The sequence below is a fragment of the Salvelinus alpinus genome, chromosome 12 (genome assembly GCF_045679555.1).
Source record: "Salvelinus alpinus chromosome 12, SLU_Salpinus.1, whole genome shotgun sequence".
NCBI lineage: Eukaryota > Metazoa > Chordata > Actinopteri > Salmoniformes > Salmonidae > Salvelinus > Salvelinus alpinus.
In genome coordinates this window covers 47,626,478-47,770,656 of record NC_092097.1, presented here as the reverse complement: position 1 = coordinate 47,770,656, position 144,179 = coordinate 47,626,478, and the positions used below count along the sequence as shown (strand labels likewise).

Sequence of the window (144,179 nt, the reverse complement as noted above, 5' to 3'; positions counted from 1 at the left end):
TCACCCAAGTCATAGACTGTTTTCTCTGCTACCGCACAGAGAACAGTACCGGAACACTAAGTCTAGGACCAAAAGGCTCCTTAGCAGCTTCTACCCACAAGCCGTAAGACTGCTGAACAATTAATCAAATGGCCAAATGGCCACCAGACTTGTTTTGTACACTGCTGCTACTCGCTGTTTATTATCTATGCATAGTCACTTCACCCCTACCTACATGTACAAATTACCTCAACTAACCTGTACCACCGCACACTGACTCGGTACCGGTACCCCATGTATATAGCCTCGTTATTGGTATGTTATTGTGTTACTTTTTATTATTTATGTTATTTTTTATTTTATTTTTTACTTTAGTTTATTTGGTAAATATTTTCTTAACTCTTCTTGAACTACACTGTTGGTTAAGGGCTTGAAAGTAAGGTTGACACTTGTTGAATTCAGCGCATGTGACAAATAAAGTTTGATTTGATTTGAATTGAATTGATCATTGAATATCACCAATTGAAAGTGAGTCACACATTGAGGTATAGTGTTGGTCCTTTTTACCGTGTTATCTGTGGAGTAGTAGTACAAATGTGTTCCCTGGTTGCAGCTGTTCTTTCTTTCATGCAGTGCTATTCTTAATATTTTCCAACATACAATGCACACACTATGGGGTTAAATATAATAACAATATTCAATTCAGTTTTATGATGTTTAAGATGTAAGATTTGTTGAAATAAATCTAATAGTCTTAAATTGCAATCACAATGATTGAAACAATCCTAAAAGATGCTTTAGAAAATTGACAGTCATATCTGTAATTGTATTACAGGGAAAAAAAGATTGTGCACTGACTCGAATTGAGTTAAACATTGATATTTTCAATTCGATTGCTTGGGAATTCAATTTGAACTTCCAAAAGACCAGGTATTTAATCACATTCTTGTTTGAAAATATCTGAAAAACATTACTTTCCAAAACCATTCAGCATAGCAGAAGTCTAATCAAAATCCATCAGGTTTATTAAAATGTCTGGAACCTGTACGAAAAGAGGGAAAACCCATCGAAAAATGACATGTTTGTAAAGATCTTGAGACACTGAGTATGACATTCCTGTCATACCTGCTATGGAATTCCACTCTAGGATTTTACAAGATTATGAATTTTACGAATATTTCCCCCTCTCGGAATCAATCATCCGCAGCCTGATATTTCAATGAGCCAAATGCTTTCTCGAGCATGTGAACTCAGACCTCTTCTGTTTGATACACTCTATATCGTTGAGTTTAATGACAGAAGCCGGCCTGCACAGGTCTGTGGAATCGTCTCGGAGCAATCGTCTAGTATCTTTGTGTGCTGTTGTGAAAAGAGCTTGGCTGTGGTAAGGACACAAAGTGGAGGTGGCATGATACTTATCAGATAGTACCACTAGGTCCGCCTAGACACCTCGCTAAAGCTAATCACCTAAATGTGGAGCTCAGCACGGGATCAGAAGAGTCCTGAGTCACTCAGGATGATTGCTCCTATAGCAACGATAGGAACCCGGTAGGAAATGCAATAAGTCTTTGTCTTGTCTTGCCTAACCATGACAATGCATGTTGGTCTTCTGCCAATGATGGACGTTTAAAAGGCTTTTGAAAAGGCTTTTGAATCCATATGGAAGATGAAGTGGAAGCACACTAGCGTGTAATGGGGAGCCGTAGGATATACACTATTTGGTTATGAGGAGAGTGTGATGACTAGAAAATACTAACCCTACTTCAATTAAAATTATTTGAGACAGTAACTGTTTTTTATGCTTGAGTCAATAGCTGGTTGAACACCTACTTAAATTGCACTAAGACCTACTATGCTATGACATAAATGGGTTGAAGGATAATTATTCTGCTAGTTTAATTAACCTAAAATGGCTCCCATCAAAAAGAGATGGTCAGTGGCTTTTGTGATGCATCAGCTCATGACTGCCTTTAACAGCCTTGTTGATGTGGTCTACTACTGGTACCTGCCTTTCATTGCCTACTGAACATACAATTAGAATTCAAGTAAAATGTGTTGGTTGAGTATGGAGAGAACTTCTGAGACATGTTTCACCAAATTCCAAACCCAGCCAGGAAAATGTATACATTATGTTTTTATAGTTGTAAACAAATTCCAGATGGAATGGGAAAGACAGGGGTACAGCTTTCACTGGGGACGGGGGAAACATGACCCCCCCCCCCCACACACATTCAGAAATTTCATATTTGTCCCCCCAGTTTTATCATTGCACTGTGATACAAAACCGGTGTGCACCGGTGTGCTTTAGGAACATGCTGACACCTCAGAGCGGTCAGGTAGGCTGTTTTCCAGTTTCAGCCGGCTGGATTCAGGACCACACGGATACCACAGATCGTGCTGATAGGCTGTGTGAAGGCAAAGCTTCTGAAAGGCTGGAGTATAGGACCAGCAAGGGAGAGATGGTCAGAGGCAGCTGCTGTCTGTGTTGTGCTTTTTCTCAGAGTTGTAAAAGCAAGCAAAGCAGAAACTGGCTACTCTTTAGCTGGGAAGGTAACTAATTGCTGTTTGATAGAAAAAAAGTATGTATTCCCAGTGCTGAGCTACTAGTAACTGACATGTTACGTTAGCTAAAGTTTCATCCACTCTTGACTGAAGTGAATGAACTACGAGCAGCTAGTTACTGTAGCTAGCAAGTAGCTACCACAGCCAGTTCAGCTCTAGCTAGCCTCTAGCGATCTGTCAGGTAACAGTATCTGTTGTGTGTATGGAAATGTTTTTAAGCCTTTGTTTTGTCCTGTTTCAAAAGAAATACATTTGATGATGTACCATTAGCTAGAGCTAGCCAAAAGTTGGCTAACATTAGTGAGCTAGGTAGCTCACTAATTTTAGCTACTATTTTTGCTCAATCACACTAGACCTGAATCAAACGATGAAACCAGCTGCCAAACGATTGAAGACTGATATTCTGAAATGTTCTTTATCGCAATGTTAGTTTCTATTAGTCAGTATAGCAATGTGATGTTATTGATCTGTCAGTTTCCCTAGCTAATTCCTTACTTTTCACACTGACATGGTATAAACAGCTCTACAGGCTTCACTGTCATGGTGCACAGTCAGTACACAACACTATGCTCATCATGTCTTAGCGGGTGACAGGTGTCCCAGCAGGGTCAGACAGCCAGGGAAGACCAGTATACAGAGGTCAGGTGAATTTTGCAGTATATTATAACAATCAGTGAATGGATACAAAGTTCCATCTTGAGTTGATGGCTAGGCTACAGTCTGGGATCTGGGAATAATGTGTCACGTTCTGACCTTAGTTCCTTTTTTATGTCTTTGTGTTAGGTTGGTCAGGGCGTGAGTTGGGGTGGGTAGTCTATGTTCTTTTTTCTATGTTGTTGTATTTCTGTGTTTGGCCTGGTATGGTTCTCAATCAGAGGCAGCTGTCGATCGTTGTTTCTGATTTAGAATCACACTTAGGTAGCCTGTTTTCCCCATTTTGGGTGTGGGTGTTTATTTTCTGGTTAGTGTTTGTTGCACCTGTCAGAACTGTTCGTTGGTCGTTTTGTTGTTTTTGTTCGTGTATTCATTCTTGATTAAAAGTATTATGGATACGTACCACGCTGCACTTTGGTCCTCCTCTCCTTCTCCCGACGACAATCGTTACATAATGGTCATTTCAATTATTGAATCATTGACTATATTCATGGCTAATATAATGTATAAATGTACACCAAGGTAATACTTTGTCATCTGAGCAGGATCAGATGGTGACAGGGGTCTCATCAGGGTCAGGCAACCAGGGAAGACCAGTCTGTGAGAGCGTAGAGGAGAACTTTTGCCAATACAACAGGTTATCCTCTCTGTGCAGCAAACACTGGACAAGCCAGAAGCTTCAAAGATTGAAACTTTTTAAGGCAGTCTGACAAACCTCTAAAGTTGATTTTTAAACTGTATTAAGGGTTGATAGAGGCTTTTCCCGATGACACAAAACATGTAAAACAAAAATGTGAGGAAGACCTAGGAGACACTTGATGATGAATGGATACAGATATGTTTGAATGCCGTCATGTTCATATAATCTCAGACATAAATTACTGCAGTTTAAGACCATCCATAGAATATACTATATGCCAGTGAAACTGAATATCATGCACTCAGAAATCTTATAATTCTGCTGGAGGTGTAAAGGACAAAAGGGGAAATATATGGAGGGTGTACGGTTTCAAATAAAATAAAATAAAATAAAAATGTGTTTGTCACACACTCCGACTATAGCAGGTGCAAACCTTACGGTGAAATGCTGACTTACAAGCTCTTAACCAACAATGCAGTTCAAGAAATAGAGTTAAGAAAATATTTACTAAATAAACTAAAGTAAAAAATGTAATAAAAAGTAACACAAGATATTTACATAACAATAATGAGGCTATATACAGGGGATTGGTACCGAGTCAATGTGCGGGGGTACACGTTAGTTGAGGTAATTTTCTGTGTGCTAATGTGTAGGTGTATGTTGTTTTCATTAAACTTTTGTTTTCCAAACCTTTCTCTTGGAGACATAAAAAAAGATGAGAAGGAAGTTGTGTTGGGGAGAGAGTTGAGTTATTGACTAGACTGGTGGGGGTCGGGCGTGTAGGTGGCTTGGTCTGGCTGAGCGGTCTGGCTGAAATTTGATATAGAGGACAATCAAAGTTAAGTCTTTGTACTTTATTTATAAAAGTTGTTAATTTGTTAGGCTATTGGTTGAAGGTGCAACACAATATTGATTATTGAAATATCATTGGTGTAGTTCAGTCTTATCAATCACTTAAACATATTTAAAAATCTCTTACCTAGCTTGATGACTGTGGGCATTTCTTCTTACTTTTTGTTCTAAATAGACACGGATAGAAGGGCCATGGGTCATATTAGATTGTGTAGAAATTAAGGAAATGTGCTTTAGATGCCCCCAAAAATGGGAGGACCCCCAGACCCCCAGCCAAGTTATGTCCCCCCCACTTCTAAAACCAAAGTTGCGCCCCTGGGGAAAGACATCATATTTGGTTGATACCTGATCAGATTACAACTGGATAAAAACATATTTATCTTGTTGTTAAAAATACATTAACAAACGTCATCATATAGCCAGTATGATACCTTATCATGACGTTATAAAATACAGAAGAATGACGTTGTTGAAACCAGTTTGCCGGTTAGGGTAGTACTAGGTATACACATTCCAGCTTAGAAAAATGTTGACCAATGCTCATACTGTTGTATGAAGATCAATTATCCTGGAGGGCAAATATACCTACTACTGTATATTTACGCTTTAGTATTTTAGTCTAAAGAAAGAATCCTCATCTGACATCACAATAGACAGGAAAATTATCTCTTTCGCCGTTCCCCTTGGAGTTCTTGAGTTTGAGCCAATGCCATTTTGGTTATGTAACGCCCCGGCAACATTCCAGCCACTCATCCAGAAGTATTTAGAGTGACAGGTTTATCTTGACTGTATCATTGTTTGTTCCCCAGACAAGTGGCCATGTTTGGAAACTACATTTGATTAACTCCTATTCCCCATCACACCAGCTGCTGTTTGCCCTAGTATTTTGGATGACAAAATAGTCTGGGGACATTGAGCTTCTGACAAACAAACACTTTCATATTTGAGGTATCATTAAAGCCATTAGTCACTTTAGATGAGAGCACAATTTCTTAAATCTTTCGACTGTTTCCCCCCTCCCACTACTGTTCGTAATACCACAGACTTCATTTGCAGCTTAGGCTGCATTCCATTAATTGTGCTAAAAGATTTGTCTGACATCCCCCACTTTGGTAGAACTAATCTCATGCTTGATAATCAAGAACACATATTCTCTGAGAGAAATTCCGTCCACACAAAAGATGTATCTTGAATTTTAGACACACGAAAGAGGGATCTACAAATTTACACCATCTAGGAACATTACATAGCCCACTCTAGGCTCACGACAGACTTAATTAAGCAAAGGTTAGGCAACTCCACCTAAGTAGGTGCACAGGAATTTACAAGTGAAGCAAAACATTGAACCAGATTCCTCCTTTTGTTCTCGGCATGCATTAAGCCGCTGTTTTCACATTACAAGAAGGAAGTGTTTCCCCCGCACTGACGACTCACAGGAAGTTAGGGAAAAGTGAAAAATAAGTCACAACCCCACACAGCAGTAATGTTCCAACACAGTGAACAGCAGGACAGGGCTCCATGTCAAACACCACTCTATTTCCGCTTTGATGCACTACTTTTGTCCAGGACCCATAGAGATCTGGTCTAAAGTAGTGCACTATATAGGGGATAGGGTGCCAGCCCTGGTCTAAAGTAGTGCACTATATAGGAAATAGGGTGCCAACTCTGGTCTAAAGTAGTGCACTATATAGGGAATAGGCTGCCATCTGGGACACAGGCAGTACGGGGCTGCGAGCACTGTTGTTGGAAAAGAGTATTTTTCACTATTATGTATAACTCTGCCTGCTTATAAATAAAGAATGGCTAGTGTATGTGTAAATGTTGTATGTTTCTGCCTTTCATGGACTGATTCATATTTGAACAGAAACATGGCTTTTTTAAATCTGAATAATTGTTTTGCCGTCGCTCTCCTCTTGATGTAAGCTTCATGCCATTATACGTGACAGGTTGTAGATCAGCCACCGTCGCTACATCACTCGCCGTTTTAGAGATCAAGATACAACACAGGACATTCGGATTCTTCTTCAGTCCCTTCATCCACTACTTGTTTTCCCCAATCTATCTCTCCTTTACATCATTACCATCAGTTATTATTGTTATATTCTGGCGGTGTTCCTTTAATAAGCTGTTAACTTCTTATGGCTGCAGGGGCAGTATTGAGTAGCTTGGATGAAAGGTGCACAGAGGTGCCCAGAGTAAACGGCCTGCTCCTCAGTCATAGTGGCTAATATATGCATATTATTATTAGTATTGGATAGGAAACACTCTGAAGTTTCTAAAACTGTTTGAATTATGTCTGTGAGTATAACATAACTCATATGGCAGGCAAAAACCTGAGAAAAAATCCAAACAGGAAGTGGAAATTCTGAGGCTGGTCGATTTTCAACCAAGATCCCATTGAAATCACAGCGAGATATGGATGAGTTTGCACTTCCTACGGCTTCCACTAGATGTCAACATTTTGTAGAACCTTGTCTGATGCCTCTACTGTGAAGGGGGGCCGAATGAGAGGGGAATTAGTCAGGTCTGCCATGACCTGACCATTCTTTGACCATGCGCGTTCACATGAGAGGGAGCTCTGTTCCATCGCTCATCTGAAGTCAATGTAATTCTCTGGTTGGAACGTTATTCAAGATTCAAGCTATTTGGACATAAATTATGGACATTACCGAAAACAACGAACATTTCTTGTGGAAGTGGGAGTCCTGGGAGTGCATTCTGACGAAGATCAGCAAAGGCAAGTGAAGATTTATAATGCTTTTTATGAGTTTTGTTGACTGCACAATTTGGCGGGTATCTGTATGGCTTGCTTTTGTGGCTGAACGCTGTTTTCAGATTATTGAATATTGTGTTTTGCCGTAAAGCTTTTTGAAATCTGACACAGCGGTTGCATTAAGAACAAGTGTATCTTTAATTCTATGTAAAACATGTATCTTTCATCAAAGTTTATGATGAGTATTTCTGTTATTTGACGTGGCTCTCTGTAATTTCTCCGGATATTTTGGAGGCATTTCTGAACATGGCGCCAATGTAAACGGAGGTTTTTGGATATAAATATGAACTTAATCGAACAAGACATATATGTATTGTGTAACATGAAGTCCTATGAGTGTCATCTGATGAAGATCATCAAAGGTTAGTTATTAATTTTATCTATATTTGTGCTTTTTGTGACTCCTCTCTTTGGCTGGAAAAATGGCTGAATTTTTCTGTGAGTTGGTGGTGACCTAACATAATCGTTTATGGTGCTTTCGCTGAAAAGCCTATTTGAAATCGGACACTTTGGTGGGATTAACAACAAGATTACCTTTAAAATGGTATAAGATACATGTATATTTGAGGAATTTTAATAATGAGATTTCTTTTGTTTGAATTTGACGCCCTGCACTTTCACTGGCTGTTGTCATATCGATCGCGTTAACGGGATTGCAGCCATAAGAATAGTGTTAGGTAAAAGCTGCACATGATCTGTCCCCTCAGTTCTTAAAAATCCTTTTAATATCGTAATAAGTAATATTGTTACTCAAAACATAATTGCAGTTGGGCCCAAAAATACCCATTTGGTACCAGCCAATGTAAGATACCAGCCAAAGCAATGCCTCCACATTCCCAGAGTAATCTTCATTCTTGGATCTCATTAAAATTATCAATTAGCTGATCAACATTTTATGCTGCCCGTGCACATTTCCTGCAAGCCGTGCGTATCTACAAACTGATTGCTGGCACCAAGAGAATTCTCTCTCTGACATCCAGTAATGTCTCAAACTACAGGCAGATAATATGAGTAATGATATACAGTACCAGTCAACAGTTTGGACACACCTACACATTCAAGGGTTTTTCTTTATTTTTACAATTTTCTACATTGTAGAATAATAGTGAAGACATCAAAAATATGAATTAAAACATATGGAATCATGTAGTAACCAAAAAAGTGTTAAACAAATCAAAATATATTTTATATTTGAGATTCTTCAAAGTAGCCACCCTTTGCCTTGATGACAGCTTTGCACACTGTAGGTGTGTCCAAACTGTTGACTGGTACAGTACGTGCGTATCATTCCCTGTCTCGACATGTATACGCTGTCTTTTCTACAACATCTCTTGTACAGTAATGGTCCTGTGCATCAAAATGTACTGTACAGTAACAGTCATAGTCTGCATAGTTAGAAGGGAATCCCCTAGCCTGGTTTCTAGCTAGAACCCCACCACCCTCACCCAGATACTCCAGTCACCAGTCAGCATGACTCATATCACAGCATTGGGATTTAAATATACACCTCATTTAAGTATATATATGTATATACATCATAGCTATATTATTCATATACTTTGCAATATGTTATATAGTAATTTCACTAACCATGAAAAGGAAGCCCCCTTATGGAATATTTAACTGTGTGATAATTCAATAATGATGGCAGTTTTTAAAAGAAGGACGTGATTGATTCTTAGCTCAAACAACTGATGGAAAACATTCAGTCATGTAGTTCCTTACTGTACCGTTCCTGTAAGCAGCCCCCTGGATAAGGTAGTATTACATATTTATCACAGATAGCTGTATTCATCATAAATATTCATAACAGTAAGGTTGTTTTTTTTCTGAGAAAATGTATTGACAGCACTGGCATAACATTTTGTCATTTAACAGGCCAGTTCAGCAAAGTCTCACTACATCACATTCTGCTTTACTACTGCTAGTGATTCATTATTTCTTAAAATACATTGTTTGGTTTCATGGTTAAGTAGAAATGGTTGAGACAAGTCCCTTGTTTTCTGTTGGCTTGACAGTGCGGACACTACATTTCTCTACATGTAATAATGGTTTCTTCTAGAAACTTGGTTTGTTTCTGATGTTGAATCAACACAAGGAGAGTTGGTTTTCTAATCACTCATCTGGAATGTAACAGGGTGACAATTAGAGAGAATTCCTAGTATGAATAATAGATCATGTTATTAGTATTACTACCCCCCCCCCCCCCCCTCTCTCTCTACTTCTATCCCTCTCTGACTTTTCCTCCACATCTAAATGTGATGAGTTTGCGGCATAATTCCCGAGAGAAGATAGCCAACATTAGGCTGTGTATCAGTCAAGCAAGACCTGATGATATGTAGCCTACCCCTCAAAGGCATTATGGAGTTATACTCTTTGGTTGGCACAGACATGCTCAGGAAAATGAAATCACAACTTAAGCCATCTACCTGCCTTCTCGATCCTATCCCCAAAACCTTAATCAAATCAACCTTCCATTTTTAAGCAAAAAACTAGGGAAATTGGTTTTCAAAAAGCAAAAATATTTTTTAAGTGCATTTTGGAAAAATTCCAGTCTGTTTTTTTGTGTCCACCACAGCACAGAGACAGCCTTAGTTAATGTGGTAAATGATCTTAGAGCCAACACAGATGCCAAACAGCTCTCTGTCCTTGTACTCTTGGATTTAAGTGCTGCATTCGACACTGTTGACCATGATGTCCTTCTGGACAGACCGGTAAGGTAGGTTGGCCTCTCCAGTCCAGTTCTAAATTGGTTAAGGACCTATTTAACCGGTCAAGAGATTTTTTGTCACCCTGGCTGAACGTAACTCAGAGAAATTAGACATCACATGTGGCATTCCACATGGTTCCATTTTGGGTCCTGTACTGTTCAGTTTATATATGTTACCCCTTGGCAGCTTTATCAGAAAGCACGGCATTGATTTTCACTGCTACGCAGAAAATACAAAACTTTACATTTCTGCGTCACCAGAGGATTTTAGCTCCAGAGATAATTTATTAGACTGTACAGTGATTTAAATACTTGGATGGCTCACAACTTCCTCCAGCTAAATCAAAACTGAGGTGCTTATTATTGGAGCCAAAGCACAGAGAGAGAATCTGGCCACACATTTAAATTCACGGGCAATAAAGATAAAACACCAGGTAAAAAACCTAGATGTCATTTCAGTTTCTGAACTCAATTTCAAATCACACATTAGGAATGTGACCAAATAGCTTTTTACCACCTGAGGAATATTGCCAAGGTGTGGACGTTTTTCTCTCAGGCTGACAGAGAGACTCATCCATGCTTTAATTACCAGCAGGCTTGACTACTGTAATGCTCTCCTATCTGGTCTACCCAAGAAAGCTATTGGTCAAATGCAATACATACAGAATGCTGCAGCGTGGGTACTGACCAAGACCAGACAGAATTATTATAATTTTTTGTATTTAACTAGGCAACTCACATAAGAACAAAGTCTTACTTACAATGACAGTCTACCAAGAGGCAAAAGGCCTCCTGCGGGGATGGGGGCTGGGATAACATTTTTAAATATAGGACAAAACACACATCACCACAAGAGAGACGCCACACCAGTACATAAAGAGAGACCTAAGACAACAACACATCATGGTAGCAACACATGACAACACAGCATGGTAGAAACACATGACAACACAGCATGGTAGCAACACAACATGACAACAACACGGTAGCAACACATGGCATCAGTACAAACATGGTACTTTCTTCTTACCAAACCACATGACCTTTGTTTTGGAGGAGTTCAGAACAAGGTTAAGGGTCGAGAAAGCTTGTTGGACACTAAGAAAGCTTGTTGGACACTAAGAAAGCTTGTTGGACACTAAGAAAGCTTGTTGGACACTAAGAAAGCTTGTTGGACACTAAGAAAGCTTGTTGGACACTAAGAAAGCTTGTTGGACACTAAGAAAGCTTTGTTGTAGAGCATTTAACACAATATCCGGGGAGGGGCCAGCTGAGTATAAGAATGTATCATCTACATATAAATGGATGAGAGAGCTTTGTTGTTGATGTAAATTGAGGTGAGCGTGGGGACTAGGATCGAGCCTTGGGGTACTCCCTTGGTGACAGGCATTGGCTGAGATAGCAGATGTTCTGACTTTACACACTGCAATCTTGGAGAGAGGTAGAATTTTATATTCTTCTATTGGTTTTCAAATCAATCCACGATTGTCCAACACAATACATATCAGACATGCTTTTGAGTTATGTACGCAGTAGTCTAGGACCAAGAGGCGTGGATAGGCAGCTTTTAGTTATTATGCCCTCAGCCTCCAGAATAGCCTGCCAGAGACCTGAGGGTGGCTGAAACTGTGGAAATATTTAAAAGAGATCTGAAAACACCCCTTTTTATTGTTGGTTTCCTTACAGTGTTTTTTTAGTCTTTCAAATATGGTTTTATTCGTCAGTTTTTTCAGCCTGTAATGTTTGTTGTGTCGTAAATATTTCTGTTTTAATTTTCATTGTTTTATATTTCAGCTTTTTTTCCTGTGAAGCGCATTGAGTTGAATTCTTGTCTGAAATGTGCTATATAAAAAAAGCTTGATTTGATTTGATTACTATATGCTCTCTCTATTACTATCCGCCTTCTCTCTATTACTATCTCTCTCTCTCTATTACTATCCTCCTCTCTCCATTACTATCCCCTCTATCTCTATTACTATCCTTCTCTCTCTATTACTATCCTTCTCTCTCTATTACTATCTCCCTCTATTACTATCCTCTCTCTCTATTACTATCCTCTCTCTCTATTACTATCTCTCTCTCTCTATTACTATCCTCCTCTCTCTATTACTATCCTTCTCTCTCTATTACTATCCTTCTCTCTCTATTACTATCATTCTCTCTCTATTACTATCTCCCTCTATTACTATCCTCTCCCTCTCTCTATTACTATCTCCCTCGCTCTATATATTACTATCTCTCTCTCTCTCTCTCTATATATGTATATTACTATCTATCTCTTCTATTACTATCTCTCTCTCTATTATGATTCCCCCTCTCTCTATGATTAACCCCCTCACTCTATTATTACCCCCCCCCCCCCCCCCGCTCTCTGTTACTATCTCCATCCCTCTGGCTATTACTATCCTCTCTCTCTCTATTAAAAATACCCTCTATTACTATCCCCCTCTCTCTCTGTAACTATCTCTCTCTCTCTATTACTATCTCTCTCTCTGTACTACTATCCACCTGTCTCTGTTACTATCGTCCTCTCTCTCTATTACTGTTAATAAACTTTACTGTTAATAGACTATCTCCCTCTCTCTCTCAATTACTATCCTCTCTCTCTATTACTATCTCCCTATCTCACTCTATTACTATCTCCCTCTCTCTCTCTCTATTACTATCCCCATTCTCTCTATTACTATCTCCCTCTCTCTCTATTACTATCATCTCTCTCTATTACTATCTCCCTCTCTCTATATTACTATCCTCTCTCTCTATTACTATCCCTCTCTCTCTATTACTATCTCCCTATCTCTCTATTACTATCCCTCTCTCTCTATTACTATCCCTCTCTCTATTACTATCTCACCTCTCCTTCTATTACTATCCTCTCTCTCTATTACTCTCCCTCTCTCTCTATTACTATCCTCTCTCTCTATTACTATCCTCTCGCTCTATTACTATCTCCCTCTCTCTCTATTACTATCCCTATCTCTCTATTACTATCCCTCTCTCTATTACTATCTCACCTCTCCCTCTATTACTATCCTCTCTCTCTATTACTCTCCCTCTCTCTCTATTACTATCTCCCTCTCCCTCTATTACTATCCTCTCTCTCTATTACTATCCTCTCTCTATTACTATCCTCTCTCTCTATTACTATCCTCTCTACATTACCATCCCTCTCTCTATTACTATCCTCTCTCTACATTACCATCCCTCTCTCTATTAATATCCTCTCTCTACATTACTATCCTCTCTCTCTTTTACTATCCTCTCTCTACATTACCATCCTTCTCTCTATTACTATCCTCTCTCTCTATGAATATCCCTCTCTCTATTACAACCTCTCTCTCTATTACTATCCTCTCTCTACATTACTATCCTCTCTCTCTATTACTATCCTCTCTCTACATTACCATCCTTCTCTCTATTACTATCCTCTCTCTCTATGAATATCCCTCTCTCTATTACTATCCTCTCTCTACATTACTATCCTCTCTCTCTATTACTATCCTCTCTCTACATTACCATCCTTCTCTCTATTACAATCCTCTCTCTCTATTACTATCCTCTCTCTATACTATCCCCTCTCTCTCTCTATTACTATCCTCTCTCTCTATTACTATCCTCTCTCTCTATTACTATCCTCTCTCTCTATTACTATCCTCTCTCTCTATTACTATCCTCTCTCGACATTACTATCCTCTCTCTCTATTACTATCCTCTCTCTCTATGAATATCCCTCTCTCTATTACTATCGTCAAATTCTAATTCTAATTCAAATTCAAGCTGCTTTATTGGAATGAAAAACATTGTGTCAATATTGCCAAAGCAGCAATGTATACAATATACATTGTAATAAAATTATAAACAATAACAAATAATAATAGAAAATGGCAGTAAATAATAATAGAAAATTAAATACAAAAATAATAACAATAAAATGGTAACAGTCAATAGTAGAATGTAATGTAATAAATATAAAAATATAAATATGGAAAATTAAACTATAACTAACTTATAACTAAATAACGGTCATCTTCACCATTACATCAGTACTACGACTACTATCATCATTACCACTACTACCATCACTAAACTGCTATCATTACCATTACCACCCATACCACTACTATTTGGAATGATAAACAACAATAATAATAGTTATAACAACAGTAATAATAAGTAAGTTACTGCTTACTATGCAGATGTTATTATTCAGTGTCCCTCAGGCTATGGCAGGCAAATACATATTTGTCTGCAAGAGAAGCCATTGCTCCTTCGCCCATGAGTATTTTTTGTTTTTCCTCTGGGTTTAATAAGTTAAAATTTGGAATAAATGTAGTCATTACTATCCTCTATGTCTATTACCATCCTCTCTCTACATTAATATCCTCTCTCTCTATGAATATTTCTCTCTCTATTACTATCGCTCTCTCTCTAATACTATCCCCAGTCTCTCTCAATTACTAACATCTCTCTACATTACTATCTCTCTCTCTATTACTATCCTCTCTCTCTATTACTATCCTCTATCTCTCTATTACTATCCTCTCTCTACATTACTATCCATCTCTCTATTACTATCCCCTCTCTCTATTACTATCCTCTCTCTCTATTACTATCATCTCTCTCTATTACTATCCCCTCTCTATGAATATCCCTCTCTCTGTTACTATCCCTCTCTCTATTACTATCCTCTATCTCTCTATTACTAACATCTCTCTACATTACTATCTCTCTCTCTATTACTATCCTCTCTCTCTATTACTATCCTCTATCTCTCTATTACCATCCTCTCTCTACATTAATATCCTCTCACTACATTACTATCCTCTCTCTCTATGAATATTTCTCTCTCTATTACTATCGCTCTCTCTCTAATACTATCCCCAGTCTCTCTCAATTACTAACATCTCTCTACATTACTATCTCTCTCTCTATTACTATCCTCTCTCTCTATTACTATCCTCTATCTCTCTATTACTATCCTCTCTCTACATTACTATCCATCTCTCTATTACTATTCTCTCTCTCTATTACTATCCCCTCTCTCTCTATTACTATCCCTCTCTCTCTATTACTATCCCTCTCTCTATTACTATCCCTATCTCTCTATTACTATCCCCAGTCTCTCTCTATTACTATCCTCTCTCTACATTACTATCCCTCTCTCTATTACTATCCTCTCTCTACATTACTATCCTCTCTCTCTATTACTATCCTCTCTCTCTATTACTATCATCTCTCTCTATTACTATCCCCTCTCTATGAATATCCCTCTCTCTTTACTATCCCTCTCTCTATTACTATCCTCTCTCTCTATTACTATCCTCTCTCTACATTACTATCCTCTCTCTCTATTACTATCCTCTCTCTCTATTACTATCATCTCTCTCTATTACTATCCCCTCTCTATGAATATCCCTCTCTCTTTACTATCCCTCTCTCTATTACTATCCTCTCTCTCTATTACTATCCTCTCTCTCTATTACTATCCTCTCTCTACATTACTATCCTCTCTCTACATTACTATCCTCTCTCTCTATTACTATCCTCTCTCTCTATGAATATCCATCTCTATTACTATAATTTCTCTCTATTACTATCCTCTCTCTACATTACTATCCTCTCTCTCTATTACTATCCTCTCTCTCTATTACTATCCTCTCTCTACATTACTATCCTCTCTCTCTATTACTATCCTCTCTCTCTATTACTATCCTCTCTCTACATTACTATCCTCTCTCTCTATTACTATCCTCTCTCTCTATTACTATCCTCTCTTTCTATTACTATCCTCTCTCTACATTACTATCCTCTCTCTCTATTACTATCCTCTCTCTCTATTACTATCCTCTCTCTCTATGAATATCCCTCTCTCTCTATTACTATCATCTCTCTCTATTACTATAATTTCTCTCTATTACTATCCTCTCTCTCTATTACTATCCGCCTTCTCTCTATTACCCTCCTCTCTCTATTACTATCCTCTCTCTCTATTACTAACATCTCTCTCTATTACTATAATTTCTCTCCATTACTATCCTCTCTCTCTATTACTATCCGCCTTCTCTCTATTACCCTCCTCTCTCTATTACTATCCTCTCTCTCTATTACTAACATCTCTCTCTATTACTATAATTTCTCTCTATTACTATCCTCTCTCTCTATTACTATCCGCCTTCTCTCTATTACCCTCCTCTCTCTATTACTATCCTCTCTCTCTATTACTAACATCTCTCTCTATTACTATCCTCTCTCTCTATTACTATCCTCTCTCTCTATGAATATCCCTCTCTCTATTACTATCCTTTCTCTCTATTACTATCCTCTCTAACCCTAACCCTCTATTACTATCCTCTCTCTCTATTACTATCATCTCTCTCTATTACTATCTTCTCTCTATTACTATCCTCTCTCTCTATGAATATCCCTCTCTCTATTACTATCCTCTCTCTATTACTATCCTCTCTCTCTATTACTATCATCTCTCTCTATTACTATCCTCTCTCTCTATGAATATCCTCTCTCTCTATTACTATCCTCTCTCTCTATGAATATCCCTCTCTCTATTACTATCCTTTCTCTCTATTACTATCCTCTCTAACCCTAACCCTCTATTACTATCCTCTCTCTCTATTACTATCATCTCTCTCTATTACTATCCTCTCTCTATTACTATCCTCTCTCTCTATGAATATCCCTCTCTCTATTACTATCCTCTCTCTCTATTACTATCCTCTCTCTCTATGAATATCCCTCTCTCTCTATTACTATCCCCTCTCTATGAATATCCCTCTCTCTATTACTATCATCTCTCTCTATTACTATCCTCTCTCTCTAATACTATCCTCTCTCTATTACTATCCTCTCTCTCTATTACTATCATCTCTCTCTATTACTATCCTCTCTCTATTACTAGCCTCTCTCTCTATGAATATCCCTCTCTCTATTACTATCCTCTCTCTATTACTATCCTCTCTCTATACTATCCCCTCTCTCTCTCTATTACTATCCTCTCTCTCTATTACTATCCTCTCTCTCTATTACTATCCTCTCTCTCTATTACTATCCTCTCTCTCTATTACTATCCTCTCTCTCTATTACTATCCCTCTCTCTATTACTATCCTCTCTCTCTATTACTATCCTCTCTCTCTATTACTATCCTCTCTCTCTATTACTATCCTCTGTCATGACGTTGGCCTGGGGGTAGGTTTATGACAGTCATAAATACCTCTCCCCCCTTTTCTTCTCTCTACTCTACTGATGTGACATTTGAAAATCCTTTGGTTAACATAGAGATTCTGGGAACATCAGAAGGTGGGGGGAAATGAACTATATTCTGGTAATCCGACGAATTGAACACATGCGGTGGTACTTAATGAATATGATGTCAGTTCGGTTGTCATCTGAGACATTCTCATCAATGATAGGATGACATAAACTCTACAGTGGAAAGTCTGCACATTGTAGTTATCGGATTCACATGGAATTGTTGTTCAATTTAAATGTTTGAATATAACATTATTGGTGAAAAGATTAAATGTAATTTTAGCTTCCAAATGAGAGATTTGGGTTTTCATAAGGTTAGGGCTCTGCTCAATCAGTGGCCCGCCTCTGTGAAGAGAAAACTTTTCAAACACGCCCTCCTCTCCCTTCCTATATAAAGCCTTGACGACAATATAACCTGCTGTTCCAAGTACGTGAGGTCTGCAGCCTCTGCGTTAAAAGGACTAACATGTCAACTAGAGAACTAAGCCAACCTCAGCGTGAGCTTTGGTTGCGAATGGTATGAACTTTGAACTCTTATTCACTACAGAAGTGATACCTCGTAGCCGTTGAGTTAGCAACAGCAGCTGCAAACGTGGGCTAGGAAAGAACAGACAGAGTATCCCGTCTACCACACAACAACGTTACTACAACGTATCCAATTTACCACCAGAGATATTCTTCAAAGGACAAAGGACTCGGTTGGGCAACACGGCCTTCCATCTACCACCAACCTACCGAAGTGCAGCTCAGAGTAAATATTTATTGCATTTTCCTTTTCCAAATGGGCGGTAATTTAGAATGCATAAGATACTGTATTTACGATAGCATGGCTTCTCCCTTTGTTCCTCAAGTCTTCCCGCTCTTTCACTCAAACCAATCCCCCTTTTCTTTGTGTAACCAGCTGTCATATCTGTTCCGTCGACTAGGGACGTTTTCCTTTATGACGTAATTTGTAATCAAGGTATGAATCATTCTGTGTATATGTAATTCTGTGTGATTAGTTAGGTATTTAGTAAATAAATAATTTAACCCAATTTTGTATTGCTGATTCAACTTGTTAGCCAGGGTTCGTGAAGATAACCAAGAATGTACAACTTTCAGATGAGACTGAATTAAGGTGACCATTAATATTGACTGCTATTGATGTAAAAAATTACCAGGTCTTTAAGAGTTTATTCAGAAGATAACAGCTCTATAAATATTATTTAGTGTTGCCACGACTTTTTAGTTAATTACATTTACATGATTAGCTCAATCAGGTAATATTAATTACAGAGAAAGGATTTTATAGAATAGAATTTCATATCCCTTAATCCTGCAAAGCCAGACACGACACCTCTCTCTCTCTATGAATATCCCTCTCGCTATTACTATCCTCTCTCTCTATTACTATCCTCTCTCTCTATTACTATCCTCTCTCTATTACTATCTTCTCTCTCTATTACTATCCCTCTCTCTATTACTATCCTCTCTATTACTATCCTCTCTCTCTATTACTATCCCTCTCTCTATTACTATCCTCTTTCTCTATTATTATCCTCTCTCTCTATTACTATCCTCTCTCTCCATTACTATCCTCTCTCTCTATTACTACCCCCCCCCCTCTCTATTACTATCCTCTCTCTATTACTATCCCAAGTCTCTCTCTATTACTATCCTCTCTCTACATTACTATCCCTCTCTCTATTACTATCATCTCTCTACATTACTATCCTCTCTCTCTATTACTATTCTCTCTCTACATTACTATCCTCTCTCTACATTACTATCCTCTCTCTCTATTACTATCCTCTCTCTACATTACTATCCTCTCTCTCTATTACTATGCTCTCTCTACATTACTATCCTCTCTCTACATTACTATCCTCTCTCTACATTACTATCCTCTCTCTACATTACTATCCTCTCTCTACATTACTATCCTTTCTCTATGAATATCCCTTTCTACATTTCTGTCCCACCTCTCTCTCTATGAATCCCTCTCTCTATTACTATCCTCTCTCTCTATTAATATAATCTCTCTCTATTACTACCCCCCTCTCTCTCTATTACTATCCTCTCTCTCTATTAATATCATCTCTCTCTATTACTATCCTCTCTCTCTATGAATATTCTCTCTCTCTATGAATATCCCTTTCTCCATTACTATCCTCTCTCTCTATTACTACCCCCCCCCTCTCTCTATTACTATCCTCTCTCTATTACTATCCTCTCTCTCTATTACTATCCTCTCTCTCTATTACTATCCCTCTCTCTATGAATATCCTCTCTCTACATTACTATCCTCTCTCTCTATTACTATCCCTCTCTCTATGAATATCCTCTCTCTACATTACTATCCTCTCTCTCTATTACTACCCCCCCCTCTCTCTCTATTACTATCCTCTCTCTCTATTACTATCCTCTCTCTCTATTACTATCCCTCTCTCTATGAATATCCCTTTCTCCATTACTATCCTCTCTCTCTATTACTATCCTCTCTCTCTATGAATATCCTCTCTCTCTATTACTATCCTCTCTCTACATTACTATCCTTTCTCTCTATTACTATCCTCTCTAACCCTAACCCTCTATTACTATCCTCTCTCTCTATTACTATCATCTCTCTCTATTACTATCCTCTCTCTATTACTATCCTCTCTCTCTATGAATATCCCTCTCTCTATTACTATCCTCTCTCTCTATTACTATCCTCTCTCTCTATGAATATCCCTCTCTCTCTATTACTATCCCCTCTCTATGAATATCCCTCTCTCTATTACTATCATCTCTCTCTATTACTATCCTCTCTCTCTATTACTATCCTCTCTCTATTACTATCCTCTCTCTCTATTACTATCATCTCTCTCTATTACTATCCTCTCTCTATTACTAGCCTCTCTCTCTATGAATATCCCTCTCTCTATTACTATCCTCTCTCTATTACTATCCTCTCTCTATACTAGCCCCTCTCTCTCTCTATTACTATCCTCTCTCTCTATTACTATCCTCTCTCTCTATTACTATCCTCTCTCTCTATTACTATCCTCTCTCTCTATTACTATCCTCTCTCTCTATTACTATCCCTCTCTCTATTACTATCCTCTCTCTCTATTACTATCCTCTCTCTCTATTACTATCCTCTCTCTCTATTACTATCCTCTGTCATGACGTTGGCCTGGGGGTAGGTTTATGACAGTCATAAATACCTCTCCCCCCTTTTCTTCTCTCTACTCTACTGATGTGACATTTGAAAATCCTTTGGTTAACATAGAGATTCTGGGAACATCAGAAGGTGGGGGGAAATGAACTATATTCTGGTAATCCGACGAATTGAACACATGCGGTGGTACTTAATGAATATGATGTCAGTTCGGTTGTCATCTGAGACATTCTCATCAATGATAGGATGACATAAACTCTACAGTGGAAAGTCTGCACATTGTAGTTATCGGATTCACATGGAATTGTTGTTCAATTTAAATGTTTGAATATAACATTATTGGTGAAAAGATTAAATGTAATTTTAGCTTCCAAATGAGAGATTTGGGTTTTCATAAGGTTAGGGCTCTGCTCAATCAGTGGCCCGCCTCTGTGAAGAGAAAACTTTTCAAACACGCCCTCCTCTCCCTTCCTATATAAAGCCTTGACGACAATATAACCTGCTGTTCCAAGTACGTGAGGTCTGCAGCCTCTGCGTTAAAAGGACTAACATGTCAACTAGAGAACTAAGCCAACCTCAGCGTGAGCTTTGGTTGCGAATGGTATGAACTTTGAACTCTTATTCACTACAGAAGTGATACCTCGTAGCCGTTGAGTTAGCAACAGCAGCTGCAAACGTGGGCTAGGAAAGAACAGACAGAGTATCCCGTCTACCACACAACAACGTTACTACAACGTATCCAATTTACCACCAGAGATATTCTTCAAAGGACAAAGGACTCGGTTGGGCAACACGGCCTTCCATCTACCACCAACCTACCGAAGTGCAGCTCAGAGTAAATATTTATTGCATTTTCCTTTTCCAAATGGGCGGTAATTTAGAATGCATAAGATACTGTATTTACGATAGCATGGCTTCTCCCTTTGTTCCTCAAGTCTTCCCGCTCTTTCACTCAAACCAATCCCCCTTTTCTTTGTGTAACCAGCTGTCATATCTGTTCCGTCGACTAGGGACGTTTTCCTTTATGACGTAATTTGTAATCAAGGTATGAATCATTCTGTGTATATGTAATTCTGTGTGATTAGTTAGGTATTTAGTAAATAAATAATTTAACCCAATTTTGTATTGCTGATTCAACTTGTTAGCCAGGGTTCGTGAAGATAACCAAGAATGTACAACTTTCAGATGAGACTGAATTAAGGTGACCATTAATATTGACTGCTATTGATGTAAAAAATTACCAGGTCTTTAAGAGTTTATTCAGAAGATAACAGCTCTATAAATATTATTTAGTGTTGCCACGACTTTTTAGTTAATTACATTTACATGATTAGCTCAATCAGGTAATATTAATTACAGAGAAAGGATTTTATAGAATAGAATTTCATATCCCTTAATCCTGCAAAGCCAGACACGACACCTCTCTCTCTCTATGAATATCCCTCTCGCTATTACTATCCTCTCTCTCTATTACTATCCTCTCTCTCTATTACTATCCTCTCTCTATTACTATCTTCTCTCTCTATTACTATCCCTCTCTCTATTACTATCCTCTCTATTACTATCCTCTCTCTCTATTACTATCCCTCTCTCTATTACTATCCTCTTTCTCTATTATTATCCTCTCTCTCTATTACTATCCTCTCTCTCCATTACTATCCTCTCTCTCTATTACTACCCCCCCCTCTCTCTATTACTATCCTCTCTCTATTACTATCCCAAGTCTCTCTCTATTACTATCCTCTCTCTACATTACTATCCCTCTCTCTATTACTATCATCTCTCTACATTACTATCCTCTCTCTCTATTACTATTCTCTCTCTACATTACTATCCTCTCTCTACATTACTATCCTCTCTCTCTATTACTATCCTCTCTCTACATTACTATCCTCTCTCTCTATTACTATGCTCTCTCTACATTACTATCCTCTCTCTCCATTACTATCCTCTCTCTCTATTACTACCCCCCCCTCTCTCTATTACTATCCTCTCTCTATTACTATCCCAAGTCTCTCTCTCTTACTATCCTCTCTCTACATTACTATCCCTCTCTCTATTACTATCATCTCTCTACATTACTATCCTCTCTCTCTATTACTATTCTCTCTCTACATTACTATCCTCTCTCTACATTACTATCCTCTCTCTCTATTACTATCCTCTCTCTACATTACTATCCTCTCTCTCTATTACTATGCTCTCTCTACATTACTATCCTCTCTCTACATTACTATCCTCTCTCTACATTACTATCCTTTCTCTATGAATATCCCTTTCTACATTTCTGTCCCACCTCTCTCTCTATGAATCCCTCTCTCTATTACTATCCTCTCTCTCTATTAATATAATCTCTCTCTATTACTACCCCCCTCTCTCTCTATTACTATCCTCTCTCTCTATTAATATCATCTCTCTCTATTACTATCCTCTCTCTCTATGAATATTCTCTCTCTCTATGAATATCCCTTTCTCCATTACTATCCTCTCTCTCTATTACTACCCCCCCCCCCTCTCTCTATTACTATCCTCTCTCTATTACTATCCTCTCTCTCTATTACTATCCTCTCTCTCTATTACTATCCCTCTCTCTATGAATATCCTCTCTCTACATTACTATCCTCTCTCTCTATTACTATCCCTCTCTCTATGAATATCCTCTCTCTACATTACTATCCTCTCTCTCTATTACTACCCCCCCCTCTCTCTCTATTACTATCCTCTCTCTCTATTACTATCCTCTCTCTCTATTACTATCCCTCTCTCTATGAATATCCCTTTCTCCATTACTATCCTCTCTCTCTATTACTATCCTCTCTCTCTATGAATATCCTCTCTCTCTATTACTATCCTCTCTCTACATTACTATCCTCTCTCTCTATTACTATCCCAAGTCTCTCTCTATTACTATCCTCTCTCTACATTACTATCCTCTCTCTACATTATTATCCTCTCTCTCTATTACTATCATCTCTCTACATTACTATCCTCTCTCTCTATTACTATCCTCTCTCTACATTACTATCCTCTCTCTACATTACTATCCTCTCTCTCTATTACTATCCTCTCTCTACATTACTATCCTCTCTCTACATTACTATCCTCTCTCTCTATTACTATCCTCTCTCTCTATTACTATCCTCTCTCTACATTACTATCCTCTCTCTACATTACTATCCTCTCTCTATGAATATCCCTTTCTACATTTCTGTCCCATCTCTCTCTCTATGAATCTCTCTCTCTATTACTATCCTCTCTCTCTATTACTATCATCTCTCTCTATTACTATCATCTCTCTCTATTACTCTCCTCTCTCTCTATTACTATCCTGTCTCTCTATTACTATCCTCTCTCGACATTACTATCCTCTCTCGACATTACTATCCTCTCTCGACATTACTATCCTCTCTCGACATTACTATCCTCTCTCTACATTACTATCCTCTCTCTACATTACTATCCTCTCTCTCTATTACTATCCTCTCTCTACATTACTATCCTCTCTCTACATTACTATCCTCTCTCTCTATTACTATCCTCTCTCTCTATTACTATCATCTCTCTCTATTACTATCCCCTCTCTATGAATATCCCTCTCTCTTTACTATCCCTCTCTCTATTACTATCCTCTCTCTCTATTACTATCCTCTCTCTCTATTACTATCCTCTCTCTACATTACTATCCTCTCTCTACATTACTATCCTCTCTCTCTATTACTATCCTCTCTCTCTATTACTATCCTCTCTCTCTATGAATATCCATCTCTATTACTATAATTTCTCTCTATTACTATCCTCTCTCTACATTACTATCCTCTCTCTCTATTACTATCCTCTCTCTCTATTACTATCCTCTCTCTACATTACTATCCTCTCTCTCTATTACTATCCTCTCTCTCTATTACTATCCTCTCTTTCTATTACTATCCTCTCTCTACATTACTATCCTCTCTCTCTATTACTATCCTCTCTCTCTATTACTATCCTCTCTCTCTATGAATATCCCTCTCTCTCTATTACTATCATCTCTCTCTATTACTATAATTTCTCTCTATTACTATCCTCTCTCTCTATTACTATCCGCCTTCTCTCTATTACCCTCCTCTCTCTATTACTATCCTCTCTCTCTATTACTAACATCTCTCTCTATTACTATAATTTCTCTCCATTACTATCCTCTCTCTCTATTACTATCCGCCTTCTCTCTATTACCCTCCTCTCTCTATTACTATCCTCTCTCTCTATTACTAACATCTCTCTCTATTACTATAATTTCTCTCTATTACTATCCTCTCTCTCTATTACTATCCGCCTTCTCTCTATTACCCTCCTCTCTCTATTACTATCCTCTCTCTCTATTACTAACATCTCTCTCTATTACTATCCTCTCTCTCTATTACTATCCTCTCTCTCTATGAATATCCCTCTCTCTATTACTATCCTTTCTCTCTATTACTATCCTCTCTAACCCTAACCCTCTATTACTATCCTCTCTCTCTATTACTATCATCTCTCTCTATTACTATCTTCTCTCTATTACTATCCTCTCTCTCTATGAATATCCCTCTCTCTATTACTATCCTCTCTCTATTACTATCCTCTCTCTCTATTACTATCATCTCTCTCTATTACTATCCTCTCTCTCTATGAATATCCTCTCTCTCTATTACTATCCTCTCTCTCTATGAATATCCCTCTCTCTATTACTATCCTTTCTCTCTATTACTATCCTCTCTAACCCTAACCCTCTATTACTATCCTCTCTCTCTATTACTATCATCTCTCTCTATTACTATCCTCTCTCTATTACTATCCTCTCTCTCTATGAATATCCCTCTCTCTATTACTATCCTCTCTCTCTATTACTATCCTCTCTCTCTATGAATATCCCTCTCTCTCTATTACTATCCCCTCTCTATGAATATCCCTCTCTCTATTACTATCATCTCTCTCTATTACTATCCTCTCTCTCTATTACTATCCTCTCTCTATTACTATCCTCTCTCTCTATTACTATCATCTCTCTCTATTACTATCCTCTCTCTATTACTAGCCTCTCTCTCTATTACTATCCTCTCTCTACATTACTATCCTCTCTCTCTATTACTATCCCAAGTCTCTCTCTATTACTATCCTCTCTCTACATTACTATCCTCTCTCTACATTATTATCCTCTCTCTCTATTACTATCATCTCTCTACATTACTATCCTCTCTCTCTATTACTATCCTCTCTCTACATTACTATCCTCTCTCTACATTACTATCCTCTCTCTCTATTACTATCCTCTCTCTACATTACTATCCTCTCTCTACATTACTATCCTCTCTCTCTATTACTATCCTCTCTCTCTATTACTATCCTCTCTCTACATTACTATCCTCTCTCTACATTACTATCCTCTCTCTATGAATATCCCTTTCTACATTTCTGTCCCATCTCTCTCTCTATGAATCTCTCTCTCTATTACTATCCTCTCTCTCTATTACTATCATCTCTCTCTATTACTACCATCTCTCTCTATTACTCTCCTCTCTCTCTATTACTATCCTGTCTCTCTATTACTATCCTCTCTCGACATTACTATCCTCTCTCGACATTACTATCCTCTCTCGACATTACTATCCTCTCTCGACATTACTATCCTCTCTCTACATTACTATCCTCTCTCTACATTACTATCCTCTCTCTCTATTACTATCCTCTCTCTACATTACTATCCTTTCTCTACATTACTATCCTCTCTCTCTATTACTATTCTCTCTCTACATTACTATCCTCTCTCGACATTACTATCCTCTCTCTACATTACTATCCTCTCTCTACATTACTATCCTCTCTCTATTACTATCCTCTCTCTACATTACTATCCTCTCTCTCTATTACTATCCTCTCTCTCTATTACTATCCTCTCTCGACATTACTATCCTCTCTCTACATTACTATCCTCTCTCTACATTACTATCCTCTCTCTACATTACTATCCTCTCTCTACATTACTATCCTCTCTCTACATTACTATCCTCTCTCTCTATTACTATCCTCTCTCTACATTACTATCCTCTCTCTACATTACTATCCTCTCTCTACATTACTATCCTCTCTCTACATTACTATCCTCTCTCTATTACTATCCTCTCTCTACATTACTATCCTCTCTCTACATTACTATCCTCTCTCTACATTACTATCCTCTCTCTCTATTACTATCCTCTCTACATTACTATCCTCTCTCTACATTACTATCCTCTCTCTACATTACTATCCCTCTCTACATTACTATCCTCTCTCTATGAATATCCCTTTCTACATTTATGTCCCACCTCTCTCTCTATTACTATCCTCTCTCTCTATTACTATCATCTCTCTCTATTACTATCATCTCTCTCTATTACTCTCCTCTCTCTCTATTACTATCCTGTCTCTCTATTACTATCCTCTCTCGACATTACTATCCTCTCTCGACATTACTATCCTCTCTCGACATTACTATCCTCTCTCGACATTACTATCCTCTCTCTACATTACTATCCTCTCTCTACATTACTATCCTCTCTCTCTATTACTATCCTCTCTCTACATTACTATCCTCTCTCTACATTACTATCCTCTCTCTCTATTACTATTCTCTCTCTACATTACTATCCTCTCTCGACATTACTATCCTCTCTCTACATTACTATCCTCTCTCTACATTACTATCCTCTCTCTATTACTATCCTCTCTCTACATTACTATCCTCTCTCTCTATTACTATCCTCTCTCTCTATTACTATCCTCTCTCGACATTACTATCCTCTCTCGACATTACTATCCTCTCTCGACATTACTATCCTCTCTCGACATTACTATCCTCTCTCTACATTACTATCCTCTCTCTACATTACTATCCTCTCTCTCTATTACTATCCTCTCTCTACATTACTATCCTCTCTCTACATTACTATCCTCTCTCTATTACTATTCTCTCTCTACATTACTATCCTCTCTCGACATTACTATCCTCTCTCTACATTACTATCCTCTCTCTACATTACTATCCTCTCTCTATTACTATCCTCTCTCTACATTACTATCCTCTCTCTCTATTACTATCCTCTCTCTCTATTACTATCCTCTCTCGACATTACTATCCTCTCTCTACATTACTATCCTCTCTCTACATTACTATCCTCTCTCTACATTACTATCCTCTCTCTACATTACTATCCTCTCTCTCTATTACTATCCTCTCTCTACATTACTATCCTCTCTCTACATTACTATCCTCTCTCTACATTACTATCCTCTCTCTACATTACTATCCTCTCTCTATTACTATCCTCTCTCTACATTACTATCCTCTCTCTACATTACTATCCTCTCTCTACATTACTATCCTCTCTCTCTATTACTATCCTCTCTACATTACTATCCTCTCTCTACATTACTATCCTCTCTCTACATTACTATCCCTCTCTACATTACTATCCTCTCTCTATGAATATCCCTTTCTACATTTATGTCCCACCTCTCTCTCTATTACTATCCTCTCTCTCTATTACTATCTTCTCTCTCTATGAATATCCCCTTTCTCTCTGTTACTCAAAATGGTAGTTAGTCAGACCATTATTTGCAATAATGGCATGTTAAGTAAATAACAATAACCTAATTAAATAATAGTGAAATAATAATTAAAATACATATCCACTTAGACACAATACATCAAAATCAGTCGATACTGAACAGACATTAAGCATTGAGAGAACATTGAGTCCTCTTGTATTTGCCTTTTTTTGGAGAAATACATTTATACTGTCAATTTAGAAGATATAAAGGTAATATGAAACCAAGTCACACACAGCTGTTCAGACAGCAACAGACAGTCTATTTAAAAAAATAATATTTTATCTCCCTGTCTTCTATAATGTGCACAGGTGCAGCTTAATTCAAATGGAAAACGTTGCCATGGTTTTACATGAATATGTTTCCATGTTATCGGTACAACTGTTGTCATGGAGATGATAGTACTTATTTGAGCCTGAAACCAAGTCTGGTTCAAAAGGAGCTTGCATGTTTTCATTGTCCTTGTTTCATTTGGATTTGTTTCTAGCCACACAGAGGGTATTTGAATTGATACAACACAGTGCCTTGTGTTTTACAGTAACATAAAATGTCTGGGTAACAGGTGATACAATTATGAAGTGTATTTTAGTCAGAGGTCGGGTTGCAATGAACATCAGCGTTCCACTGGTTTACAGAAGTTGTATTTTACAAAAGAGGAATGACGTGCTGAAATGGTTAGGACCATTGGTTAGGTTGGTTAGGTAAGGTTGGTTAGTTAGTGGTGTGTTCACCTGTAGTTAGGTTAGTTGGTTAGGTTGGTTAGGTAAGGTTAGTTAGTGTTGTGTAGTTAGGTTAGTTGGTTATGTTGGTTAGGTAAGGTTAGTTAGTGTTGTGTTCACCTGTAGTTAGGTTATTTGGTTAGGTTGGTTAGGTAGGGTTAGTTAGTGTCGTGTTCACCTGTAGTTAGGTTAGTTGGGTAGGTTGGTTAGGTAAGGTTAGTTAGTGGTGTGTTCACCTGTAGTTAGGTTAGTTGGTTAGGTTGGTTAGGTAAGGTTAGTTAGTGTTGTGTTCACCTGTAGTTAGGTTAGTTGGTTAGGTTGGTTAGGTAAGGTTAGCTAGTGTTGTGTTCACCTGTAGTTAGGTTAGTTGGTTATGTTGGTTAGGTAAGGTTAGTTAGTGTTGTGTTCACCTGTAGTTAGGTTAGTTGGTTAGGTTGGTTAGGTAAGGTTAGTTAGTGTTGTGTTCACCTGTAGTTAGGTTAGTTGGTTAGGTTGGTTAGGTAAGGTTAGTTAGTGTTGTGTTCACCTGTAGTTAGGTTAGCTGGTTAGGTTGGTTAGGTAAGGTTAGTTAGTGTTGTGTTCACCTGTAGTTAGGTTAGTTGGTTATGTTGGTTAGGTAAGGTTAGTTAGTGTTGTGTTCACCTGTAGTTAGGTTAGTTGGTTAGGTTGGTTAGGTAAGGTTAGTTAGTGTTGTGTTGTGTTCACCTGTAGTTAGGTTAGTTGGTTAGGTAAGGTTAGTTAGTGTTGTGTTCACCTGTAGTTAGGTTAGTTGGGTAAGTTGGTTAGGTAAGGTTAGTTAGTGTTGTGTTGTGTTCACCTGTAGTTAGGTTAGTTGGTTAGGTTGGTTAGGTAAGGTTAGTTAGTGTTGTGTTCACCTGTAGTTAGGTTAGTTGGTTATGTTGGTTAGGTAAGGTTAGTTAGTGTTGTGTTCACCTGTAGTTAGGTTAGTTGGTTAGGTTGGTTAGGTAAGGTTAGTTAGTGTTGTGTTCACCTGTAGTTAGGTTTGTTGGGTAGGTTGGTTAGGTAAGGTTAGTTAGTGGTGTGTTCACCTGTAGTTGTGTTAGTTGGTTATGTTGGTTAGGTAAGGTTAGTTAGTTAGTGTTGTGTTCACCTGTAGTTAGGTTAGTTGGTTATGTTGGTTAGGTAAGGTTAGTTAGTGTTGTGTTCACCTGTAGTTAGGTTAGTTGGTTATGTTGGTTAGGTAAGGTTAGTTAGTTAGTGTTGTTTTCACCTGTAGTTAGGTTAGTTGGTTATGTTGGTTAGGTAAGGTTAGTTAGTGTTGTGTTCACCTGTAGTTAGGTTAGTTGGTTATGTAAGGTTAGTTAGTGTTGTGTTCACCTGTAGTTAGGTTAGTTGGTTAGGTAAGGTTAGTTAGTGTTGTGTTCACCTGTAGTTAGGTTAGTTGGTTAGGTAAGGTTAGTTAGTGTTGTGTTCACCTGTAGTTAGGTTAGTTGGTTAGGTAAGGTTAGTTAGTGTTGTGTTCACCTGTAGTTGTGTTAGTTGGTTATGTTGGTTAGGTAAGGTTCGTTAGTTAGTGTTGTGTTCACCTGTAGTTAGGTTAGTTGGTTATGTTGGTTAGGTAAGGTTAGTTAGTGTTGTGTTCACCTGTAGTTAGGTTAGTTGGTTATGTAAGGTTAGTTAGTGTTGTGTTCACCTGTAGTTAGGTTAGTTGGTTAGGTAAGGTTAGTTAGTGTTGTGTTCACCTGTAGTTGTGTTAGTTGGTTATGTTGGTTAGGTAAGGTTAGTTAGTTAGTGTTGTGTTCACCTGTAGTTAGGTTAGTTGGTTATGTTGGTTAGGTAAGGTTAGTTAGTGTTGTGTTCACCTGTAGTTAGGTTAGTTGGTTAGGTTGGTTAGGTAAGGTTAGTTAGTTAGTGTTGTGTTCACCTGTAGTTAGGTTAGTTGGTTAGATTGGTTAGGTAGGGTTAGTTAGTGTTGTGTTCACCTGTAGTTAGGTTAGTTGGTTAGGTAAGGTTAGTTAGTGTTGTGTTCACCTGTAGTTAGGTTAGTTGGGTAGGTTGGTTAGGTAAGGTTAGTTAGTGTTGTGTTCACCTGTAGTTAGGTTAGTTGGTTAGGTTGGTTAGGTAAGGTTAGTTAGTGTTGTGTTCACCTGTAGTTAGGTTAGTTGGTTAGGTTGGTTAGGTAAGGTTAGTTAGTGTTGTGTTCACCTGTAGTTGGGTTAGTTGGTTATGTTGGTTAGGTAAGGTTAGTTAGTGTTGTGTTCACCTGTAGTTAGGTTTGTTGGGTAGGTTGGTTAGGTAAGGTTAGTTAGTGTTGTGTTCACCTGTAGTTGTGTTAGTTGGTTATGTTGGTTAGGTAAGGTTAGTTAGTTAGTGTTGTGTTCACCTGTAGTTAGGTTAGTTGGTTATGTTGGTTAGGTAAGGTTAGTTAGTGTTGTGTTCACCTGTAGTTAGGTTAGTTGGTTAGGTTGGTTAGGTAAGGTTAGTTAGTGTTGTGTTCACCTGTAGTTAGGTTAGTTGGTTAGATTGGTTAGGTAGGGTTAGTTAGTGTTGTGTTCACCTGTAGTTAGGTTAGTTGGTTAGGTAAGGTTAGTTAGTGTTGTGTTCACCTGTAGTTAGGTTAGTTGGTTATGTTGGTTAGGTAAGGTTAGTTAGTGTTGTGTTCACCTGTAGTTAGGTTAGTTGGTTATGTTGGTTAGGTAAGGTTAGTTAGTGTTGTGTTCACCTGTAGTTAGGTTATTTGGTTAGGTTGGTTTGGCTTGTTTAGGTTATTATTTACCGTTCAGCCAAATATGCACCAAAGGAGGACTGTGTCCTTGTAGAAGTTGTCACAATCTGTCTTTATCCCAAATGGCACCCGTTTTGCTACATAGTGCACTCCTTTTGACCAAGGCCCATAGAGCATGCTATTATCTATTTAGTGCACTACTTTTGACCAGGGCCCATAGGGAGGAGGGGCCCATAGGGTTCTGTTCAAAAGGGCCCTGAGCAAAAGTAGTGCACTATGTAGAGAAAAGGATGCCACTTGGGACAGAACCTCTGTCTGCAGAAACATCTTTCACCAGAGGATGAACCATTCATTGACAGTGGAGGGATATGATTGACAGTTGGGGATTTTTTTTCTCACCACCTTGTCAGAGGGCCTCTGTTAGTCTGACCCTGTTTCCCAGAATTCTATTCTCGCATTCCAGTGTCCACAGACTTTTCAGTGCACAAAAACGAAAGGGAATTTTCAGGATATTTTCCCAACATGCATCCATACGATGAAAGAGAGAAAGAAAACCATTGGTCTCGTACTCTCCATTTGCTTCACTGTGGTTTGAACGGTTTCATTTTATCGTACACAGGCAGGGCCTATTTACCATACAGTTTATCCAGGATGCCACTCAGTTCCACCTACAGTATGTGTGGCCACTTCTATGTAGATAAAAAGGAATGTTCTGTGTTATTTGAGTGAGTGGGAGGACCATGCTTTTTCATTTAGGCCTTAAAGCAAGCAGTTGGTTTACATTTTAGATAAGAAGTTGCTAGTGGGATTTCACAGCAAAATAATGTAGTTCAAATAACAAATACAATGTTGGAACATGTTGTGAGATTATGTATGAGGTATGCATAACATGTTGTTAGATTATGTATGAGGTTAGTATAACATGTTGAGATTATGTATGAGGTTAGTATAACATGTTGTGAGATTATGTATGAGGTATGCATAACATGTTGTTAGATTATGTATGAGGTATGCATAACATGTTGAGATTATGTATGAGTATGCATAACATGTTGTGAGATTATGTAGGAGTATGCATAACATGTTGTGAGATTATGTATGAGGTATGCATAACATGTTGTTAGATTATGTATGAGGTTAGTATAACATGTTGAGATTATGTATGAGGTTAGTATAACATGTTGTGAGATTATGTATGAGGTATGCATAACATGTTGTTAGATTATGTATGAGGTATGCATAACATGTTGAGATTATGTATGAGTATGCATAACATGTTGTGAGATTATGTAGGAGTATGCATAACATGTTGTGAGATTATGTATGAGGTATGCATAACATGTTGTTAGATTATGTATGAGGTTAGTATAACATGTTGAGATTATGTATGAGGTATGCATAACATGTTGTGAGATTATGTATGAGGTATGCATAACATGTTGTTAGATTATGTATGAGGTATGCATAACATGTTGAGATTATGTATGAGTATGCATAACATGTTGTGAGATTATGTAGGAGTATGCATAACATGTTGTGAGATTATGTATGAGGTATGCATAACATGTTGTTAGATTATGTATGAGGTTAGTATAACATGTTGAGATTATGTATGAGGTATGCATAACATGTTGTGAGATTATGTATGAGGTATGCATAACATGTTGTTAGATTATGTATGAGGTTAGTATAACATGTTGTTAGATTATGTATGAGGTATGCATAACATGTTGTTAGATTATGTATGAGTATGCATAACATGTTGTGAGATTATGTATGAGGTATGCATAACATGTTGTGAGATTATGTATGAGGTTAGTATAACATGTTGTGAGATTATGTATGAGGTATGCATAACATGTTGTTAGATTATGTATGAGGTTAGTATAACATGTTGTTAGATTATGTATGAGGTTAGTATAACATATTGTGAGATTATGTATGAGGTTAGTATAACATGTTGTGAGATTATGTATGGGTATGCATAACATGTTGTGAGATTATGTTTGAGGTATGCATAACATGTTGTGAGATTATTTATGAGTGTGCATAACATGCTGTGAGATTATGTATGAGTGTGCATAACATGTTGTGAGATTATGTATGAGTACGCATTTCATGTTGTGAGATTATGTATGAGGTATGCATAACATGTTGTGCGATTATGTTTGAGGTATGCATAACATGTTGTGAGATTATGTATATGTACGCATAACATGTTGTGAGATTATTTATGAGTGTGGATAACATGTTGTGAGATTATGTATGAGGTATTTATAACATGTTGTGAGATGATTTATGAGTATGCATAGCGTGTTATGAGATTATGTATGAGTATGCATAGCGTGTTGTGAGATTATGTATGAGGTATGCATAAGATGTTGTTTTGTTGGTAGATTATGTAAGAGGTATGCATAACATGTTGTGAGATTTTGTATGGGTATCCATAACATGTTGTGAGATTATGTATGAGGTATTTATAACATGTTGTGAGATTGTTTATGAGTGTGGATAACATATTGTGAGATTATGTATGAGGTATTTATAACATGTTGTGAGATGATTTATGAGTATGCATAGCGTGTTATGAGATTATGTATGAGTATGCATAGCGTGTTGTGAGATTATGTATGAGGTATGCATAAGATGTTGTTTTGTTGGTAGATTATGTAAGAGGTATGCATAACATGTTGTGAGATTTTGTATGGGTATCCATAACATGTTGTTAGATTATGTATGATGCATGCATAACATGTTGTGAGATTATGTATGAGGTTAGTATAACATGTTGAGATTATGTATGAGTACGCATTTCATGTTGTGAGATTATGTATGAGTATGCATAACATGTTGTGAGATTATGTATGAGTGTGCATAACATATTGTGAGATTATGTAGGAGTATGCATAACATGTTGTGAGATTATGTATGAGTTATGCATAACATGTTGTGAGATTATGTAGGAGTATGCATAACATGTTGTGAGATTATGTAGGAGTATGCATAACATGTTGTGAGATTATGTAGGAGTATGCATAACATGTTGTGAGATTATGTAGGAGTATGCATAACATGTTGTGAGATTATGTATGAGGTATGCATAACATGTTGTGAGATTATGTATGAGTATGCATAAAATGTTGTGAGATTATGTAGGAGTATGCATAACATGTTGTGAGATTATGTTTGAGGTATGCATAACATGTTGTGAGATTATGTATGAGTATGCATAACATGTTGTGAGATTATGTAGGAGTATGCATAACATGTTGTGAGATTATGTATGAGTGTGCATAACATGTTGTGAGATTATGTATGAGGTATGCATAACATGTTGTGAGATTATGTATGAGTATGCATAAAATGTTGTGAGATTATGTAGGAGTATGCATAACATGTTGTGAGATTATGTTTGAGGTATGCATAACATGTTGTGAGATTATGTATGAGTATGCATAACATGTTGTGAGATTATGTAGGAGTATGCATAACATGTTGTGAGATTATGTATGAGTGTGCATAACATGTTGTGAGATTATGTATGAGGTATGCATAACATGTTGTGAGATTATGTATGAGTATGCATAACATGTTGTGAGATTATGTATGAGTATGCATAACATGTTGTGAGATTATGTTTGAGGTATGCATAACATGTTGTGAGATTATGTATGAGTATGCATAACATGTTGTGAGATTATGTATGAGGTATGCATAACATGTTGTGAGATGATTTATGAGTATGCATAGCGTGTTATGAGATTATGTATGAGTATGCATAGCGTGTTGTGAGATTATGTATGAGGTATGCATAAGATGTTGTTTTGTTGGTAGATTATGTAAGAGGTATGCATAACATGTTGTGAGATTTTGTATGGGTATCCATAACATGTTGTTAGATTATGTATGATGCATGCATAACATGTTGTGAGATTATGTATGAGGTTAGTATAACATGTTGAGATTATGTATGAGGTATGCATAACATGTTGTGAGATTATGTATGAGGTATGCATAACATGTTGTTAGATTATGTATGAGGTTAGTATAACATATTGTGAGATTATGTATGAGGTTAGTATAACATGTTGTTAGATTATGTATGAGGTATGCATAACATGTTGTGAGATTATGTATGAGTATGCATAACATGTTGTGAGATTATGTATGAGGTATGCATAACATGTTGTGAGATTATGTATGAGGTTAGTATAACATGTTGTGAGATTATGTATGAGGTTAGTATAACATGTTGTTAGATTATGTATGAGGTTAGTATAACATATTGTGAGATTATGTATGAGGTTAGTATAACATGTTGTGAGATTATGTATGGGTATGCATAACATGTTGTGAGATTATGTTTGAGGTATGCATAACATGTTGTGAGATTATTTATGAGTGTGCATAACATGCTGTGAGATTATGTATGAGTGTGCATAACATGTTGTGAGATTATGTATGAGTACGCATTTCATGTTGTGAGATTATGTATGAGGTATGCATAACATGTTGTGCGATTATGTTTGAGGTATGCATAACATGTTGTGAGATTATGTATATGTACGCATAACATGTTGTGAGATTATTTATGAGTGTGGATAACATGTTGTGAGATTATGTATGAGGTATTTATAACATGTTGTGAGATGATTTATGAGTATGCATAGCGTGTTATGAGATTATGTATGAGTATGCATAGCGTGTTGTGAGATTATGTATGAGGTATGCATAAAATGTTGTTTTGTTGGTAGATTATGTAAGAGGTATGCATAACATGTTGTGAGATTTTGTATGGGTATCCATAACATGTTGTTAGATTATGTATGAGTGTGGATAACATGTTGTGAGATTATGTATGAGGTATTTATAACATGTTGTGAGATTGTTTATGAGTGTGGATAACATGTTGTGAGATTATGTATGAGGTATTTATAACATGTTGTGAGATGATTTATGAGTATGCATAGCGTGTTATGAGATTATGTATGAGTATGCATAGCGTGTTGTGAGATTATGTATGAGGTATGCATAAAATTTACATTACATTTACATTTAAGTCATTTAGCAGACGCTCTTATCCAGAGCGATAAAATGTTGTTTTGTTGGTAGATTATGTAAGAGGTATGCATAACATGTTGTGAGATTTTGTATGGGTATCCATAACATGTTGTTAGATTATGTATGATGCATGCATAACATGTTGTGAGATTATGTATGAGGTTAGTATAACATGTTGAGATTATGTATGAGTACGCATTTCATGTTGTGAGATTATGTATGAGTATGCATAACATGTTGTGAGATTATGTATGAGTGTGCATAACATATTGTGAGATTATGTATGAGTATGCATAACATATTGTGAGATTATGTAGGAGTATGCATAACATGTTGTGAGATTATGTATGAGTTATGCATAACATGTTGTGAGATTATGTAGGAGTATGCATAACATGTTGTGAGATTATGTAGGAGTATGCATAACATGTTGTGAGATTATGTATGAGGTATGCATAACATGTTGTGAGATTATGTATGAGTATGCATAAAATGTTGTGAGATTATGTAGGAGTATGCATAACATGTTGTGAGATTATGTTTGAGGTATGCATAACATGTTGTGAGATTATGTATGAGTATGCATAACATGTTGTGAGATTATGTAGGAGTATGCATAACATGTTGTGAGATTATGTATGAGTGTGCATAACATGTTGTGAGATTATGTATGAGGTATGCATAACATGTTGTGAGATTATATATGAGTATGCATAACATGTTGTGAGATTATGTATGAGTATGCATAACATGTTGTGAGATTATGTTTGAGGTATGCATAACATGTTGTGAGATTATGTATGAGTATGCATAACATGTTGTGAGATTATGTATGAGGTATGCATAACATGTTGTGAGATGATTTATGAGTATGCATAGCGTGTTATGAGATTATGTATGAGTATGCATAGCGTGTTGTGAGATTATGTATGAGGTATGCATAAGATGTTGTTTTGTTGGTAGATTATGTAAGAGGTATGCATAACATGTTGTGAGATTTTGTATGGGTATCCATAACATGTTGTTAGATTATGTATGATGCATGCATAACATGTTGTGAGATTATGTATGAGGTTAGTATAACATGTTGAGATTATGTATGAGTACGCATTTCATGTTGTGAGATTATGTATGAGTATGCATAAAATGTTGTGAGATTATGTATGAGTATGCATAACATGTTGTGAGATTATGTAGGAGTATGCATAACATGTTGTGAGATTATGTATGAGTATGCATAACATGTTGTGAGATTATGTTTGAGTGTGCATAACATGTTGTGAGATTATGTTTGAGGTATGCATAACATGTTGTGAGATTATGTATGAGTATGCATAACATGTTGTGAGATTATGTAGGAGTATGCATAACATGTTGTGAGATTATGTATGAGTATGCATAACATGTTGTGAGATTATGTTTGAGTGTGCATAACATGTTGTGAGATTATGTTTGAGGGTTGCATAACATGTTGTGAGATTATGTATGAGTATGCATAACATGTTGTGAGATTAGGTAGGAGTATGCATAACATGTTGTGAGATTATGTATGAGGTATGCATAAAATTTACATTACATTTACATTTAAGTCATTTAGCAGACGCTCTTATCCAGAGCGATAAAATGTTGTTTTGTTGGTAGATTATGTAAGAGGTATGCATAACATGTTGTGAGATTTTGTATGGGTATCCATAACATGTTGTTAGATTATGTATGATGCATGCATAACATGTTGTGAGATTATGTATGAGGTTAGTATAACATGTTGAGATTATGTATGAGTACGCATTTCATGTTGTGAGATTATGTATGAGTATGCATAACATGTTGTGAGATTATGTATGAGTGTGCATAACATATTGTGAGATTATGTATGAGTATGCATAACATATTGTGAGATTATGTAGGAGTATGCATAACATGTTGTGAGATTATGTATGAGTTATGCATAACATGTTGTGAGATTATGTAGGAGTATGCATAACATGTTGTGAGATTATGTAGGAGTATGCATAACATGTTGTGAGATTATGTATGAGGTATGCATAACATGTTGTGAGATTATGTATGAGTATGCATAAAATGTTGTGAGATTATGTAGGAGTATGCATAACATGTTGTGAGATTATGTTTGAGGTATGCATAACATGTTGTGAGATTATGTATGAGTATGCATAACATGTTGTGAGATTATGTAGGAGTATGCATAACATGTTGTGAGATTATGTATGAGTGTGCATAACATGTTGTGAGATTATGTATGAGGTATGCATAACATGTTGTGAGATTATATATGAGTATGCATAACATGTTGTGAGATTATGTATGAGTATGCATAACATGTTGTGAGATTATGTTTGAGGTATGCATAACATGTTGTGAGATTATGTATGAGTATGCATAACATGTTGTGAGATTATGTATGAGGTATGCATAACATGTTGTGAGATGATTTATGAGTATGCATAGCGTGTTATGAGATTATGTATGAGTATGCATAGCGTGTTGTGAGATTATGTATGAGGTATGCATAAGATGTTGTTTTGTTGGTAGATTATGTAAGAGGTATGCATAACATGTTGTGAGATTTTGTATTGGTATCCATAACATGTTGTTAGATTATGTATGATGCATGCATAACATGTTGTGAGATTATGTATGAGGTTAGTATAACATGTTGAGATTATGTATGAGTACGCATTTCATGTTGTGAGATTATGTATGAGTATGCATAAAATGTTGTGAGATTATGTATGAGTATGCATAACATGTTGTGAGATTATGTAGGAGTATGCATAACATGTTGTGAGATTATGTATGAGTATGCATAACATGTTGTGAGATTATGTTTGAGTGTGCATAACATGTTGTGAGATTATGTTTGAGGTATGCATAACATGTTGTGAGATTATGTATGAGTATGCATAACATGTTGTGAGATTATGTAGGAGTATGCATAACATGTTGTGAGATTATGTATGAGTATGCATAACATGTTGTGAGATTATGTTTGAGTGTGCATAACATGTTGTGAGATTATGTTTGAGGGTTGCATAACATGTTGTGAGATTATGTATGAGTATGCATAACATGTTGTGAGATTAGGTAGGAGTATGCATAACATGTTGTGAGATTATGTATGAGGTATGCATAACATGTTGTTAGATTATGTATGAGGTTAGTATAACATGTTGTGAGATTATGTATGAGGTATGCATAACATGTTGTTAGATTATGTATGAGGTTAGTATAACATGTTGTTAGATTATGTATGAGGTTAGTATAACATATTGTGAGATTATGTATGAGGTTAGTATAACATGTTGTTAGATTATGTATGAGGTATGCATAACATGTTGTGAGATTATGTATGAGTATGCATAACATGTTGTGAGATTATGTATGAGGTATGCATAACATGTTGTGAGATTATGTATGAGGTTAGTATAACATGTTGTGAGATTATGTATGAGGTTAGTATAACATGTTGTTAGATTATGTATGAGGTTAGTATAACATATTGTGAGATTATGTATGAGGTTAGTATAACATGTTGTGAGATTATGTATGGGTATGCATAACATGTTGTGAGATTATGTTTGAGGTATGCATAACATGTTGTGAGATTATTTATGAGTGTGCATAACATGCTGTGAGATTATGTATGAGTGTGCATAACATGTTGTGAGATTATGTATGAGTACGCATTTCATGTTGTGAGATTATGTATGAGGTATGCATAACATGTTGTGCGATTATGTTTGAGGTATGCATAACATGTTGTGAGATTATGTATATGTACGCATAACATGTTGTGAGATTATTTATGAGTGTGGATAACATGTTGTGAGATTATGTATGAGGTATTTATAACATGTTGTGAGATTGTTTATGAGTGTGGATAACATGTTGTGAGATTATGTATGAGGTATTTATAACATGTTGTGAGATGATTTATGAGTATGCATAGCGTGTTATGAGATTATGTATGAGTATGCATAGCGTGTTGTGAGATTATGTATGAGGTATGCATAAAATGTTGTTTTGTTGGTAGATTATGTAAGAGGTATGCATAACATGTTGTGAGATTTTGTATGGGTATCCATAACATGTTGTTAGATTATGTATGATGCATGCATAACATGTTGTGAGATTATGTATGAGGTTAGTATAACATGTTGAGATTATGTATGAGTACGCATTTCATGTTGTGAGATTATGTATGAGTATGCATAACATGTTGTGAGATTATGTATGAGTGTGCATAACATATTGTGAGATTATGTATGAGTATGCATAACATATTGTGAGATTATGTAGGAGTATGCATAACATGTTGTGAGATTATGTATGAGTTATGCATAACATGTTGTGAGATTATGTAGGAGTATGCATAACATGTTGTGAGATTATGTAGGAGTATGCATAACATGTTGTGAGATTATGTATGAGGTATGCATAACATGTTGTGAGATTATGTATGAGTATGCATAACATGTTGTGAGATTATGTAGGAGTATGCATAACATGTTGTGAGATTATGTATGAGTGTGCATAACATGTTGTGAGATTATGTATGAGGTATGCATAACATGTTGTGAGATTATGTATGAGTATGCATAACATGTTGTGAGATTATGTATGAGTATGCATAACATGTTGTGAGATTATGTTTGAGGTATGCATAACATGTTGTGAGATTATGTATGAGTATGCATAACATGTTGTGAGATTATGTATGAGGTATGCATAACATGTTGTGAGATGATTTATGAGTATGCATAGCGTGTTTTGAGATTATGTATGAGTATGCATAGCGTGTTGTGAGATTATGTATGAGGTATGCATAAGATGTTGTTTTGTTGGTAGATTATGTAAGAGGTATGCATAACATGTTGTGAGATTTTGTATGGGTATCCATAACATGTTGTTAGATTATGTATGATGCATGCATAACATGTTGTGAGATTATGTATGAGGTTAGTATAACATATTGAGATTATGTATGAGTACTCATTTCATGTTGTGAGATTATGTATGAGTATGCATAAAATGTTGTGAGATTATGTATGAGTATGCATAACATGTTGTGAGATTATGTAGGAGTATGCATAACATGTTGTGAGATTATGTATGAGTATGCATAACATGTTGTGAGATTATGTTTGAGTGTGCATAACATGTTGTGAGATTATGTTTGAGGTATGCATAACATGTTGTGAGATTATGTATGAGTATGCATAACATGTTGTGAGATTATGTAGGAGTATGCATAACATGTTGTGAGATTATGTTTGAGGGTTGCATAACATGTTGTGAGATTATGTATGAGTATGCATAACATGTTGTGAGATTAGGTAGGAGTATGCATAACATGTTGTGAGATTATGTATGAGTATGCATAAAATGTTGTGAGATTATGTAGGAGTATGCATAACATGTTGTGAGATTATGTATGAGGTATGCATAACATGTTGTGAGATTATGTTTGAGGTATGCATAACATGTTGTGAGATTATGTATGAGTATGCATAACATGTTGTGAGATTATGTAGGAGTATGCATAACATGTTGTGAGATTATGTTTGAGGGTTGCATAACATGATGTGAGATTATGTATGAGTATGCATAACATGTTGTGAGATTAGGTAGGAGTATGCATAACATGTTGTGAGATTATGTATGAGTATGCATAAAATGTTGTGAGATTATGTAGGTGTATGCATAACATGTTGTGAGATTATGTATGAGTGTGCATAACATGTTGTGAGATTATGTTTGAGGTATGCATAACATGTTGTGAGATTATGTATGAGTATGCATAAAATGTTGTGAGATTATGTAGGAGTATGCATAACATGTTGTGAGATTATGTTTGAGGGTTGCATAACATGTTGTTAGATTATGTATGAGGTATGCATAACATGTTGTGAGATTATGTATGAGGTATGCATAACATGTTGTGAGATTATGTATGAGGTATGCATAACATGTTGTGAGATTATGTATGAGGTATGCATAACATGTTGTGAAATTATGTTTGAGGTATGCATAACATGTTGTTAGATTATGTATGAGTGTGCATAACATGTTGTGAGATTATTTTTGAGGTATGCATAACATGTTGTGAGATTATGTATGAGGTATGCATAACATGTTGTGAGATTATGTTTGAGGTATGCATAACATGTTGTGAGATTATGTATGAGGTATGCATAACATGTGAAATGATGTATGAGGTTCGTATAACATGTTGAGATTATGTATGAGTATGCATTTCATGTTGTGAGATTATGTATGAGGTATGCATAACATGTTGTGAGATTATGTTTGAGGTATGCATAACATGTTGTGAGATTATGTTTGAGGTATGCATAACATGTTGTGAGATTATGTATGAGGTATGCATAACATGTTGTGAGATTATGTTTGAGGTATGCATAACATGTTGTGAGATTATGTATGAGGTATGCATAACATGTTGTGAGATTATGTTTGAGGTATGCATACATGTTGTGAGATTATTTATGAGTGTGCATAACATGCTGTGAGATTATGTATGAGTATGCATTTCATGTTGTGAGATTATTTATGAGGTATTTATAACATGTTGTGAGATTATTTATGAGGTATTTATAACATGTTGTGAGATTATTTATGAGTATGCATAACATGTTGTGAGATTATTTATGAGGTATTTATAACATGTTGTGAGATGATTTATGAGTATGCATAACATGTTGTGAGATTATGTATGAGTATGCATAGCGTGTTGTGAGATTATGTATGAGGTATGCATAAAATGTTGTTATGTTGGTAGATTATGTAAGAGGTATGCATAACATGTTGTGAGATTTTGTATGGGTATCCATAACATGTTGTTAGATTATGTATGATGCATGCATAACATGTTGTGAGATTATGTATGAGGTATGCATAACATGTTGTGAGATTATGTAGGAGTATGCATAACATGTTGTGAGATTATGTATGAGGGTTGCATAAAATGTTGTGAGATTATGTAGGAGTATGCATAACATGTTGTGAGATTATGTATGAGGTATGCATAACATGTTGTGAGATTATGTTTGAGGTATGCATAACATGTTGTGAGATTATGTATGAGTATGCATAACATGTTGTGAGATTATGTAGGAGTATGCATAACATGTTGTGAGATTATGTTTGAGGTATGCATAACATGTTGTGAGATTATGTAGGAGTATGCATAACATGTTGTGAGATTATGTTTGAGGTATGCATAACATGTTGTGAGATTATGTATGAGGTATGCATAACATGTTGTGAGATTATGTATGAGTATGCATAAAATGTTGTGAGATTATGTTTGAGGTATGCATAACATGTTGTGAGATTATGTACAGTATGAGTATGCATAAAATGTTGTGAGATTGTGTTTGAGGGTTGCATAACATGTTGTGAGATTAGGTAGGAGTATGCATAACATGTTGTGAGATTATGTTTGAGGTATGCATAACATGTTGTGAGATTATGTATGAGTATGCATAAAATGTTGTGAGATTATGTTTGAGGGTTGCATAACATGTTGTGAGATTAGGTAGGAGTATGCATAACATGTTGTGAGATTATGTTTGAGGTATGCATAACATGTTGTGAGATTATGTTTGAGTATGCATAACATGTTGTAAAGTACTCAAAGCTCATGCAAAATAATGTCTGATACCGGGTTGAATTTGCTAGTCAACCCTGACATTATTTTACTACCAAAATGCTATATTACAGTGTATTGTGCCAACATGGTCTCATTAGAATATGTCAAAGTAGTGACATTTATCACCACTGTGTAAGGTGTTAGTCCCGTCTTCGTCCCGTGACACTTGCAACGCCAGGCCTGTGGGTTTGAATCCCATGGGAGGACCAGTACAAAAGAATGTATTCACTCACTGGATAAGAGCGCCTACTAAATGACTAATATGTAGTTGTAGTTATATGTCACCTAAACCGACATACAGGTATAAGTTATATGTGCATGCATTGCCTACACTGTGACTGAATAAAAGCAACATATAAAATACATGACGTGAGTTGCTTTTTAAAGACTAGAATTGTCCCATCCTCTCAAACTGCATTTTACAAGTGAAAGGTAACAGTAACCAACATGTCATTAGACCTACTGTCTACATCAGATGAGCCAAGATGGCTGGACAGTAAACAACCAGGAATGTAACGGACCAGGACCCTAAAAGCATCCGAGGCTAAAGGATCTGCAGCCATCATCTGTCCCCACTGTCCTTACTGTCCTCACTGCAGCCATCATCTGGCCCCACTGTCCTTACTGTCCTCACTGCAGCCATCATCTGGCCCCACTGTCCTTACTGTCCTCACTGCAGCCATCATCTGGCCCCACTGTCCTCACTGTCCTCACTGCAGACATCATCTGGCCCCACTGTCCTTACTGTCCTCACTGCAGCCATCATCTGGCCCCACTGTCCTCACTGTCCTCACTGCAGCCATCATCTGGCCCCACTGTCCTCACTGCAGACATCATCTGGCCCCACTGTCCTTACTGTCCTCACTGCAGACATCATCTTGCCCCACTGTCCTTACTGTCCTCACTGCAGCCATCATCTGGCCCCACTGTCCTTACTGTCCTCACTGCAGCCATCATCTGGCCCCACTGTCCTCACTGTCCTCACTGCAGCCATCATCTGGCCCCACTGTCCTCACTGTCCTCACTGCAGCCATCATCTGGCCCCACTGTCCTCACTGCAGACATCATCTGGCCCCACTGTCCGTACTGTCCTCACTGGAGACATCATCTGGCCCCACTGTCCTTACTGTCCTCACTGCAGCCATCATCTGGCCCCACTGTCCTTACTGTCCTCACTGCAGCCATCATCTGGCCCCACTGTCCTCACTGTCCTCACTGCAGCCATCATCTGGCCCCACTGTCCTCACTGCAGACATCATCTGGCCCCACTGTCCTTACTGTCCTCACTGCAGACATCATCTGGCCCCACTGTCCTTACTGTCCTCACTGCAGACATCATCTGGCCCCACTGTCCTTACTGTCCTCACTGCAGACATCATCTGGCCCCACTGTCCTTACTGTCCTCACTGCAGCCATCATCTGGCCCCACTGTCCTTACTGTCCTCACTGCAGCCATCATCTGGCCCCACTGTCCTTACTGTCCTCACTGCAGCCATCATCTGGCCCCACTGTCCTCACTGTCCTCACTGCAGCCATCATCTGGCCCCACTGTCCTTACTGTCCTCACTGCAGACATCATCTGGCCCCACTGTCCTCACTGTCCTCACTGCAGCCATCATCTGGCCCCTCTGTCCTCACTGTCCTCACTGCAGCCATCATCTGGCCCCTCTGTCCTCACTGTCCTCACTGCAGCCATCATCTGGCCCCTCTGTCCTCACTGCAGACATCATCTGGCCCCTCTGTCCTCACTGTCCTCACTGCAGCCATCATCTGGCCCCTCTGTCCTCACTGTCCTCACTGCAGCCATCATCTGGCCCCTCTGTCCTCACTGTCCTCACTGCAGCCATCATCTGGCCCCACTGTCCTCACTGCAGACATCATCTGGCCCCACTGTCCTTACTGTCCTCACTGCAGACATCATCTGGCCCCACTGTCCTTACTGTCCTCACTGCAGACATCATCTGGCCCCACTGTCCTTACTGTCCTCACTGCAGCCATCATCTGGCCCCACTGTCCTTTCTATCCTCACTGCAGCCATCATCTGGCCCCTCTGTCCTCACTGTCCTCACTGCAGCCATCATCTGGCCCCTCTGTCCTCACTGTCCTCACTGCAGCCATCATCTGGCCCCACTGTCCTTACTGTCCTCACTGCAGCCATCATCTGGCCCCACTGTCCTCACTGCAGACATCATCTGGCCCCACTGTCCTTACTGTCCTCACTGCAGACATCATCTGGCCCCACTGTCCTCACTGTCCTCACTGCAGACATAATCTGGCCCCACTGTCCTCACTGTCCTCACTGCAGACATCATCTGGCCCCACTGACCTTACTGTCCTCACTGCAGACATCATCTGGCCCCACTGTCCTTACTGTCCTCACTGCAGCCATCATCTGGCCCCACTGTCCTTACTGTCCTCACTGCAGACATCATCTGGCCCCACTGTCCTTACTGTCCTCACTGCAGACATCATCTGGCCCCACTGTCCTTACTGTCCTCACTGCAGACATCTCAGAAAGATTTTCTGGTGATGGGGGAATTCAGCACTGAGGGATGCGTCAGTCAGGGGCTGTCAAATAAAACGTGAGTGCTTTCCCTGGGTAATTTAATCCCGTACTTTTATGAAAGCATCAGTGCCACAGTGTAAGTAGTTAGTAGAGTAAAAATACCATAATTGTCATTCTTTCACTTTGCAGTAATATTTGGAATAATATACTGTATGTGCTGTAATTACAGACTAAATACTAGCCTTAGTGGAAATGCCTAACTTCCTGTGTTTAATGTCAACTGAAGGTACATCATTTCCAGTCCATTTTTGGCAATTTTGGTTCTAGTCAAACCTTATGTCAAAGCATAAGTCAAACCTCGAGGCTTGACTTGTATGACCACCCCAAAAAATGTTTCTCAAATAGTCATTTCTAGAATCTAGATGATTAAAGAAGTGGAAATGTGTATTTCTCGATAAATGAAACCCAACTGAAATGATTCTGTGGCATTAATTGAGTCATTCATTTAAATGATGTGTAGGAGGTCTTTGGCCTGCAACCATCAAAAGGCAGTTAGAGTGCCTGGGAATTCAGTAATGTAAGTGTCATCTTTGGATCCTGGGTTGCTTATTGTGGTTGTCAAGATAATGAGTTTATCGGCAACACTAGCCATTGAGTTACTACCTCGTACTGTAGCTTCTCTACAGGTATTACTTAGCCTTTAAGTTACAGTTATTTAGCTTTACCCAGTTGGTACATGCTCTGAAACAAGTTTCTCAAGGAATTGGCTTCATTTTAATTCACATCAGTTACAATTACAAATGTGCTCAGATACGGCCTTGTCGGGATGTGTTTTTGATTACTAGTGTTGGCGACATTAGCAACAGTAAAATAAAAATGTATCTCAGACTCCCAACCATCTGACATACAGTATATGGTACATAATAACTTACATTTTGCTAATCATCAGCCCCATATAGTAACCTGTCATTATAGTAACCTGTCATTCTTTCTTCCTGCTTGCAATATATGTCGACACTAACTCCATCTGTTCAGTTACAAACCCATTCCTTTACTGGAAACAGTCGTTCCTGGTTCCATGTTGTTGTCACCATACATTTATGCCACTTGGGCCTCTCTATTCACATAAGCCAGATCATTCCTCTTGCTCTCGGCTAAACCAATCCAAGGTGAGCCTCCTGCTTCACCCAGATGGTCCGGAGAAGACATCTGTGTGTCTGACTGATGAATTCATGCCACTGGATTGGCTTTATAGCTGCTGTATGCATAGTACATGTGCTGCAGAGTAGGCCTATGAAGGAGAGCATACGGTTGTTGATCTGACCCTCAACGCTAGATCTAAAGTTGGTCATGCTGGAATTCAATCACATAAAGCATAATACCTAAAGTACATCATTATAGTAACCTAAAGTGACATAACTACTATGGCTAAAATGACATATTTCTAAGCAGATGTATCTGGGCCATGTTGAAGTTGAACCACATAAAGTGCAATACCCCATACAGTACGCAGTGTATATACTGTACATTGCTGCCTAAAATCAACCCAGTAATGTATAGCTCCACGAACAACCTCCTCAGCCTTCCCTCCCTTTACAACATACCAGCAGGTCGACTCTCTCTTTGTCATATTTTCCATCGTCTCACTCATCATGAAACATTACGGCAATGAGATCCGGAGATGGGAGAAACGGAGCAGACAGAGCGTTCCACAACCCCTAAATAAACTCAATGTGACAAGATGGTTACTTTCTCTCTCTGCTGTGACAGTTCATTCTGGACTAGGAAAAATGTCAAAAATGTTTAGCCGCGCTTGACTAGAGTTAATTACAGCCCCAGAGGCATCTCTGGCTGGAGCTCCTAATGGCATTGATTTGCAGATAACTTTTTATTTACAGAAATGTTTTTAGCTACAGATCTAATTTGCTTAATATCAAATATTTAGGTTGACAATGTTTACAAGGTAGAAATAGAAGGGCTTTCTTTTCTCTCCAATTAATGAGATCCTTTGACTTTCCTCTCCAATGTTGCTTCGACGTGCCCTGTGTGATGAGAAACTGTGAAAGTATGCCAATTATCTGTAGTCAGATTATGAATTAGAATTCAACAACACATATTTTTTTTCCCCCCAACAGAATAGTATTACACTCACATGGTCATCTTTTAACATGAATATCTCTTGAGAAACAATAGCAGATGTCATGATGTGGTTTCAACTTTCTGGTAACTTTCACTAAATCTCTAGATTTTTCAGAAATCCTGGTTGGACAATTCCTGGCATCAGAAGGGAATAGGCAGGATATCTGGAACCCTCCAAACAGGATATCTGGAACCCTCCAAACAGGATATCTGGAACCCTCCAAACAGGATATCTGGAACCCTCCAAACAGGATATCTGGAATCCTCCAAACAGGATATCTGGAAAACCTGGGAATTTAGGCAAAGTTGCTGCAATTGTGCAAGTAGATATCTCCACCAGTTTCTCTCATCTATTGTTAAATTGATAATACATTTATGAGAGTAGTTATCTTGCACAACATTGACATTTTAAATAACACTTCGACAATATGGGGCGGTTTCCCGGACACAGATTAAACCTAGACCTAGTCCTGGACTAAACACCATGCTCAATGAGGAATATCCATCGGAAATAGTTTAAAATCCAGGATTAGGATTCATCTGTGTCCGGGAAACCACCCCTATATGTCTGGACATAAGAAGAACATTATTCTTGTTATTACTAAGTCAGTGCTGGATAGCTTAAGAACATCATTTGTATTGTCTAAAGATGTTGTAGTATGGCAGCATGGGGGATAAGAGACTGTCAGGTTTGGCTTCCAACAGCTTGATCAATACATCACTGTTTAAATTGCCTTCACTACCAATTGTGTACCCCTGGGAGAAGTTAGAGGGAGAAGATTTTGTCTCTCACTCTCGCTCTAACAAAAAAGGGCTATACTTTATGTTCTCATGCAATACAATGACCTTCTATGGGCTGGTATCTAAATGCATTCTTTTACAATGTCAATGTTATTAGAATATTATTTATTTGTGTTTTTCATGGCACTGCCTATGTCCTAAATCATTAATGAGCTCAAATTCTAAGTTTGTCCTTAACATGTTCAACTGGTGTTTCGACTTGAGTGTAAGAAATGATGATGCTAAAAAAAAGAAAAATCAGCGCTTTGCTAACCAAACCGTCCAAGCCTGGAAAATGCGGTAAGGTTTGACATTCAACTTTTTGTTTCTGCACTTTGACATTTAGCCCCCCTGACCACCTGAGTAACTTAATCATCTGTCTCTCTCTCACTCTGTCTCTCTCTCTCGTTCTTTATTTTCTTCTATAAGTACCTCACTGTTTTAGACTTCCTCCGACCTTTGGTGTCAACGTTCGCTCACATGGCATTGTGGTTGCGTCACTTCCTCATTGCAACCCGCTTTGGCTTCGCTGCATTGACACATGAAAGCCTATGAAATGTTAACTAAGACACAACAGCAGAGGGGCCACTGGCAACGTGACCTCAGTCCCTTCTCTCAGAACCCCATAGATGGCCCATGCCTTAGAATGTCACTAGGGTGTAGGCCCTATGAAATGCTCCGCTGTAAAATTTGCTAGCTACAGTAGCTGGCTGTTGCAGTCAGACATCGGACAATGATATTATTCACTGACGGTCCAGTTGGTGGCTATACATAGAGATTACCATTGGAGCCATAGAAAATCAAACTGAGGAGCAATGTCTTCCTTTCTTCCTGTCTCTCTCTCTCTCTCCCTCTCCCACCCTCTGCTCTCTGAAGGCTTCCAGTTGTGTGGATTGTACTAAGCAGCCCATCCTCTTCACTGAGACTTCAACGTACATCTATCTACCTGTGGTGGTGTGTGAATTATAAATGCGGCTTTCATTCTCACATAAACTGTCACAATGGAACAGAGTCATTGGTGTTATGTGCGATGCGCCTCAGCATCAACCCTTCACTGATTTTATATGGGGGGGGGGGGGGGTCGAGAAGCAAAGCCTGGAATCCCAGAAGGCCATAAGGAGCTTTACTTCACATCAGACTAATTACCATTTGCATGATTAATTGGACCAATTAGAATTAGTGGAGGAAGAAAATTATTCTTGGCAAGGTGCAAACATGAATTAGTCATGAAAAATGTTTATTAATGTTTCGGATTTAATACCCCCCCTTCCCCCCAAATACAATGAGATGAAGAAGAAAATAGTGTGAATATGTGACGTGTTCAATAATCCTGGGCAGACATGGAAATAATGAGTGTCACTGGTTACACTGTGATTCATCTCCCCCACAATAACCTTCACTGAGGAACACACACACACACACACACACACACACACACACACACACACACACACACACACACACACACACACACACACACACACACACACACACACACACACACACACACACACACACACACACACACACACACACACACACACACGTGTACACACACACTCACATCCATTCACAAGTATACACACACACACATGCACAAATGTACACACACAAGTACACACACTCACACACGGACACACACACACACAGCCCCACCTCCAGCACCAAAGTCACCCTTTAAGAAATGCCTGCCTTATCCATCACCAAAGGCATCAGTTGCAACATAAACATTCCCCTCCTGATGAATGAATCCACTCTACACAGATTGTATGATTTATACACACGAATCCTGTAAAATATTGATGGCTGTGTGAGCATACAGTACACGGCTGTGACAGCAGAATATAAACAACAGTAGCAGTGCAGTTGATGGCAGTCTGGCTAACAGGACTTGTAGTGGTAGTATCTGTGTGTAATAACATTACTGTTCCTACCAGTGCTGTATGTTTCATCATGGTGGTAATAGGATGCTAGGTAATGGTGGCTGAAACAGACTTTCACATAACAAGAGAGGGGCAATGTCTCTGTCCCAAATCCAAAATGGCACCCTATTCCCTACATAGTGCACTACTTCCCTATGGGCCCTACTCAAAAGTAGTGCACTATATAGACCTAGGTAATAGGGTGGCATTTGGGTAGCAGATATGTAGGTGTTCTTTCACATTGTTCACACTCGTGTAATGCAGTGACACAACAAAGGAAGCTGGGTGGATACCATAACACTATAGCCAGTCTGAGATTAAACTCTAACTGAATTACGTCAACGAGTTCATATGAATGTATTATTTGACCTATGGATGATCCGATGCTTGTCCAGAGTAAGTACAGTAGTGCTTCATCAGTTTGATGTTTGTATGTTTTGAAGCTCACTGGTTGAAATATACAGTATTTTGTTGCTGGGGCTTCAGATTGCTGTGAACCTCTCTCTCCTTTTCCATCTCTCACTCTTCCTCTCCTTCTCTCTCTCTCTTTCTTTCTCACTCTTTCTTTCCCTCTCTCTTTCCCTCTCTCTCTTTCTCTTTCCCTCTCTCTTTCCCTCTCTCTTTCCCTCTCTTTCTGTCTGTCTGTCTGTCTTTCCTTTCCTCACTCTCTCCTTTTCCATCTCTCTCACGCTCTGTCTCTCTCTGTCTCTCCTCTCGACCCTCATTCCCCCTCCCCTCAGGGCAAAATGGACTCTGTACAGAAGACCTCTGCGATTACAAGCTTTCGCTTCACCCCAAGGGACCCACTGTGAGAGGGAAACATAAAATACAAAAAAAATATTTCCACATCATAAACACAATCTGCTCAGGAAGCTAGTTTTATAATGAGCATGTTTGCTTGGCTATGATCACAATAGGTGGATTAGAGGATTTCCGGGTGTTGTCATTGTGACTTTGTCATTGAAATATTGAAGAAAATGGGCCATGGAATAAGTCCCATGCAGCTTTTCAATGAAACTAGCTTCACAACCAAACATTTGCACTATACATCTATACCTAGTTTTATTAGATACATTATTAGATACTGTATATATATATATATATATATATATATATACTGTATGTATCTAATAAAACTAGCTATAGATGTATAGTGCAAATGTTTGGTTGTGAAGCTAGTATATACAGTATATATATATATGAATATAGAACATTTGACTGTCTATTGGACTGTGTGTGGTTTAAATTGAACTTGAAATATGTCCTTTGTTGTTTTATTTTGTTCACATTTAGATTCACCCCAATGCTAACCCTCAATGAATATTTGTGAATCAGTCATACATTGTTGAGTAAAGTTAATATATCCCTGAGTTAAAGGTATTTTATTTCTTCAACAGATGAGTTTTAACACAAAAGCACTCATTTCATTTCCTAAACTGAGTGGTAGCTACGTTGGACAAATAGTCTTATAGGGGACCAATTTAATCCAGCCAACATCAGAGTAATTGAATTCGCGCTCAGTTCAGAGCTTGTCTCTGGGAGATATTTTATCATAAACTCCCTGACAGTGATCTGAATGATGAAATATTACCGGAGAAGCACGGGCAACACAGCTCATCTGGGTTACAATCTGCACCTTTTTGCTTGATCTGACTTGTATGAAAATCTCTTGAGCAGAAAGGATATAGAGGAGACAATGATGTCCAGCACTAATTTAATAGCTTATTACCATAAGCCTGGTGCAATGCATGCATAATAAATGGTTGTATCTTACACGGCTAAGGCATATGGTTGGAGCCGGATTTTCTTCAAACTGTACCCCATTTGCATGATAGGATGTGAGAGTTGGATGGATTTGGGGATTATATAAAACACAGCCGGCATTTCCAGTTCATTGTACTAAAGAGAGGTATCACGTTCGCACAGATGGAGAGGAATTTGGAAACACTGCTACAGAGAATCATAAAATGTGCACAGGAAAAAACACTTCAAAGACGGCATCTTAATTTTTTTTGAAGGATAACTTGTCTATTAGTTTCTGTGGTCCCCATTTCCTGTTTTTAAAAGGGTGGTGCCGCTTGAGGCTAAATGTTAGCTATAGAGGAGAGCCCAATGTTTCTAGATAGTTCTAAAAGTTGTTCTGGGACACTCATAATCTTCCAATGATGTTAGATACTGTAGATAGCTCTCAAAGTTATATTAACATTTTAGTCATTTAGCAGACACTCTTATCCAGAACGATTTACAGGCACAATTAACATTAAGTCCCTTGGTCAATGGCACAACAACAGATTTTCAGATAGCCGGCTCGAAGATTTGAACCAGCAACCTTCCGGTTACTGGCCCAATGCTCTTTCCCAATAGGCTACCTGCCGCCCTTACTCTGGGTCATTCATAATCTATATTGTTAGATACTGTAGAGCGCTCTAGAAGTTACTCTGAGTCATTCACAATCTGTTGTTTGATTCTAGTTCAAGAAGTCTTTCCAGGCCACTCATAATCGGTTGTTATAAAATATAGTATTTCTAGAAGTCATTTCGGTGGATTAGGGTAATTTATAATCTCTATTGTTGGATAGGTTGGAAGGTCATATCAGGACAGTGAGGACACTCATAATAATATAATATAAAATGTCTAGAAGTCATTGCAGGGCAACATTTCTGACATCACCCAGGCAGTCAACAAACACCCAACTGCAGTGGATTTGTGTATTATTCATTCGTAATTCAACATGGTAAAGCAACTGACATAGAGAGACACCAACACACTCTTTATAATGTACACTAGCTGCATAAACACACTATCAGGGATGTGCATTCCACTGGTTGACTTGACATAGGGCGGCGCACAATTGGCCCAGCGTCGTACGGGTTTGGCCGGGGTAGGCCGTCATTGTAAATAAGAATTTGTTCTTAACTGACTTGCCTAGTTAAATAAAGGATAAATACATAATGCTATAATGTATACAATGTATTTGAAGGTCTTATGTCTGTTCATGTTGTTGTTGTATCCCCTCGCTGTATATTTGCTGTGTGGAAGTTATGAGGCCTTTGAATACGTATTTTACGCAGGATAAGAATTGCCCTTCGGGACAATAAAGATCTATTTACGTTCGTAAGTGTCTATGTATTCCTTATGAACAGTTATGGAGTTCAGAGGGCACACCCTTCCAGTACAACTCCAACCAGTGACCTGCTGACTAGGGGCCGTTATTTTCCCATCCTCGTCTAATTAGCTGGTGCATGTCTTTCAATCCTTTCATCCAGCCTCATACCTGAGGGTCCTTCTATATGTAGGCCACATTACCATTCTATCAACCTCCTTTTCTTCAGGTGATTTGTGAAACTTTGCATAGGAAGACCTTGAAATAAGTTTTCATTAAATCAAATCATACTGTATTTATAGTCTTTGTGGGGGGGGGGGGGGGGGGGGGGACGACGACGACGACATGGTAGTGTGTGGCTCAGTCAATAGAGCATGGAGCTTGCAACACCAGGGTTGTGGGTTAATTTCCGCTGGGGCCACCCATATGAAAATGTATGCATGTGTGCATAACTCTAAGTCACTTTGGATAAAAGCATCTGGATAATGGCCTATTTTATATTAAATAGTCCACCAATCAAATGGTCTGAAAGCAGAATGACAATAGGCACACGCTTTGAGGTTGTTTGTCAACATATTACATTTGCAGAAGGCAGGAGACCAGCTGTTGACATGCTACAATCAACAACCCCCAAACTGACCCCCCAAAAGGCTCACACAACGTTTACAACATTGTGTCATTAGAATACGTCAAAATGGTGACATATAATGTAAACAAAGAAGTTTGACTCAATCTTGAACTCTTCAACTGTGATTCTGGTTTCTATTCAAAGAGTCATTGCCGTCGTCCCGAGTCCTCTTATGAAATCATTATGAAACATGTCAGTTGGTATCACGTACTAGTTTCCTGTTGTCACGGACAATCAAGAAGGTCGTAATGTCTGAATTTGCAGCCAGCCACAAATATCATCGGATAGATAACAATCATTGATAGTGAAGGCAGGGCCCCGTGGAAATACTGTGTTAATCTGCTCTGAGTACTCTCTGTATGACACAAACCCATCCCATTCTACTGGTAAAGGTCAAACAAACTGCTGAGAAACAAATTTGGTGAAAATTTCCTGCGACAGGCAACTATACAATAATGACAAATTATGAACTTTGTATATTGTTAATCATAGTTTTGCCACCCTCATGCATTAGTAACAAAATGTTAAAAGTCTAGTTTTCCCAGACACAAATTAAAGCTAGTCCTGGACTAAGAAAATGCTCAATGGTTTAATCTCAATTAGGTTTAATCAGTGTCGAGAAAACCAGCTCATGGAATGTCTAGCTTGAAGATAAACTTTTAGCCTTTCAACAAATAGGTCATCAAGAAACTGGTGAGTTTGTGTCCACCTTGTATTTCCTCATGTTGTAAAAACTAGCCACTGTTTACACAAAGTTAACACGCCAGCCCTAATGTCTATATTTTTCCATGAGTTTCGTAACTACGCCACAGGAAAAGGGGCAATTTTTGCCCAAACAGCCTGCCCAAACTCTGTCCTCCAGCCTTGTCATTTTGGTTTAAAAGTTATATAATTGTCTTCTTCAAGAGCCGAATGGATTCTAAAATGAGATAGTCATGAGTCATTTTGTGAAATCATCTCATAAAGGTTATCAGTTAATTGCCATATAAGGCCATTAAACGGGACTGAGGCTGAAACCACGGACCAATGTTTTGTCATGTTGTTTAACATGCTTTTAGGCCTTAATTCGACTAGGTATGTGGACATGGTTCGACCAAAGCCATGCCATTTTCTTCTTACCAGGGACATCAGCCAGTGACTTAAAAATACTGTATTGTGAAATGTTATAATTTGTTTTACTGAATAAGGTTTCTATTTCACCACCAATTCACTAAACATTATTCAATCAACATTTGTATGCAGAACCTTCAGTGGTCATACAACAATTTCTCCCTGAGCTGTAAGAATTAATGTTGGAATAGTTTATCCAATCAATAGAACACAGAGTATTAACATTATACACCATTAATATCATGTTGAACCTCCATGCTTTTGATGGATCTCTTTAGCATACCTAAAAGCTCTATCTGTTTACAGTTAGCCTAACCATGGTTGTTTAACATCTTATAAAATGTGACACATCTCAAACTGTCAGACATCTGGCGCGATCATGTTTCTCATCACTTTTTCCTATAGCTCGGAAATGTTATTGTCACCAAAATGGGATTCTTGCTGTAGTTGCAGAGAGTCCCAACTTTGGCACTAAGGTACATTGACATGTATTATTCATCCATGCCACTTCCATTGTATGCATTCTGTTGACTGTGCTACTGTAAAATGAGAATGCACAGTGAGAAGATGGAATGTCTCATACTTCTACATTTATTGTTTTGTTCCTGAATTTCATATTTGGGTTAAAAAAAATTGATTTGAGCTTTTTCGCTACCAAGATTTCACCCTATGCTGTAGTGTAGATGTTCTAATATCGTGAAGGGGACTAAAAAGGAGAAAGAGTGCGCACTAGTTCTGTATAACTTTACATACTTGACATACTATGCCATCATCAAATACATTAAACTAAGTCATAATATAATTGCTATACATGAACGTAGATTAACTCAGTGCAAATGAAACAAAAAATGCTTTACCAGCTTCATTTGAACACAGTCTACACAAAAACAAAACAACACTTTTTTTATGTTAATTCATTCAAAGCACAGTCCACCATAGTGGACTTGTCATAATACCTCAAAAACCTTGCGGTCAAACACGGAAATGGTTCCAATCGTCTTTCCAGCATTCATTTTGCACATATTGAATTTTACAAACACTTCAAATGAAGTATGTGATTGGTGTAGGCTTACCTTGGCGTGACGTTTTGATAACAGTGTAATTCTCTCTTGGACAAGGTGAGTTTTATCAGTATATTCACCTCAATTTACCCCCAAAATATATAAATGGTAATAAGTAACAGAAAAGGCCTCAGCAAGACTACAAATTTGTGCGTCATCTTTAGCCGACACTGTCAGCCAGGGGCGCAACTTTGGTTTTAGAAGTGTGGGGGACATAACTTGGTGGAGGGCTTGGGGGTCCTCCTTAGGGGTTATCATGTTTTGGGGGTATGATATTTGTATGTCTAATTTTGTCACTCATCATTATTCACGATTCATCTGGATTATCTGTAATCATGGTAGAATCCACAATGTAGAAGTGTTTGGAAACATATTATATTCTTATTTACAATAAAAAAAGTGACTCCAAAATAACACAATACATTATTTACTATTAATTTCTATTGGGCACAAAATAATCTAAAACACAACCAAAACAAACAGCACATTTGTAGAGTCACAAGCTTGATGTAGACATTGTGTGCTATGAATGTGGGACCAAATACTTTTTTTTACTACTTTAATACACATACAAGTGAATTGGTTCCAATACTTTTGCTCCCATAAAATGGGGGGACTATATACAAAAAGGGCTGTAAATTCGAAACGGTTGAAAACCGTTGATTTCAAATACAAACTTGAAGCATAGAGCCTAAAGAAGATAAAAATGCTTCACTGTCCCAATAATTACAGGGCACTGTAATTCATATCATAGGCCTAATAGTACTGATGAGCTCTTTTTACTTGCACACAATATAGCTGGATCGCCCCGTCCTGCCCCTAGCAGTCCACCGCCCTGCAGCGCCCCAACCCAACACAGCCCATTTAGCTTTTGGATCTTAGTGAAACATTCATTATTGGTTTCAGGTGTGTTAGGCCAAGGCCAGAGGGACAACCAACAGGACAGCAGACCCCCAGGGCCAGGACTGAGCAGCCCAGCAGCTAGGGATTGCCTAAATAGGTATCTCCCTGACGTGGTCATGTTTTCAATACAGACTCATTTTGTCGTACAAGACTTTAATAAAAGTTGCACAGTATACCTTTAATCTTGTAATAAATCAAATCTAGTGATACATAACTTGACATTTCTGCCGTCCATTGTGACATTGTGGGAAGACAAGCAACCTTCCAATGAATGGCAATGCGTTTCTTAGCCTCTATAAATGCCTGGTTACACTGCTTCTCCTGACAACAGTCTCCAGTATCAACATTTCCAAGCAAACAAAAACAGGGAGAAGACAATCTGTAGACATGCAGAGATTAAAAAATATATATAATTCAGCCAGCCTTCACATATGTCCCCTTTTGTGTTTTACACTTCTAGCAGAGGAATTACATTTCTGAGTGCATGGAATTCAGTTTCACTGGCATATAGCACATTCTATTGATGGTTTTAAACTGCAGTCATTTCTTTTTATATTTTTGTTACTTAGCAGATGCGCTTATCCAGAGCAACTTATCCAGAGCAACTTATCCAGAGCAACTTATCCAGAGCAACTTATCCAGAGCAACTTATCCAGAGCAACTTATCCAGAGCAACTTATCCAGAGCAACTTATCCAGAGCAACTTATCCAGAGCAACTTATCCAGAGCAACTTATCCAGAGCAACTTACAGAATAAATGAGGGTTAAGTGCTCAAGGGCACAGACAGAGTTTTCACCTCGTCGGCTTGAGATTTGAACCAGCAAGCGTTCGGTTATTGGCTCTTAACCACTAGACTACCTGTCTGAGATTATATGAACATGACTGGGCATTCAAACATATCTGTATCCATTCATCATCATCATCATCAATAGCATTTCCCAGGTCTTCCTCACATTTTTGTTTTACATGTTTTGTGTCATCGGGAAAAGCCTCTATCAACTTTAGAAATCAACTTTAGAGGTTTGTCAGACTGCCTTAAAAAGTTTCAATCTTTGAAACTTCTGGCTTGTCCAGTGTTTGCTGCACAGAGAATAAAGTGTTGCATCTGCAAAAGTTCACCTCAGCACTGTCACAGACTGGTCTTCCCTGGTTGCCTGACCCTGCCGAGACCCTGTCACCATCCATTCCATCAACTCAAGATGGAATGTTGTATCCATTTACTGGTTGTTATAATATACTGCAAAATTCACCTGAACTCCGTAGACTGGTCTTCCCTGGCTGTCTGACCCTGCTGGGACACCTGTCACCTGCTAAGACATGATGAGCATAGTGCTGTGTACTGACTGTGCACCAAGACAGTGAAGCCTGTAGAGCTGTTTATACCAACCGTGTCAGTGTCAAAAGTAGGGAATTAGCTAGGGAAGCTAACAGATCAACAACGTTACATTGCTATATTGACTTTAATAAAAACTGACATTGCGCTGTCAAAAACATCAGAGTAACAGTCTTCAATCGTTTGGCCACTGGTTTCATTGTTTCATTCAGGTCTAGTGTGATTGAGGCAAAACTAATAGCTAGCTAGTTAACTCACTAACTTTAGCTAATGTTAGCCAACTTTTGGCTAGCTCTAATGGTACATATCAACTGGCGAAAACTAGCCAAGTTAATTTACTTCTGTTGAAACACAACAAAACAAGCTACAAAACATTTCCATACACACAACAATTGTTAGATACTGCTGCCTTTCAGATAAAGCTGAAATGGCTGTGGTAAATACTAGCTAGCTAGTTCATTCAGTTCAGACAGAACTTCAGTTGAGAGGGGATGGAACATGTAATGCATTAGCTTAAATTAAATGTCAGTTGCATTACTAACTCAGCACTGGGAGAAAAAAAATATTTTCAAACAGCAGTTTGTCAAATAAAGAGTAGTCAGTTTCTGCTATGCTTGCTTTTACAACTCAGAGAAAAAGCACACCACACACAGACAACAGCTGCCTCTGTTCGCACGCTCTGTGGTGTCTGCTCGGTCCTAAATCATGCCATCTGATACCGCCAAATAACCTACCCGACCGCTCTGCGGTATCCGCACGGTTCTAAAGAACTTTCAGAACGTGGGGTCATGTCCCCCTATCCCCAATGAAAGATGTGCCCCTGCTGACAGCTACCCTTCACCAGTGCAATCATAGACCTTCTGTGCCCAATCCATGATGAATTGATGTGCTGTATTGAAATGAAATGAAATGAATAAAGTATTGACTCTTTTCTCTGTTTTAGCTAGCAACTGACTACACTGGCTAGCCAGTTAGCAGAGCAGTAGATCAAAACAATTATTTTGTTTTACTTAGCCTAGATAATTGTTTGTACAGTATGTCGACTTTGTTGTCTATTTCAGATCTTATGGAATTTTGATGAGCATGAGAGCATTAAAAGGGGAGAAGACCACATTTTTCCAAATTTTGTTACGTTACAGCTTTATTCTAAAAATGAATTTTAAAGAAAATCCTCATTAATCTACACACAATACTCCATAATGACAAAATGAAAACAGGTTTTTTTTGCAAATGTATTACAAATAACAGAAATACCTTATTCAGACCCTTTGCTATGAGACCCGAAATTGAGCTCAGGTGCATCCTGTTTCCATTGACCATCCTTGAAATGTTTTTACAACTTGATTGGAGTCCACCTGCGGTAAATTAAATTGATTGGACATGATTTGGAAAGGCACACACCTGTCTATATAAGGTCCCACAGTTGACAGTGTACAGTATGTCAGAGCAAAAACCAAGCCATGAGGTCAAAGGAATTGTCCGTAGAGCTCAGAGACAGGATTCTTTCGAGGCACAGATCTAAGGAAGGAGTACCAAAACAATTATGCAGCATTGATGGTTGATGGTTGCATTGATGGTTGCCAAGAATACAGTGGCCTCCATCATTCTTAAATAGAAGAAGTTTGGAACCACCAAGACTCTTCCTAGAAAACAGAATAAAACAGAATATACTGTACATATGAGATTTTTGCAGCACGAGTACTACAGTCAATGTGTTGATAGAACTCCACCAGGCACAGCCAGAAGAGGACTGGTCACCCCTCATAGCCTGGTTCCTCTCTAGGTTTCTTCCTAGGTTCCGGCCTTTCTAGGGAGTTTGTTCTAGCCACTGTACTTCTACACCTGCATTGCTTGCTGTTTGGGGTTTTTGACTGGGTTTCTGTACAGCACTTTGTGACATCAGCTGATGTAAGAAGGGCTTTATAAATAAATATGATTTATTGACTTCGGTACTGTTTTCCTCAAATTTGCTTTGTTGAAATCACCAGCTACAATACATGCAGCCTCAGGATATGTGGTTTCCAGTTTGCACAAAGTCCAGTGTAGTTCCTCGAGGGCCGTCGTGGTTCGGCTTGAGGGGGAATATACACGACTGTGACTATAACCGAAGAGAATTCTCTTGGGAGGTAATACAGTCTGCAATTGATTGTGAGGTATTCTAGGTCGGGTGAACAAAAGGATTTGCGTTTCTGTATGTTATCACAATCACACCATCAGTAGTTAATCATGAAACATACACCACCACCTTTCTTCTTCCCGGAGAGTTCTTTATTCCTGTCTGCGCGATGTACTGAGAACCCAGCTGGCTGTATTGACGGGGACAGTATATCCAGAGAGATTCATGATTATGTAAAACAGAGAATGTTATAGTCCCTGATGTCTCTTTGGAAGGAGATCCTCACCCTGAGCTTGTCTACTTTATTGTCCAGAGACTGAACATTAGCGAGTAATATACTCTGAAGTGGTGGATGGTGTGCACGCCTCCTGAGTCGGACTAGAAGTCCACTCCGAATACCTCTTCTCCGCCGGCATCTTGGAGCAGCCTCTGGCATAAGTTAAATTGCCCTGGGGGGTACTAACAAAGGATACAATTCGGGAAAGTTGTATTCCTGGTCGTAATGCTGGTGAGTTACCGCTGCTCTGATATCCAAAAGTTATTTCCTGTTGTATTTAATAACACAAAAAACTTTCTGGGCTCATAATGTAAGAAATAATGAAAAACAAAATACTGCAAAGTTTCTTAGGAGCTGAAGCAGAGCTGCCATGTCTGTTGGCACCATCTGTTAAAGGCCCTCCCTTTTTCTGTGAAAAATAACAGCGAGAAACCGGTAAATTATAATAAATTATTTATATGAAGTGCATGAAGTGAAATGGAACTGTAAAATGATATGCAATGTCTAAATCTGGCTTGTCTATGGCCTTCTCTCTGCTCTATGCCTGACCAGTCATCAATACTCAGGGTGTGTACACACAGCCCATCTCAGTATGGAGCGCAGTTCACAATGCATGTAGACCTATCATCTCATAATGGTAACTTTTGTTCTTGTGACAGGTAGCCCTACATTTGCTCCAGCATAGCCTATGCTACGGTAATATAAGGACCGAATGCGCTTCTAATTAACACGTCTCCATCTGGCTTTCGGTGGTCAACATATTTTTTTATTGTAAATATATACTGAGCAAAAATGTATATGCAACAGTTCAAAGATTTTACTGAGTTTCAGACATTTCATTGATGCTTCTTCATTGTGTGGACCACCAAAGCCTCCATCACCATCCCCATCCAGTGTGATAACCTCTGGCAGACTCATATTGCTGGAGTTAAGCGTTTTTCAAGGACCACATGCTCCCAAAGTTGGCACTGCAACTGTGAACATTTGTAAATATCTTATAAATAGTTTATGCACATAAATCAAATATCAGTTTTATTCCAATTAGTTTTTTGGGGGGTACTGGATCAGCTTTCTCGTCACACCTCCTGTCAGTACCAATGGTCCAAAAATATTGTACATAGTTAATTCACACACCCACTACGCTCCCAGAATAGGTTATATTACATACAATTTATGCTCAAAGCAGCCAACTAAAGTAATGTAGTTAACTTTATCATGGGCACAGTGGGAATTTATATCTGTGACGTTCAAATAATTTCTTACCCCACGTCTTACCTGCTGAAGGCCCCAGGCATCCCTGCCTGTACGTGGCATTGTTGAAAAACAAGTGAACAATGAATAAAGATCATACAAAAATAATAACCTCCTAGAATAGATGATATTACATTCAAGTTTTGCTCAAAGCAGCCATTGTAGGTCATCTCTGCACAGTATGTTAGTTTGTCAGCTAACTAGCCAGCCAGTTTAACTGGAATTATTAACTGTCAATATTTACATTTTACTGACAATATTTCATATTAAGTGCCAACATCAAAGCAAGCAACATAAAAGCAAAAGGCTACCTGCTATTCCAGCATCTGACATCATCCCTCGTGCCTGGAACTTCAATGTTTCCATTGAACTCCAAATAAGTAAGTAGAGTTGGTTAGGACACAGCCTACGAAAATCATCTGGAATGTTTAACCCTTGTGTGGTTTTATCAAATAAAAATGATACAATTCATAATTTTTTTCAACTTGAGACTCATTTTCTGTGAAGAACATGTAAAAAAACACATTTTCATTTAGTGCACACTGTGCACTCCCCTACACATTTTTATTACATATGTGGTGTTCGGGTCCACTGGACCCAAGGGTAATAAAATTGTGGAAAAGTGTGTGTGTAGGTGAAAACAAGTAAAAATGAAACAAAAAAGGTTTGCTGTTTGCCTTCACTTTGTCTTCCTTCTCCCTGATCCTGCTGTTTCAACATAGCACCAAGAACCTGTCTGTCTCCCTGTCTCCCGCTTTTATCGCACTCTTTACCCTTTGTAGTGTGTGAAACTACACAATGTCTTGCGGGAACCTGCACAATGTTACTTTGGAAGATTAAGCATTAAGCATGTCTCTGTCAATTCGGAGTCTGACAGTGAGTTGGAAGAAGAGGATGAGATTGACCCTCAGCCAGCCCTGGGACGGCCCGTCAGCAGCCAGGCCCAGAACCAGCCCGTCAGCAACCAGCTCGTCAGCAGCCTGCACGAGGAGAAATATGAATGTAAAAAATTGTGTGAAAGTTAATGGTCTTCCTGACCAAGGAATGAGCCACCCAGAATGGCTGCCAATGTGATAAGGATGCAAACAGGGCCGATGCGGATGGCGGTTACTCATGTGCAGGACATAAAGTCTTCTTTTGAACTGTTCATCCCAGACACCATCCAGAAAATAATTCTAGACTGCATTAATTTGGAGGGAAGGAGTGTTTTTGGAGAGATGGACCAAACTCATGTACATGCATACTTTGGGGCTCTTATTCTTGCTGGTGTTTTCAGATCCAATGGGAAATCCACAGAATCCCTGCGGGATGAAAAAACTGGCAGAGAACTTTTCCGCGCAACAATGTCTATTTCCAGGATTGTCCGGTTCGATAACCGAGACACCAGACCAGCTTGGCGGCAGAGAGACAAGCTAGCTGCAATCAGATCAGTGTGGGAGAAGTGGGTGGTCTGCCTTCCCCTTTTTACAACCCTGGGCCCAATGTTACTGTTGTTGAGCAGCTTATGTCATTTCGGGGCCGCTGCCCTTTCTGGCAGTACAGACCGTCTAAACCCGCAACATATGGAATCAAGATCTGGGCTCCCTGTGATGCTGCTTCATCATATGCGTGGAACTTGCAAGTATATATGGGGAAGTCAGATGGAGGAGCCCCTGAGAAGAACCAAGGGATGCAGGTTGTCCTGGACGTGACACAGGATGCGGGTTGTCCTGGACGTGACACAGGATGCAGGTTGTCCTGGACGTGACACAGGATGCAGGTTGTCCTGGACGTGACACAGGATGCAGGTTGTCCTGGACGTGACACAGGATGCAGGTTGTCCTGGACGTGACACAGGATGCAGGTTGTCCTGGACGTGACACAGGATGCAGGTTGTCCTGGACGTGACACAGGATGCAGGTTGTCCTGGACGTGACACAGGATGCAGGTTGTCCTGGACGTGACACAGGATGCAGGTTGTCCTGGACGTGACACAGGATGCAGGTTGTCCTGGACGTGACACAGGGACTCCGTGGCCACAGCATCACATGTAATAACTTTTTTACTTCACACAAGCTGGGACAGGAGCTCCTCAAGAGAAACCTAACGATGGTAGGAACAGTACCTGTTGAATACATGGAACAGGCCTATCAAGTTTGTGTTGGCGGCCGATATGGGAGAATCTGTGTCCAGGAACATCAAAAACCAGAAATCATAATGGATTACAATAACACAAAAGGAGGTGTAGACAATTTAGACAAGCTGGTGACTGGTTACAGCTGCAAAAGAAGAATCCTGCGCTGGCCACTTGTGATATTCTTCAACATTTTGGAGATCTCGGCGTACAACGCGTTTGTCATCTGGATGGCGTTGAACCCAGATTCTACTCCGATTAAGCACTCATATGCATTTAATCGTTTTCCGACCTCTGTAAGGCATCGATGGAACCGTGTGATAAGGTAAGCCCTATTTGCTATGCTGCTAACAAGTTATTTTGGTTAGGTCAAAGATGTGGTTAGCTAGGTGCTTATAAAACATTTCTAGATAACCACTGACTGTAGTTATGTGTACAACACACGTTACCTTCCTTTCAAGTAAAAAGAAAACCAACATAGGCTAGCATAGTGAGCTAGTCTTTAGTGAGCTAGCCAGCTAGTTAACATTAGCTCACAGTTTGTGTAGTCATACCTTTTCACATGGTGATATGCTAGCTAGCGTTATCCCACCAGGGAAGGGATATTTAGCTAACGTAAACTCACCCCATTCCGTACAAATGTGCGCAACCGCGACAATCAAACGAGGCTGCAAAGAAAACTAATGGGACTGTAGCGACTGTGTTGACTTCAAAATCTGGGGTGTGAACTACGTTTCTATTCAAGCGTTGATCGACATGGTAATGGCTCTATAGTATTGGAGAAAAGTAGAAAAAACGAACTCTCCGTTACATAAAGCAACTATTTCTGGCTTACAATCTCTCTCCACCAGGTGTAGCCCTTCTCTCATCGTTTAAAAACAAGAAATGGACAGTGACGGGGGTAAGGGGGATACCTAGTCATTTGTTTGTGTCATCACTGCAAGCATCATGACTCTCAAAGCCTGAAGATCACTTTAGCACTGCCCTAAAAACCTGACTCAAATTCGACACAAACCTTCAAATAGGTATGTAATGACACATTATATAAATTCTTTATAGTGTTTTATTTACACTTTAGAGGCGATAAGGTGATAAGTTGGACAGATCGAGTGAAAAAAAGCAGTTTTGCCACACACATCTCTCCTTCTCACTACCACGCATTAGTTTTGCTTCCCCACCCACCATTTTTAAAAAGACCCGACGGAGCTCATTGCCATGTTGAATTATGTACAAACAGGCAGCGTGGAGTTCATGTAATTGATTCTGTTGGAAAGTGGAGAAATTGTGCTTTACAATGGTATTGACATTACAGTTGATCTGGAAGTATTACGTTTTTTGGGCGCTAAAATAAGGTCAATTGTACGAACCAAAGCGATGTACAAAAGTGAGTGAGTTTACGTTAGTTAGTTAAAGGTAGGTAATTTGGAAGATGCTAAACAACAATACACACAACAAATACTCAAAATCAATTATTTAAACAAGAAACTACAGAGGCTATAATATTTACAAGTTTTTCTATTTGCCTTTACTTGCTAGGTTCCATGCTACTTGTTGACAAGAGTTTGCGTAGAGAAATGTGGAGGTTTTCCCACCCTGCAACAGTGCCTTGAGGGATGACGTCAAAGCTTGCGACAGCATGTGTAGTTCTGTAAAATAGCCACATGAGCGGCTAATTAGTGGTTCATTTTTTTGGGGGGGGGGGATTACAGGCAAATATATTTATAAAAGTGACCTTGTCCGAGAGAGATTTACATGGTTATCAAGCCAGGGTAAGCTTACACGAATCACATACCTTAAATGAAGTCATTCTAAAATCCCCTATGGAAAAATGAATGTTGGAAAAATAATTGGGACCATTTCCCTGTTCGACCGCTAGGTTTCATGGCTATTATGACTATCTGTCATGGAGGAAGTCATTTCTCTATACCACCATAGGTTTCAGATGTGGTCTAAGAGCTCTTACTGAGGAAAAAAAGAATGAGGATATTCTGAAAATGAGGTGTGTTGAGAGAAATGGTTTGGGGAGGGAGTGTCCCCTCTAAGAGACAAGCAATATAAACTCACACTTGGTGAACTATGGTGTGGGAGACAAGAACAAGAACCAGTTTCATAAAGTTTCCATCAGCAATTAAAGACCACTAAATGCATGGCTGAGAGTGCATATTCAATGAACATTGTAATGTACCCAAGGTTATAAAGGTACATTGATATTACATTACTTAGGCATGTCAGTCAATGCTTTCCACAGAATATTGGTTGATCCAGTGGTTATTCATTCTGAAGTATAGAATTATAGAGATGATTTGAATTGTTGTTGAATTGTACCAGTTGAATTGTACCAACATTGGCTTATTGAGGTTAGGCAACAGCATAACTAGGCCAAGTTCCTCACTATACATCACTTTGTATAACTTGCTAAATCACCAAATGAGGAAAATAGACAAATAGGAGCCTTGACATAAAAAAAACGATATACCAAGGAATTGCCTCTTTACAGTGCAGCAAGACAGATCTGTCTTTTTACAGTACAATGAAATATGAAAAAACAGCGCTGGACATATTCAACCCTTAAGAGCAACCCTTTAAGTAATAATGACAGTGAGAAAAGTAGTGCATAATTGAAAACACTGATCAATTATGGATGATTAGGAAAGCTTTTAAATGTGTAATGGGAGGGGGAAGGGGATGAGACTAGCTATATAAACAGAACATGAAGAAAACAGTAATTGGAAAAACAGAGAAAAGTACATTTGACATAAAAAAAAACAGATTGAACTGGTGAACGAACCAATAGGATAGGATACATCTTGTGTCATGACTAGTCATCAAAACATCTACGTAGAAGTCAGGCATTGCTTTAGGAGAGACATGACTCTTTGTGCTTATCAAGGCCACTAATATGTCTTTAAAATAGCTCATATTTTTTATCATTTCTTTTAATCTCTTTTGATTGAGGATTTTCTCTTTTTCAACCTTTGATATGCACGTCCACTCCAAACACTGTAATTTTGAATGCGATCTAAAAGATGACAGGTCTCTCTCTCATCCTGATTCTGAATGCAACTGAGCCAGCAGTATACCACTGCTGGCTTGCCTCTGAAACTAAGCAGGGTTGGTCCCTGGATGGGAAACCAGATGCTGCTGGAAATGGTGTTGGAAGGCCAGTAGGAGGCACCCATTTCCACTGGTCCCCCCCAAAATATCCCACTGCCCCAGGGCAGTGATTGGGGACAATTGCCCTGTGTAGGGTGCTGTCTTTTGGATGGGACGTTAACCGGGTGTCCTGACTCTGTGGTTACTAAAGATCCCATGGCAAGTATTGTAAGAGTAGGGGTGTTAACCCTGGTGCCCTGGCTAAATTCCCAATCTGGCCCTCATACCATCATGGTCACCTAATCATCCCTAGCTTTGAGCTCCCGAGTGGTGCAGCGGTCTATTGGGGGCCCAATAGCGCGGTGCACAGTTGTCCAGGTTTGGCCGGTGTAGGCTGTCATTGTAAATAAGAATTTGTTCTTAACTGACTTACCTAGTAATTCTTTTATTTTTTTTAAATACAATTGTCTCATTCATCCCCCGTCCTCTCCCCTGTAACTATTCCCCAGGTTGTTGCTGTAAATGAGAACGTGTTCTCAGTCAACTTAGCTGGTAAAATAAGGGATAAATAAAAAATAAACTGAAACAACTGAATGAAACCAACTATAACACAAGCCATTTTGAAACTGGATTTGTGTGTGTTGGAGTTCGTCCCAACAATGCATTTGAATGAGGATGCTATATTGTGTCACAGTCATAATTGATCAATGTATTATTAATCTTCCTAAGGGAAACCATTTCCAGCTCACTGATGTGGAAAATAATCTTCTATTCTATGTTTACTGTGACCCCAACACAATGTAATACAGAGCGCCGTATTGTTTTAATGCAACATTTGGGTATTTCTTTAAAACAATGGACATTGACTGCCGTGTTAAAGGGTTAAACTGTGCCTCCCGGACAGTCAGCATCATGCATCTTTTCACCTCTGAAGTGATTCCACTTGATTTATATGACAAGCCTTTAACCCGTCACGTGCCTGCCCATCACAAGAATACACCCAAGGGCATACAGGACCAAATCTGATTCTCTGTCTTTGACGGGTTCAACTACAATGTGCTCCAACAAATCAAATGTAGTTATGTCCCTGTTTGGGGACAAGGACCAACAACACAAGGTCAACAGGGTTGTATGGGATATTGCATTTTGTTGTATGGTCTATGTAGACAAGATCTAGATCTTTGGTGACCTGCTTATTGCATGAGCTACACCATCCATAACAACATTAGGTAACTGAGATTCCATCTTTGGAAATTACACAGGAAGTTGATAGGCTATTTACCACATCAAAAGTCCACTTCAAGACAACTTGACTAAGCACTGGTTTGTGTCCAACAAAACAACTGCACTGTGTGGTCTTATGTTATGATGTGGACAAGCCATAATGAACAGTTGTCTCCACCTGCAGTGAGCACTCATCTCCTTTTGACTATTGGTGATGTGTGTTGTTTGATGTGTATTTTGCGCTATATTTTTATTTTATTTTATCCCAGCCCGCATCCCCGCAGGAGGCCTTTTGCCTTTTGGTAGGCCGTCGTTGTAAATAAGAATTTGTTCTTAACTGACTTGCTTAGTTAAATAAAGGTTCAATAAAATAAAAATAAAAATGGTTTGTGTGTGCATGGCGCCATCTCCTGGTTACAGATGGTTTTACAAGGTGATTTCTAATATGTGTATTATTACATTTTATTTGGTTAAAACAGTGAAAGATAATAAAGAACCGAGAATGTCCATGAGAATGTTTATACAAGGAGGATGACATCACCCAGCAAATAGAACTCTAACATACTGTATCTAATTAAAGATCATTTTGATCTATTGATATCCCCATACCCCACAAAGGCCAAATCAAATTACAATACCTGACTTTTTATAACATAGATCAGAATATAATGAAAACATGTATCAGTAGAATGAAATTCTGGGAAATTACACCCCGATAGTAACCTTGTACAACCGTCTAGAAGTCTTGTGGGCTTACATTCTGCAGCGGTAATCGGTCTGGTAATACGAGGCTACCTGTTTATGGGTTGAAACCAATATAGTTTATGGTCTTGATCTTATTTGAACTGTATCTCTATGTTATTGCATCACATTGTGTGTATATTACTTGTTGTGTGTATGTACTGACATGTATGTGTAACTGATAGATGTACACACACACACACTTTTAAATGTATGTAAATTGTCAAGTCTTTTGTCTGTAATGCATTTTTTGTTATGTGTCGGATCCCAGTAAGACTAGCTGTCACCATTGTAGTCTGCTAATGGGGATCGTAATAAATTAAAATGTTTACATTAAAACAGGGAACCTGACACGCTGTGGAATGTGCAGCCAGATCCTGCTAATGATTTGAGTATAACATTTATAAAAACATGTCATCACTAGGCCTGCAGAAGGTTGAGGTGGCATCCTATTTTGACAATAACGCTGCAGGAAATAGCTTGAGAGTGGGACTCATGATCTTGCATCTGTTAGTCCAAACAGCTAAAGATATTATGAAAGGAGGTCGGAACTGCTTAGTTGCTGGTGTTGTACATATACTATGTATACAAAAGGTATGTGGACATCTCTTCAAATCAGTGGATTTGGCTATTTCAGCCACACCCGTTTCTGACAGGTGTATAAAATCTAGCATACCGCCATGCAATCTCCATAGACAAACACTGACAGTAGAATGGCCTTACTGAAGAGCTCAGTGACTTTCAACGTGGCACCGAAATAGGATGCCTCCTTTCCAACAAGTCAGTTCGTCAAATTTCTGCCCTGCTGGAGCGGCCCCGGTCAACTGTAAGTGCTGTTGTTGTGAAGTGGAAACATCTAGGAGCAGAGTGCTGAAGCATGTAGCCAGTAAATCATCTGTCCTCGGATGCAACACTCACTACCGAGTTCCAAACTACCTCTGGAAGCAACGTCAGCACAAGAACTGTTCGTCAGGCGCTTCATGAAATGGGTTTCCATGGCTGAGCAGCCGCAGGTACACAAGCCTAAGATCACCATGCGCAATGCCAAGCGCCGGCTGGTGTGGTGTAAAGCTCGCCGCCATTGGACTCTGGAGCAGTGGAAATGTGTTCTCTGGAGTGATGATTCACGCGTCACCATCTGGTAGTCCAACGGACAAATCTGGGTTTGGCGGATGCCAGGAGAACGCTACCTGCCTAAATGCACAGTGTCAACTGTAAAGTTTGGTCAAGGAGGAATAATGGTCTGGGGCTGTTTTTCATGGTTGGGGCTAGGCCCCTTAGTTCTAGTGAAGGGAAATCTTAATTCTACAGCGTACAATTACATTCTAGATGACTCTGTACTTCCAACTTTGTGGCAACAGTTTAGGGAAGGCACTTTCCAAATTGTATTTGTCACATGAGCCAAATACAACAGGTATTTGGTATTTGGTACCTTACAGTGAATTGCTTACTTACAAGCCCTTAACCAACAATGCAGTTTTAAGAAAAATAAGTGTTAATTAAAAATCTCATAAAATTGACTAATAATTAAAGAGCAGCAGTAAAATAACAATAACGAGGCTATATACAGGTGTACTGGTACAGAGTCAATCTGCGGGGGGCACCGGTTAGTCGAGGTAATTGAGGTATACGTACATGTAGGTAGAGTTAAAAAGACTATACATAGATAATAAACAGAGAGTAGCAGCAGCGTATAAGGGGGGGGGGGGGGGGTAATGCAAATAGTCTGGGTTGCTATTTGTTTAGCTGTTCAGGAGTCTTATGGCTTGGGGGTAGAAGCTGTTAAGAAGTCTTTTGGATCTAAACATGGCGCTCCGGTACCGCTTGCCGTGCGGTAGCAGAGAGAACAGTCTATGACTTGGGTAGCTGGAGTCTTTGACAATTCTTAGGGTCTTCCTCTGACACCGCTAGGTATAGAGGTCCTGGATTGCAGGAAGCTTGGCCCCAGTGATGTACTGGGACGTACGCAGTACTCTCTGTAGTGCCTTGCGGTCGGAGGCCGAACAGTTGCCATACCAGACAGTGATGCAACCAGTCAGGATGCTCTCGGTGGTGCAACTGTAGAACTTCTTGATCATCTGAGGACCCATGCCAAATCCGTTCAGTCTCCTGAGGGGGAATAGGCTTTGTCGTGCCCTCTTCATGACTGTCTTGGTGTGTTTAGACCATGATAGTTTGTTGGTGATGTGGACACCAAGGAACTTGAAGCTCTTAACCTGCTCCACTACAGCCCTTTCAATGAGAATGGGGACGTGCTCAGTCCTCCTTTTTTGTAGTCCACAATCATCTCCTTTGTTTTGATCACGTTGAGGGAGAGGTTGTTGTCCTGGCACCACACGGCCAGGTCTCTGACCTTCTCCCCGTAGGCTGTCTTGTTGTTGTCGGTGATCAGGCCTACCACTGTTGTGTCATCAGCAAACTTAAAGATGGTGTTGGAGTCATGCCTGGCCATGCAGTCATGAGTGAACAGGGAGTACAAGAGGGGACTGAGCACACACCCCTGAGGGGCCCCCATGTTGCGGATCAGCGTGGTGGATGTGTTGTTACCTACCCTTACCACCTGAGGGCATCCTGCAGGAAGTCAAAGATCCAGTTGCAGAAGGAGGTGTTTAGTCCCAGGATCCTTAGCTTAGTGATGAGCTTTGAGGGCACCATGCTGTTGAACGCTGAGCTGTAGTCAGTGAATAGCCTTCTCACATAGGTGTTCCTTTTGTCCAGGTGGGAAAGGGTAGTGTGGAGTGCAATAGAGATTGAATCATCTGTGGATCTGTAGGGGTGGTATGCAAATTGGTGGGGGTCTAGGGTTTCTGGGATAATGTTGCTGATGTGAGCCATGACCAGCCTTTCAAAGTACTTCATGGCTACAGACGTGAGTGCTACGGGTCGGTAGTAATTTAGGCAGGTTACCTTAGTGTTCTTGGGCACAGGGACTATGGTGGTCTGCTTGAAACATGATGGTATTACAGACTCAGTCAGGCACAGGTTGAAAATGTCAGTGAAGACACTTGCCAGTTGGTCAGAGCAGGCTCGGAGTACACGTCCTGGTAATCTATCTGGCCCTGCGGCCTTGTGAATGTTGACCTGTTTAAATGTTTTACTCACATTGGTTACGGAGAGTGTGATCACACAGTCATCCGGAACAGCTGATGCTCTCATGCATGTTTCCGTGTTACTTGTCTCAAAGTGAGCATAGAAGTAATTTAGCTTGTCTGGTAGGCTTGTGTCACTGGGAAACTCGCGGCTGTGGTTCCCTTCGTAGTCTGTAATAGTTTGCAAGCCCTGCCACATCCGACGAGCGTCGGAGCCAGTGTAGTACGATTCAATCTTAGTCCTGTATTGATGCTTTGCCTGTTTGATGGTTCTTTGGAGGGCATAGCGGGATTCCTTATAAGTTTCCGGGTTAGAGTCCCGCTCATTGAAAGCGGCAGCTGTACCCTTTAGCTCAGTGTGGCTATTGCCTGTAATCCATGGCTTCTGGTTGGGGTATGTACGTACAATCACTGTGGGAACGATGTCATCGATGCACTTATTGATGAAGCCAGTGACTGAATCGCGGAACATATTCCACCTGTGCTAGTAAAACAGTCCTGTAGCTTAGCATCTGCTTCATCTGACCACTTTTTTATTGACCAAGTCACTGGTGCTTCCTGCTTTAGTTTTTGCTTGTAAGCGGGAATCAGGATTACAGAATTATGATCAGATTTGTCAAATGGAGGGCGGGGGAGAACTTTGTATGCGTCTCTGTGTGTGGAGTAATTTAACATTTAACATGCTGGTAGAAATGAGGTAAAATGGATTTAAGTTCCCCTGCATTAAAGTCCCCGGCCACTAGGTGAGCCGCCTCTGTATGAACGTTTTCCTGTTTGCTTATGGCCGTATACAGCTCATTGAGTGCGGTCTTAGTGCCAGCATCGGTTTGTTGTGGTAAATAGACAGCTACAAAGAATATAGATGAAAACTCTCTTGGTAAATAGTGTGGTCTACAGCTTATAAATCCTCTTAAGGATCGGACCCTTTTTCTCAATTTTTGCGTGAAATCGGTGTCCCCCCCACGGGACGGTTGAGCTAATGTGCACTAATGTGATTAGCATGAGGTTGTAAGTAACAAGAACATTTCCAAGGACATAGACATATCTGATATTGGCAAAAATCTTAAATTATTGTTAATCTAACTGCACTGTCCAATTTACAGTAGCTATTACAGTGAAATAATACCATGGTATTGTTTGAGGAGGGTGCACAGTTATGAACTTGAAAATGCATTAATTAACCAATTAGGCACATTTGGGCAGACTTGATACAACATTTTGAACAGAAATGGAATGGTTCATTGGATCTGTGTAAAACTTTGCGGATATACTGCTGCTATCTAGTGGCCACATTCTAAATTGCACCTAAGCTGGAATAATGCATTGTGTCCTTTCTCTTGCATTTCAAAGATGATGAAACAAAAAATGGAGGAAAGAAAACGCATGTTTTTTCTTGTATTATCTTTTACCAGATCTAATGTGTTATATTCTCCTACATTAGTTTCACATTTCCACAAACTTCAAAGTGTTTCCTTTCAAATGGTATCAATAATATGCATTTCCTTGCTTCAGGTCCTGAGCTACAGGCAGTTAGATTTGGGTATGTCATTTTAGGCATAAATTGAAAAAAAGGGTCCGATCCTTAAGAGGTTCCCGTTGGTAGGATTTGACGTGCTCATAGTTCATCTATTTTATTATCCAATGACTATACGTTGACTAATAGGACCTATGGTAAAGGCAGATTACCCACTCACCGCCGGATCCTCACAAGGCACCCAGACCTACGCCCCCGATATCTCCGTCTCTTTTTCCTGCGAATGACGGGGATGAGGGCCTTGTCGGGTGTCTGGAGTAAATCCTTTGCGTCTGACTTGTTAAAGGAAACATCTTCTTCCAGTACGGGATTAGTAATCACTGTCTTGATATCTAGAAGCTCTTTTTGGTCATAAGAGAGGGTACAGAAATGGTTTATCGAGATCAGTGTGGAAGAACTTGACTAGCCTGCACAGAGCCCTGACCTCAACCCCACCGAACACCTTAATTGGAACCCCGACTGCGAGCCAGGTCTAATCACCCAACATCAGTGTACGACTTCATTAATGCTCGTGGCTGAATGGAAGCAAGTCCCAGCAGAAATGTTCCAACATCTAGTGAAAAGACTTCCCAGAAGAGTGGAGGCTGTTATAGCAGCAAAGGGGGGACCAACTCCATATTAATGCCCATGATTTTGGAATGAGATGTTCTACTAGCAGGTCTCCACATACTATTGGGCATGTAGCGTAGTTAAGTCATGGCACTTATATAGCTCTGGAGAACCCAAGGCCATACAACCATTGGGTTCTCGTTTGAACCATTGCCCACAGCGCAGCCAATGTGAAGGCTACGACTGTCCCGACGCTCTGTCTAACTGCAATATGGTCTTGGAATCCTATGAAAAAATACATTCATATCACCACAAATTAATTTGACAAATACAAAAGATCCACTTACTGTGCGCTGTTTTAACACATATTCCCACTGAGGTGTTTTGCACTGAACATTGACCTGAACTATGACACTTCCTGAGCTAATGGAAACTCGGGAGGGAACACAAAAAAACACTCGCTGTGTTCTACGAAAAACCTCAGCGGACATCAATGGTAAAACAACTAACATTGAGAGAATATTTTTTTATTTGTGAAGTTATTATTATTATTTGAGTTTTCAAGGATTCCAAGCTTTTCACACTTCTCTTATCTTTTCTAGCTCCCTTTCCTGTTCTTTCCTTGCAAATGTTCCTCCTTTCCTCATATCCTTTGTGTGCTTCCTTTCCTTTCCTAATTCCCTAGTTTCCTTTTCTTCTTCGATAGCATATTTCCTTATTTCACTTCTTAGAGCCTTTTTTATCATGGACAGGTCAAATCCAATAGAGGGCGCATTTGAGCTGAATAATATTATGAACGGGTACATTTAAAGGGCTACACAGCTCATAATTAAACTGTTTTGAGAAACGTTATTAAACTGTCGATTCTAGGCTTCTTTATTTTTTGTGTGTAAAATATTGTGCACATTCTGAGAAGTATTTTATTATTCCAACAACCTTCCTTTTCCCCCCAGCTTTTTTTAAAGTCATGAGATGTGTGACCGACACAGTTCAGTGGTCAGGCTAGCCGTCAACTGGATGACGTCGCTGCAAATGTAGCTATGCTTGTCACTGGATGTTGATTTACTTCAAATATGGTTCTGCTATATCCTCGTTTGTACTGTAAAGTTTGCTGAGAATACGGACGGTTGATATGACAGTCTTTCCCTCTGACACAGGTAAATAGCAACACATAGCCAGCTGTCTTGGTCTTGTTTTCATTAACTAGCTTAGCCAACTATCTAGCTAATGCGGCCTACAATAACAGTGAGACAAGGGAATCGAGTTCACACCACGTTAGCTTAGCTAGTTGGTTCAAACTTGCTTACTAGCCAGCTTTCCTGTGTCAACGGGTTGTGACAGCGTACTAAGTTGCCTATACTAGCCAAGTTAGCCATGCATTCTATGCAGTTTCGACTATGCTAACTACATGCCATAAGTAATGCTTATTTTGTAAACCAACTAACGTTAACGCGTTAATGTTCCATTACATTGAGACCTAGGTAACTCCCGCCTGTTGAAAACGTTTGTTTCACTTTCCAGCTAGCTAACTGGACTTTCCTGCCTGAACCAGAGCTAGTTTGACCTGACCATTTCTGTGCGTTGATGTGTGTGCTAGCCAGCGTCCAACGTTCGGGCTAACCAGAACGTTTCAAGTAGTAACGTTAACTAGCTATCGTTAGTAGTTGAACAAAACAGCCAGTGGGTGGCTCGTTCAATCTGGGACTGATTTCTCGATCATGTAGTTGTCAGGCTTTAAAAAGTTTTTTTTTTTTTTTTTACATAGAGATAGGCAAAATCTAATTAACTAGCTAGCCAACAACCTTGAGTCATAACACATTCTGTTGGCTAGTTAATGTTTTACTTACAACTAGTTCGTTTTTAGGCTGACCTAGCTAATAGCAAGCTATCTCTAGATGTAAATGTGCACTAAGTTATTGCTGTGCATGTCTTCTATGCTTTTCAATAATACTTTTTACTGCGTGATGACCTTTTACGGCTGTGCACCTGAACAGTGCGTGTCTCCAGTCCACTCCTTGGCGCTTGGCGCTTGCAAAGTTGTATTCGTAGGCAGGGAAAATCTGTTTTAGTGATTTCTGGTATATCATCAAAATAAATCCATCGCAGCACGTTTGTTGACTGATTCAGCAGTTTTTACCTAATTTAGTACAATACCGTTGTAAACTAGATGGCAACTTTACAAGTAAAGTTGCGGGGCTTGTTTTTAGCTCTTTACAATTGTTTTGGTGGTTATAAAAGACGTTTATTTAAAGCAAAGCAGTTACATATAGTCAACGTTAAATTTAGTAAAATAATTGGTCCCATTACTTTAATAGACTACTATATCAACCTTATTACTTTGGCTTGTGTGGCAGTTAGATCACAAAAATGTCTAAGCTATGGTTATTGCGTGTGAACTGAAAGAAGGAAGGCATAGGACAAAGCCATCTGTCACAAAATGGGAATAAAAAGTAGGATTATGTGGACAACACTTCATTCTGTGGGTTTCAGATAAATAAATGCACGATTTACTTTTGTAAAACGTTCAGGGTAAATTAAGTTTGATTTTAGTTGAACAATTATGTAGTGATAAGAATGTTTTAGGTTATTATCTGTGGAGATGCATATGATGGTGCATCTAGTGATGCCAGCTCTTTAAATGTATTTTTGTGTTAGGTGAAAAACTATGGAGGATAGCTATCAGTAGGTCTATCTAATAAATAGACTGTTTAGGCTAACAAAATGTGGTGTACTTGTGAGCTTGTTTTAAAGGTTGTATGGTTTTTAAATAATTTATAGTAGTGGTAGTGTCCGTAGTGGTGGTGACTCGCTGTAGTTGAAGAAGTAGGTAGATGAAAATGTTGGTTGATAGGATAGGATAGCCTGTGAAAGTTGGTTTGGTGTTTCTTACTTGAAATGTTCAAGAGTTACCCTCCAACAATAATTGTATTATATACAAATGTAGGCATATTTAATTTGTTGTAATTTATAGTGCAGACCAGAGCTAGATCAGAGCTGGTATGAACCAGAGCTAGCTAGCTACAACCAGGACCAGAGCTATTGCAGAGCAGTGGTTGTGGTCAGTAGTTGTGTTGCTGGTTCTTTGGGCCCTACAGTTTGGACATGGTCAGTAGTTGTGTTGTTGTGGTCAGTAGTTTTGTGGGTCAGTCGTTTTGGTAAGATGTTTCATTAGTTGTGGTAGTGGCCAGTCGTTGTGGTTAGTAGTTTTGATAAGTAGGTGTTGTGGTCAATAGTTGTGATTGTGGTCATTAGTTGTGTGGTCAGTAGGTTTGATAAGTAGCGGTGCGGTTCATTAATTGTGATATGTAGTTGTGTGGTTGTGGCCAGTAGTGGTAGGTTGTGTTTTGGTAAGTAGTTGTGGTCAGTGTCTAAACTACAGTTGTTGCTATGAAGAAGTTGTCTTCCTGGAGTCACTTGTTGCTAGGCAACCGCCCTGCAGTTGCCTTTGCAAGCATGCTCCCTCATGACTAAAGCCAGTGTGAGAAACATGCTAACAAACATTTGTGCTATAAATAAATACTGTATTCTGACCCACAAAACCTATTTTCTAGATTCATCATAGTGTTAGACAAAGCAAGGAAAGTGAACTTCAAAATGTGGTGTAGATTTATTGTAATTTGTGGTTGTTGTTGGTCGGTAATGAATCTGCTAGCTTCTGACACTGCATCTAATGAAAGCAGTTGATGGGCTACTAAAACGGCTCCAACTCTTGATTGGTTGAAGCTATTCATGTTTGGCTTTCTGATTTGGAAGGCATAGAAGTAGAGGAAGCTTCCATACACTAAGTTAGTCTCTGACTTTTTGGGGTAGTGGTCAAAATGGCAGTTTGTGGGGTGGTAGTAATGCAGTTAATAAAACAGCGGTATCGTTAGATCCGTAGCAGACGTTCCGATGACAGATTTGAATAGCTTAGAAGTAGACGGGATGTCATACTGTCTACCTTTTTGGGAAAGTGGTCAGAATGTCAGTTGTTTATAAAAAAAATTGTGAAAATGTTGTTGATGTGGTTACTAAAACAGCTGTAACGTTTTATCGGTACCAAATAATAGGTTGTTAACAATAAAACATCACAATAGCGTTCCATTTGGCTGCTGGGTGGCAAGGAGACCCCCAAGCTCTGCTAAAACCATTGACAACTACACTACATGGCCAAAATGTGGACACCTGTTCGTCGAACATCTCATTCCAAAATCATGGGCATTATCATGGAGTTGACCCCCCCACCCCCCCTTTGCTGCTATAACAGCCTCCAGTCTTCTGGGAAGGCTTTCCACTAGATGTTGGAACATTGCTGCGGGGACTTGTTTCCATTCAGCCACAAGAGCATTAGTGAGGTCGGGCACTGATGTTGAGCGATTAGGCCTGACTCCCAGTCGGCATCCCAAAAGTATTTGATGGAGTTGAGGTCAGGACTCTGTGCAGGCCAGTCAAGTTCTTCCACACCAATCTCGACAAACCATTTCCGTATGGACCTCGCTTTGTGCACAGGGGCATTGTCATGCTGAACAGGAAAGGGCCTTCCCCAAACTGTTGCCACAAAGTTGGAAGCACAGAATTGTCTAGAATGTAATTGAATGCTGTAGCATTAAGAGTTCCCTTCACTAGAACTAAGGGGCCTAGCGCAATCTATGAAAAACAGCCCCAGACCATTATTCTTCCTCCGCCAAACTTTACAGTTGGCACTATGCATTCAGGCAGGTAGTGTTCTCCTCGCACCCGCCAAACCTAAATCGTCCGTCTGACTGCCAGATGGTGAAGCGTGATTCATCACCCCAGAGAATTCGTTTTGACCGCTCCAGAGTCTAATGGTGGCTAGCTTTACACCACACCAGCCGAAGCTTGACATTGCACATTGATCTTTGGCTTGTGTGTGTGTGTGGCTGCTTGGCCATGGAAACCCATTTCATGAAGCTCCAGACAAACATTTATTGTGCTGACATCAATTGATCATGTATTTCCAGGTACGTGAGGGCAGCCAGATTCATTTTGGCTTGCTTCATCAGAGGTTAGGCTTTTTGGAAAGAGCTAAACATTTTGTTTTTTTTATTTCACCTTTATTTAACCAGGTAGGCTAGTTGAGAACAAGTTCTCATTTACAACTGCGACCTGGCCAAGATGAAGCAAAGCAGCTCGACACATACAACAACAGAGTTACACATGGAATAAACAAACATACAATCAATAATACAGTAGAAAAATCTATATACAGCATGTGCAAATGAGGTAGGATAAGAGAGGGTAAGGAAATAGGCCAGGGTGGCAAAGTAATTACAATATAGCAATTATACACTGGAATGGTAGGATGTGCAGAAGATGAATGTGCAAGACATCATCCTGCTAAAGTTGTCAGGGACTACTGTCATCACCACTATGGATGGCAAGCAAATCAAACTAGTTTTGGATATAGCCATCTAATTTCTCCCCTGAAAGTTAGCTTGTTATCTAGCCATATTGATGTGATCTGTTATTAGCTAGCTAGCTAGCTAGCCAATTTGACAGGCTACATTGATTGATGGAGCACATGTCTATTAGCAGCAATTGTGATTAAACACTATTAAAAATAATGTTGAAAAGGGGATAATGTTAGTAACTTCGCTAGTTAGGCCTATGTTGGTTGGAGAAAAAAGTACATTAGGTCTACTTACCACTATGTAAACATTTTCAGCTAACACTAATGTTACTTCGGTAAATGCTCCCCTCTACTGCTTCACAGGCAGACCTAGCAAAGGATGGGATATTTATCTAAACCAGTCATACTTGTTAGGTATAGGTCACTTTTATGTTATATCACTCAAATATCCAATTAATGGGGACTGATATTGTGAGGCTACCCTCACATATTTGAAGTGACATGCTCAATATATGTTTCCTGATCAAGAAAAGGATGCAGAGTTCTGACTATGCTCTTCAAGAGGTGATGATATTACAACCAAATAGTTAACATTTATTTAATAACCCCTTGAAAATGGCACGCAGTTGTCAATGGTTTTAGCGGAGATGCGGGTCTCCTTGCCCCCCAGTAGGAAAATAGAATGCTCTGTACCTTATTGTGACATTTTATTGGTAACAACCTATTTCGTTACGATTTCAGATTTGTATAAAAAGTTACAGAAAATGTTGATGCGGTTACTAAAACAACTAACGTTTTGTTGGTACCAGATAATTCTGTTCCGATTTCAGATTTGAATAGAAGGGAAGTAGACCAAGATGTCATACCCTCTAACTTCTTGTCTAAGTTGTTGACAAAGTGGTCAAAGTTTCTGACTTGTGTCAAAAATTGAATTTACAGTGAATAGAATGTTGGAAGTGATGTCACAATAGGGAGATTTAGAATGTTGAAAAAGTCCCATGAACGTGGATGAAGATGGACAATAGTTTAAAAAGTATATATTTTTTAAATTATGTAATCAACTCAATCCAGACCAGTCTACATGTTTAAATGGCATTTCTAGCTTAAATGGTGTAAGAGGAGTCGTGTTCCTAATAATAAAAATAATGCATTTGTCAAAGATTTAAAGTGGGGACTCTGCTTCACAAGGCCCATTAAATAATGTGGAAAATTTTATTTATATTCTTAAAACTTAACTTAAGTTGACAATTATGCTGTCGCTGCTTCCTGTTGACAAGGCATTTTGAGTCAAGTGGTTCGCCAACATGGTAAGTGTAATGCAACAATTTTTTTGTTAATCATATCCTTCAATATTACACTGAAATCAATAGAACAGGGGGCAGATGTTTGGGGTGTAGCGCTGTTTAACACTTTTCAAAGGCCACACGGACACTTAGAATAACCTTTACATGGTTGGTTAGATGAGAACTTGTAGAAGGCTTATATTATCACGACTCAGGATATGCAGACACAGGAGGCGGATAGTACAGTTCTCAGATATTTATTGTAAACACGGGGCAGGTTGAGGACAGGCAGGGGTTCGTGATTAGGTCAGTCAGGCAGGTACAGGACAGCAGGCAGGCTCGGGGTCAGGGCAGGCAGAATAGTCAGAACCGGGAAAACAACTAGGAAACAGAACTTGAGAAAAAGGAAGACCGGAAAGCACACTGGTAAGACCTGACAAGACGAACTGGCAATAGACAAACAGAGAACACGGGTATAAATACACAGGGGATATTGGGAAGATGGTCGACACCTGGAGGGGTGTCGAGACAAGCACAAAGACAGGTGAAACAGATCAGGGTGACATAAATCTGTATTTTGGAATGTTGATTTCAAGAGGCTGCCACAAAAGAGAACAGACTACTTTTTCTGTTAACTTAAAATAATCACGACGTGGCACAGGATCTCAACAGTGACAACGGTTGACTGCTGTTTAAGTTTGACCGTCAAATCCATGTATTGGTGTGTGGCCAGCAACTTTTTATAGAGCGACCGTCACGAATTGTCCATGCCATTTCATTAACTCTGCGTTCTAAGTCCTGAGCATCCCAGAGTGTGTGACTAAATCAATGGTACAAAACCAAAGATATTTATCTATTTTAAGCAATCAATCTTACATGCTGACCAGACCTGACCCGTTGCAAAATAAATGAACACATACATGTTGTTCAATCATTGCAACAACATTGTTCACGAGCGTCTGCGTAGCCAGGCGCTGTTATAGAACTATTTGTGACACTCGATGCGCTGCAAGTCATGCTTCTCCTCATTGTTTTTTAGGAGCATATACCCACGTGCCATCTCCTCATTGGTTTTTAGGAGCATATACCCACATGGGTGATTGAAAGAAACTGAGGTCTACACTACAGGCCAGTCTGTTGTGGTAATGCACCTTAAAGTTGGTTGCCAACCTCAATATAAATCCCAAAGATTAAGAAGAAGAAGCCTGAAGGAGGAGAGATTACTAGAAACGAACTCGCTTGACCGTTTTATCTGTTGATTAATTGTCGGAGTAGAGGACTTTGTGCATGTCAGGTAAAATAGCAACCCAATGTTTATATCCCAGGACAAATTAGCTAGCAACAGCAAGCTAACTAGCTAAATTGCCATAAATGTTTAATGCTTTTTGACCTGTCCCCAAATTAATATAGTTGGTTCAGAGTTTGTTTTGATATTTCAACCTGCGTGTCCTGATCGCGTCTGGTGTGGGGGCGACAAAATCAATGCACGTGTGCGGTCTGGTCAGCATGTTATGTCATGATGTCTATAAACTTTTATACAAACATCAGCAATCTGAGGTAAAAAGCATGTGTAATTCCACTCAATTCTTAAGGGGTGAAAAGTGCAAGGTAGTAACACAAACTGTCCACATTAAGGAAATTAGCACAATATACAGTAACTGAATATGGCAAAATAATTTGACATGTCAGTTTAAGATGATAGTGTATTGCAACAATAATATCTTTCTCTCTCGTTTTAACCATTTTAGAGAGTTTAAAAATGCTCTCAAACACAGTTTAACCAAGTGCTCTAGACTAGAGCATATTGGCTGCACAGCCTGAATGTCCCTTGTATTAGTGGTCTGTACAGGATACACATGGTAACGTCCAATAAAATGCTCACTCGCAGGTTCCTTCTCAACAATGCCATAATAATAGATAAAAATACAAACATAAAGTAAATGGCATAGTAGAATAGAATAAACATTTTCTCATAAGCTTTTAACTAAATTTATAGTCACACTTATGTGTTTTGGGGATTGGAGGTCAAGTGTTTTATTATTATTGCTAAGTAATTCATAATGTAAGAGTCTGGTAGCAGCAGTTGTGGTGTGTGTGGATGAGTGTACTGTATATCTGCGTGAGTCCATGTGTGCTAAGGTGTGGAGAGTCAGTGCAGGTGGTCAGTCCAGTTCAAGTGTGATTTTGGCACTCAGTGACGCCCTTTCTGTCAACATTCCATTCAGATCATTCTGGAAACAACAGGCCAAGGCTCTCTTCAGTTCAATGTTAACTTGTTATATATCTAGCGCCTATGCACAGCATTAGTCTACTTCAAATGTGCCTTATCACACATAGTTCCTTTGACATATGTTGACTTTTGAAGCTACATGAAAAGGTCATTCGGAAAGTATTCAGACCCCTTGACTTTTTCTACATTTTGTTATAGCCTTATTCTAAAATGGATTAGATCGTTCCCCCCCCTCAATCTACACACAATACCCCATAATGATAAAGTGAAACAGGTTTTTATAATTTTTGGGAAACTTATGTACATTTTGTATAAGTATTCAGACCCTTTACTCAGTACTTTGTTGAAGCACCCTTGGCAGAGACTCTAGCCTCAAGTCTTCTTGGGTATGATGCTACAAGCTTGGCACACCAGTATTTGGGGAGTTTCTCACATTCTTCTCTGCAGATCCTCTCAAGCTCTGTCAGGTTGGATGGGGAGCGTCACTGCACAGCTATTTTCAGGTCTCTCCAGAGATATTCGATTGGGTTCACGTCCGGGCTCTGGCTGGGCCACTCAAGGACATTCAGAGACTTCTCCTGAAGCCACTCCTGTGTTGTCTTGGCTGTGTGCTTAGGTTTGTTGTCCTGTTGGAGGGTGAACCTTGGCCCCAGTCTGAGGTCCTGAGCACTCTGGAGCAGGTTTTCATCAAGGATCTTTCTGTACTTTGCTTTGTTCCTCTTTCCCTCGATCCTGACTAGTCTCCCAGTCCCTGCCGCTGAACACCATCCACACAGCATGATGCTGCCACCACAATGCTTCACCGTAGGGATGGTGCCAGGTTTCCTCTAGACGTGACGCTTGGCATTCAGGCTAAAGAGTTCAATCCTGGTTTCATCAGACCAGAGAATCTTGTTTCTCATGGTCTGAGAGTCTTAAGGTGCCTTTTGGCAAACTTCAAGTGGGCTGTCATGTGCCTTTTACTTTCTGAATGCACTGTATGCCCACCCATGGCTGCGCCCTTGCCCAATCATGTAAAATCCATAGATTAGGGCTATGAATCTATTTCAATTGACTGATTACCTTATGAACTGTAACTCAGTAAAATCTTTAGAATAGTTGCATGTTGCGTTTAATATTTAGTTCAGTATATGTAATGGTTATGATGTTTTATTCAAGTTACAACCACCTACATCGAAGTCTGATTCAGGGTCCACTTTATGTTATGGGTGTTTTTTCAAGTTACAAACAGCTACAACCAAGTCTGCTTCAGGCTGGAGCCATCAGTCCACTCTGTAGTCTCCCTATACTCTGACTCCACCCATCAGTCCACTCTGTAGTTACTCTGACTCAACCCCTCTCTGTATACACAGGTAGCAATCGGACCCAGTAGAAGCGAACGCCACCACCATGTACTCGGAGTGGAGGTCTCTGCACCTGGTGGTGCAGAGCGACCAGGGCCACCTGAGTGTCCTTCACTCGTACCCTCCTGCAGTTGGGCGCGATGTGGCCAATGCAGTGGTTAAACCCCTGGGGGTGACCCTGGGCACTCCGTCCACTGACAGCCTGCTCAAGACCGACAAAGAGGTAGGCAACCTGTGCTGAAAACAACGCAGGTGTTTTGGCAGAGCTGAATCGGATAGGTGTAACTAAGCCATAAGGGTGAAGACTTAGTTTCAAGTTTTAATGTCTTATGCGTGCACAAGTACAGTGAAATGCCTTTGTTGCAAACTCAAAACCCAGCAATGCAATAATCAATAACAATGTGTTACTAGAAAAAAACACGAGAAGAGGTATGACGGACACAATAAGTAAGTAAGCATACTATATACAAGGACAGTTCCAATACTATATTTACAATGTGCAGGGATTGTAAGTCGCTCTGGATAAGAGCGTCTGCTAAATGACTTAAATGTAAATGTAAATGGATACTGGAGTGATGGACGTAGATATGTGTAGGGGTATGTGTAGGGGTAAGGGAACTAGGCATCAGGATATAAGATTAACAGAGTAGCAGCAGCTTGTATGTGAGTGGGTGTGTGCAGGGTCAGTATAAATGTACATGCATGTTGTGTGAGTGAGCAAATCATGGAGTGAGTGTGTAGGGCCCTGTGAGTGTGCGTAGATACAAAAATAAAAAGGTCAATGCGGATACAAGATTGATTCAGAATAGTCTGTGTAGCTATTTTGTTAGCTATTTATCAGTCTTATTGCTTGGGGATAGAAGCTGTTCAAGAGCCTGTTGGTGCCAGACTTGATGCACCGGTACCGCTTGCCTTGCGGAAGCAGAGGGAATAGTCTGACTTGGGTGGTTGGAGTCTTTAACAGTTTTCCGGGCCTTCCTACCACACCCCCTGATATAGATGTCCTGGATGGCAGGGAGCTCGGCCCCAGTAATGTACTGGGCTGTCCCCACCACACTCTCTAGCTCCATGCGATCAAAGACTGTGCTATTGCCGTACCAGGCAGTGATGCAGCCAGTCAATATGCTCTCAATGGTGCAGCTGTAGAACCTTTTAAAGATTTGTGGGCCCATGCCAAACTTTTTCAACCTCCTGAGGCGGGGAAGAGGCACTGTCATGCCTTCTTCACTACTGTGCGCGTGTTTGGACCATTTGAATTACTTCAGTGATTTGGACACCGAGGAATGTGGATGGGGGAGCGTGCTTGCCCTTGTGTTTCCTGTAGTCCATGATCAGCTCCTTGGTCTTACTGACGTTGAGAGATAGGTTGTTGTTCTGGCACCACACTGCCAGGTCATTGACCTCCTCCCTGTAGGCTGAGATTTGACTTGACTTGGCCCAAGTGTTGCGGTGTTTACATTCAAGGGGAATAGAAAGTCAAGTTAGAATACCAACGACTTTCTAAGATAGTATATTTTTCTGCTCTAAGTATGGGGAGGGTATTGTCAAGGTCCACTTCATTCATTATTCTATTGAAAAGTAAAAGTTTCTTCCCTCTTTAGCTCCAAGTTCCTCTGACATTGTTTTTGAGGAAATAGGCAGAACATAAGCTACATGACCCTTACACGCCCTTGATGGGCCAGGCTTTTTCAGTCCCTTATTTTTACAAAACCAAGGAGGCTGAACGGTCACCTGCACATTAGGACTCAACTACCTCCTGGCGTATGGAAACTTGAAAAAAAGATATATTTATAACTGCACGCTTGATTGAAACACACACCTCCCCCTCTACATTCCATTGTGTTTTCAAATCTATTCTCTCTCTGATTTGTTGCTGGGTGAAAACTAGTGTTTGGCTTTGTCCCCATTTTTGTCTGTGCTGCTCACTTCCTCCTCATGTTAGCCTTGTAGCTCGGACAGCCCCAGGTCCCTGTGCTCGCCTGATAACATTGAGAGGATTTCCTGTGTGTCCCCCTGGGCCATTCAACCTCTGCAACTTTATTGACTGTTTCTTCACCCCAGTGGACTACGGCTCCTTGAGCCAGTCCCTGTCCCAGCAGCCATTTTTAGATAAGGCTTGATTGTCATAGGGCCAGGCGAAGGAAAAATGTAAGCCGTCTGCCAAAGAATGTACGCATGCCCTTACTAAGTGCCTCCTTGTCATTCCTCCTTGTTTTAGTTTGCCTGGTAATTCTCTTAACATAGCACTGGGCTCTGTGAGTGCAACTCACACAGTAATGGCTTATAGGGCTTGTGTTTTGTACAACTATCCTATTTTTGAGATGGTAGTATTTTAGGATAAAACTGTATTTGGTAAATAAATTGATAGTTCACATAGTGTGGTGGATCCAGCCAAATAGCTGTGTTCACCTTCCTGTTTTGACACGTGAAGTGATATAGAATGGTGAACGCAGCAAGGCTGGTTCCACCAGGCTCTAGTTCACCTACCTTTCAAAGTTAGATGACCCATCCCTTTACCCCTGTGTTTTAAATGAGTCAATTTCACGACAATCATCATAATTAGGCCTAAACACTTTTCTTTTTAACTCCATGCACAAATAGGCCATCTTATTTTGATTCACTTTCAAGTGTTAAAACATTCATCCACCTTGTCCCCGTGTATTCAGCAATCACTGACATCTGACTGTCCACCTTGTCCCCGTGTATTCAGCAATCACTGACATCTGACTGTCCACCTTGTCCCCGTGTATTCAGCAATCACTGACATCTGACTGTCCACCTTGTCCCCGTGTATTCAGCAGTCACTGACATCTGACTGTCCACCTTGTCCCCGTGTATTCAGCAGTCACTGACATCTGACTGTCCACCTTGTCCCCGTGTATTCAGCAATCACTGACATCTCAATTCAATCAATCAATCAATCAATTTTATTTTTATATAGCCCTTCGTACATCAGCTAATATCTCGAAGTGCTGTACAGACACCCAGCCTAAAACCCCAAACAGCTAGTAATGCAGGTGTAGAAGCACGGTGGCTAGGAAAAACTCCCTAGAAAGGCCAAAACCTAGGAAGAAACCTAGAGAGGAACCAGGCTATGAGGGGTGGCCAGTCCTCTTCTGGCTGTGCCGGGTGGAGATTATAACAGAACTATGCCAAGATGTTCAAAAATGTTCATAAGTGACAAGCATGGTCAAATAATAATCATGAATAATTTTCAGTTGGCTTTTCATAGCCGATCATCAAGAGTTGAAAAACAACAGGTCTGGGACAGGTGGCGGTTCCATAACCGCAGGCAGAACAGCTGAAACTGGAATAGCAGCAAGGCCAGGCGGACTGGGGACAGCAAGGAGTCACCACGGGCGGCAGTCCCGACGCATGGTCCTAGGGCCCAGGTCCTCCGAGAGAAAGAAAGAGAGAAGGAGAAAATTAGAGAGAGCCAAGATTTTCAAAATGTTCATAAATGACAAGCATGGTCAAATAATAATCAGGAATAAATCTCAGTTGGCTTTTCATAGCCGATCATTAAGAGTTGAAAACAGCAGGTCTGGGACAGGTAGGGGTTCCATAACCGCAGGCAGAACAGTTGAAACTGGAATAGCAGCAAGGCCAGGCGGACTGGGGACAGCAAGGAGTCACCACGGCCGGTAGTCCCGACGTATGGTCCTAGGGCTCAGGTCCTCCGAGAGAAAGAAAGAGAGAAGGAGAAAATTAGAGAGAGCCAAGATTTTCAAAATGTTCATAAATGACAAGCATGGTCAAATAATAATCAGGAATAAATCTCAGTTGGCTTTTCATAGCCGATCATTAAGAGTTGAAAACAGCAGGTCTGGGACAGGTAAGGGTTCCGTAACCGCAGGCAGAACAGTTGAAACTGGAATAGCAGCAAGGCCAGGCGGACTGGGGACAGCAAGGTGTCATCATGCCCGGTAGTCCTGACGTATGGTCCTAGGGCTCAGGTTCTCAGAGAGAAAGAGAGAACGAGAGAATTAGAGAGAGCATACTTAAATTCACACAGGACACTGGATAAGACAGGAGAAGTACTCCAGGTAACCAACTGACCCTAGCCCCCCGACACATAAACTACTGCAGCATAAATACTGGAGGCTGAGACAGGAGCGGTCAGGAGACACTGTGGCCCCATCCGAAGAAACCCCCGGACAGGGCCAAACAGGAAGGATATAACCCCACCCACTTTGCCAAAGCACAGCCCCCGCACCACTAGAGGGAAATCCTCAACCACCAACTTACAATCCTGAGACAAGGCCGAGTATAGCCCACAAAGGTCTCCACCACAGCACAAACCAAGGGGGGGCGCCAACCCAGACAGGAAGATCACGTCAGTAACTCAACCCACTCAAGTGACGCACCCCTCCTAGGGACGGCATGAAAGAGCACCAGCAAGCCAGTGACTCAGCCCCTGTAACAGGGTTAGAGGCAGAGAATCCCAGTGGAGAGAGGGGAACCGGCCTGGCAGAGACAGCAAGGGTGGTTCGTTGCTCCAGAGCCTTTCCGTTCACCTTCACACTCCTGGGCCAGACTACACTCAATCATATGACCTACTGAAGAGATAAGTCTTCAGTAAAGACTTAAAGGTTGAGACCGAGTCTGCGTCTCTCACATGGGTAGGCAGACTGTTCCATAAAAATGGAGATCTATAGGAGAAAGCCCTGCCTCCCGCTGTTTGCTTAGAAATTCTAGGGACAATTAGGAGGCCTGCGTCTTGTGACCGTAGCGTACGTATTGGTATGTACGGCAGGACCAACTCGGAAAGATAGGTAGGAGCAAGCCCATGTAACGCTTTATAGGTTAACAGTAAAACCTTGAAATCAGCCCTTGCCTTAACAGGAAGCCAGTGTAGGGAAGCTAGCACTGGAGTAATATGATCAAATTTCTTGGTTCTAGTCAGGATTCTAGCAGCCGTATTTAGCACTAACTGAAGTTTATTTAGTGCTTTATCCGGGTAGCCGGAAAGTAGAGCATTGCAGTAGTCTAACCTAAAAGTAACAAATGCATGGATTAATTTTTCTGCATCATTTTTGGACAGAAAATTTCTGATTTTTGCAATGTTACGTAGATGGAAAAAAGCTGTCCTTGAAACAGTCTTGATATGTTCGTCAAAAGAGAGATCAGGGTCAAGAGTAACGCCGAGGTCCTTCACAGTTTTATTTGAGACGACTTTACAACCATCAAGATGAATTGTCAGATTTAACAGAAGATCTCTTTGTTTCTTGGGACCTAGAACAAGCATCTCTGTTTTGTCCGAGTTTAAAAGTAGAAAGTTTTCAGCCATCCACTTCCTTATGTCTGAAACACAGGCTTCTAGCGAGGGCAATTTTGGGGCTTCACCATGTTTCATTGAAATGTACAGCTGTGTGTCATCCGCATAGCAGTGAAAGTTAACATTATGTTTTCGAATAACATCCCCAAGAGGTAAAATATATAGTGAAAACAATAGTGGTCCTAAAACGGAACCTTGAGGAACACCGAAATGTACAGTTGATTTGTCAGAGGACAGACCATTCACAGAGACAAACTGATATCTTTCCGACAGGTAAGATCTAAACCAGGCCAGAACTTGTCCGTGTAGACCAATTTGGGTTTCCAGTCTCTCCAAAAGAATGTGGTGATCGATGGTGTCAAAGGCAGCACTAAGGTCTAGTAGCACGAGGACAGATGCAGAGCCTCGGTCTGACGCCATTAAAAGGTCATTGCACTTGTGAAGGTGGTAAGTCTCAGTGCTATGATGGGGTCTAAAACCAGACTGAAGCATTTCGTATACATTGTTTGTCTTCAGAAAGGCAGTGAGTTGCTGCGCAACAGCTTTTTCTAAAATTTTTGAGAGGAATGGAAGATTTGATATAGGCCGATAGTTTTTTATATTTTCCGGGTCAAGGTTTGGCTTTTTCAAGAGAGGCTTTATCACTGCCACTTTTAGTGAGTTTGGTACACATCCGGAGGATAGAGAGCTGTTTATTATGTTCAACATAGGAGGGCCAAGCACAGGAAGCAGCTCCTTCAGCAGTTTAGTAGGAATAGGATCCAGTATGCAGCTTGAAGGTTTAGAGGCCATGATTATTTTCATCATTGTGTCAAGAGATATAGTACTAAAACACTTAAGTGTCTCTCCCGATCCCAGGCCCTCGCAGAGCTGTGCAGATCCAGGACAGCTAAGCCCTGGAGGAATACGCAGATTCAAAGAGGAGTCCGTAATTTGCTTTCTAATGGTCATGATCTTTTCCTCAAAGAAGTTCATGAATTTATTACTGCTGAAGTGAAAGCCATCCTCTCTTGGGGAATGCTGCTTTTTAGTTAGTTTCGCAACAGTATCAAAAAGAAATTTTGGATTGTTCTTATTTTCCTCGATTAAGTTGGAAAAATAGGATGATCGAGCAGCAGTGAGGGCTCTTCGGTACTGCACGGTACTGTCTTTCCAAGCTAGTCGGAAGACTTCCAGTTTGGTGTGGCGCCATTTCCGTTCCAATTTCCTGGAAGCTTGCTTCAAAGCTCGGGTATTTTCTGTATACCAGGGAGCTAGTTTCTTATGACAAATGTTTTTCGTTTTTAGGGGTGCAACTGCATCTAGGGTATTGCGCAAGGTTAAATTGAGTTCCTCAGTTAGGTGGTTAACTGATTTTTGTCCTCTGACGTCCTTGGGTAGGCAGAAGGAGTCTGGAAGGGCATCAAGGAATTTTTGTGTTGTCTGAGAATTTATAGCACGACTTTTGATGCTCCTTGGTTGGGGTCTGAGCAGATTATTTGTTGCGATTGCAAACGTAATAAAATGGTGGTCCGATAGTCCAGGATTATGTGGAAAAACATTAAGATCTACAACATTTATTCCATGGGACAAAACTAGGTCCAGAGTATGACTGTGGCAGTGAGTAGGTCCAGAGACATGTTGGACAAAACCCACTGAGTCGATGATGGCTCCGAAAGACTTTTGGAGTGGGTCTGTGGACTTCTCCATGTGAATATTAAAATCACCAAAAATTAGAATATGATCTGCTATGACTACAAGGTCTGATAGGAATTCAGGAAACTCAGAGAGGAACGCTGTATATGGCCCAGGAGGCCTGTAAACAGTAGCTATAAAAAGTGATTGAGTAGGCTGCATAGATTTCATGACTAGAAGCTCAAAAGACGAAAACGCCATTTATTTTTTTGTAAATTGAAATTTGCTATCGTAAATGTTAGCAACACCTCCGCCTTTGCGGGATGCACGGGGGATATGGTCACTAGTGTAACCAGGAGGTGAGGCCTCATTTAACACAGTAAATTCATCAGGCTTAAGCCATGTTTCAGTCAGGCCAATCACATCAAGATTATGATCAGTGATTAGTTCATTGACTATGACTGCCTTTGAAGTGAGGGATCTAACATTAAGTAACCCTATTTTGAGATGTGAGGTATCACGATCTCTTTCAATAATGGCAGGAATGGAGGAGGTCTTTATCCTAATAAGATTGCTAAGGCGAACACCGCCATGTTTAGTTTTGCCCAACCTAGGTCGAGGCACAGACACAGTCTCAATGGGTATGGCTGAGCTGACTACACTGACTGTGCTATTGGCAGACTCCACTAAGCTGGCAGGTTGGCTAACAGCCTGCTGCCTGGCCTGCACCCTATTTCATTGTGGGGCTAGAGGAGTTAGAGCCCTATCTATGTTGGTAGATAAGATGAGAGCACCCCTCCAGCTAGGATGGAGTCCGTCACTCCTCAGCAGGTCAGGCTTGGTCCTGTTTGTGGGTGAGTCCCAGAAAGAGGGCCAATTATCTACAAATTCTATCTTTTGGGAGGGGCAGAAAACAGTTTTCAACCAGCGATTGAGTGCTGAGACTCTGCTGTAGAGCTCATCACTCCCCCTAACTGGGAGGGGGCCAGAGACAATTACTCGATGCCGACACATCTTTCTAGCTGATTTACACGCTGAAGCTATGTTGCACTTGGTGACCTCTGACTGTTTCATCCTAACATCGTTGGTGCCGACGTGGATAACAATATCTCTATACTCTCTACACTCGCCAGATTTAGCTTTAGCCAGCACCATCTTTAGATTAGCCTTAACGTCGGTAGCCCTGCCCCCTGGTAAACAGTGTATGATCGCTGGGTGATTCGCTTTAAGTCTAATACTGCGGGTAATGGAGTCGCCAATGACTAGGGTTTTCAATTTGTCAGAGCTAATGGTGGGAGCCTTCGGCGTCTCAGACCCCGTAACGGGAGGAGTAGAGACAAGAGAAGACTCAGACTCAGACTCCGACTCGCTACATAATGGGGAGAACCGGTTGAAAGTTTCTGTCGGCTGAATGAGCGACACCGGTTGAGCATTCCAACAGCATTTCCCTCCGGAAGCCATGAGAAAGTTGTCCGGCTGCGGGGACTGTGCGGGGGGATTTATACTAACGTTACTATCTGTACTTACTGGTGGCACAGACGCTGTTTCTTCCTTTCCTACACTGAAATTACCCTTGCCTAACGATTGCGTCTGAAGCTGGGCTTGTAGCACAGCTATTCTCGCCGTAAGGCGATCGTTCTCCTGTATATTATGAGTACAGCGACTGCAATTAGAAGACATCATGTTAATGTTACTACTTAGCTTCGGCTGTTGAAGGTGTTGACGAACCATGTCCAGATAAAGCGTCCGGAGTGAAAAAGTTGAATGAGGGAAAAAAGTTGCGATGGAAAAACTAAAAATATAAACGGTAATTAAAAACAAAACAAAAAAAACGTAAAGTTGTCAGCTAGCAAAGTAAAGTAAAGTTGGCAGCAAAACGCACAGCAACAAAACGCACAGCAACACGTCAGCAAGATCCTACTACTGTACTATATTACACATCATGGACAGTTCTGACAGCTAAGCCACCTTGTCCCCGTGTATTCAGCAGTCACTGACATCTGACTGTCCACCTTGTCCCCGTGTATCCACCTCTTTCTAACAACATAGTTCTCTGTGTGATGTGATTGACAGGTGAAGTGGACGATGGAGGTGCTGTGCTACGGCCTGACTCTGCCTCTGGACGGGGACACGGTCAAGCTGTGCGTGGACGTCTACACGGACTGGATCATGGCGCTGATCACTCCTTGCGACTCCATCCCCCAGCCCATCGTCAAGGAGCCCAACCTCTACGTGCAGACCATCCTCAAACACCTCTACAACCTCTTCATGCCCAGGTACAAGCTGTGTGTCTACGCTTTCTGGCTAACTGTTGTCTACGTTTTATTTAGCTGCTAACTGTCTATGCTCTAGCTACCCGCTAACTGTCTGTCTACGCTCTAGCTACCCGCTAACTGTTTGTCTACGCTCTAGTTACCCGCTAACTGTCTGTCTACGCTCTAGCTACCCGCTAACTGTGTGTCTCCGCTCTAGCTACCCGCTAACTGTCTGTCTACGCTCTAGCTACCCGCTAACTGTCTGTCTCCGCTCTAGCTGTGTGTCTCCGCTCTAGCTACCCGCTAACTGTGTGTCTCCGCTCTATCTACCCGCTAACTGTCTGTCTCCGCTCTAGCTACCCGCTAACTGTCTGTCTCCGCTCTAGCTACCCGCTAACTGTCTGTCTCCGATCTAGCTACCCGCTAACTGTCTGTCTACGCTCTAGCTACCCGCTAACTGTCTGTCTACGCTCTAGCTACCCGCTAACTGTCTGTCTCCGCTCTAGCTAGCCGCTAACTGTCTGCCTCCGCTCTAGCTGTGTGTCTCCGCTCTAGCAAGCCGCTAACTGTGTGTCTCCGCTCTAGCTAGCCGCTAACTGTCTGTCTACGCTCTAGCTACCCGCTAACTGTCTGTCTCCGCTCTAGCTACCCGCTAACTGTCTGTCTCCGCTCTAGCTAGCCGCTAACTGTCTGTCTCCGCTCTAGCTAGCCGCTAACTGTCTGTCTCCGCTCTAGCTGTGTGTCTCCGCTCTAGCTAGCCGCTAACTGTGTGTCTCCGCTCTAGCTAGCCGCTAACTGTGTGTCTCCGCTCTAGCAAGCCGCTAACTGTGTGTCTCCGCTCTAGCTAGCCGCTAACTATGGGGTATCTTATGTAATGTTCTACATTACAACTTCTTGACCTTAAGGCTCCAACCTCTAAAATTTGCAGTACATTGCTTATGCAACATGGTAATTCTAAATAGGAACAGATACCCTCCATTAGTTCATCAAACCAAGCTGCAAGGCTTGGAGAGAACGGGAGTATGGAAGAGAGAATGGTCAATGGAGTGTTTATTACATACTTGTCTTTCTAAAAGTGGTCTTTAACTCACTCTATTCCCTCCTCTCTCAGGCCGGAGCACTACAGCCCCATGCACTTCCGCTTGTGCCAACAGGTGCTGACGGCAGTGTTGAAGCTGGCCAGGGAGTCGGGCAGTGGCATGGCCCGGGAGACCTGGGAGGTGTTGCTGCTCTTCCTGCTGCGCATCAATGACACTCTGCTAGCCCCGCCCACCGTCGGAGGTCAGTCCATCGGAACAGATGCAATTGGGCTGCCTTTACACAGGCAGCCCAATTCTGATCTTTTGCCCAATTATTGTCAACATCTGATCTGATTGGTCAGAAGACCAATTAGTGGAAAAATATCAGAATTTGGCTGCCTTTGTCAAAGCAGCCTTTGATACTTTTCGTAGTGTCGTGGGGAACTTCTCACGTCCACTAAGTCAAATTTCTACTTGGTCCCCCATTTGATATCAATGCATAACTAATAGGTAGATGTTAGGATTTGTCCCATAATGATTTTGGCTTTGACTAAGTTAATTGACTTTGTTGCTAACATGACTATTTAGTTCCAAATGAAGATGCGTTGTTCTTTCTCATATGCTATTTCATGCACCCAGAACACCTAGACATTTTGGATGATGAGCATTCACCCATTCTTCCTATATAAAGTTACTCACCCCTGGCCCCAATCCCCCATCTCTCTCAGGTGGGATTGCGGAGAAGCTGGCTGAGAAGCTGATCAGCGTTCTGTTTGAGGTGTGGTTTATGGCCTGCACACGCTGCTTCCCCACGCCTCCCTACTGGAAGACGGCCAGGGAGATGCTGGCCAACTGGAGGCACCACCCGCCCGTGGTGGAGCAGTGGAGCAAGGTCATCGCTGCTCTCACTTCCAGGTAGCCACACCACAACAAGATCAGTGGTTGCCAACCCTGTGTTTGCAGGCTTTTGTTTAAGCGCAGCACTCAAACATATGGATCCCGTTCAGTAGGGCATAACGTTTTGAAACAAATGTGAGTGCTCAAGTTCAGGTAGGACAAACTAGTTGGATTACAGACAGGAGTCATTTTCTCTCAGCAGTCAATTCCAGATATTAAATGTTTGTTAATGTTCAGATAAGAAATGGAAGGTGTAAATGTGTAATGTAAATGTTCTGTTTTGGCACAGACTGTTACGGTTCACCTACGGTCCGGCCTTTCCTCCGTTCAAAGTCCTAGAGGAGGACGCCAACCTCATCCCTACTGAGATGGACAACGACTGTGTGGCTCAGACCTGGTTCCGCTTTCTGCACATGCTGAGGTGAGTTCCACACAGCTAGCTCTCTGGGTCTGTATCACAGAATGGGAGTTATTACTGTTACACCTGGACTGGATTCGGTATAAATACTCCCCGATGACCTCATTTTAGTATAATAAAATAATACTGGGATGACTTTTGGATCATCATCCGGGACAGATCACACTGTTTGTTCTCTTTCGGTGAAGAACGTCAAACATCACATTTTATGTCACATACGCCGAATACAACCGGTGTAGACCTTACAGTGAAATGCTTACTTACAAGTCCTTAACCATCAATGCAGTTTTAAGAAGATACCAAAAAAAAAAAAAGATGAGAATAACAAGTTAATACCTGACCGTACTGGATGGACTTCACACTTTAATTTTTTTATATTTTTTATCAAAAGGTACAAGAAAATTATTTTAGACCGCGCCCCCAGATGATCTAAGAAAGTGATCTGGGAAAATATTGTAGTGAATAATCTATTTGGCTACATCAATTTAACTGTTACTCTCTCGTGGCTGGGTTGTGGAGAGAAATAACATGCTCAGGACCCATTTTTGCACCACAAAGTTAAAAGTCCCGCCTCCTGCTCCTTCTCTTGTAGTAACCCGGTGGACCTCAGCAGCCCTTTGACGGTCAGCTCCACACCAAAGTTCCAGGAGCAGCTGCTGGGGGTGACCGGCGTGCCCCAGGAGGTGATCCAGCATCACCCCTGCCTCAAGCAGCTGCCCCAGATCTTCTTCAGGGCCATGCGGGGGGTCAGTTGCCTGGTGGACGCCTTCCTGGGTAAGACTACCTCATCTCACCTTAGCGTTGCTTTTTCTCTATACTGTTACATTTGACTTTGGCAATTAGTGTACTGTAGATCTGGGCCCATATTCACAAAGCGTCTCAGAGTAGGAGTGCTGATCAGGATCATGTTTTCCCTTATATATCATAATAAGATGACATCGACGGGGGGGACCTGTTTCCAGATCAGCATTCCTTACTCCGAGACGATTTCTGAATATGGGTCTGATTTCTGAAAATTGTATAGGTATGATAGTAGTTCCGTCTTGTTCGCTGACAGGCTAGCTGGAGATTTTGCTATATTTCTTACACCGATCCAATCCCTTCAGATCTACACAAGTTGTCGTGTTATTGCTGGAGCACTTCTGACCAAGAGATCATGTACATATTTCCTCCCCTCTAGGTGTCGGGGTCGCAAAGAGAGAGATTCGAGAGAAACTGCCCTCTTATGGTACTTAATAAACTGTGTCTTTGTCATTCAAATGAAGGGTGGAAGGGCTCTGATCTTGTTGACGTTGATCATGGAAAGATGTCATTTGACTTAGTAACACCTTGATTTTATGACCAGCAACAACTAAAGGCTTTTGTAAATGGGTTGACCCACCACCATGTCCTATCTTGTTTACTGGCTTTTAAACAAGAACCAGCCATTTTCAATTGAAAATAGCTTTTATTGTAATTTTCTCCATTTATTTCTCTACTGCCTTGTGCCCATTGTGCTACACCAGGGCTCTCCAACCCTGTTCCTGGAGAGCTACCGTCCTGTAGGTTTTCACTCCAACCCTAATCAGGAGGGTATCTCTCCAAGAACATGGTTGGAGTGCCCTGGTCTACACCTCCCAACAGTCTTAGACTTCAACCATGTTTGTACTTCTGAAATCAAGCAGACCTCTGCATTTTGGCCCTATACTTTATCGAAGCACTGTGTCACACAGGGTATATACTTCCCTAAATCTCTTGACATCCCCATGTTTAAAGAAACTGGAGCACATGCATTGTTTCTAGCTTGCAACACTACTTCGAATGTATCTTTTGGTTAATAGTAGTAGACGCTCATTTTGAAAATCACAGACCATTTATTAACTATGTGGACAATTATGTGTTACAGTACACAAACACAGAATGTCTTTAATAAATACCTAATATAATTAATTGAGCGATAATTTGGCCCAACAACTAAACCTCCATTTTGTGTTTCAGCTTTTTTGTCATTTTTCTGTTCTTTAAAAAAATATATTGTTCTAGTTTCTTCTTCTTCCCCAGAAACAGCACTAGTGTCTCTCTCTCCCTCAGGAGTGACAGTTTCTCCTAGGTGCAATATACGTGACAGACTTCCCGTTCTAGGTACACTACTAAACCGGACCTAACCCAATCAAATCCAATCATTAACATTGCACAGGGGTCTATGTACATAACAAACAGGATTTCCTATAACGGTGTTTGGGCATAAGACAAAAAGGTGCCACACTTCCAGTCATGAAAAACAACATACTCATAGACATCTATGAAGGAAAAAAAACGTTCACTGTGTCAGAATGAGAAACTGCCAAAGCTGTTTTTGATTCTTCATTTCGATCAATGGCTGTGTCCGCTTGCCAAAAAGGACGGGTGAATGTTGTCATGGTTGGTTTGTCGCCGTTCTGATATTCCAGGCTGTACTTTGACCACTTTCTTTCTCTCAGGTGCCGCCGTGTCTAGGAACAATTTCCGAGAAAGGCTTCACTCCATTCCCTCCTATGGTACTCTGTAGTTGTCTGCTCCCAAACAATCATAAAGGGAGCTGAATATGTTTTGATGGATTTGCTGGGGTTGGCAAAAAGCTGATTTGTGTGGTGAAAGTAGCTGGTGCATGCACTTAAAGGGCAACGCCACCACTTTTGATCCTCCATTTTCATTATCTCCAACACAATACCAGTGTCAACATATGTGAAAATTGCGCTTCTGTAGAAACTAATATAAAGTCAAGAAAAGTTCTAACCGAGGACATTTTAAACTGTGATTTTCCAAAAACGATGAGATTTGTGGTGATGTGGAGAGCAAGAAAACACCCTCCCTTGGGCTAAAAACTTGTTGCCGGTTTTGAAAATCACAATTCTTTTACATCACACTGTGATGTCACAGAGAACCTTGTTTTTTTTTAGGACCTTATCTTTTTAATCACTTAGAAACGTGCTGTTATCACATGTGAACACTGGTTTGGTGCTGGAGATGATGAATAAGAGGTTGAAAAGTGGTGGAAAGGCCCTTTAAAGATGCTGTGTCAAACAATTGAATCCATAATCACTTTCAGGACAGCAGCAACAAACTGTTTCAATCCTGAAAACCTCACTTCCCTATCCCTGTATTTTGGGACTTTCTATATAGGCTAGTAGTAGAAAAGCTTACACATTTTACAGCGTAGGCCTATTAGTAATAACCCTCGCTTTGACTATTATTGTAGTCTTTTAGTAACATTTGAATTGAAGCACCTTTCATGATTCTGTCAATAGAATTGCATAATGGATGATATAGCAAGGTAGGACTGTTTATGACAATCAAACCTGCTCGTATCGTTCCTTATCAACCACAACATAGATTTGATCAACTTTGAAACTTTTATAATGGAGATAATTGTTTGGGAAAAGGGTTGTCCTCTTCCATGGCCTGTTTGGAGAGACATTGTGTAGTGTGTGTGGCAGCATCACCATGGCAATGTATGTCAAGTTGCTTCAAGACTTGTTTTAAAAAAACATCCTTGTTAGCTTAGCTATCAAACCTACTAAACGGACCATACAGTCACATTGGCATCTGCAGCAGTTTAGTGCACCACGTTGCATCATCAACACTGAATTCTGTGAAAGATGCCAATCAATCAAATGTATTTATAAAGCCTTTTTTACATCAGCAGATGTCACAAAGTGCAATACAGAAACCCAGTTTACCTATAAATTGTTTTGGGCTTGACTGAAAATTGCAGTAATAGGTTTAGAGGGTCTGATCCATGTGGTAATGTGAAGCACTCACCCAATCAATCAATGCCTGAGTTTACTGTGTCAGTGTGGACAGTAAGTATATGCATGTATGTATCTGTTTTGATAGACTGAGCCAAGCATCTGAATAAGTAGCGTTGTCAATCAAAATTGGCCGACTAGCCGCCCCAAGGCTATGAAGCGAAAATGTGACTTTGGGAAACTTGCTCGATCTATTGTGGTGTGGATTTTTCTCTTTTAAAATATGTGTATACTTATTTTTGTATTTGTTACATTGTTCCTTATCTGTGGTGAGTATCCCCCAGTAAAGAAGACATATCCACATCACATGGCTCGTGCATTTTGATCTGGTATCTTTCTCTCTTGTGGAGGAAGGGTGAAACTCAAAGATGATGAGCTGCCAATGTTGATGTTACTAACATCCTCCCTGATCCGAGTGGCGCTTGTAACCAAAATATGGGTGGAGGGGAAATGGGACTCCATTGGTCCTCGCTGTTTTCACCTGAAACACCAGAATGTCCTCTAATGCGCCTGCTCTCTCTTTCTCCCTCAGGTATCTCCCGCCCCCGGTCGGACAGTGCCCCACCCACCCCTGTCAACAGACTGAGCGTACCGCCGCCTCCCACCAACACCACGCCCCCTCACAGCCGCCGCAACAAACCCACGGGGGTCATCAAGACGGCCAGTAAAACCTCCACAGTAAGTTCCTACACCAGAGTTTTTTCCTCAGATGGCCCATTTTGTATCAGAGTAAAATGGGAGAAATACAGCATCCCTTTGCCAAATAAGCCTCAGACGATCATAGGAATAAATATTAATGTCCCTGTATATTCATATTCTTACTATGCCCATTTGACAGTTAATTCATTCCTGGTTATCCCCCACCCTCCTACCCATCCAGGCGAGCATGACGCACCAACCCAAAGTGTCCTACCAGCCGTCCTCCAGCTCTCCCTTGTCCAGCCCCAACCTGACCAGCTCTGAGCCCCGGCCGCTGCCCGCCCCCACCAGGCCCAAGGTCAACAGTGTCCTCAATCTGTTTGGTCAGTGGCTGTTTGATGCTGCGCTGGTGCACTGCAAGCTCCACACGGGCCTGAGCCGAGACAACAGCTTGACAGGTAAGGTCAGGGTCGGAGGTTAAGGGTCAAAAACTGGTTTGACTTGTATTGTTTGCGTCTCAATAGTTTAAAGTTGCTTCCTCTCTCCTTTATCGTCTCCTCTTATTTAGCTGTGAAAAAGCAGGCCAGGGATGTTGAGAAACATTATCATAGAAATATAATACGTTAAACAATTCCTACTACACTGGCTCTGATGCTCGTCGAATGTGGCAGGGATGGCAAACTATTACGTACTACAAAGGGAAACCCTGCCGCGAGCTGCCCAGTGACGCGAGCCTACCAGACGAGGTAAATGCCTTTTATGCTCGCTTCGAGGCAAGCAACACTGGAGCATGCATGAGAGCACCAGCTGTTATAGATGACTGTGATCACGCTCTCTGTAGCCGATGTGAGCAAGAACTTTTAAACAGGTCAATATTCACAAGGCTGCGGGGCCAGACGGGTTACCAGGGCGTGTACAACTGGCAAGTGTCTTCACTGACATTTTCAACATCTCCCTGACCGAATCTGTAATACCCACGTTTCAAGCAGACCACCATAGTCCATCTGACCAAGAATACGAAAGTAACCTGCCTAAATGACTACCGCCCCGTAGCACTCACGTCGGTAGCCATGAAGTCCTTTGAAAGGCTGGTCATGCCTCACATCAACATCATCATCCCAGAAATCGTAGACCCACTTCAATTTGCATACCGCCCCAACAGATCCACAGATGACGCAATCTCAATCGCACTCCACACTGCCATTTCCCACCTGGCCAAAAGGAACACCTATGTGAGAATGCTGGTCATTGACTACAGCTCTGCGTTCAACACCATAGTGCCCTCAAAGCTCATCACTAAGCTAAGGACCCTGGGACTAAACACTTCCCTTTGCACCTGGATCCTGGACTTCCTGACTGGCCGCCCCCAGGTGGTAAGGGTAGGTAGCAACACATCTGCCTCGCTGATCCTCAACACTGGGTTCCCTCGGGTGCATGCTTAATTCCCTTCTGTACTCCCTGTTCACCCATGACTGCGTGGCCAAACACGACTCCAACACCATCAAGTTTGCTGACGACACAACGGTGGTAGGCCTGATCACGGACAATGATGAGACAGCCTATAGGGTGCCAGGACCACAACCTCTCCCTCAATGTGCTCAAGACAAAGGAGATGATTGTGGACTACAGGAAAAAGTAGGCCGAACAGGCCCCCATTAACATAGACGGGGCTGTAGTGGAGCGTGTCGAGAGTTTCTCTTTGGTGTTCACATCACCAACAAACTATCATGGTCCAAACACACCAAGACAATCGTGAAGAGGGCACGACAACACCTTTTCCCCCTCAGGAGACTGAAAAGATTTGGCTTGGGTTCTCAGATCATCAAAAAGTACAGCTGCACCATCGAGCATCCTGACCGGTTGCATCACCGCCTGGTATGGCAACTGCTCGGCATCCGCCCATAAGGCGCTACAGAGGGTAGTGCGTACGGCCCAGTACATCACTGGGACCAAGCTTCCTGTCATCCAGGACTTATATAGTAGGCGTGTCAGAGGAAGGCCCCAAAAATTGTTAGACTCCAGCCACTTTTGTCATAGACTGTTCTCTCTGCTACCGCACGGCAAGCGGTACCGGAGTGCCAGTCTAGGTCCAAGAGGCTCCTTAACAGCTTCTACCCCGACGCTATAAGACTCCTGAACAATTCATCAAATGGCCACCCGACCTGTCAAGGCATGTGGTGATTACTTTAAATGTTTAATACTTGTTTTGCTTACTTCATGATTCCATATGTGTTATTTCATGGTTTTGATGTCTTCACTATTATTCTACAATGTAAAAATAACGAAAAACCCTTGAATGAGGTGTGTCCAAACTTTTGACTGGTACATACCTACCTACCTACAGTGGGGAGAACAAGTATTTGATACACTGCCGATTTTGCAGGTTTTCCTACTTACAAAGCATGTAGAGGTCTGTCATTTTTATCATAGGTACACTTCAACTGTGAGAGACGGAATCTAAAACAAAAATCCAGAAAATCACATTGTATGATTTTTAAGTAATTAATTTGCATTTTAATGCATGACATAAGTATTTGATCACCTACCAACCAGTAAGAATTCCGGCTCTCACAGACCTGTTAGTTTTTCTTTAAGAAGCCCTCCTGTTCTCCACTCATTACCTGTGTTAACTGCACCTGTTTGAACTCGTTACCTGTATAAAAGACACCTGTCCACACACTCAATCAAACAGACTCCAACCTCTCCACAATGGCCAAGACCAGAGAGCTGTGTAAGGACATCAGGGATAAATTGTAGACCTGTACAAGGCTGGGATGGGCTACAGGACAATAGCCAAGCAGCTTGGTGAGAAGGCAACAACTGTTGGCACAATTATTAGAAAATGGAAGAAGTTCAAGATGACGGTCAATCACCCTCGGTCTGGGGCTCCATGCAAGATCTCACCTCGTGGGGCATCAATGATCATGAGGAATGTGAGGGATCAGCCCAGAACTACACGGCAGGACCTGGTCAATGACCTGAAGAGAGCTGGGACCACAGTCTCAAAGAAAACCATTAGTAACACACTACGCCGTCATGGATTCAAATCCTGCAGCGCACGCAAGGTCCCCCTGCTCAAGCCAGCGCATGTCCAGGCCCGTCTGAAGTTTGCCAATGACCATCTGGATGATCCAGAGGAGGAATGGGAGAAGGTCATGTTGTCTGATGAGACAAAAATAGAGCTTTTTGCTCTAAACTCCACTCGCCGTGTTTGGAGGAATAGAAGGATGAGTACAACCCCAAGAACACCATCCCAACCGTGAAGCATGGAGGTGGAAACATCATTCTTTGGGGATGCTTTTCTGCAAAGGGGACAGGACGACTGCACCGTATTGAGGGGAGGATGGATGGGGCCATGTATTGCGAGATCTTGGCCAACAACCTCCTTCCCTCAGTAAGAGCATTGAAGATGGGTCGTGGCTGGGTCTTCCAGCATGACAACGACCCGAAACACACAGCCAGGGCAACTAAGGAGTGGCTCCGTAAGAAGCATCTCAAGGTCCTGGAGTGGCCTAGCTAGTCTCCAGACCTGAACCCAATAGAAAATCTTTGGAGGGAGCTGAAAGTCCGTATTGCCCAGCGACAGCCCCGAAACCTGAAGGATCTGGAGAAGGTCTGTATGGAGGAGTGGGCCAAAATCCCTGCTGCAGTGTGTGCAAACCTGGTCAAGAACTACAGGAAACGTATGATCTCTGTAATTGCAAACAAAGGTTTCTGTACCAAATATAAAGTTCTGCTTTTCTGACGTATCAAATACTTATGTCATGCAATAAAATGCAAATGAATCACTTAAAAATCATACAATGTGATTTTCTGGATTTTTGTTTTAGATTCCTTCTCTCACAGTTGAAGTGTACCTATGATAAAAATTACAGACCTCTACATGCTTTGTAAGTAGGAAAACCTGCAAAATTGTCAGTGTATCAAATACTTGTTCTCCCCACTGTACATACTTGTATCAGTTCTTTGTAGGCTGCTACACTGACCTTACAAAAATACTTTGTCTTTTACACATATCTTTTTAGCTTAAAGCTACTTCACATAATGGAACTTCATGTGACACAAATCAAGTGTTGTCAGCAGAGCAAAATGGCAAGACTGAAGCGTTGTAAAGGTTCCCTTTCACAACGTATGTGTTGCATCCGAAATGGCACCCTATATACAGTTGAAGTCGGAAGTTTACATACACCTTAGCCAAATACATTTAAACTCAGTTTTTCACAATTCCTGACATTTAATCCTAGTAAAAATTCCCTGTCTTAGGTCAGTTAGGATCACCACTTTATTTTAAGAATGTGAAATGTCAGAATAATAGTAGAGAATGATTTATTTCAGCTTTTATTTCTTTCATCACATTCCCAGTGGGTCAGAAGTTTACATACACAATTAGTATTTGGTAGCGTTGCCTTTAAATAGTTTAACTTGTTTCGAGTAGCCTTCCACAAGCTTCCCACAATAAGTTGGGTGAATTTTGGCCCATTCCTCCTGACAGAGCTGGTGTAACTGAGTCAGGTTTGTAGGCCTCCTTGCTCGCACACGCTTTTTCATTTCTGGCCATACATTTTCTATAGGATTGAGGTCAGGGCTTTGTGATGGCCACTCCAATACCTTGACTTTCTTGTCCTTAAGCCATTTTGCCACATCTTTGGAAGTTTGCTTGGGGTCATTGTTCATTTGGAAGACCAATTTGCGACCAAGCCTCAACTTCCTGACTGATATCTTGAGATGTTGCTTCAATATATCCACATAGTTTACCTGCCTCATGATGCCATCTATTTTGTGAAGTGCACCAGTCCCTCCTGCAGCATAGCACCCCCACAACATGATGCTGCCACCCCCGTGCTTCACGGTTGGGATGTAGTTCTTCGGCTTGCAAGCCTCCCCCTTTTTCCTCTAAACACAACTATGGTCATTATGGCCAAACCGTTCTATTTGTGAATCATCAGACCAGAGGATTGATTTCTCCAAAAAGTAGGATCTTTGTCCCCATGTGCAATTGCAAACCGTAGTCTGGCTTTTTTATGGCGGTTTTGGAGCAGTGGCTTCTTCCTTGCTGAGCGGCCTTTCAGGTTATGTCGATATAGGACTCGTTTTACTGTGGATATAGATACTTTTGTACCTGTTTCCTCCAGCATCTTCACAAGGTCCTTTGCTGTTGTTCTAGGATTGATTTGCACTTTTTGCACCAAAGTACGTTCATCTCTAGGAGACAGAATGCATCTCCTTCCTGAGCAGTATGACGGCAGCGTGGTCCCATGGTGTTTATACTTGCATACTATTGTTTGTACAGATGAACATTGTACCTCCAGGCGTTTGGAAATTGCTCCCAAGGATGAACCAGACTTGTGGAGGGCTACAATTCTTTTTCTGTAGCCTTGGCTGATTTCTTTTGATTTTCCCATGATGTCAAGCAAAGAGGCACTGAGTTTGAAGGTAGGCCTTGAAATACATCCACAGGTACACCTACAATTGACTCGAATTATGTCAATTAGCCTATCAGAAGCTTCTAAACCCATGACATAATTTTCTGGAATTTTCCAAGCTGTTTAAAGGCACAGTCAACTTAATGTATGTAAACTTCTGACCCACTGGAATTGTGATACAGTGAATTATAAGTGACATAATCTGTCTGTAAACAATTGTTGGACAAATTACTTGTGTCATGCACAAAGTAGATGTCCTAACCGAATTGCCAAAACTAGTTTGTTAACAAGATATTTTGTGGAGTGGTTGAAAAACGAGTTTTAATGACTCCAACCTAAGTGTATGTAAACTTCCGACTGTAGTGCACTACTTTTGATCAGGGCCCATAGCACTTTTTATAGGGAATAGGGTGTAGAGCTTTCAGTTTAAAGGCAGTCAGGTTAAAGTAATTAAACTTGATAGTAAATATCCTCTGTTGTACCATTCCATTAGCACAACGTTTGAAAACATTTCTCAGCTCATCAGGTCTTAGAGGCATCTTTCAGGGCTTTTCTCAGCTCACTGATGTCTTTGATCTTTCAGGGCTTTTCTCAGCTCACTGATGTCTTTGATCTTTCAGGGCTTTTCTCAGCTCACTGATGTCTTTGATCTTTCAGGGCTTTTCTCAGCTCACTGATGTCTTTGATCTTTCAGGGCTTTTCTCAGCTCACTGATGTCTTTGATCTTTCAGGGGTTTTCTGGATCAAAAAGGGGCTTAGGTTGTGGGCGGGGCAATGGGCGCAGTCGGGCCGTCGGCGCAGCTGAATTTTAGAGGTTTTTGTCGTTTTTAAGTTTACACTGAATTTTTCCATCCCGAAAAGGTATTTCTAGATGTTTTTTTATTTTTTTTACACAATTTGGACTGAGGCGTACTGTAAAATTGCTTTGGCGGCCTGCCCAAGGTTTTCAATGGCAGAAAAATATCTGTCTTTGGAAAATGACCCCTGTCTTTTGACGTTTATTTTAAAGCAGCTACTTTTTATAACCACTTATTGTCAGTGGCTTCTGCTTTTGACCTTTGATCTAACACATCTTCTCTGTTCTCTCTCGCTCTCCTCTTTCTAATTCCACCTAATTTCTCTATCCCTCCACTTTCTCTCACTTTTCTACCTCTATCCTTTACCATTCCCCATTATTGTGTTTCTCTCTCTCCTCTACCCCCTTCCTCTCTCTCCCCTCTTCCCCCCCATTCCCAGCCCTGGCCACTCAGGCAGGCGTGGAGCTGAGGAGGCAGGGCTCCCTGATGTCCACAGACACCATGGTGTCCAACCCCATGTTCGATGCCAACGAGTTCCCCGACAACTATGAGTCGGGCCGGGCCGAGGCCTGTGGGACCCTCTGCAGGATCTTCTGCAGCAAGAAGACCGGCGAGGAGATCCTGCCCGTTTACCTATCCAGGTAGCCACATGTTTTACGTAGTGTTTCCCAATCCTGGTCCTGGTCCTAAAAGGGTGCACATTTTAGTTTCTGCCCTCGCTTTAACACACATGATTAAATTCATCAAGTTAATTTGGGGCAAAAACAAGAATATGCACCACTTTGTGTCCCCAGGACCAGAGTTATGTGGCTGTTCATCATACTCTAGGTATGCCTAAAAACTCTACTTCAACCAAACCCTTCTGTCTCCACCCCCCCAGGTTCTACATGGTTCTGATCCAGGGCCTCCAGATCTCTGACTACATCTGCCGACCGGTCCTGGCCAGCATCATCCTCAACTCTTCTGCCCTCTTCTGCTCCGACCTGAAGGGCATCAACGTGGTGGTCCCTTACTTCATTTCTGCTCTGGAGAACATCCTCCCTGACCGGTGACGAATGCTAATCTATATTAAAGCTGCCGATATTACAAAAACAAACCAAGAAATGACCTCAAACAGCTAACAGTGTTTTTCCCCCTTGGAAATCATTGGAAATCATTGCACGCATGATAGAACAGAAAATGATGTATTATAAACAATAACAAATGTGCTGGGGGTGAACAGTGGCGATGTTTCTCCAAATGCGCATTCCAGCTTTGACGTTTGCTTGCTGAAAGAATAGCTGCTATTGTTATTCCCCCTACATCTCGTTTTTCTAAACTCTCCTGTGCTGAAATTGCTTTTACAGCTGAAACATTTTCCTCAGGAAATGTACTTTGCCTAATTAGTCTTATGATGTTTGATAGACAATTAGTCAAATGGTCTGTGTTAAGGACATCTGCAGGCATAAGTAATGCAGTGTTGACAGAAATAGGTGTGTTTAGTTCTTTGGGTGAAGTTTGTCTGTTAGTGTCACAGAAGGGAAATGCCCAGAAATTAACATTTAACAAAACTCACTGTCTACGCTTGAAACAAAGTCACATGTCAATGTAAGAAATAGTTTGAGGAGTCTTATCAGTGGACAATTGATTGTTGGTTAAATAGGGTATCTGACTGCTGTCTCCTTTTTAATGTTTATCATTTGAGTTAAGTGTATCTCCAATAACAAATATTCAAAAGGAGTTAACTAAAGTGACCAACATTGAACAGAGCCTAACTCCTTTGAATGTTTCATCTCCAGAGAGCTGTCAAAGTTTAAGACATATGTGAACCCCACAGACCTGAGGAGAGCATCCATCAACATCCTGATGTCCATGCTGCCTCTGCCACACCACTTTGGCAAGGTCAAGTCAGAGGTAAACCTGTTACACTCACTTGTCATGAAAGGAACAACAGTCTAAAACCAACGTTTGTCAGATGTTTTCAAACCTCTTCAAGATGCTCCAAGTCCCACACCATTATTTGTGTAGACACAGCTAATATGCCTTATTCCCTAAATTAATAGAAAAACTTAGCACCAAATAAAATGAGGACATGGTATGGATGGATCTTATAGTTTACATATAGTTACAATCGATGGATGGTGATTTGGACTTATTTAAACGTTTTGTGTTGTACTGAATTTCTATTGAACTGTCTGTTTTAGTTTTAATGAACAGTTGCAATGCCCTGTAGTTCTTGACGGTTGCCTAAGTGCAAAGTCAACCACATGTATAATTTGTATGTTCCAGGTGCTCTTGGAGGGTAAGTTCAGCAACGACGACAACTCTCTGCACGACAAGGCTGTCTCCTTCGTCTCCCTCAAGCTGCGATTGGTCAACATCCTAATAGGAGCGCTCCAGACGGAGACGGACCCCACCAACACACAGATGATCCTGGGTTAGTTCATCTTCACTTTCTCTACCCATTTTTTTCATTTGATCTTTGGTTGTTTTACAATGAAAAGTGTGTTATAAAATTGAATGTATTATTATTTAATAATAAGGGCAGCGGTCTAAGGCACTGCATCTCAGTGCTTGAGGCATCACTACAGACCCTGGTTCGATTCCAGGCTGTATCACAACTGGCCGTGATTGGGAGTCCCATTGGGTAGTGCACAATTGGACCAGCGTCGTCCAAGGTTTGGGCGACGCTACAATGACGGGGTAGGCCGTCATTGTAAATAAGAATTTGTTCTTAACTGACGTGTCTAGTTAAATAAAGGTTCATTTAAAAAAATAAAGGTTGACTACTGATTTAGTCACGGTTTTAATCCTCATTAGGAAATGCGACTGAGAACCAGATTTGTGTCTTGGAGGCGTGCTTTGATATGGGTGTCTCGTGTGTGTGTGTTCGAACATGGGAAGTGTTTGTACTTTCACCCTGCCAAAACAGTTATCTCTTTTACGTATTGCAGAATCACCTTTGGAATGAATATAATAATGAAGAGCCTTTTCTCTGTACAGGTGCAATGCTCAACATTGTCCAAGACTCTGCTCTCCTGGAGTCCACTGGTGCCCAAGCGGAGGTGGTGAGACCAATGCTTTTGTTCTCCACGCTGTAGAAACGCTCACTCAACCAGAAAGAAAATAAACTGAATAAAACATGTAGCTAAGAGATATCTGTAAAACAAATATGTAACCTTTTATTTAACCAGGAAAGAGTTTAGAAACCTGGCAAGAGGTCACCATACATTTTGTATTTAAAGGATATTTTACTCAAACGTATTTTGTTCATTAGTCCACAAAGATGTTTTATGTAGACTAATGAACAAAATACTAAAATCTGTTTTGTTTTTGAGTAAAATATCCCTTTTAATGATCTGAGCAGACTGTGACAATGCCACCCCAACAGGGCATTGTGGACGGCAGCAATGCACTGGCCAAGAGCCACAGCAGGAACAACAGTGGCATCAGCAACACCAGCGGGGGCAGCTCTGAAGCCACCACCCCTGACAGAGAGAGGCCCACCCAGGCCCTCCTCAGAGACTACGGTGAGCCCCTTGGAGAACACATTCATGAGCCCTGTTCCAAAATCCAGACTTGTGTTCAAATAATATTTGCTTTCTTGGAGCGTTTCATTGAGCATGCTCTGAGTACCAAGTAGGCGGGGTATGCACTTTTGAGACTATTCAGTTGGCGCCATTGTGCCAGGGAAGCTCAATCGAGGGCAGCTGAAGTATTATAAAATAAAATAAATACTGTTTGAACCCATGTCTGCCAAAATCAATCAACCAACCTTCCTAGTTATAACCTTCCTAGTTATTTAGCCTAGCTCTTCCTAGTTAGTGACCTCTAGGCTCTTCCTAGTTAGTGACCTCTAGGCTCTTCCTAGTTAGTGACCTCTAGGCCCTTCCTAGTTAGTGACCTCTAGGCCCTTCCTAGTTAGTGACCTCTGGGCCTTCCTAGTTAGTGACCTCTGGGCCCTTCCTAGTTAGTGACCTCTAGGCCCTTCCTAGTTAGTGACCTCTAGGCCCTTCCTAGTTAGTGACCTCTAGGCCCTTCCTAGTTAGTGACCTCTAGGCCCTTCCTAGTTAGTGACCTCTAGGCCCTTCCTAGTTAGTGACCTCTGGGCCTTCCTAGTTAGTGACCTCTGGGCCTTCCTAGTTAGTGACCTCTTGGGCCTTCCTAGTTAGTGACCTCTGGGGCCTTCCTAGTTAGTGACCTCTGGGGCCTTCCTAGTTAGTGACCTCTGGGGCCTTCCTAGTTAGTGACCTCTGGGGCCTTCCTAGTTAGTGACCTCTGGGGCCTTCCTAGTTAGTGACCTCTGGGCCCTTCCTAGTTAGTGACCTCTGGGCCCTTCCTAGTTAGTGACCTCTGGGCCCTTCCTAGTTAGTGACCTCTGGGCCCTTCCTAGTTAGTGACCTCTGGGCCCTTCCGTGTTAGTGACCTCTGGGCCCTTCCGTGTTAGTGACCTCTGGGCCCTTCCTTGTTAGTGACCTCTGGGCCCTTCCTTGTTAGTGACCTCTGGGCCCTTCCTAGTTAGTGACCTCTAGGCCCTTCCTAGTTAGTTAACCCGAGCCCAGGGGTCATCAACTGCAGACGGCAAATTGACCGCATGAAGCCCAAACAGATAATATTTGACTAAAACATAATAATTTCAAACCTTTCTTACATTTCTATACGATGGGAACGGATTTCCAAAATGTATATCACTTGAAGCTGATTTCCTGGTGTTTTTAGTCTTTTATGTCCAACAATGGATTTTTAAAATATATACAGTATATACAGCGTGTTCAGAAAGTATTCAAATTGTGTTGCGTTACAGCCTTATTCTAAAATGGATTAAATAAAGGTTTTTCCCTCATTAATCTACACACAATACCTCATAATGACAAAGCGAAAAACGTTTTTTAGACATTTTTGCAAATGTATTAAAAATAAAAAACAGAAGTATTTACTAATCCTTGATATTGAGGGAGTTCGGTTAATTGCCCCAGGGCTATGGCCCTTGACGTGCACGGGAAAAAGTGGGGTAGAGGAGCGCCCTTCTCAAATCGAACAGTGATCTGCGCCGCATGGTCATTTTGTCACACAAATTATACAGCACCAGTCAAAAGTTTTCCCACACCTACTCATTCAAGGGTTTTTCTTTATTTTTACTATTTTCTTCATTGTAGAATAATAGTGAAGACATCAACTATGAAATAACACATTAAATCATGTAGTAACCAAAAAAGTGTTAAACAAACCAAAATATATTTTATTTTAGAATATTTAAAGTAGCCACCCTGTGCCTTGATAACAGCTTTGCACAGTCTTGGTATTCTCTCAACCAGCTTCACCTGGAATGCTTTTCCAACAATCTTGAAGGAGTTCCCCACATATGCTAAGCACATGTTGGCTGCTTTTCCTTCACTCTACGGTCCAACTCATCTCAAACCATCTCAATTGTGTTGAGGTCGGGTGATTGTGGAGGCCAGGTCATCTGATGCAGCACTCCATCACTCTCCTTCTTGGTCAAATAGCTCTTATACAGCCTGGAGGTGTGTTTTGGGTCATTGTCCTGTTAAAAAAACAAATGATAGTCCCACTAAGCACAAACCAGATGGGATGGTATATCGCTACAGAATGCTGTGGTAGCCATGCTGGGTAATTGTGCCTTGAATTCTAAATAAATCACTGACAGTGTTACCAGCAAAGCACCATCACACCACCTCCATGCTTCACGGTGGGAACTACACACGTGGAGATCATCCGTTCACCTACTCTACGTCTCACAAAGACATGGCGGTTAGAGCCAAAAATCTCTAATTTGGACTCATCAGACCAAGGACAGATTTCCGCCGATCTAATGTCCATTGGTTGTGTTTCTTGGCCCAAGCAAGTCTCTTCATCTTATTGGTGTCCTTTAGTAGTGGTTTCTTTGCAGCAATTTGACCATGAAGGCCTGATTCACGCAGTCTCCTCTGAACACTTAATGTTGAGATGTCTGTTACTCGAACTCTGAAGCGTTTATTTGGGCTGCAATTTCTGAGGCTGGTACCTCCTAATGAAATTACCCAGGTAACTCTGGGTCTTCCTTTCCTGTGGCGGTCCGCATGAAAGCCAGTTTCATCATAGCGCTTGATGGTTTTTGCGACTGTACTTGAAGAAACTTTTAAAAGTTCTTGAAAATTTCCGCATTGACTGACCTTCATGTCTTCAAGTAATGATGGACTGTTGTTTCTCTTTGCTTATTTGAGCTGTTATTGCCGTAATATGAACTTGGTCTTTTACCAAATAGGGCTATATTCTGTATACCACCCCTACCTTGCCACAATGCAACTGATTGGCTCAAACGCATTAAGAAGGAAAGAAATTTCCCAAATTCACTTTGAACAAGGCACACCGGTTAATTGAAATGCATTCCAGGTGACTACCTCATGAAGCTGGTTGAGAGAATACCAAGCGTGTGCAGAGCTGTCAAGGCAAAGGGTGGCTACTTTGAAGAATCTGAAATATATATTAAACTTTTTTTCTTTCTTTTTTAGTACGTCATTCCATGTGTTATTTCATAGTTTGGATGTCTTCACTGTTATTCTACAATGTAGAACATAATAATAATAGAGAAAAAGTAGTAGATGTGTCAACCTTTGACTTTTACTGTGTTTGATTTTTCAAACTAGTTTTCATTGGGAAGGCAGAGTAAGTATTTTTATAAAAAGAACTCACTTTTGCGTGTGAAAACACAGACTCCTTCTCATTACTCCCATTACTCCACGTGCTTAACCTACGTCACCTTTGTTTTGAGCCGACTTCACCATCAGCCAAAACGGGGAACCTGGCTTATGCCCTGTAGGTAGCCTGGTTCCAAAACGAATGCAATCAACGCTAACCAGGTTCATCTAGGGCAGGACCGGGGCATTAATAGAATCCCCACACTGACTGTTACCAGGGAATCCTATGCAAAGGTGGAGGTCAACAGGGTGATGGGGGGGACTTTATGGTAATACAGTGGTGGTGGTAAAACACTTCCACACAATTCAATCCACAGTAGAGGGGTTTAGGCCAATTCCATTTCCACACAGTTCCGCTAATTAATTGAAAACCAATTAATGGTTTAAAGATACTGACAAAAAGTAATCAACATAAAAATAAAATCAATTTGGTAGACAGCTTTTCAATTTTCATTTTTGACCTCTCTACATTATAACAGGAAGAGGAAGTGTAACTCTAACATAGCCTATTAGCTAGAAGAGCTGCTGTTTAGCTGGTTAAACAAAGTTTTTAGCCATGTGTTGGCCAACATGTATGTCCAAGTCAAGAAACATTACCAGCAGCACTATTTAAATGTAACCTTTATTTAACTAGGCAAGTCGGTTAAAAACAAATTCTTATTTACAATGACGGCCTACAGACATCGCTGGGCCAATTGTGTGCCACCCTATGGGACTCCCGATCATGGCCGGTTGTGATACAGCCTGGATTCAAGTGACGCCTCTAGCACTGAGATGCAGTGCGTTAGACCGCTGCACCACTCGGGAGACCCATTTTTCGCGCTGGTGGTGCCCTATTTGCGGGTGCTTTTTCAAAGCCTATGTCAGATTCTCCAGTGAGTGTAATTAGCTCCAATTAGTGTAATTTGCTCAATATTATAAATTGAGAAACAAGGAGGTATTAGTAGGTATGTAATTCAAAATCAGATTTCTGCTAGCGATATTCATAAAAATATTATTATATTTTTGTGGACCAACATGCAGTACCTTCGCGGACCCAAGGTTGAATACCCCTGAGCTAGACTTTTACAGTAATGTTTCTATAATAGTTTTGAATGTTGACTGTCTTCATTTATTTTTGTATTCCTGTCAGTCATGCTTTAGTAGTATAGTGGACAAGTATGACATTGGGTAAAGGTGATTCCCAAAAAGGCATTATTATTTTCATATTTGCAGTGATGCTGTGTTATTTCAGTGATACTTATATTATCAGAATGCAGACGGTCGTGTGTCTGTCACTTGCTAGCTCTTCTCGCTATACCGCATGTGCAACTTGTGCATAAATATCTTAACTGCATGTGTTAGTGTATACAGCTTATGCATGTTGTTTTATTTAAGCTGGAATATGAGCCTAGACCTGGAGTGAATCTCTGTTTCCTTGATTCCTCATGTCCTCCTTCCATGTCACCTTCTCAAAGAGCATTGGAGCAGAAATCTGAGATTCTTCCCCTCAGATCTTCTCCAATGTGTTTTGTGGAGGAAGAGGCAAGAAGAGAATACAATTGAGATTCATCCACAATTTAGACCCACTGACTGGCTGCAAATGTCTTTCATAATAACTACATACTGGGCAAATGCATGGCTATGCTGAACATCAACTAAATGCAGGCTAACACTTGTGTGCAGCAACTGTACTGCAATTTCTTGGTTTTCTCAGACCAAGTTCATTTCAAACAGAAACATGTTTTTTACTTGAAGTGTTGCCTTTTCCTTCATCTTAATTTGAACCTCTAAGTTTCTGAAAGACAATTGAAACACTTACAAACAAACAAACAGCTCTACTCAAACATGCATGTTTGGTAAAATTGTCCTAATTTTGGCTACCATTCTATTGGCAACAAATGGCTGGGGCCATTTCATGAATTGAAAAATGTCTATAGTCTTCTAATGAGGATTTTTCAATGAATTGAACATGGAATTTGACCTAATACATCCATAATATCCAACCTCATAAGGACTGCTCATATAGTACTGTCGTCATGCCGATTGCTTTGTGTGTGTGTGTAGCTGATGCTTATTGGACGTGCTCCGCCTGGTCCAGTAGTTACTAACCCCAGCTCTCCTCCTCTGCTCGTGGTTGTGTGACGTGGCGTGGTATGGCGTTTTCTTCTGGGGGGTCATATCCCTAGCTCTCCATACAGATGCAGCGGCCGGCTTGCTGATCCGCAGCATCCACCTTGTCACCCAGAGGCTCAACTCCCAGTGGAGGCCTGACATGAGCATCTCCCTGGCCGCTCTGGAGCTGCTGGCCGGCCTGGCCAAGGTAAAGCCCCATGGTCCTGTTCATTAGGCACGCAACGTTTTAAACCCATCGTTTTAGCTCCATATGCCCACTTGGGGTCCTATCAACGATACCTACATTGTCCATTTAAAGCAAATTTAAAACCTTACATTGTAAGGTGACGGTGGACAACAAAGCCAGCATGGCTTTCCTTTCCCATTTTAGTAATTGTAATGGAAACAAACAGTATGAGGTGGCCAGACAACTATGGAAATTGCATGATAATGAACACTGCAATGGAGATGAGTAAGAGCCAGGAGATTCTACAACAGACCTTTCAGTTGTCGTTCATTAAACTCTGCTGGGTCTCCCTCCTCCTCAGGTGAGGACGAGTGTGGAGTCTGCAGACCATAAACGTGCGGTCAGCTCGGTGTGTGGTTACATCGTGTACCAGTGCAGCCGGCCTGCCCCCCTCCACTCCAGAGACCTCCACTCTATGATCGTGGCAGCCTTCCAGTGTCTGTGTGTGTGGCTGACAGAACACCCTGACATGCTCAATGAAAAGGTAGAGGGACCACAACACATTCTATCTGGACTACTACTGGGCAGGGTCTCCCAGATTAAGCCTAGTAGGCTACTGGACTAGAAAGCAATTTTAATGACAAATGATTCAAAGGCATTTGAGCCACAATTACTCTGGTTGCTATTTCCTTCTTTATTGATTTTGAGTGTGTTTTGGTCCAGGACGAGGCTTAATCTGTGTTCCTACTGTTCTGTCCATCTAAGAATGACCAAGGTACATAAAGATGGAAAGAATCAGCTCCATCTACTTTTTAGTTGTTTGAAATTGCTTGCGTCTGTGAACTACAGTTGGGATCATGTATAACGTGCTAATGCAGATACAAAAGAGTAACAGAGAGCAAGCTGCAATACAGCAAACTTAGAGAACAAGGCATTGTGCATGGAGGCTGCCATATTTATGCACGGCCACCTTTTGGACTTCACACAGTTTATCGCTATATAAGCCAATATCAACCTGAGTTTTGAAAAGTGTAGGTAAAATCTTCCTTTTGAATCATTCATTGTTCAAATGGTCACAAATCCTCCGTTTGACATCATTGCGTGATTTAATCTTAATTTTGTGTGTTCTTTCTGACTTATATGAACACTCTAAACTCACCAGTTGACTTTTGTGCCATGCAATGACAGTGTTTTGTTGCAGGACTGTTTGATAGAGGTCCTGGAGATCGTGGAACTGGGCATATCAGGCAGCAAGTCCAAGACGGGTGACCAGGAAGTGCGTTACAAAGGGGACAAGGAGCACAACCCGGCCTCCATGAGGGTGAAGGATGCTGCTGAGGCCACCCTGTCATGGTGAGGGCCACCTGAGAGGAGTAATGGTTCTGTAGGGAAAGATTATTATTAAGATGCATTACCTTTTAGTTCTCTCTTTAATGGGTCATCTGTGATTGGTACATCTGTTTTTGGACTTAATGATATATGTTACAAGTTTTGAGGCGTTTGACGCCAGTTCCTACTTTCACAGTAGGGCATTAGAATTATTTTGCATTACATTTTTTTCCCCCATAAATGCCTTCTTGAAGATGACAACTTTCATGTGCCTTAATTACGAACTTGTATGGGATCCATAAATATAAAAATGTTAAATGATGAGCCTAGTTTAACCAAGGAGAAAGGACTGAGCTGTACAGGGAGATAGAAAGGATCCTTCCTGGCTAGTCATGATTGGCTGAGATATACGGGGTGATTGGACATGCCGAGAGATGAGTCCTGATTGGTCTGTCGCAGGTTCCTGTCGATAACAGAATGGGCTCTTCCCTGGTCAGTATGTAGATCATCTTTGCTACTGCAGATTTGGGGAAATATATACCTATGGACAACTGCAAAAGTGTTGCTATAGCTCTCAAAAACATGGCTGCCCTAAATTTAGATGGGTTTAAGTACAGGGACTACTTTCTGTAGAGCCTCAAAACATGCTTAAAACATGTTTGGGTTTTATGGATGGTCAGTCCTTGCATCCATATTTCTGTTTTATGAATTTGAGAGTGATTTCTTTTCTCCGGCCCCATTCATTAGCTGTTCACCAAAGGTTTTGGTTTCACTGCTTTGTTGTTTAAACTGCATATTCCACCTCTTGTTTTTGTGGACCTCTGAGGTCAAAATTATAGTTTTAACCATGTTTTGGAACTATACAGTGTTTACAATAACTTTGTTTGCAAATGTCTTACTTCATCAAAGCGATTGGGTTATATGCAGTATCCACACCTATGTCTACCTTGTTGGGCATCATGCAGTATCCACACCTATTTATACCTTGTTGGGCATCATGCAGTATCCACACCTATTTGTACCTTGTTGGGCATCATGCAGTATCCACACCTATTTATACCTTGTTGGGCATCATGCAGTATCCACACCTATTTGTACCTTGTTGGGCATCATGCAGTATTCACACCAGTTTATACCTTGTTGGGCATCATGCAGTATCCACACCTATTTATACCTTGTTGGGCATCATGCAGTATCCACACCTATTTGTACCTTGTTGGGCATCATGCAGTATCCACACCTATTTATACCTTGTTGGGCATCATGCCGTATCCACACCTATTTATACCTTGTTGGGCATCATGCAGTATCCACACCTATTTGTACCTTGTTGGGCATCATGCAGTATCCACACCTATTTGTACCTTGTTGGGCATCATGCAGTATTCACACCAGTTTATACCTTGTTGGGCATCATGCAGTATCCACACCTATTTATACCTTGTTGGGTATCATGCAGTATCCACACCTATTTATACCTTGTTGGGCATCATGCAGTATCCACACCTATTTGTACCTTGTTGGGCATCATGCAGTAACCACGCCTATTTGTACCTTGTTGGGCATCATGCAGTAACCAGGCCTATTTATACCTTGTTGGGCATCATGCAGTAACCAGGCCTATTTATACCTTGTTGGGCATCATGCATTAGTGGAAAAAGTACCCACTTGTCATACTTGAGTAAAAGTAAAGATACCTTAATAGAAAATGATTCAAGTGAAAGTCTATCAGTAAAATACTTCTTGAGTAAAAGTCTAAAAGTATTTGGTTTTAAACATACTTAAGTATAAAAAGTAAATGTAATTGCCCAAATATACTTAAGTATCAAAAGTAAAATTCTATATCATTTCAAATTCCTTTTATTATGCAAACCAGACAGCACGATTTGCTTTTTAACATTTTATTTACAGATAGCCAGGGGCAAACTCCAACACTCAGACATCAGTTAAAAATTAAGCATGTGTTTAGTGAGTCCACCAGATCAGAGGCGGTAGGGATGACCAGGGATGCTCTCTTGGTAAGTGTGTGAATTAGGCAATTTTACTGTCCTGCTAAGTATTTTGGGGTACAGATACCCCAAAAAACAACTTAAGTACTTTACACCACTGGCTGTATGCAATATATATGCCCATTTACATCTTGTTGGGCTGTATGCAGTATTCACACCTATTGGAGCCTGGATATCACACCTATTGGAGCCTGGATATCACACCTATTAGAGCCGGGATATCTTGGTAATTCAGTATCCACACCTATTGGAGCCTGGATATCTTGGTAATTCAGTATCCACACCTATTAGAGCCTGGATATCTTGGTAATTCAGTATCCACACCTATTAGAGTCTGGATATCTTGGTAATTCAGTATCCACACCTATTAGAGCCTGGATATCTTGGTAATTCAGTATCCACACCTATTAGAGCCGGGATATCTTGGTAATTCAGTATCCACACCTATTGGAGCCTGGATATCTTGGTAATTCAGTATCCACACCTATTAGAGCCTGGATATCTTGGTAATTCAGTATCCACACCTATTAGAGTCTGGATATCTTGGTAATTCAGTATCCACACCTATTAGAGTCTGGATATCTTGGTAATTCAGTATCCACACCTATTAGAGTCTGGATATCTTGGTAATTCAGTATCCACACCTATTAGAGCCTGGATATCTTGGTAATTCAGTATCCACACCTATTAGAGCCTGGATATCTTGGTAATTCAGTATCCACACCTATTGGAGCCTGGATATCTTGGTAATTCAGTATCCACACCTATTGGAGCCTGGATATCTTGGTAATTCAGTATCCACACCTATTGGAGCCTGGATATCTTGGTAATTCAGTATCCACACCTATTGGAGCCTGGATATCTTGGTAATTCAGTATCCACACCTATTGGAGCCTGGATATCTTGGTAATTCAGTATCCACACCTATTGGAGCCTGGATATCTTGGTAATTCAGTATCCACACCTATTGGAGCCTGGATATCTTGGTAATGCAGTGACACATTGATCCACTCACTATAAAATATGAAAGATGCACCTTTAGTGAAAAGGTGCAAAACGGCAAGGGAACTATCGAGGTCCTTTCTCCTGAGAATCAATTATTTGGAAGATGTACGTTCTTTGCATTATGCATAGCAGAATAGGAAGTCTGCTTTGCATCTCTGAGTTCCATACATATTTACTAGTCCTTGATATTGACTGTGATCAGGGATTCATATGCAAAGGTGGAGGTTAACACGTTGGAGGGACTTTATGGTAATACCATAGTACACCAGCAGGTGGTGGTAAAACACAATTCAATCCACAGTAGAGGGGTTTAGGGCAATTCCATTTCAACACAGTTCAGAGAATTCATTGAAATTCAGTTCATGGTTTAAAGGTATTGACAATTGTTTTTAATTATGATTTGAGTTGAATGCATTCATTGACTGCCCTGGTATATTCCCCATCACTCCAAAATGGTAGTGTGTGTGGTAGAGCGCTCAGGACCTCAGACTGGGGCGTACTCCCGCCCTTCCCAGTCTGAGGTCCTGAGCGCTCTACCACACACAAACTACATTACCAAAAGTATGTGGACACCTGCTTGTCAAATATCTTATTCCAAATTCATGGGCATTATTATGGAGTTGGTGCACCCTTTGCCGCTATAACATTTACATTTACATTTAAGTCATTTAGCAGACGCTCTTATCCAGAGCGACTTACAAATTGGTGCATTCACCTTATGACATCCAGTGGAACAACCACTTTACAATAGTGCATCTAAATCTTTTAAGGGGGGGGGGGGGGTCAGAAGGATTACTTTATCCTATCCTAGGTATTCCTGTATAACAGCCTCCACTCTTCTAAGGCTTTCCACTAGATGTTGGAACGTTGCTGCGGGGACTTGCTTCCATTCAGCCTCAAGCATTAGTGAGGTGAGGGCACTGATGTTGGGTGATTAGGCCTGGCTCGCAGTCGGCGTTCCAATTCTTCCCAGAGGTGTTTGATGGGATTGAGGTCAGGGCTCTGTGCAGGCCAGTCAAGCTTTTCCACACGATCGCAACAAGCCATTTCTGTTTGGACCTTGCTTTGTGCACAGGGGCATTGTCATGTTGAAACAAGAAAGGGCCTTCCCCAAACTGTTGCCACAAGGTTGGAGGTACAGAATTGTCTAGAATGTCATTGTATTCTGTAGCGTTAAGATTTCCCTTCACTGGAACTAAGGGGCCCGAACCATGAAAAACAACCACAAACCATTATTCCTCCTCCACCAAACGTTAGTTTGCACTATGCATTTTTTTTTTTTTTACACCACTCCAGCTGACGCTTGGCATTGCATGATCTTAGGCTTGTGTGCAGCTGCTCGTCCTTGGAAACCCATTTTCATGAAGCTCCTGACGAACAGTTATTGTGCTGACGTTGCTTCCAGAGGCAGTTTGGAACTCTGTAGTAAGTGTTGCAACCACGGACAGACGATGTTTTTACACGCTTCAGCACTCGGCGGTCCCGTTCTGCGAGCATGTGTGGCCTACCACTAAGCCGTTATTGCTCCTAGACGTTTACACTTCACAATAACAGCACTTACAATTGACTGGGGCAGCTGTAGCAGGGCAGAAATTTGACAAACTGACTTGTTGGAAAGGTGGCATCCATTGTTTTTTTCCCCCTCAATCTACACACCCTACCCCATAATGACGACAAAGCAACAACAGGTTTTTAGAAGTGTTTGCTAATTTATAAAAACAAAACTGAAATTATATTTACATAAGTATTCAGACCCTTTACTCAGTACTTTATTGGAACACATTTGGCAGCGATTACAGCCTTGAGTCTTCTTGGGTATGACGCTATAAGCTTGTCACACCTGTATTTGGGGAGTTTCTCCCATTCTTCTCTGCAGATCCTCTCAAGTTCTGCCAGGTTGGATGAGAAGCATCGCTGCACAGCTATTTTCAGCTCTCTCCAGAGATGTTTGATCGAGTTTATGTCCACTCAAGGACATTCAGTGACTTGTCCCGAAGCCACTCCTGCGTTGTCTTGGCTGTGTACTTAGGGTTGTTATCCTGTTGGAAGGTGAACCTTTGTCCCAGTCAGAGGTCCTGAGTGCTCTGGAGCAAGTAAAAAAAAAAAAAATCTATGATCTTACTGTACTTTGCTCCGTTCATCTTTCCCTCGATCCTGACTAGTCTCCCAGTCCCTGCTGCTGAAAAATATCCCCACAGCATGATGCTGCCACCACCATGCTTCACCGCAGGGATAGTGCCAGGTTTCCTCCAGATGTGACGCTTTGCATTCAGGCCAAAAAGTTAAATCTTGGTTTCATCAGACCAGAGAATCTTGTTTCTCATGGTCTGAGAGTCATTTAGGTGCCTTTTGGCAAACTTCATGCGGACAGTCATGTGCTTTTTACTGAGGAGTGGCTTCCGTCTGGCCACTCTACCATAAATGCCTGATTGGTGGAGTGCTGCAGAGATGGTTGTCCTTCTGGAAGGTTCTCCCATCTCCACAGAGGAACTCTGGAGCTCTGTCAGAGTGACCATCGGGTTCTTGGTCACCTCCCTGACCAATGACCTTCTCCCCCGATTGCTCAATTTCGAGTCTCATAGCAAAGGGTCTGAATAAGGTATTTCTGTTTTGTCATTATGGGGTGTTGTGTGTAGATTGATGGGGGGGAAAATGCTAATACATTTTAGAATAAGGCTGTAACGTAACAAAATGTGGGAAAGTCAAGGGGTCTGAATACTTTCCAAATGCACTGTACCTTCACATTATACACCAGATTGATTGATTATACACCTTACCCCTAAGGCTGAAAGATACAGAACCATATTGATCCTTGTTTAAATATGCTACATTGGGGAAATTAAAATCATAAAATAATTCTAGTCACAACACATTTACATAGGCCTACCCACTGCCTCTGGGCCTACCTAGTATTAGTGACATCGATTACTACTATCACAATATATTAATCACCAATAGAATTTAGATGTTAAAATCTAGTTCATAGATTAAAAGGCTTTACAAGGTGTTGTTCATACATGCATTGTGTCTCTTCAGTTCCTCCACCTGGCTGTCACTCTGGCCTCCAGAACTAAACCTCCGAAACTCAACCCAACCAAGCTGCACTGCTTCTTGACACAATGCCCACTTAACAAGGAAGCCAGACGCACCAATGTGTCGGAGGAAACACCGTACAACTGGCAACTGTGTCAGTGTGCATGCGCCCGGCCCGTCACAGGAGTCGCTAGTGCGCGATGGGACAAGGACCTCACTGCCGGCCAAATTGCTGGGCCAATTGTGCGCCGCCAAATGGGTCTTCCGGTCGAGGCCGGCTGCGATAGTGGCACAGCCTTAGACCACTGCACCACTCGGGAGGCCTGCAGTTCATTATTAGTGACCCTCAGCTCCACTCTCTGGTCCTCCACATGGCTCTCACTGGCTGTCAGTCTGGTCCCCGTGTTCCTCAGATCCACCACCATCTCTCCGCTCCTTCAGCTCAGTCCAGATGTCCGGCTCGTTGGTCAACTGTTCAACATCACTCTCCCTGCTCTCTCCCCCTTCACTGTTTCCCCTTTGAGTAATGTCATTCTCTCTGACCCCTCCACTCTCTCCATTCCCCAGATAGAACAGCAACACCAGCAGAGCGACATCATCCCTCATTCTGAAACAATGCCTCTTCAGAACTAATGTAGTCTATTGGGCTCAGTCCCCTTCTTTATATACACACTGGTCTTGGTGAACCAATGCATGGAACAGGTGTAATCAGTGGAACATTTTTAGAACATCGCCAAGGACTATGTGTGATGTAACAGAACAAAGGTTATGAGGTGTTATAAGGACATGGAAAATTGAAACCTTTTACTCCGTTTAGTCTCTCTCTTTCTCTTTAAAGGATTCGGTCAGCCTACCACTTGTTTTGGTAATCAGCTGAAGGATGGGACTGAAGAAAATAAGATGTTTTAGAAGCTATACCGTGTTCTTTTACAAATACATTGTTGGCAAACAATGGAGTAAAACAACCTTATTTTTGGGGTTCTGCTGAGCGAAAAGAGTTGAACTAAGCTCACGAGGCATTTATTTGTTGTATTATCCCACGATCAATGACTATCAATCATTTAAAAGTCCAAAAATGTATATACCAGTCAGACCGTAGCTTTTAATTGTTTGCAACCATTTTACCTGAAGTATTTGTCTATTACAAAATATGTTGACTAATCCACTTTATTCAGGGTTTACATGTTTATTCAGTGTTTGAAATGTATTATAGTGGGGATTTCTGCCTCGTATATCCTTTCTATCTTTCCAATGCACTGTACCTCTGGAACACATGATGTTGGTGGCACCTTCATTGGGGAGAACGGGCTCATGGTAATGACTGGAGCGGAATTCGTGGAATAGTATCAAATACATTGAACTCATGGTTTCCAGGTGTTTGATGCCATTCTATTGGCTCCGTTCTGGCCATCTATTACGAGTCGTCCGCCCCCCAGTAGCTCTGAAGTCACTCCTCATCCTCTCTTTACTCTCCCTGTCAGCACTGTACCTCTGGAGTCACTAGTAGCCACAGAGTCTTAAACCCTGCCTATTTCTACAGTTTCTCTTCTTAATGTGATTTTAAACCTAACATTAACCACACTGCTAACCTTACACCTAACCCTTAAATTAAGACCAAAAAGCAAATTTTAGTTTTCTACATTTTAATGATTTAGACAATTTTTACTTTGTGGCTGTGGTAACTAGTGGAAACCCTTTCTTTGCGCTCCCTGACAGTATAATGCAAGTCCTGGGGGCATTCCCGTCGCCTAGCGGCCCCGCCTCCCCCTGCAGCCTGCTGAACGAGGACACCCTGATCAAGTACTCCAGGCTGACCTCCACCAGTCACAAGAACTTCCGCTACTTTGTCCTGGACAACTCTGTCATCCTGGCCATGCTGGAGCAGCCACTGGGCAATGAACAGAGTCAGTTATCCTCAACATGCTGTAAGTTATCCTCAACATGCTGTCAGTTATCCTCAACATGCTGTCAGTTATCCTCAACATGCTGTCAGTTATCCTCAACATGCTGTCAGTTATCCTCAACATGCTGTCAGTTATCCTCTACATGCTGTCAGTTATCCTCTACATGCTGTCAGTTATCCTCTACATGCTATCTGTTATCCTCCCACATGTTATCAGTCCTCAACATGTTTACTGATACCAGACTGATAGCTAATAAGAATAGTCTTGGGTCGTTTTCATTCGAGCATGCAACGGAAAAATGTTTCAAAACTTTTAGCAACAATAAACAAAGTCCACTCCCCCCAGTTTGTCTGTCTTCCGTATGGTGTCGAGTGAGAAAGACCCTTTTGACCTGGTTGCCCTGTGTGTGTCTGTGTCAGCAGATCCCTGTCCGTCCGTGACCATGTTGATCAGGGGGATGTCCGGAAGACACGCCTGGACCATGCAGCTCTTCCATCAGCCCAGGGAGGCCCGCGCCAGCCACAAGGTAACACACGTTAGATAACCCTTTAGATTCATCATGGTGATATGGTCACTACATTTCTATTAGTGTCCAGGTTTACATTGACATCTAATTTAACTAGCAACTCCATTGTTATAAAGCAGCTTTTTTCACATAGCTTTAATGAGACACTAGTAATGTCAAGTAGTGCAATATTCTCATTCAAAATGAACAATGATTCCTGATGTTGGTCCCAGACCTGTTTGGTGAAAACATGTCTGCGTCAGGGCATTGATATTCATTGTAGAGCTTTTAACCATGCTAAATGTTCAGATGTCAGCTCATGTTTCTTGTTGAGTCTTCCCAGCTCCTTTCTCAGGGGTATGTGTCTCATAAGAAGTCTCTCTCATCTCTCCTTTCTCTTCCCCTCTCTTCTCTCTGTAGCAGGTGTTTGTCCCAGAGAGCCGGCCCACTCCCAAAAATGATGTTGGCATCCGGTTCAACGTCAAACACAGACCCTTCCCTGAAGAAGTGGACAAAATTCCATTTGTGAAAGCGGACCTGAGCATTCCGGACCTGCACGATATTGTAGATGAGGAGGTAGGTTAGCATCGGTTGTCCGTCCATGTTAGAATAATTTTCTCCATTGCCCTAATGAGGATTGTATTGCAGAGTAGAGGTAGTGTTCTCATCAGCCAGGGTCTGTATTTACAAAGCGCCTCAAAACGGGTGCGTATCTAGGATCTGGTCCCCCTGTTATTAATGAATAAATAAAAAATGGATCCATGGTCAGCTTAATGAATATGGCCCAGATGGGGCACTTTGTACAACTAGCATATAAATGATGAACAAAATGTAGGCTAACTTTAAATGTGAAATGTAGGCTGACTTTAGACTGTTATTGTCTGTGAACTCCTCCACTTCAATGAATCGGTGTCTATCTGAAAATTATTTGTGGAATGCAATGTTTCTCAACTGACAGGCCGAACTCTTCGTGACACGTACAACACTGAATTACAGTGATCTGGGCGGGAGTTGTCCTCACACAGACGGGACATGTTTCACTAATACCTATAATTCATGCTGGGAAAGAATGGTTTTTATGTTAGAATTGTTTATGTTTGGGGGCTAGGGATTGGGTGTGCACTATTGGTTTTGTGGGAGTATGAGGGTTTTGTGAAGATTTGTTCATGTTAGGTGTGTGGGTGTTTCAGGGGTGGTTTTGATGAGGGGATTGGGTGTGTGTTTATGTGTGTGGTTTGATGTGATTGGGTGTATGTATGTATGCAATGGGACTCGCTAGCACAACTCAAATGCCTTATTTGTCCTGGGAGTGATCTTATATGGTATGGCCTTCAACCATGACTAATACTATTTTCTACTGCTACAATAAGTTCTGTGGTGGCATATTTCTGCTTTACCAAATGAGGAGAGTTACAAACTTCACACACCAGTCAGAGTTATACTTAAACTACATCTTTAATAATAAGAGCTTTGAAATAGCATTTGACTTTCAATGATGCGCCATCTCTAATGAACCATTGAAAGTGACAACAGAAAAGTACAAAGATCTTTTATAGCCAAGGTACACCCCTCTCAACCTACATGACGAACCATAGATCTTAGGAACAGTTCACAAAGGGACTTTATAATTGAGAAAGGAGTATCCTTTAGCCAGATAACATTCGCTATAAATTATCGTTCAGTTTGGTCCCTAAAACGAGGTTCTAATCCCGTTCCTGCTACTTCATAGCACAAAAACATAAACTCATCCAATGGCATAAATCAATTGTCAACTCTAGATACTCCCATCTCAAGTAAACCCCTTCTTGACCCCTCTCCTGGGCAAGCTCACTGAGGGGAGTGAGCCTCTATGTCATACACTATCCCAGGATAAGTGCAACATCAGAGAGGACATACAATGTTTCCAGACACTGCCATACACCTCCCCCCAATGCGAAAGGAGGGAGTGACTTGCGCACAGACATTGTGGAGACAAGTAATTGGTTCCACCTTAATCACGCCATCCCTTCACATGGTTTAACATATACATTCACATATGAAGACAATGTTCCTTCCTTTCCTCTTCCCTTTCTGATATTCTGCATAGCACCAGAGACATGTAAAATACAAGCCTGACCTCTCCCCTCTCTGGGCCCCAAGTGACTGAGCCCCAGCTGAGGGAAGAAATGCAACTGCCAACACTAGAGTCTATTAGAAATACATTCTAATAAAAAGTATATCACATAAGAATATTATGCAGATATGACATCTTAATTACTTATGTTACCCAACTAATTCTGATTCATCCACCACAGTTCTTGTTCAGAATGAACTACGCCACAGGATCCCACTCCAGGCAGATCACATGTCCTTTGACACAGATCTTGGATCAGTGCTTACCCTCTCCTAACCACCATTTTGATAGGAAACACATAAACAAAACTGACCTTCTCCAATGTCAATGGGCAACATCATCCTGCCCCCTCTCTCTCTGCCCCCCCCCCCCCTCTCTCTCTCTCTCTGCCCTCTCTCTCTTTCCTTCTCAGCTGGCGATACAGCACAACAAGCTGTGTGGTGTGATGGCCAAGCAGACTGAGTATGAAACAACACTGGAGCACAGCAGCGAGGAGCGCTGGTGCAACAAGAGCTTCCCAGACCCGCTGACGGAGTGCAAGCCCCCACCGCCCTCTCAAGATTTCCAGACCGCCCGCCTTTTCCTGTCGCACTTTGGCTTCCTGTCGCTGGAGGCTCTCAAGGTACTGTGGGAAGAGAAGGAAGGGAGGGGGGTTGAGGGGTAGGAAAGGAGAGGGAGGAGGGGAAGAGTGGAGGAGAACAAGGCGAGGGAGGGAGGAGAGGGGTGGAGGGGAACAAGGTAAGGGAGGAGGGGGGAGAGGAAAGGAGAGGGGAGGAGTGGTGGGGAACAAGTCAAGGAAGGGGAGAGGAAAAAATGGGTCGGTTTTGAAGGGATTGAAACAGAAAAGGTACATGACATGCATGTAGTGGAACCCTTTGCTTTTACCTATCCAATCCTGTTAGATCAGTGACTAAGGATCCTTGAAAGTATTAGCAGGAAAGCATGCAATCAACCCTGCAAGATGTAATTAAGTTGAAACCCTGAATAGATCATTTGATGACATGGGTTATCATATGGTAGCAAAATATAGTCAATCTAATACAGCAGTTAAACTGGCCCTTAAATCTGCTGATTAAACCAGCCAATCACATTTAACTTTGTTTCCTGCCCTCCAGGAGCCCGGCAACAGTCGCCTACCTCCCCACCTGATTGCACTGGACTCTGGGTTGCCGGGCTTCTTTGATGACATGAGCTACCTGGACCTGCTGCCCTGCCGGCCCTGTGATACAGTCTTCCTCTTCTACATGAAGGCTGGCCAGAAGAGCAGCCAGGAGGTGACTGGTCAACAGGGTTAAAGGGGAGGGCAATCAACAGGGTTAAAGGGGAGTTACTATCTGAATTTGTCACTGATATTACAGAGAGGCTGAAGCAAAATTCTCCCTAATATTATCCAGTTCATATCAGGTATTTTATTATCTGTTGGTTTTGCCAAGTGTGTAGAAATATGAATATGTCAAGAAGGGGGTCTGTCTGCTGAGTTGGTTGTTTTTGTAAAGTGAAGAGAAAAAAAAAATCTGTCTTGAGGAGAATACGCTTTTCTTTAACAGTTAAAAATAGTTTTGGACCCTGTAAAATAAGTTATAGACAAGACTTGACCATTAATTTCCATTTCTGTCTGTCTCTATCACTCTGTCCCATACCAGATCCTGAGGAACGTGGAGTCTAGCTCCAGCGTGCAGCACCACTTCCTGGAGTTCCTGCTGTCGCTGGGCTGGCCTGTGGAGGTGGGACAGCACCCGGGCTGGACAGGCAGTGTCTACACCAGCTGGTCCATCAACAAGAACAACAGCAATAATGTAGACAGCAACCCACCAGGTGGGAGGGAGACCCCACCCAACCAGCCCTACCCCCAAGGGCTTCTATACTTTTTTCACATTATCGTGCTAAATCATTATTAATATATTTTTCTATTATATATATTTTTTTTACAGTAGTAAGGAAGTTGTTCTCTGTCCCCACAGATGACATGGTCACCCTGGGAGACACGGGTGGGGGCGTGTTCAACGGAGAGAAGCGGGTGCTGTACTATGCAGACGCCTTGACCGAAATTGCCTTCGTCGTTCCCTCGCTCACAGAGTTCTCCGGTGGGCCTCCTCCCTCTCCCATCTTCACTTCTCATTACTTTTCTCTCACTCATCCCAGTTTCCAATCCTCCTGTCTTATTTTCTCTACAGTACATTCTTCATCTCTCTTTTTAAGCCTTCCCTTCTTCTATTCTCTCCTCATCTCTTTCTCTTTGTTTGCCATGGATCCCAAAGCCGCTGTTCTCCGTAAGGAAATCCCCACTGTGTGTTTATGGATTTCCCCTAATTTGTTCTACAAATCTTCTTTCTTTTCTAGAGCGTTGTAATTATATTAGATAGTGTTGTGGAGCATTTCAATTGTATTAGGTAGCCATTAAGCAGGGTGGTATTTATTAGGTAGCCATTAAGCAGGGTGGTATTTATTAGGTAGCCATTAAGCAGGGTGGTATTTATTAGGTAGCCATTAAGCAGGGTGGTATTTATTAGGTAGCCATTAAGCAGGGTGGTATTTATTAGGCACTTAACAGCGAGAACATACTAATACACGGAGGGACTACCTGAACCTGTCTAATAAGAAACGCTATGGAACTTGCATTACATAGTGGGCATCATCTTGTCTCGAGGCGGGCCACATCGTGATTTCAAAATTCAGCAGAGTGCTGCACAGATTTCTTTTTGGACCGATTTGTTTGTCAAAAGCAATTTGCAGGCCAGAAAAAGGGCAGTTATTTGAAAAAAATATAGGTTATTTTCTCATTTCTACTAGTTATAGATGTTGAGGAGTGGCCTGGAGTGGGTGCAGTTTGGGATGCAGACTTGTCTTTGTGTTTCTGTAGCGGAGTCGTCAGAGAACAGTTTCCCTACGGGAGAGCCAGACTCTCAGATGGACCTGCTGCCCAGCCTGCTGAAACAGTCCAACCTCACACTGGACCTCTTCCCCAACCACTCTGACAACGTGGCACCTAGGCAGAGGGTAAGACACACCGCAGACTATTAGAGCACTTTAACATCGTTAGCGGTCTCTCCAGCACCATACCAGTGTCTACATGTGAACAGTATACTAGTATTATTTTCCTCAGACCGACCGACCTGATCAGTGGCCAAATCCCACCTAAACCCAAATCCTACCCCGGGGATTTTCAATTCATGTCTGGAGGGCTAAAGCACTTCTGGTTTTTATTCTTGCCTTCACTGACTCGAGACTTACATGGCTGTGGTTAGCGAATGGTGATCGCTATGCAAAGGTTTAAATACAACTGTGTTGAGGCCTTAAAGCTGCTTTGATGAATTTAGCCTGTAGTTTTCTTTGTTCTAGCTTGTTCACGTGATTTCCACTATTGTCTGTCCCTTAGAGTCCCACGGTGAAGTCTAAGAAGATGCCTCCTGGCAGGACCATCCCTCCAATGGGCCCCGAGACCAAAGTACTGGTGGTCTGGGTGGAGCGCTACGACGATATCGGTAGGCTACCTTCCTGCTGCTTCACGCTGAAACTGGCCTCTTTTTGCTGCCATTTTGGTTCTCTATGAAATCCAGAGGAACTAAACTCTTATCTAGTCATGAAATATTTGTACTATTGGTAGAAACAGTGTATCAGATCTCTTACAGACGTGTTACTATCAGATACAACTCTTAACGAGTTGTTAAATGTTTATTTTTCTGGAGGAATGTCTTCATATTTCTGTAATGACTGATTTCAGTGCACCTTGATAAATTGTGTGCAACTAAAAGTTTGAACTGCGATGTATGTCGAATTCCTGTGTTGTAGATAACTTTCCTCTGGCTGACCTGCTGGTAGAGACGAGCACTGGAGTGGAGACCACGGCCAACAGTAGCACATCCACAAGGTTACTGCACTGCCGGCTCCCTATCCATCACTAGTCAACACTCACAGCATGTCTCAAATCACTCCCTATCTATCAATACTAATACATAATAAAACATGACACTTTTTAAATGGAGATTCTCCTCTAAGCATGCATTTTAGTCAAGGCGTCTGGGAACTTGGACCTAAGGGTTCAATATAAATGGGTGATCAAACCCTCAAAAGAGCAAGCGAAGGTGACAATGACAAGGAAAAACTCCTAGAAAAGAGTTCAATAGACCTCCTAAAGGAGCCCTATCCTCTTCTGACTTGCCAGGTAGAAGCTCAGAGTATGCCACCACCAAGACCAGACAGTTGTCTTTTACTCCAGTCATATATAAATGTCTCACGTGAGCCCGCAAGATCAGTGTGGCTCGAAGGGTAAAGTACACTCTGAGTTTATTTATTTGGACTGTGAAGCTAAAACTTTACATTTGGCTCTATACTCCAGCATTTTGGATTTGAGATCAAATGTTTTCTATAATGCGACAGCACAGATTCTGACCTTCAGTTCAAGGGTATTTTCATACATATCTGTTTTACCTTTTTAGAAAAGAAGCACTATGTATTTACTCCCCCCCATGTGTCATAAGTATTTGGACATATCCACTTATAGTGTATTAAAGTAGTCAAAGGTTTAGTATTTGGTCCCATATTCATAGCATGCAATGACTACATCAAGCTTGTGACCCTACATACTTGTCTGCTGCATTTTATTGCTCACATACACATTTAGCAGATGTTATTGCGGGTGTAGTGAAGTGCTTGTGTTCCTATCTCCAACAGTGCAGTAATATCTAACAATTCACAACAATACACACATCTAAAAGTAAAAGATTGGAATTAAGAAATATGTAAATATTAGGACAAGCAACATCGGAGTGGTATTGACTAAAATACAGTAGAATAGAATACAGTAAATACATGAGATGAGTAAAGCAGCATGTAAACATTATTAAAGTGACTAGTGTTCCATTATTAAAGTGGCTCGTTATTCTATGTATATAGGGCAGAAGCCTCTCAGGTGCAGGGTTGAGTAACCGTGTGGTAGTCGGCTTGTGATGGCTATTTAACAGTCTGATGGCCTTGAGATAGAAGCCGGTGATCCCCGGTGATGCGTTGGGCAGACTGCACCACCCTCTGGAGAGCCCTACAGTTGTAGGCGGTGCAGTTGCCGTACCAGGCGGTGATACAGCCTGACAGGATACTCTCAATTGTGCATCTGTCAAATTTGTGAGGGTCTTAGGGTCCAAGCTGAGTTTCTTCAGCCTCCTGAGGTTGAAGAGGTGCTGTTGCGCCTTCTTCACCACACTGTCTGTGTGGTTGGACCATTTCAGATTGTCAGTGATGAATACGCAGAGGAACTTGAAGCTTTCCACCTTCTCCACTGTGGGTTCGTCGATGTGGATAGGGGCGTGCTGTGCTCCCTCTGCTGTTTCCTGAAGTCCACGATCAGCTCCTTCCTTTTGTTGAGAGTGAGGTTATTTTCCTCACCATCTCCCTGTAGGCTGTCTCGTAGTTGTTGTTAATCAAGCCTACTACTTTCGTGTCTTCTGCAAACGTGATGATTGAGTTGTAGGTGTGCTTGACCACGCAGTCATGGGTGAACAGGGAGTACAGGAGGGGGCTGAGAACACACCCTTGTGGTGCCCCTGTGTTGAGGATCAGCAAAGTGGAGGTGTTGTTTCCTACCTTCATCACCTGGGGGCGGCCCGTCAGGAAGTCCAGGACCCAGTTGCTGCACAGGGCGGGGTTCAGACCCAGGGCCCGAAGTTTAATGATGAGCTTGGAGGGTACTATGGTGTTGAAGGCTGAGCTATAGTCAATGAACAGCATTCTTACATAGGTATTTCTCTTGTCCAGATGGGATAGGGCAGTGTGCAGTGCGATGGCGATTTCATCGTCTGTGGATCTATTAGGGCGGTAAGCAAATTGAGAAGGTTCTAGGGTGTCAGGTAAGGTGGAAGTGATATGATCCTTTACTAGTCTCTCATAGCACTTCATGATGGCAGAAGTGAGTGCTACAAGGTGATAGTCATTGAGTTCAGTTACCTTTTGCTTTCTTGGGTACAGGAACAATGGTGGACATCTTGAAGCAAGTGGGGACAGCAGACTGAGATAGGGAGAGATTGAATATGTCCGTAAACACTCCAGCCAGCTGGTCTGCACATGCTCTGAGGACGCAGCAAGGGATGCTGTCTCGGCTGGCAGCCTTGTCTGGGAGCAAGATGTTGGTGTCCGCGACGTGGCTGGTTTCCCTTTGTAATCCGTGATTGTCTGTAGACCCTGCCACACACGTCTCGTGTCTGAGCCGTTGAATTGTGACTCCACTTTGTCTCTATACTCACGTTTTGCCTGTTTTGATTGCCTTACAGAGGGAATAACTACATTGTTTGTATTCCACCATATAACCAGTCGCCTTGCCATGGTTAAATACGGCGGTTTTCTCTTTCAGTTTTGTGCGAATGCTGCCATCTATCCACCGTTTGTGGTTTGGGTAGGTTTTAATAGTCACAGTGGGAACAACATCCCCTACTTCCTGATGAACTCAGTCACCGTGTCCGTGTATACATCGATGTTATTCCTAGAGGCTACCTGGAACATATCCCAGTCCACGTGATCAAAACAATCTTGAAGCATGGATTCCGATTGGTCAGACCAGCGTTGAATAGACCATAGCACGGGTACTTCCTGTTTGTTTCTGCCTATAGGAAGAGAGGAGCAAAATGGAGTTGTGATCTGATTTGCCGACGGGAGGGCGCGGGAGGTCCTTGTGGGCATTTCGAAAGGGGGAGTAGCAGTGGTCAAGTGTTTTACCAGAACGAGTGCTGCAGTCAATGTGTTGATAGAACTTCGGTTGCGTTTTCCTATAATTTGCTTTGTTAAAATCCCCAGCTACAATAAATGCGGCCTCATGATATGTGGTTTGAATAAAGTCCAGTGAAGTTCCTTGAGGGCCGTCGTGGTATCGGCTTGAAGGGAATATACACGGCTGTGACTATAACCAAAGAAATTTCTCTTGGGAGGTAATACGGTGAATATTTGATTATGAGGTATTCTAGGTCAGGTGAACAAAAGGAATTTTGTTTCTGTATGTTATCACAATCAACTGGTTAATCATGAAACGTACACCCCCGCCTTTCTTCTTTCCGGAGAGTTCTGTATTCCTGTCGGCGCGATGTACTGAGAACCCAGCTGGCTGTATGGACAGGGACAGTATATCCAGAGAGAGCCATGATTCTGTGAAATTCTGTGTGTCTCTGGAAGGAGATACTCGCCCTGAGCTCGTCTACATTATTGTCCGGAGAGTGAACATTAGCGAGTAATATACTCAGAAGTGGCGAATGGTGTGCACGCCTCCTGAGTCGAATATACCTCCGCCGGCGGCGTCTTGCTGCAGCCTCTGGGATAAGTTCAATTGCCCTGGGGGGGGTACGAACAAAGGATCCAATTCGGGGAAGTTGTATTCCTGGTCGTATGGCTGTTGAGTTACCGCCGCTCTGATATCCAAAAGTTATTTCCGGCTGTATGATTATCCGTGATGTTCATTTAGCTGAGGAGACAAAGCAGTGTAGGTCAGAGGCCTGGACTAAGTCTTGCCAGGGCAGCATATAGAACAGAATACAGGAGCAAGGCAATGCACGGTTGAACTAGCGACAGTACAGGAACAAAGCCAGGCCAGCTGGATGGTATCTCAACAGAGACATTAGTCACAAAGCCAGGCCAGCTGGATGATGGATGGGCCAGACATTACAGGAACAAAGCCAGGCCAGCAGGATGGTGGCTGACCTCCATAAAGCAGAATGGTAAGAGGTGCTCATAGCTCCTCTGCAGCGGAGACAGCGTCTCATATCTGCTCTGTTCTACTTCCACGTTTCTGCTCTCCCTCCTCTTCCTATCTGCCTCTCTCTCTCTCTCTATGCATGTCCAACCCTCCCCTCCTCTTTCCTCCTTTCAGGCCCACATCATCAGGTCAGGATGTGCAGGTGATCTTCATCCACCCTCTGAGGACTGGCCTGTTCCGGATCCGCCTGCACGGGGCCCTGGGCAAGTTCAGCATGGTCGTCCCCCTGGTGGACGGCATGGTGGTCAGCAGAAGGTCACTAGGTGAGAGAGAGAAAAAGTGTGGGAGTGATGGGGTGTGTGTGCTTGTGTGTGTGTTAGCCATCACGATGACTCGTGGCACTGTGTGTCTGTCTTCTTCACACCTGCCAAATGTGTGTGTGAGTCACTCGACCTAGCTCCAAAGTGCTGAGCCATTGGTCCTCTCGTTCTCCTCTAAGGGTTCCTGGTGAGACAGACGGTGATCAACGCGTGCCGGCGGAAGCGGCTGGAGAGTGACTCGTACAACCCGCCGCACGTGCGTCGGAAACAGAAGATCGCTGAGGTGGTGAACCGCTACCGCAACAAGCAGCTGGAGCCCGAGTTCTACACCGCCCTCTTCCAGGAGGTAGAGGAGCGCAGCCTCAACCCGTGAACCCACCCCCGGTGAACTTTGACCTTTCACCTCACTCCCCCACACAGAGAGAGACTGAGAGACTGACACAAGGACTGCTAGATTCTATATAACAAATGTTTTATTTTGTTATGTATATTATCAGCAAGTTGCGATTCAACTTGAGGTCGACAATTTATTTTTATTTCTATGCTGACTCACCGCAGCCACGGCACCCGACCATCTTAGTTTTTCCCACCCCGCGCCACAACACTGCTCATTTGCCACTTACTGTATTTCTATCTAGACTTCACAGGAGGTTGGTGGCACCTTAATTGTGGAGGACGGGCTCGTGGTAATGACTGGAGCGGAATAGCTGGAATGGTATCAAAAATATCAAATGCATAGTTTCCAGGTGTTTGAAGCCATTCCATTTGCACCGTTTCAGCCATTATTGTGAGCCGTCCTCCCCTCAGCAGCCTCCACTGCTAGACTCACGACAACTTGTAGGACTCTTTGATGGGTTTTGGTTGTGGCACTCACCTCACCTGGCTGCGAGGCTTCAGACTGTCAGCAGAGGGAATATACTGAGTGACTTTAGACTTGTGACGTGGCGAAGAGATTGCCGTCGGCACTCAAAATGGCTTCCACTCTATGGCTGTTACTAGTTCCCACAGCCGTATCACTGTGGTTTTTGAAGTCCAATTCTTCTGTTTGCTTTTCTATGAAACGCATTGGTCTTTGCATTTTACCATATCTAACGTCGTGTTTTTTGTTGTTGTTATGTTGGTCTGGAGCGAAATAGACCGGTCAAAACATCAGAAAAATGTACTTTTATCTAAAAAAGGACATTACATTTTTTATTAACAAAACTCAAATCTCACTTCAGTCAATGGTCATTTTTGACTTAGTGATTTTGGTTTTCTCTTCCCACATGCACACTTGTGCCAGTTAGCGAGACTCTGGAAATGTACTTTTACTTAAAATCTCAGGTAGATTGAGCCTTTTTATACTCATTGGCATCTGGGTTGTGTTCATAAGCTACAAAACAGGCTATCTAAACGAACTGAATGAAAAGGGAGGGACAACCAGAACTTCCAATCAGTCCAATGAGAAACGTTTGTTTTGTTTTCCGTTGTACAGTGTTTTGCTACGATGTGCCCTAATGAATGCGACCGTGGTCCTTGTACTCAATGCACTCCCAACCAACTGACCTCGTTTTAGGCATTATTCACCTGTGGCATTTCACATTCACTGGATCTGATGGTAGACTTCAGGAAATATATGTTTTTTTTGGTATGGATAAAAAAACAATCTATCACTTGGCTTGTTTCTTTCCATATCAATTAAAAGAGATACAAATACATATTGATTGGTTATATTAAGGGTGAGTTACACTTTGATAGTCACAGTTGGAAAAATGATCGTCTTCGGTGATTTAAAAAAAAAAAAATTATGAGTACTGTGTTTAACATCCCATTCCAGATGTGACATCACAGACTAGAGAACCTGATACATACCGCCATGTTGTGTCCATAATATTGTGGTTTTATGTCCAGCCTAAAACCAAATTCAGAGCATTAAATCACTAGTGTGTAGTGGCAGAGGTTGTACTTCTCTTTTTTTTCACCAATTACTGTCTTTATTTGTGCTTGATTTTATTCCCGACAACATAACAGGGCTGAAACACAGTAGATTTATGTAGTCATTTAAAAAATGATCTATTAATGGTTTGGATGGCTACAACTGGCGTCCTGTTCATACCCCACGTGTATGTTGCTGGATCTGTCTAAAACACAGATTTTATACGTTATTATTTTTATTTTTTTACAATATGGAAAATAATCCGGAACTATATTTCTTTTGCATGATATTTTCCGTGGTGATCCACCCGAGCCGTTTATATTTTCAGGAAATAAGATTTCCATCACTTTCGTTCCATAGATCGCTAATTTTGTGTTTCTTTTTGGAATGATTTCCATTTTCTTGACTGTTAAGTAAAAGATGAATTGTACCAAAAACTATTGAAACCTTACTGTATCTGGGGAAGCTAAAGGCTCACTTGAGTTATTTATGTTTCTCCAGAATATTATTACTGTCATTTCAGGTTACTTGCTTATTGGCAATTGACAAGTCCTGTGTTTGAGGATCAATAATGCAGTAAAATGTTAGTCTGGTCCCAGATCTGTTTGTGCTGTATAGCCAACTCCTAGGGTTGTTAGCAACTTCAAGAGTGTGCTTTCCAGCACAACCTGATCTGCGACCAGGACAGTAAAATGTCACTTCAGGCATGACTTTTGCTGTCAATTTACTAGTGTTAACTGTTTTGAATATGGAATGTCCAACCTATTGCTGATTTTTCAAATGGCCTCAATGAATTTAAATTCTCAAATGAATTGATACTTTAGCCTGCCATTGTGCTCTGCAAATATTCTACGATCTCGATGGTGCCACATGAACTGAACTCGATTTTTATCTCCTTCCTCAGAGACCACTCATTTATTCTGTAAATGCTGAAGGTATCAACTTGTTGGAAGTTGGAAGATGTGTACATACTGAGGGTGTGAAGTATATTTCGCTCATCTGTCCCTCCGTTAGGAAAGGCACAAAATCTGCTTGTTTGTATTAGTCTTATTATATGCGTGTCGAAAACAAACTCATTGGATATTGAATGTAACACAATGTAACGAATAAAGATTTTGATTCACTTATTGTCATGTTTATGCTGTGTGGTTCTCTTACACAATTAGGTGCAGTTAAAACTGTCCGTTTCTGACACTTATGTATGTAAGAAATGTAAATAATCTGAACTTTCGATGAGCTGAAACACGGACAGTGATGAATGCATATGATTTCATATGTCTCTGTGGCCTCATTCTGAGAATGGACCGATCATCCTTAAACAAATGTTTTACCTTTCCCTGAACGGACACACCATGACTGGTAGTCGACACCCATACAAATAGAATTACAGTAGATTTATAGTAAAACATTAATGGTGCTGTAACTTTATTTTCTCATATCAGCAGGCCAATAAATGTCCATGGACCAGATGGAATAGATGCATTAATCTGTTTCCATTGGACACATCCCATTTAAAATATTGATTGGAATTGTAAACCAGTGTTCAAAGATGACTGCCATATCGGAGTAGGGTGGCGGTGCCCCAGCACACTGTTCCTGGGTCAGTTTAGCATTTTCCCTACTAATGGTTAAATGATGCTAGAAGCTGATCCTAGATCTGTACATAGTGGAAACATTACCTTGGAGCCCCATCTATCTGTGTGACTGGAGGACTGTGTGACATCTGCCAATGAAAAAAGAGCTTTATAAATACTTTTGATTTATATATGTATTCTAGGGTGACAAGGTGTTTTCCATATAAAAAAAGAATCAATGAAGACTCGATGGTTAACACCATAACTGCACTGTATCTGAACAACGGACCACTACGTTGTCCTCCAAACAACGTACCCAAAGCATATGTTCCTCTTCTCCATGTTTTAAAGTGGTCCCTGTGGCCTTCACACAGCCCTATGCAGCTCAAGTATTAATTCACACTCACAGCAGCTCATGGCACCTAAAATTGGTGTGACTAAGCTGGTAACCTTCACATAACTACATTCCTGGTTTATCTACTGTATCTGAAAAGGCTCTCAATAACTGCCATATTCAGTACTGTACTAATCTTTGCAGTTCTTCAGAGACCCCCCCCCCACCGCCTACTTTTCAGGATCAACTTAGGTATTGAACAAAACCACCTGAAGACTTGATTATTCAAGTCTTTACCTCCAAATCTCCAAAGCGTTTATTTTCAGCAAACTTAAGGTGTAAATATTTGTATGAACATAAGATTCAACAACTGAGACATAAACTGAACAAGTTCCACAGACGTGACTAACAGAAATAGAATAATGTGTCCCTGAACAAAGGGAGGGTGAAAATCAAAAGTAACAGTCAGTATCTGGTGTGGCCACCAGCTGCATTAAGTACTGCAGTGCATCTCGTCCTCATGGACTGCACCAGATTTGGCAGTTCTTGCTGTGAGATGTTACCCCACTCTTCCACCAAGGCACCTGCAAGTTCTCTGACATTTCTGGGGGGAATGTTCCTAGCCCTCACCCTCCAATCCAGCAGGTCCCAGACGTGCTCAATGGGATTGAGATCCGGGCTCTTCGCTGGCCATGGCAGAACACTGACATTCCTGTATTGTGTCGTGGAAAATCATTTTCAAATACAACGCTTACCAGAACTTTTAAAATCAAACATGCTCTTTATTACAATTGTACAGCCCACTGGCATGTCCCTGCGGAACACACCCCGCGGAACACACACCGTGGAACACACACCGTGGAACACACACCGTGGAACACACACCCTCTCTCAGAACTCCAGCTACTCTATTTATACACACCCCGTATTGTCCGTCCCCTATGAAGTCATTCACCACCATCTGCTTTCAATTTGTTTATAATAGTGGCTGGACCCTTTATCCCAGTGTGTCCAATTACCTCTAGGCGCCACTCTGTCTGACATGTATGTTTGTAATAGAATTGTCAGACCATATGTCTAGTGTCCAATTGCTTTTAGGCGCCACTCTGTCTGACATGTATGTTATTATGTCTATGTCTGCTCTGGTACCCCAATGGTGGAACAAACTCCCTCACGATGCCAGGTCAGCGGAGTCAATCACCACCTTCCGAAGACACCTGAAACCCCACCTCTCCAAGGAATACCCAGGATAGGACAAAGTAATCCTTCTAACCCCCCCCCCCTTAAAAGAGTTAGATGCACCATTGTAAAATGGTTGTTCCACTGGATATCATAAGGTGAATACACCAAGTTGTAAGTCACTCTGGACAAGAGCGTCTGCTAAATGACCCAAATGCAAATGTAATTATACTGTTCACCTATCTTATACCTCTATATGTTATCCATGTGTGTAATTGTACTCCTACAATCCCACCTCTGGGGCTAATTAGCCACATAAATAATAGAAACATGACTTTGGGATAGTAAATGAAAATACCTACGATATACAAGAAAATACAAAAACAGAAGAAAGCACATAAACCAACTAGACCAAACATTCTCAAATGATTAAAACTAAAATAGGAGTACAAGATCCAATTAGAAACATTAATAAAAACCGAACTAGACCAAACATCTCCAGTTGACATAAGAGTAAAAGATCTAATTAGAAACATTAATAAAAAATAAAAATAATACAATGAATATAATAAGAACTTGAATGAGAAAATCAAAGACCTACATGCAGTTACAAAAGAAAATTGACACAACATCATTCTAAATTTAAGCATTTCAACATGATCCTCCTTGCAGACATGAATTTGGAAATACAGCATATACAGGTAGACCATCCTTACAAAAATCATGGCAAGCATAACCACCTCCAGGAACTACTCTATATAGACAGTTTGGATTCCCAAAGGGGCAGTCCAAAGGTCCACCGACCGCATTACAAGGCTTTCCATACTTATTAGTATACTTGCCTGGGCTACTCGGTATAGGATCAATCACCACAGGAGGGTCATCTCTCCTTACAGACATCTATTTAACTGCTGTCTGAACCACAATTGACTTTACCAGGGGTATAACACAACAAAATGCAATACCCAAAGCCAACAACCCTCCTCCCAACATGATGGTCATCCTAGCAAACACGACACAAACTCCACCCTTCTCCACTAAGAGCCAATTAAGTATAGTTAATGAATCCCTGTTGATTATATCATATATAATTAATCCATTCTAAGTTCATATTTGGTGTTATCCACAGAAATATAGATTCAAATCCTGATTTAACCTCCTCTCTGGCCTTGAAATCCCTAAGTAGACCTCTAAGCAGTCCAATTGCATTAAGGTATACCTCAGGATCCTTATCATAAACCCTTTTAACTCTAGGTTTTAACATAGTCATCATGGAGTGATTCAATAATAGTAACCTATTTAATTGCTCTAACTAAGGCACAAAGACCAATCCATCCATCAGGCAATACATTCAACAGTTAGTTTTTTCCACACATCCAGAAACTATCAGCAATACCTCTGTCTTGATTTTTCAACATATTAAGAGATGGCGCAACCTGAGTTATGTGACCACACAACCCTTTATCATTATTTTTACGAACTCCCACATTCTCTTAACACCCCAATAGTATCACATTCTACAGTGGTGTTTCCTACATCAATTCCTTCGGTGTCATGGCTGTAAAAACATTCATATTTTCCTTTAACCACGGTACCTCTGTCTAATTGAGGTACATTTAATTCAGTTCTAATATTATAGGCAACACAATCATTGTCTCCCAGCATGGTCTCATTCAACATAGTTTTACCCCTAGTACTTACCCAGAACAATCCTACATTTTATGTCACACAAGGGAATAGAATACTTTCTATTGGTACAATAGTCATTTTTACAACTTACACAGTTTTTACATGATGCTGGTTCAGAGACTATTAAAAGATCAGACAAAGGTGATTTTCTTCACAAAATACAATTGTCCATTCTGTGTCTGTTTGCCATATACTTAGCCCATTCGTATCACTCCTTCTTCACTACTTCTTCTCATGTAGTGTCCCTGAGTGGTTCTGATTCTGATATATCTAATTCTGTTGCTTTTTCAATGTTCTTATCTTGAGGTAGATCATTAGAGTTTATCAGAAAGTTTCAAATATCAGTAAAAACTCTCCTGACTGATGTCTCAGGTTGCTATGTTGGCACGGTGGTCTGCTTGGTAAGGGCAGTCGATGTCATCTAGTGGTAGCTACTGTGGTCGTCACAGCAGCCGCCACCCTTGTTGTTGTCACAGGTTCTTCCTGTTCAGGTGCAGGGGTAGGTCTTCACCTTCCACTG

The 144,179-nt window shown here is 41.0% G+C and overlaps 1 protein-coding gene across 12 annotated transcripts; it reads left to right on the top strand.

Moving 5' to 3' along the window:
• Positions 1-76,661: 76,661 nt before the first annotated feature.
• Positions 76,662-140,011, top strand: LOC139536281 (ral GTPase-activating protein subunit beta-like). 12 transcript variants are annotated; one of them, XM_071336667.1, is made up of 33 exons: positions 76,662-76,970; positions 86,029-86,242; positions 94,985-95,187; positions 96,278-96,447; positions 96,914-97,100; positions 97,372-97,503; positions 98,093-98,274; positions 98,681-98,728; positions 99,541-99,621; positions 99,960-100,016; positions 101,800-101,945; positions 102,148-102,364; positions 108,566-108,767; positions 109,007-109,174; positions 109,905-110,019; positions 110,395-110,542; positions 111,109-111,170; positions 111,497-111,635; positions 116,969-117,102; positions 117,443-117,625; positions 118,283-118,434; positions 126,174-126,382; positions 126,784-126,887; positions 127,287-127,442; positions 129,392-129,601; positions 130,095-130,253; positions 130,623-130,794; positions 130,941-131,063; positions 131,840-131,976; positions 132,356-132,461; positions 132,769-132,847; positions 136,823-136,971; positions 137,148-140,011. In XM_071336667.1, exons 2-33 carry the CDS (start codon positions 86,066-86,068, stop codon positions 137,339-137,341), a joined length of 4,701 nt encoding a protein of 1,566 aa, XP_071192768.1. In that variant the 5' UTR covers positions 76,662-76,970; positions 86,029-86,065; the 3' UTR covers positions 137,342-140,011. The 12 variants fall into 12 exon arrangements, with proteins under 12 accessions (XP_071192768.1, XP_071192769.1, XP_071192771.1 ...); XM_071336668.1 differs by having other exon boundaries at positions 111,109-111,173; positions 127,290-127,442; XM_071336670.1 differs by having other exon boundaries at positions 76,663-76,970; positions 111,109-111,173; positions 116,981-117,102.
• The last annotated feature ends 4,168 nt before the right edge of the window (positions 140,012-144,179 follow it).

What these genes read in the sequence shown, in the direction of transcription:
- LOC139536281 (XM_071336666.1), top strand. Translation starts at nt 86,066, where the DNA reads ATGTACTCGGAGTGGAGGTCTCTGCACCTGGTGGTGCAGAGCGACCAG. An exon ending in CGGCCAGTAAAACCTCCACA is followed by an intron (nt 101,946 to 102,147) that starts GTAAGTTCCTAC and finishes CTACCCATCCAG; the next exon opens with GCGAGCATGACGCACCAACC. An exon ending in TTGGCAAGGTCAAGTCAGAG is followed by an intron (nt 110,020 to 110,394) that starts GTAAACCTGTTA and finishes TGTATGTTCCAG; the next exon opens with GTGCTCTTGGAGGGTAAGTT.